This window comes from Pogona vitticeps, chromosome 5 (genome assembly GCF_051106095.1).
Source record: "Pogona vitticeps strain Pit_001003342236 chromosome 5, PviZW2.1, whole genome shotgun sequence".
In the NCBI taxonomy this organism is placed as follows: Eukaryota; Metazoa; Chordata; class Lepidosauria; order Squamata; family Agamidae; genus Pogona; species Pogona vitticeps.
In genome coordinates, this window is record NC_135787.1 from 12,691,746 (window position 1) to 12,835,924 (window position 144,179).

At 42.4% G+C, this 144,179-nt stretch overlaps 1 protein-coding gene and 2 long non-coding RNA genes across 3 annotated transcripts in view; 1 reads left to right on the plus strand and 2 right to left on the minus strand.

Moving 5' to 3' along the window:
- Nucleotides 1–12,600: 12,600 nt before the first annotated feature.
- LOC140707797 (uncharacterized) lies at nt 12,601–64,963 on the minus strand. The gene is made up of 4 exons (XR_012087978.2): nt 64,910–64,963; nt 21,397–21,471; nt 18,274–18,555; nt 12,601–14,298 (listed from the first exon to the last, which is right to left on the minus strand). It is a non-coding gene; the product is annotated as an uncharacterized LOC140707797 (long non-coding RNA).
- LOC144589580 (uncharacterized) lies at nt 64,954–111,280 on the plus strand. The gene is made up of 2 exons (XR_013545768.1): nt 64,954–65,049; nt 105,495–111,280. It is a non-coding gene; the product is annotated as an uncharacterized LOC144589580 (long non-coding RNA).
- A 31,365-nt stretch (nt 111,281–142,645) lies between these two features.
- Nucleotides 142,646–144,179, minus strand: part of NKX6-1 (NK6 homeobox 1) — a 13,998-nt gene continuing 12,464 nt past the window's right edge. Inside the window, exon 3 of the mRNA XM_073002010.2 lies at nt 142,646–144,179. This exon is cut by the window's right edge and continues 227 nt beyond it. Within this exon, the coding sequence (XP_072858111.2) occupies nt 144,143–144,179 (37 nt within the window). The 3' untranslated portion in view covers nt 142,646–144,142.

The following is a 144,179-nucleotide window of genomic DNA, read 5'->3' on the forward strand; positions in this document are numbered from 1 at the left end:
TAAAAGAACGTTAATCAGATTAGGAACATTTCACCAGTCATAAAAGAATTGTAACAAGTGATATTGATGATGTCAATGCTATATAAAAAAAGGTCCTTTCAGAGGGCATAGCTGTTGTACTTCTATTTCAGTCAAAACAGGTAAAGGTTTAATGGTACCTTAAAGACCAACCAGTTCACTTATTATGGCATAGATTTTTTGTGGACTAGAGTCTACTTCAGCCATCTTCAACCTGGCTCCCTCCAGATGGGCTGAAGTACAATCCCTGAACCAGGAGTAGCAACATATGTCTTTATGTTAGTGGGAATCTTTGACCCTCTACGTATTTTGGCCTACCATTTCAAGAAATCTAAGTCAACACGGCCAATGGTAACGGTGTGTTAAAGTCTAAACATCTGGAAGGTGAGTGGCTCCTCATTGCTGCTTCATGTAATCTGAAAGTTGTGTTGGACCAAATCAAGGGTCTACCATTCTACTCCAACATCGGCCAGTTAGATGCCTACAGAAAACTCACGGGGAGGACATGAATACAATAGCACTCCTCTGCACTCATTCCTTAGCAAGGGAGAGGCACATGCTTTTCCTTGCTGTATGTAATACGTACTATCATAACTAGTACTATTTGGTAGACTTTATTCTTCCTCTTGGACTTGTATCCCTTTTAAAAGCTCTTCATTTTTGTGGTCATCACTACATCTTGTGAGAGCATATTCCTGGAGCTAGCTCACTGGTTTTGAAAAGGAATTCATGGCATAAGTTACTACTTCTTGGCAGATAGGTTCTCATTATCACTGCATCAGCTGTTCAGATAACTTGTTGTGTTGCATGTTACACCATCATGTATTGTTAACACCTGCTATTGCTGGTATTAGAAGACCACACACACACACACACACACACACACACACACAAAATCTGATATAGCTCTTTAGAAATTTGTACAAAAATGCAAAAGGAAAAACACACAGAGAAAATTAGATTACAGTATAACATTTTGGGAATTTTAATCCCCCGCTTTCCTTGTTCTGTAGGATTGATATAAAAACAGCACTAAACCTTAAATTTTTTTTTTGTCAAAATGCCTTAAAGTGTCCTTTAAAATTAATTTTTGGAACTAACTAGAAAATGTTAAGTTGTTGCATCAAAATCTAATATTATAATTACTTGTTGCACTACTTGACTGTAACTTTGTTGCTAGTCAACCAAAAGGAACTAGTTATAGATAACTTATATTACCTATATGTTATGTTTGTAAATAGTAACCTTCCTGCTTGTGCAACTCTCATCATTTAATTAGGCACTGCATGAAGAAGTAGTTCTTTTGATCTGTCCAGAATCTCGCATCATTTAATTTCATTGTTCAGTCCTGGGTCTCACTATTGTGAGAAGAGGAACGGAAAAATAACTTCCTTTCTTCTTTCTCCATACTAGCGTAATTTTATACACTTCTGTCATCCTTCCACTCCCATCATCTGCCTCCCCCCCTTTATTCAGAAAGCATATGCTTTGCTTGCATGATGTCCCGTGTTCACAATCTTTGATATATTTTGACTTGGAAATAAAGAGCTTTGCAAAGTTACTTCTTCAGAATACATCTCCCAGAATCCCCAGCCAGTAACCATGTTGACTGGGAGATTCTGTGAGGTGAAGCAGATACATTTTCCAGACCCCAAAGCAGTGGATCTAGGGGTAACTTTTGGCTGAGATCTCAAAGATACAATTTTATTACACCAGACAGTCTTTGGCCTAGAAGATGGTCCTCAGGAATGATTCTGGAGGCTGCAGTCTAGAAAAGTAACTCATCCAAACTCTGGTCTGAGGCAACTTCCCATGCAAAGTCGCCTTTACGTCAGTTACTTTTTCAGACGACTGCTCCCAAATTTCCCAGTAGAATTGAAGTCTGTCCATGTACAGAAAAAGGAGCAGGCTTTGTACTAACAAACAGTGCTTTTTTGACAAACAGTGAGGACATGGGGGAATTCATGAACGAGCTTTAGGTATGGTCACCGTTGTTTGGCACACACACAAAAAACCATACATAAGTTGGTAGAGGAGACTAAGCTAAACATACAGAGGTTGGCAAGGGAAACAGAAAGGGAAAAAGATCTCTTTGTGCAACCAAGGTTTCATGAAAGGCCTGTAAGTGTCGAGGGCCCACAGAATCAGCAGCACTTGGCCCGTGGAGGCAGAAGAGACATATGGGTTGGTGTGATGGATTGTCAAAGAGCTGGTGTGTGAGGTCATGTGATGGAAGGCCCTGAGTGTTAACACATGGTTCCTCTATCAAAGGTCTGTATATGAAACTCGGCTGCTCGCCTGACAGAAGATTTTGGCCTGTTAACACACACTTCATTAAAATACCAATGTAAATCCAACTCTGAAGCCCCACAGTTTGTGTTACTTGATAAAACTCAATTTGCCCTTAATTATTGTTAGCATGACTTTTTAAAAACAATATTTTGCTAAAATAAATGTTTCTATGCAGTGAGGCGGAGCTGGCACGGAACGCTGGAGGAGAAGAGGCAAATCCGAAGTGCAGGGCAAAGCTTGGAAGGCTATTTTTTGCTTGTTAATTCTGCTTTTTTCACACTTTTATATTACATTACTTTTCTTTAATCATTCCCCCAGAGGATAAATGTAAATGATAGAAACCCTGAGGTTTCTTTACTTTTAAAAATAAAGAAAAACTTAAGTGCAAACACATTAAAATAGTATGAGGGAGATTGTGTATATGGAATAAAACAATAATACTGTAGCTGGCCTGTAACTTTAACAGATATTGGAGTTTGTTTGTTTGTTTTGAAGAATCCTAAGCCATGTTTGGTGCCAGAACATGGTCTGAGAAATCCAGGTGTCCACGAAAAATCTGAAACTCTGTCAAGCTACCTCTGTTGCACGGAAAAGTATTTGAGGGTACGTAGAATATTGGACTCCCTGGAAAAGATCCTGATGTTAGGAAAATGTGAAGGCAAGAGGAGAAGGGGATGACAGAGGACGAGATGGATGGACAGGGTCATCGAAGTGACCAACGTGAATTTGACCCAACTCCGGGAGGCAGTGGAAGACAGGAGGGCCTGGCGTGCTGTGGTCCATGGGGTCACCAAGAGTCGGACATGACTTAACAACTAAACAACAAAAAGAATATTGGTTTAAAGCCCTTACCCTTACAAAAGACCTACTGCTGTCATTTTTTGAGTCTTGTGGGGAAGGAGGTGATGAAGGGGAATGTCACAATGAGTACTTGCCCTTTTAAGTTTACCACTGCAGCACTGAACATGTGGAGACACATGTTGTGTTTCCATTTAAATTGCTGTGATTCTTTCTAAATAGGCCTATATAGCAGAAATTTGCCAGCACAAATTTAGGCAGATCTGTGTCATCTTTTGTATCCCATCGGCACAATGTGTTTTTTTTTCCTAGCAAGGTATGTGTGGCTGCCTGTGTGAACGTCTGTGTAGGCATGTGTGCTTGGATATCTATATAAGTATATAAACTACATTTTGATATCCTTTAAAATCATTATTGAAATCCTTCCAGAACATTAAAGTTATTCTGGCAACTTTGTGAAGGTTAATTTAGGCATTCTGGAAGGATTTCAGTAGTCATGCAAAAGGACAATAAAGTGAGCGGAGCTATTTTGGAAGCCTATATTGAAGGAGAATACCGGTGTGCTTGCTGGAAAGATTTCAGTGTTGGGCTGGAGGGCAACAACTTGATTCCTGAAATATCCCTGAAGGGTAAGTTTTAATAATCTGGTAGGATTTAAAATAGTCCTGATGGCAGAGTGAGCCCAGGTGGCGTGCCTGCCTCCCCACAAAGTTAATTTTCTTTCTGCCAAATTACAAGGTAAGACATCAAAAGGTCAACATTTTCTGCTAGAATAATAAACCAGGGGAGAAAGAGTGCTGAACGCTAGGGTGAGTCACATCATGCTCACTTTCAAAACCTGAGTACCTCTTAGGAAAGGAATCCTGGAATCTGTCTCAAAGGCTGTCAGAAATCAGCCGCAGTCTACGGAGAATGGGCCCCACCTTCAAGCATCAAATGGGTGCTTCTTGTACCCTTAATACTGTGGGGTTGCCTGGGGGGCGGGGAGGAATTGCTAGACTGGTGTCCACAGGTAGGGAGGGGAAGCTCAGGCAAGCAGTATTGGAAAAGGAGGAAGTTTCGTTTGTGTGTGAAAGATGTCTTTAAAGCCTGGACATCCACCGACAGTATGGCCGTTCAACAGTTTTTCCTTTTGTGTGTTGAGCTGGGTTCCCTTCCAGTCTTGGTCTGGCTCCACCCGAGGGCTATAAGAAAGGCCCAACTTTGTGGCATCACAAGGATCTTTTACCAGCTCTGGAGCGTTGTCCCCAAACATATTGGGGAAATACTGGTCTGGCAACCCTATGTGGTTGATGGGAGCTCTGAACTCTTTTCCCCCAGCTGGATGAGGACATGACTCCCATATCTATAACACAAGGGTTCCCAGCCTTTGGGCCCCCCAGATGTTTTTGCACTATGGCTCTCAAAATGTTCTGGCCACCACAGCTAGTGGTGAAGGCGTCTGGGAGTTTTAGTGCAAGAATACCAGGGGACACCCAAGGTGGGCAACCACTGCTAGAATATTTAAAAGCTAACCTGATTGCCTTTCTCTTTGCTTTTTATGAAGCAGGCATTACTGGGTCCCGAATATGCATTTATTTGCATAGATCAAAGAGGAAAGATTAGATTTATCAGCATTTTATAGAGAAATAGATGTCCTTGAAGAAGAGCCCTCCGAGAGAGGAGGTCAAGCAGTAAAGGTAGCAGCATTAATCATCGTCACCATTTCAAAGGAGAAAGAATAAATAAATAAACACTGCTGCATCATGATCCTGTATCAAAGGGTTCTTCTGGGTCAGACCCGCATTAAACATAATCATAAGGCTGTCAAGCACAATGACATGGAAGTGTTTTTAAAATACATATATATAAAACTGGAAGCAGATTGCCTTCAGCGAAACTATATAACAATGCTTTAGTAAAAAAGGTAAAGGTTCCCCTTGACAATTTTTTTGTCCAGTTGTGTCCGACTCTAGGGGGCGGCGCTCATCCCGCTCTTCAAGCCATAGAGCCAGCGTTTGTCCGAAGACAATCTTTCCGTGGTCACATGGCCAGTGTGATTTAGACACAGAACGCTGTTTACCTTCCCACCGAGATGGTACCTATTTATCTACTCGCATTTGCATGCTTTCGAACCGCTAGGTTGGCGGGAGCTGGGACAAGCGACAGGCGCTCACTCCATCGCATGGATTCGATCTTACAACTGCTTGGTCTTCTGACCCTGCAGCACAGGCTTCGGCGGTTTAGCCCACAGCGCCACCACGTCCCTATATAACAATGCTTTACAATGAATAATTGAGAAAGAGAAGTTCTGAACCATAAAGAAGGCTCAGAGGTGACCTATATGGAAGTGAGTTTATCTGTTTTGTGCTATAGGCTATCTTGAGTTAAAGGCTCAGAGCCGAATTTTTTAAAAAGCAAAACAGGCAAGAGGAGGTGGGACAGGAAATTGTTTAACGAGCCCCAAACACGAAGGGAAAATATACTCTGCTGTGACACCTCTTACCTGGCAGCACCCTAGGTTTATCTTATGGGTGCAGCCGTCTCTATATAAGCCGCAAATGTTGAGATTCTTGTGGGGAATAGAGTATGTTTTTAGTGGCACAAAAACTCTCTCTGTGGTTTAGTGGATCAGTATATTTGGCTCTCAAAACAAAACTGTTGATGTGATTCTATTCTGGAGGTAGTGAGCATGGAAGCGGGGAAATCTGATACAACGTGGGAAGGGGATTCAGCTCATTCTGCAATGAGAAGGGCTCTTCCCAAGCCGTTTTGACTGTTCTCATCCTCAGAAATTCAGCTTCTTGTGACAGCTTCTTCAGCAATGTTGCTGCCCACCAGTAGGAAGGCAAGAAAGGTAGAGCTAGCCTTGCCTTCCTTCAGAAAGAGTTCTGACATTTGGAAGCAACCACCAAGCAGACTCTGTCTCATATTCCATCCAAACAGCCTCTGATAATGGTAGGGCAGAGAGGGGAGCCTCTCGCTAGGATCATAAAACTGGGGTAAGCTTCTCGAGGAACAACTTGTTCCCCAAAGTGGAGGCTGATGAGTCTAATGTTGTGGGATGACACATCCGTGCAGAATCTTAATATGAACTTTACAGAAGATATCCAAGGTGCTGACTCTTATTGCCCCCCAAACAAGATTCAGTACCCTTTAAAATTTAGCATAAAACATTAGCTACACCATCTATCACTGCATCCAAACGCCATGTAAGAACTTTACAGGTCATAACTTGTACTTTGAATTGTAACTGGTTGAAACCTTTTTTGCCTGGTCTGTCTTTCAACTGAGAAGGTACACCTCTGCCTCATCTGGATTCAGCGTCAGTGTGTTCACCATCATCCTGACCATTACTGACGTCGTACTGGTTCAGAACTGTAGAGTTCAAAATGTAGAATGTAGAGGGTGATGATTTTTAGTGGTCTATAAAGGTATTGCCTCTTTCTGTATTTGGATTTTATTTTGTTATGACCACATGGCTTCCTTTCACTTCAATACACTACACAGTGGCAGCAGTTTGAGGCCATTCGGGTACTGTAGTTCAGAGGCATGCTCTAAAGCAGTGGTGTCCAACCTTGGCCCTCCAGATGTTCTTGGACTACAGCTCCCAGAAGCCTTCACCATCACCTCTGCTGGCCAGGATTTCTGGGAGTAGAAGTCCAAGAACATCTGAAGGGCCAAGGTTGGACACCACTGCTATAGAGCAATGGTTCCCAAACGTAGGTTCCCAGATTTTCTTGAACTACAACTCCCAGAAATCCTGGCTAGCACAGCTAGTGGTGAAGGCTTCTGGGAGTTGTAGTCCATGAACATCTGGAGACTGAAGATTGGGATCTGCTGCTCTAGAGCTCTCTAGCAGAGGCTTCTAAGTCCCCCATCAAACTACTAATCCCAGGATTCTCTAGGACAGAACCAGGACAGTTAAAGAGGTATCAAATTGCTATAATTATATAACGTAGATAAATTCGTTGATACCTGTATACTGGAATTCTATACATCAGCACAGAGCAACTCACAGGATGCTCTTTTGCGAGGATGGATTGCTCCCAGATCTTTATTCCTTGTTCCATTCACTGATTTCATTGAATCCACTCCAAGCATCCTCTTAGTAATGGGAAGGAGATAGCTTTTATTATGGAGAAAGCCACTCATAGAAAGAAAAACATAAGAGCCGTTTTATATTTATTCTCTCATGACTTGGGAATGGATGTTTGTGAACCAGCCTCTTTGACCTCTACTTTGCCTCAAAGAGAGAACAAGCTTTTGTCTTTATTCCTTTTGCTTCATGCGTCTGTTTATGTAGCGTCTTAAACCATAGCAAATTCTTGCGGCTAGCTATAGTGATCTTTGAGAGACAACAGTGGTTAGCTATAGGGTAGAAATTATGGGTCAGATGCCAACTCCAGGTAGTTCTTCAACAATGAGACAAATAGGACTAGCTTGTCTTGATGGGTAGACCGGTTCTTTGGACTTCATTTTAGAAGGCATTGGAATGGTCATCTTCTTTAGAGCTTGAAAAATGTTGCCTTTTGTACTGTAACTCTCAGAATTCCCCAGCCAGCATGACCAATGGCATCTGGTTTTCATTCTGAGTGGGAGACAGATGAACTGAATCTTCGAGCAAGACTGATCATTCACACGAAAAATATTAAGTGGGCATCCCCAGGTTTCTCAAATAGGGAGAACAATTTATCAGAGATAGATACCAGAGATTAGAGTATTCCCCTAGTAAACAGGGACTTTAGGAACATGTATGAAAGGAGAGTTCCAGATCATCAGCATCTAGGAGAAATATATTTGGAGTGGCAATGCTTTTCGTAAATGTTTGGTCATTATTTTTGATGAAAGGGAAGTGGAGGTGAGACGTTGGTTCTGTGAATGTGTATTCCCATCCACCCCACCACCCCACATAGGTTTTATAGGTTTTCAATCCAATGAAAGCAAGAACCAGCTAAAACCTCAAATGCCCTCAAGAGAGCAATTTCTTTGACCTACTCATCCCATTCACACTGAAAATGCTGACCCAGTCTGAGATTCAAGTTCTAGTCTAACAACTCAGCTGAACAAATACCAGTAAGCATATCATTCTTTTCCCAGGAACTGAATAAACAGTCACTTCCTTTTAAAAAGAAGTGTCTCTTTTTGATGCAAAAGTTCCAAATCCAGCAAATCATCACTATAAAATTTTCAGTTTTCAAACCAAGCAAACAGTTGTGTTTGTTTTCTATCCCCCTTCTTACCAAATCCCTTGCGGTCTCGTTTAGATGAAATTTTAAAGACATAAAACAAATAAACCACTTTGCCCCAAGAGCTATATATATATTTTAAAGTTCTCCTTTCAGTTAAATCCTTCTTAATGTGCACCTAGAGACTCTGCAAATGCTGAAGGAAAGAAGAACCAACCAAAATGTTTCAGCAGTCATGCAAGCTCAAGATGCTTCTGGATTCTTGGTGTGACTTATTGGGGTGACCATATTCTACCGTGTTTCCCTGAAAATAAGACAGGGTCTTATATTAATTTTTGCTCCAAAAATGCATTAGGGCTTATTTTCAGGGGATTTTTTTTCATTTACAACCATCTATGTTTATTCAGATATAGTCATGCCATCTTCTGGTTTCTGCACAAGGGTGGAGGGTGGGCATTCACTTAACTAGGGCTTATTTTTGGGGTAGGGCTTATATAATGAACATCCTGAAAAATTATACTAGGGCTTATTTTCAGGTTAGGTCTTATTTTTGTGAGGGACGTGGTGGCGCTGTGGGCTAAACCGCAGAAGCCTGTGCTGCAGGGTCAGAAGACAAAGCAGTCGTAAGATCGAATCCACGCGACGGAGTGAGCTCCCGTCGCTTGTCCCAGCTCCCGCCAACCTAGCGGTTCGAAAGCATGCAAATGCAAGTAGATAAATAGGGACCACCTCGGTGGGAAGGTAACAGCGTTCCGTGTCTAAGTTGCACTGGGCATGTGACCACGGAAGATTGTATTCAGACAAAAACGCTGGCTCTATGGCTTGGAAACGGGGATGAGCACTGCCCCCTAGAGTCGAACACGACTGGACAAAAATTGTCAAGGGGAACCTTTACCTTTACCTTATTTTTGTGGAAACAGAGTAGACTAGTTCTAGATAACTGGGATGACCAAGGACAGTTTGGTTTCCCTCCTTATATTCTTGAGTAAACCATGTGCAACACCATCCATTATCTTCTGTTGTGATGGACTACATCTCCCACAATCCCCATCCAGAATGGGCCCTGCTCACTGGAGAGGGTTGGTATTGTCATCTAACATTTCTGGAGAGACGCAGGTTGAAGAAAGCCTTTTCGTGCTTGAATGCATCTAACTATTTGCTTGGTTTTCTTTCTTGCATCCTGGTCTACCTTCCTTGCAGGAAGATCAAGGCAGGGTTTAGGTGGTTTCCTTCCTCCTTACTGTGTGGTCACAACAACCCAATAAAGTAGGGAAGAGAGAAAAGAGCTGATGAAGATGGCCCAAGGAGTTGCATGGCTCATTTATGGGCAAGGTCCTGTTCACCTTGGGCTGGACTCAATATTTGCTTGTATGTTATATTTATATGCTATATTTCTTCTAAAGAGCATACAGTGCCATACATGAAATGTCCTCCCTCCATTGCTTTATGATCACAACAATGACCTTGTAAAGGGTGCTAGGCTAGGAGCTACTGACTCGGCCAAGGTTGAAGAGGTTGGGTAAAGTGCTCTCTGGAAGGCCCCTTCCTTGATGAGTCCTTGCTGCAGTAATCAGCATTACAAGCTAACAAGGAAGGATATGTAGCTCCTTGCTCTGTCTCTCACCATGAGCCTGTCCACTCTGCAGGGCAAGATTAAGACCTACTGTGGTCTCTTCTCTATGTCAAATTCAAGAAGCCCAAAGCATTACCTCCCAAAAAGGGTATTATTTGAACACTTACCACCTATAATGCTTGCACAGACTAACACAGCTACCCCTTCTACAATTCTAACATTAATGTAGAGGTTTAGTGATTTGGGGACATTTGGAATCCTTTCCTGACCAGAGGCCATAAACTGTATCTTATTTAGGTTTGTGCATAAATCTGACATTGCTAGCCACCCCCTGCATATTTGAAAAATAAATAGGAGGAAGAGGAGAGGGAGGGAGGGAGAGAGACTTTGATGACATGGATGGGCATGGGATCATCTGTAGAGATTTGGTGAGTCATCTCCTCGGCAAGCCCATTTGAGCCAATGGTACAGACAATGAAGAAGATGGTGGCCAGCTAGAATGCTCCATGTGAAGAACCCTGCAATGGTTAAGAGAATGCAACGGAGGAGGAGAGATCTATGTTCTAGACCAGCCATGCTCAACTCTTTTTTTTTTTGGCCATGACTTTTTAAGGAGCTTTTTCAGGTTCCAGGACCCCCTGCCCAACAAGGATACAACACAAACAGAGGAACAGAAAAACAGAATAGAAAAACAATTCTGTCTGTGGCCCTTCAAATGTGCCAGGGCTGTACTAGACTTTACGGAGTATTGAAATTCACCATCTTTTCCTTGGATCAGTCACATTGTTGGGAAGATGTATTGGGGGCAGGTACGAAGCAATACACACCCCCTTAAACCCATAAGCAGAAAGGTGGGATATAAATATATTTTCTAAAATAATAATATCATACATAATGCTTTTATTCAGGTAATTTCTGTCTTCATGTTTCATTTTCCTCCTCTTTCCACGCAACCGTTTCATTACCATCTTTTTACTGTTTCACACAAGTATTTCACTGTTTCTTGGGTGCTTAGTAAATTAATTAATTACAGAGTGACTCAGTCGCTCTGTGTGCAGATCTGAGCTTGGAATAATGAAGGGGGGCAGGTCAGTTGCAGCAGGAAATTCTTGGAGAATCAAAACCAAGATCATTTATCATTATGTTAGCACCATGTGCCCACTTCATTTTTAACATTCAGTGTTAAAAGCACAGATCCATTTAATTACCAGTACCTAATTAAAATGCAACATTTAGGCCACAATCCTACAGCTTTCCACTTGCATTTTTTAAGAGAACACTGCAGCCCAAGAACCCATAAAAGAGCCCTTTTTAGTATTTGTTCAACTTAAATTGTCACACACTGGAACCCTACAGAAGAAATTATATTATAGCCAGGTATAAAGCTGATTGGCTATTGTGGTTGGGTCATTCGGAGTGTTACCCAGATGTTTATAGTTGTTTGATGGTCCTTTTACTTTTATGTCTCTGTCCTACAGAATCTTGGGATCTAGTTTAGTGAGGTTCCTAGACTTCTCTGGTAGAAGGTTCTAACATTGAGGTTCGAGGCTGCAAGAGCCCTATAACAAAGAACTCTTAAGTACTGCAACAATCCCAAGATTCCACAGGAAGTGGTTTCAAACCTTGTAACTGTGTCATGTAGATAGTGTGGTGCAGTGGATAGAGTGAAAAACAAGAGGAAACCTGAGTTCAGATCTCCTCTTGTCCAGAGAAACACACTTGGTGCGGCACTGGTAAAATCACGTCCTAAATATCTCACATACCTCAGGAACCCTATGAGGGTTGTCCTGAGTTCGATTTGACTTGAAGGCATTTAACACAGCCTGAGACTCCTCATTCTGATCAGCAGGTAACTTTGCTGAAGGAGAATGTTTCAAGAGCTCTCCACAAGAAATTATCAGCTGGACAATTCTTTTGTAGAGCACTGTTCACCTACCCCTTTTTGTCATCGGGGTGGACAGTTGGAAGCAGCTGACGACAAAAGGGGATACTTAGGCAGGTGGCTATTTGCCTTGGATGGACATTACCAATGCCCTATAACATCACCAAAAGAAGTAGGCATGGGCATACACACAACTGGGATATGCCAATTTAGGAGGGAAATACCATAACTTTGTAAAGGACACAGTAGATCTCACCATAGTGAGGATGAGATTGGTCAGCTGACCTTTGTGTCTGGTGCTCAGTCCTTTGGCCAGGGGCAGCTTTTGATGGCCAACTGCAACACCCCTCAGAAAAGTCAGGATATAAATGTGACCAACCAATAATAATAAATAGAGGACTCTCCTGTGAGACATATATATATTTTCCGCAAAAGGTGTCTCACAGGAGAGTCGTCTATTTATTATTATTGGTTGGTTACATATATATTATTGATTGGTTACATATATATAATATATATATAACGGGTGTTTCATGCGAATCTCTAAAGATTGTTATTATTATATTATTATTGTTCAGGTTCTTCCTAAACAGATCAGTATAACATTTCTAATTCTTTTCTCTCTTTCTCCAACTGCACATTTGACACTTTCTAACTGTGCACATTTTATCCCAACTGCACAAATTTTATTCCAATTACATGTTTTGGATTCAACTGCATGCTTTAAAAACAATCATAATAACAACAAAACACCCCGCTAGGATCGTTTCTGTAGCTGTGTATAAACACTAATTGTTATTTCACATTGAGCTCAAAATAGCTTTGGAGTTAAAATGCATACTCTGTGCATGTGCAGAAACTCTTTGAAGTTTGATCCAGAAAAAAAAAAACACTGGGTTGCAATGCTCACTGCAGATTTGAGAAAAGTATCAAAGACTCCTAAAACCCAAGGACATGGAATTCCACCCCCTCCCCTTCCTTAGCTCTCTGTCTTCCTTTGCCCTTTTCCTGTAGAAATGACAGCACCCAGAACTTCAGCAACTGGCTGTATTTGTGGCTGGACGTCTGCATCCAATTTTGAGTAGTATCATTTTTAAAAAAAACTCAAGCAAGTATGTGATTGATCTGCCTCCTGATATTTATAGATGGTGCTTATTCTGTGCTTTTTCTCCCCAATTGGACATTATTTTTCTTGAGTTTTAGGAAAGTGACCTGCAATATGGGTTACATTGTATATAATTCGCACTTCAACATGTTGATGTTATGTCATGCTATAATAGTTTATAGTACAAAGCCCTTCCATCTGTTTGACAAATGGAGAGAATGCCAGAACTCAAACCCTCCCTTCAGAAAAAAAAAATCCCTCCTTCAACTGCACAAAAAGAATACAATTCAATCTGCCATGGATGTAATTATGGCATGTTTTTATTTCCTGGTTTCTTCATTGTTTTGGTTAACAATTATTTGGCGTTTTAGACAAAATCATTGCAATATTCTGGCAATTTATGTCTGAGTTTTTAAAAACAATACTTAGTTGGTTGGTTACCTCCAATGCTGGAAGCATTCAGGAGAAAACTGGATAACCATCTGTCAAATCTGCTTGGATTTTGATTCCTGTCTTGAGCAGGGGATTGGACTTGATAGCCTTACAGGCCCCTTCTAACTCAATTATTCTATGATTCTATGATCAGAGTGAAAAATAGGATAGTATCTTCTTCAGTTACCAACCCTACTCCACTCGGTTCACTACATAACCTCTCTGTGTCTGATTCACTGCATCATGGTGAAGACGGAGAAAGTGTGAACAGTCATATGAAAGCAATGGAGTACAGCATTAATGGTGTCCATGCTAAGATGCAAATTTAGTTGTCTCTGGTTCTTAACATCACAAGTGATTGGTGTGCAAATGCTTATTTTCACATATAAGATTGTACTCAATCATAGCCAGAGTTAAGGTAGTTACTTTTTTAAAGCAATTGATTGGTTACAGATCATTCCAAGCAGCTTGGATGAAGGCTATTGGAAGGGACAGATTTCCCCATCAGAATCTGTCTGTGTTATGAGAGTTTCACTTTTCTTTAGGTCCTACCAACCTTGCAGGTTTGTTAGGTGACAACAGGAGATAGGGCCTTCTCGCTGACTGCTCCTAGTGGATCACAAGGCACTTCACATGAGCTTTAGAAAGAATGTGGGATCCAAAATCTTCTTCTTAGGCATCCTTCAGTCTCGAAAGACCATGGTAACATGTTCTGTATGAGTGTCCTCTCGAGAGCAGGAAGCCTGGGTAGAATAATATGGAGGATAGGCTGTTACCCAAGCAGCAAATCCCCCCTCTCCACGTCACTGAAATAGTCCAATGGAAAGGCAAGAGCCAATACAACTGGTTCCAGCGACATCACAGAGGTTGGCAGAACGACACGAACTGCCTCCGGGACTCCGCCTCCAGATTTTGCCTCGAGGTTTACTTCCAAAGCCTTTTCCATCCATGGATATAGCCACAAGGCAGTGGAGGTTTGAAAGTTTTCCTTCTCCTAGATGGGCTGCCTTCCAAGGCTGACGAGCCCCACCTACCCGGGGGATCCAAAATAGGAGCATGAAATAAATGAGAGAGAGAGAGAATGAATTTAACTGGAATCCAGAAAGGGAAGCAATCTTTTATGTCCAACGGATATTGTTGTCATTGTTATTGTCATTGTGGTTTTTGCTCCTACTCCTATTTCTCCTCATACTCCTACTATTAGAGATGGCCATTTGCCTTGCCAAGTATTATTTTCTTTGCCAAAAGAAAAGTCAGGAATTAAAAGTCCCCTCCCTTCAGGGTATGAAAAATCTCCTTCCCTCATTTACTATTTAAACACTAATTTTCTTCAATGGGAGAGGGAATAGCACAATGAGATGCAGGCTCTCATTTCATTTCTGTCTTCCTGTCCACTGTGCTCCTGGCTGGCTGTGGTCTTAACACAGAAATAACACATTTCCTAAAATATTGCTTCCTGTGATTCATTTGGTCTCGGCAGGCTTTATGCATAGATTTTATCTTTTATTATCCCCAAAACCTCAGAATGAGTGACTAAGTTGCCTTTGTAGAAGTTGGGATCTCAAGCCATCAAGCCATTCAAATTCTTCCTTTAAAGTTTTCTGCAAAACTCATAGTTGTATGGCTCCCACAACAAGACGATTGCACTCCTGCCATGCATGTACTGTTGTCCTTGTACAATGTGTGTTGAGAAGCACAGGGGAACACTTTCTGGTCTTTTCCCCTCTGTCACATCCACATCGCCCAAATCTGCCACTTTCCATGGGTTCAAAATGAAGATCCAAGCAGAGACCTTTCTGTGTTCTGTACAGAGCCTTGTGGCACAGTGGTTAAACTGCAGTACTGCAGCCAAAACTCTGCTTACAACCTGGGTTCAATCCCAGGTAGCCAGCTCAAAGTTCACTCAGCCTTCTGACCTTCTTAGGTCAGTATATTGAGTACGTGTGTGTGTGTAGCCTGCATCATTCAATTGTAAACTTCCCAGAGGATACTGTAAGCACTATGGGCTGGAATATAAGCAGCACAGTTTGCTTTTTTTACTTTGTATTTATACTAAGGCTGTGAAGAATTCTCCCTAATTTCTCATTCTCAGCTGAGACGGGAATTGTTAATTCCAGTGCAAGAAAAAGACAACAGACCCCTCTCTTCTGTCAAGCTTTTTGGACTATGTACAAATCTCTCTGTGTGAAAATAATTTTTCCCTTTCTGACGCTGAGCACACAGGCACAAACATAAACGCACAACAAAAGCAGAAGGACTGACTGCTGGATCAAAAAGTCTCAGACAATGATTCTACTTTTAAAACTTCCAAGCAAAATAGAAGTGGTCATTATTGCCCTACACAACTGCAAAATCATACCATTTTGGTAAGGAACATGCTTGCAAATGGAACACTCTTGTTGATACAGAACATCTTACCAATCTTTTCAGCAATTTTTGACATTTCTCACCATTGCATGAGAACAAGACAAGTGGGGATTTATCTTCCTAACAAATATAGGCTCCATGGAATGGTGTAAATATTGCAAGAAAGAATTTCAGGGACTTTAAGGGGGAGAGCTGCCCTGTGATTTTTGAGTGGGACTTGTATGTACCATCAGAGCTACAAAAACTGGCAATATTAGGACCAGCAAATATACTGCGCCGACATTTAACAGATACTTAGGTTTCTGGTTAAAACTTGTATCTTTTATATGGTATCAATGTTTTTATAATTTTGATTTACTGTGCTTGGTGTTTTTGAATAACAACAACAGTTACTATTGTTGTTGTTGTTAAGATGGGCTTGAATTGCTGGTTTGGCAGGTTGTGCCGGTTCATCCTTTGTCTTTGGACAAACAGGTGCTTTGTGGTTCCCAGCCCTGCCTCCTCTGGCAGACGCCCACCCAGAAGCAGCACCCCAGCTTCCCTGCCTCCTCTGGGCACTGCCTCTGGGTGGATGCCCACTGCCACTACCAAATGGTGACTAACCTGAAGTTTAATAAGTCTAATGTTGTGGAAGTGATTATGCTTTTGAGCACAAAAAAATAACATCTAGAATATTGTTAGTTATGCCCAACAGTGTAATTCGTCCAGTGTGAATTGCTGCAAATTATGAACTAGTATAACTTCTATAAATAGTATACTGTATCTTCTTTGGCACCATTAGTTGTGCACATGGAACGCCCCGGAAGGACACTGGCCATAGATTCAGATTTAAACATCAATTGTCTTCAAAGGGTGAGAGAATTGCACAATGAGTTGTAAACTCTCAAATTTCATCTCTATGCACAGTCTTAAAAAGCATCAAAGACTATAAGGCTAAGATCCTTGAAGGCAACATGTTTCAAAGCACTATGATCCCCTATAGTGTTATCTTTTTTTATAAAAGCACACACGCATGTACTATGATGTTGCATGTCAGATGTAACATAAATACATAGTAGGGGCAACATCATCTTTTTGATGTAATATGTTTTTGAGTTACTTTCTAGACCTTTCTGAAGAGGTCTTTTAAGTACAATTCCTCAACTATCCACCATTCTCTTCTTAACCCTAGGGTTTTCCCCCCCCAAATAACAAAAAATGGTGAATGTCGCTATAAGTTTCTTACATAGCCATCAATGAGGATGAATTTCTTTTAAAAGAGCATTTCAGTGCTCTGGAATGGCCACTCCTTTAGGTCTTCCAAGCCCAGACAGTATCAGGCTTTAAAGATAAGGCTAAGGCTAGGTGTTCCTAATAACAGTCATGTGCTGGCAAGTTAATTCTGTCCTATGCCAATCCTTTCCAGAGCTCTCTAAGTCAGTGGTCCCCAACCTTGGGCCTCCAGATGTTCTTGGACTACACCTCCCAGAAGCCTTCACCACCACCTCTGCTGGACAGGATTTCTGGGAGTTGAAGTCCAAGAACATCTGGAGGGCCAAGGTTGGGGACCACTGCTCTAAGTAGAGACTACAGTACTCAGAAGTGGTTTACCCTTCCCTTCCTCTAGGGGCGCTGTGGGGCTGTGCAGCTTGCCCAAGGCCACACAGGCTGGCTCTACTCACAGGTGGCACAGCAGGGAATCAAACTCCCAGCCTCTGGCTCCACAGCTAGACACCTGAACCACTGAGCTAAATACTTTTTTAAAAAGGATTTAAAATATGTGTAAATACCTAGAATATTGTTAGTTATGCCCAACAGAGTAATTCCTCCAGTGTGAATAGCCGCCTAGAGTGGTCCTGACCCGACCAGATAGGCGGGATATAAATGAAATAAATGAATAAATGAATGAATGAATAATAAATAAATAAATAAATAAATAAATAAATAAATAAATAAATAAATAAATAAATAAATAAATAAATAAATAAATAAATAAATAAAATTGTCATAGGTATTTGCTGTTATACACCAGTTACATGACTCGGCAGGTAGCTGCAAATATATACATTGGCTGGCATGTTAACTCACATCACTGTAATTTTCCGGCTGAATTCTGACCTATCTGGGTTCTGCTTGTGAAACTGACACACTTGGAACAGGAGAAAAACACCTCTTTATGACTGTAGTTGCCCATCTTTAACTGCAGTTTCTTTTAAAATATACACATATTTGAACCTGCTGAGTTAAAATTAATTCGGTGGGATTGGTTGTGAACTGATTTATGGGCCTTATTGCTCCGTCCCAGTAATGTTATGCATATCACTTCCTTTACAATTACTTCCACAAAGATTTCAGAGGCGTTTCCCCCCACCTACCCTCTGCTTATGGGAGGGCATGAATAAGTGGCGCTCGCATATTCATCCATTTCAATCGGAGATTTTTAAAGACTCTGGGGAACGCCGCTGAAAATGCTGGAAATTAATTTCCCACTCCTCCAGCAAACGTTTTCTTGAAGGGAGGAAAGGGTGTCAAATTTCTGAGTTGGTAAAGCTTTCTGATCATTAGGTAAGTCTTTATATACATAGAAGAACACCGGAAAGGCATTCTTAAGAACACACAGTAGAGTGCAAATGGGCTTGTTTACAGGGAGAACACTTACTTCTGAGGAAGCCCCCATTCATGGAAAGACCTCCTTTGGAATTTCTCACTCCATTGAATGGCCTCATCCTTAGCCTGAGTCTTTGTTCTTTTCTGCTTTTGTGGACGTGACCTGGTTGTCCTTTGAGTCAAAGACTGGCCCTGGGTGTTCCTTCTCAGGAGTTGTGGCTTCTTGCACCCTGGACAGTCCCAAGCCTATAGATGTCCAGGATACATCTCACCCTCACTGAAAGACTCTTACAGTCATGGCATGACATACAAATGGGAAAACAGCCGGAGTCCCCTGGAAATAAGAAGGAAACAGTAGGCTCAGTACAAGGAGGAGAAAGAGAAAGGGAGAAAGAAAAGGACATATGAGCAGAATATAAACAGAGGTCTATTTACACAAACTTATTTCCTCCCACAGCTGGGATTTCCCAGCCATCAGAATATCGTGAGCGTCTTTCCGTGAAATCCTGTGCATAATCCAACCTCTGCAGGATGCTGTCTCAGGACCTAGATGAATCTTGCCTATTGCTTCCTGAGCAGGACTGATGGGGTGCAGTTACAGAGGGATTTGTCCTGTGGTTTGGTCTGGTTTGGGGGCAGGCTGGTTCACTCCTGTTTCAAGCTACCACATGACAAATGAGCCATCACAAGTCAGCCCGTCCCTGATCTTTGCATATCCATGGCTTCCTGTCAAGAGCTACTGTCATTTGGTACAATTAGGATCACTCCATTTTGGTTTGGTTCCCGCATGTGTGATCACTGGGATTGAACCAAAGGAGAGGGCTTAAGCTGCTTCTTGGGAAACTGAAATCTTCTCACCACTCCCCCATGGTAAAGGAGAGAGAAGAAGCAAATATTTTTTTAAAGCCCTTGTAAGATAGTACTGTTGTACTATGCTACTTAGAACAATTGGAGGAGGAGCTAGGAGGGGACAATAAGGGGGCTCTTTGTTTTCGTTTTGTATCTTCCACCCCCCTTTCCCTTTAAAGGGAGGAATTGGGTAAATAGGTTGCTTGAAGTGCAGTATAACTTCCTGGCCCCAATCCACCTGCTCCTTGCATGTGAATGCAAGGATTGCACCAAAATTGCAATTGCAATTTAATTAAATTTAATAAAATTGCAGAATCATTTAATTAATTAATTGTTATAAATTTTTCTTGAACTTGTTATCCTTTATGTTGTAAGCCGCCTAGAGTGGTTGAAATGACTAGATAGATGGGGTATAAATAAATAAATAAATAAATAAATAAATAAATAAATGAATGAATGAATGAATGAATGAATGAATGAATGAATGAATGAATAAATAAATAAATAAATAAATAAATAAATAAATAAATAAATAAATAAATAAATAGTACCTCTATGCAACCTCAAGAGGCCCTATTTAGCTCAATCCAGCCTGCTCCAGTTTGGTCATCCAGTCACACCCTAAGTTTGCTAGTCCTGTACGGCTTGCGTCCGAAGTGTTATCTTCTGCAGGATTTCTGGATCACTTTGTTGCTTTTTGTCTTATTCTGGTCACTTGATTCTGAACAGTCCCCTGCATTGATTAGCACATCCACTTGAAGCTAATGAGTATAAAAGCCTGAAACTGAGAAGAAGAACAAAGAGCGAGAAGTGGTCTTACACAGGAAAAAGGGCAAAGAACTTCTGCTCCATGAAATCTCTTAGTCTTCCTGATGGTCCCGGAGACATCCTTTTGTTGAGTAAAATGTTTAAAAAAACATAGTCATGGAAAGCACTCTTCATATCACTGCTTCTTAAGCTAGTGCACTTGACTACCTTCCCCATAATCACGAGCTAGCTTTTTCTTCTGTGTATATTCTCATGAACACATGATCTCACCCCAAGCCGTCTGGAAAAAAAATCCATCTAAAGGATATTGTGATCGCTCCATCTATTTATCTATCTATGTCTCATCTGGCAGCTTCTGCCAATGGATTTAAAATATGCGTAAATACCTAGAATATTGTTAGTTATGCCCAACAGTGTAATGCCTCCAGTGTGAATTCCTGCAAGTTATGAAATTGTCATAGGTATTTGCTGTTATACACCAGTTACATGACTCAGCAGTCATGTAATAATGGGATTTATGAAAAAAAATGCTAATACTAGGCTAGCACATCAAGCAAAAACAAAAAAGTAAAGAATAAAGAGACACCCACATTGTGACACCTTAAAGACTAACTGCTGTGTTTTAATGCGAGTGTTCTTGGACAAGTCCACTTCCTCAAATAATGGGCTAGTATCAACTAAATACAGCCCATTGATGAGATCTGTTAGTCCCTACTTACAGAAGTTGCACTGGTTTCATGGTTCTGCTGAGACCCAATGTGGTATAACAGCACAAACCAAAACCCAAAGATATACCACTTGGAATGGGCATCATGATCTTGTAATGGCTGAGTTCATGTCTGCCGGCATAACTGGATCTAAGATCAGTTAGCAGAACAACTGGTAGAAGAGCCAAGGGGAGAAATGGAAGACTGGGGTAGAACTGAGTTACACCAAATTCAAACCTCAGCCTCGTCTCACAGCCATGATGCCAGCCAATATCAAGTCAGCCCCAACTCATTTCCAACATCTTCAGGCATGGAAGGGGTTGGATTCTGTGCAGCTTCAGCAGGCATTGTGTCGGCCCAACTTGGCTCCTGAGATTTGCACCCTAAAGTGTTGGACATGGAACTGTAAATCCTAAATTCACTTGCCCATGAAACTCACTGGCTGTTCTAAGCCAAGTCACAATCTTTTAGCGAAGCCTACCTTACAAGATCATTGTGAGGCCCGTAGGAGGAAATCTCAAAGGACTTGAGAGCCTTTGAAGGGAAAGCTGGATACCTCGTGGGCTTGATGCTGTCAACAGTAAAGATGGAATGCCCACATACTTATTTCTTTGTAGAGAAACATGTCAGATAGCTGTCTTGTCTTCCATTCCTGATTATTTCCATGCTCCATGTCTGCTTTGGGGGCTTTCTGAGGTGTTAGCAAGAATTGCTTTGACTTTAATGAGATTGGCGATCAATGTCTCTTTACCACATCTTCCCTGTCATTCTTAGATTGACTGGATTTGATCACACCTGCTTGATCTAAAAACTCCATGACTGACAACATGTGAGTCAAACTTGGGCCTTACCTGCTTCTGATTGAGTTATTGATCTGACTTCAAAGAGCATGACCTGGATTTATCCTTGCACACTGTTCTGGCCCCCTGGTCAAAGAAAGAGATAGTTAATCAGAGAAGAGGCCTTCTCATCTGTTTTCAGAAACAAACCAGGTTTGGGCTCTTGTTCCTTGGAGGGGTACAAAATATTCATCTGGTTTGGATGGCTTTACAATCTGTTATTAATGTTCCCAAGTGCATATATTCCAGATAAATGTAGTGCTTTCAGAAAGCACTACCACTATTCAACAGCAACACCTTTTTCACTGTTACACTAGAAACAGCCATTAGAGATGGACTGGACCTAGAAGAGGAAAATCCTTAACTAATGAAAGCATCCGAGTGTTACAGCATGAGTTTGTCTCACCTCTGGGAATACGTAAATTAATTTGCTGTGTTTGATCATTGGTCTTCATGGCTGAAGCATGGGATTCCTTTGAAGTCTGATTTCACAAACATGGAAGAGACTGTCTGAATCATCCCTCTGCAACATATGTTTATCTCAAATTACAGGCTAGCTCTAATGTCCATTTTGGGGCTTATTCACAAGCAGTTTGATCCTCTTGGCTACTAATCAATAGATGCTGTTCCAATAATAATTCCATAACTTCATCTTATGGAAAGCTTGCATCCTGCCTAGATTACCATATTTTCCATGTATAAGACACCTCCATGTATAAGACGCTCCCCCCCCCACTTTTCTAACCCAAAATTAAGAAATCTAAGTGGAACTTAGCAAGTGGAGGGGAAAGCAGGGATCAAAGCCCTGCAGGATCACTTTGATCCCTGCTTTCCCCCCCCAATTATTTTTGTTCTTTCCTCAGCTTACTTCCGTGTGTAAGACGACCCTCCATTTTTAGTCTAAAGCTTTTAGAGAAAAGTATAGTCTTATACACGGAAAAATACGGTACTTCCCTGTCCCACCAGTAGATACTGATTGAGAAGCGGTGTGTTAGAACACTCACAGTGCTCCATTGTGGATTACAGATGGTGTGGAAAGACCACCAGAAGTGCACAGACAGTCTTTCAGACAGCCATTTTGAATTTCCTTCTTGAGAAACCTCAGCTAAGCTTTGAGGAACCCTAGGGCTCTCTGAACATCATTTCAGCATTGCTAGTGTTGATGAAGGAAGCATTAGAAGGGAAAGCATTACGAGGAGAGCAGAATGTACTTCTGAAAGAAGGCACCCGGGTAAGGAGGCGACAAGTTAACAAGGTTCCTGGGGCTCTGAGGTTGTCAATGATTGGCTGTGTGGAAGTCCTAAGTCAAGGTGGCCGGTCCCAGGCACAGCTGACCACGTTCTGTTCCTTACAGTTACAACATGTCAAGATGTTTCTTGTTACGGTGCAATCCTTCTTGTTCATTAGTTTTAATATTGATGGAAAGCAACTTTAAATCACCCTTTAGAGGAAACTGCCGTGAGGCATGCCAGCTGTGTGCCAGATGAAGGAGTTGTAAAGACATGTTGGACAGGCAGGGAAAAAATATACCATAGAGAGAGATTTAAAGTCACTGGAAAGATAATTACTTTGCACTCACATATTAGAGACAAGGAAAGAGGCATTATCTCCTGACTTCATTAGAAGCCTTTTTGGGTTGTTTTGTTTTTGATCAGGCCTGCTTATATGTGCACACTGATTTATGCCTACCAAGATGCCATATTGCATAGTTATAGTTTTTGCAACCCCCGTGGGCTTCTAGAATATGTTAGACCTTTGCTGAAAAAAAAAACCAAGGTCAATACTCATAGGAAGCTTCTTTCTGTGACAGTTCCGAGTGTTTGCCCTTCTCACATTTCATTCTTTGGTCTGTCTAATGTCTCTCTTCAGGGTAGAGGAAGATCATGTGGTCATGATGGAGTTACGTTAGAAAATAACATTACAAGCGACAACAGGAGTAGCTGTGTTAGTATCAGAAGGAACGTACTCCAGATATTTTTGAAAGTTACTGTATTTTTAAAGTGCATTTTAAAGCATTTTTAAGAGGCAATTTTGATGTGGATTCTTTGAGTTTTCTGCCATTGTTTCTTTAAATAATCCATGATATTGGAACAGTAAGTGAACAGTATACATGTTGCCAGGGATAGGTATTGGGGGGGGGGGAAATGCATCTGAACAGTAGAAATACATGTATGAATGAGTTGTTAATTAATCACACTTCAAGTCTTCCCAATTCTGGTGCTTTCCAGATACGTTGAACTATAAATCCCATCACCTCCAGCCGGTCATTGGATTAAGGCAGTGATCCCCAACCTTGGGTAACCCAAGAGTTCTTGGACTGCAGCTACCAGGAACCTTGTCCAGCATAGTTGGTGGTGAAGGCTTCTGGGAACTGCAGTCCAAATACACCTGGATTACCCAAGGTTGGGGACCACTGGATTAAGGGATTTATACGTATCTCTAAATAGCTGCTGGACCAAACTGCTGAGCCTCCCCCCGTTAGCATATCTGAAAATATCACCAACAAAATATGCCCCTTGCAGGCGATGGTGTCAGCCAAAGTATTCTATACAATTTTCTACAGATGTTGGTGAACTACAGTTCCTATGATGCTGGAGTATTGGCTGAAATGATGGGACTGATGAAAGCTGGGATTCAGCAACATTTTAGGTAAAGTTAAAGGTTCCCCTTGAGTCGTGTCTGACTCTAGGGCATGATGCTCATCCCCATTTCCAAGACGTAGAGCCAGCGTTTGTCCATCGACAGTTTCCGTGGTCACGTGACCAGCGTGACTAGACATGGAACGCCGTTACTTTCCCACCATGGTAGTACCTATTTATCTACTCCCGTTTTTTAAATGCTTTTGAATTTCTAGGTTGGCAGGAGCTGGGACAAGTGATGGGAGCTCACTCCATCGCGTGGATTCGATCTTATGACTGCTGGTCTTCCAATCTTGCAGCACAGAGGCTTCTGAGGTTTAACCCACAGCGCCGCCACGTCCCACACAACATTTTAAGGACCTGAAAACATTTTAAGGACCTGCAAACTCTCCACCCCTTTATTCATGTCACAGCACTCTGTCCTCCTTTCCATCTCTAGTCACGCTTTGAATGTTGACATTCCTTACATTACTTGTGCTCGGAAGACGTAGGATTCAGAGACGTTTGGCAGAAGCCCTGCTCTAATCTCTGTTGCGCTTGTAATCGTGATAATATGATGGTAATTCTACTTAGTATTTACTTTTATCCCTTGATTCTGTGATTTCTATAAAAGATACTTTATTATGCCCACAAACTGAGACCTTAAGCAACTGCAAAGCACAAACAAAATACCTCTATCAGTTCATCACAGCTGACTTCTGATAAGAATCATCAGCAGGTGAAGTCTCTTTGAACAGAGACCTATTTATCACCTTTTGTCTCTTTGTCTTGCTGCAGGTGCATGGTTGGCTTTTTTTTGCAAAGTTATAATCTGGATGCAAAACAATTATCCTAAAACAGTTAGTCAGAGCGGGATGGACAAGACAAATTTATCTTCTTCCGCTGTCTTCCAGTGGAGAGCATCTATCTTCCATGACCTCCTGATTACTGAAGCCTTCAAAATATATTCTTTGGTCTGTGACACCATGCTCAGAGCCGGGCTGAGCATTAAATATCGCCCCTTGTGATTAATTGGGAGTTAATTAAATCCATCACTGAAACAATGGGAAGGCAATGAGCTATGTAATCATTGAAATAGTAAATGAAATGATGTAAGGACCTTCCATCTTGCTTATTGACAGTGATGGAGGGGTGGCAAGTCGTGGTTGCTGAGTTGAGTCTTCTGCCTGACCACGTCAACCTGCTTAAAGACACCGTCTCTCCAGTATGCACTGAAGCTTATCTACCCTTGAAGCTCTAGCAATTTAAAGCTGAATTGTTTTCTCCTGCTCCCCTCTTTGCTGTTGATTTAAATGATCTACATGTCTTTATCAAGTTGCATTCATGTGCTTTCACATCTCAGGTTCATTTAAGTGATAACTTATCTGTTTATTAGTTATATTTATCTATTAACGTTTTTTAGAAAGGAGGGGTACAAGATTGTGTTTTTCTCCCCTCTTTTTCTCTGCTCATAACAGGCAAGATGGGTCGGACTGAGATAATGTATCTTGTCCCAGGCTGGACTCCTCCTCCTCCTCCTCTTCTTGTTTTTTCTTCTTCATCCTCATAGCATGCCATCCAGTAAATTCTGATTTATGATTACCTGTTCCAGGGTTTTCTAGGTAGACAATACAAGTGGTTTCCCAGGCCCTTCTTCTGGGGACACCCTGGGACTGTGCAGCTTGCCTAAGGCCACACAGGCTGGCTTTTCTCCCAGGAGGTGCAGTGGGAATCGAACTTCCAAACATCCGGTTCTGCAGCCAGATGCCTAAACCACTGAGCTATCCAGCCAGCAAGCCTAGTTGCATCAAATATGTGATTGCTATAGGAATTGGAGATTAGGGTCCATTCTAGGCATTTCGCCTGCAGGTGGAGGAAGGCTGGGCTGGAAGGACTCAAGATAGGCTTTGCTTGGGGCTACCCTTCCTGTTGAAAGAGAAAAGTGCTCCTACTGCTTCCTAGGAATTCCCAGAAATCATGGGAAGCGGGGGGGGGGGGGGACAGCTTCCTTTTCCTACAGTGAACTGGCCTGTATGATCTCAAAACTCCCAGAATGGAGAATTCTGAGATATAGAGTCCTAATAAAAACTAATGCACGCGTCTACTTTCAATATTTATTTTCCACATTTATTTATTTGGCTGTAGCTTATCTACTAGGGTGGTCAGGTGTCCGGATGTTAGATAAAGGCTCAGGCAATCACTGTGATTCCCCCAGGTCTCCTTGTGAGAAGACAGTCTGAGGGGGGAAATTGCTGAGGGATAAGAAAGTTGGATTCTGATTTGTGAGCTGGCTTTAAACTTGGGATAGCTATCTTAGCCTGTTCCAAGGTGCCACTAGGGCTCACTGGTTCAGTGAGCCAATGTTCGTATGCATATTATGCTAGTATTATGCTGGCACAACAAAACAGCCCGGAGTCAAGAGAGGAGATCGGGATAAGCTGTGCCGTGTGTGCAAACTTAGTAAAAGAGCCCACAAGAACCAGCCAGGACCAAGCACATATGGCTGTAGATGGAGGGATCATAGCTCCATGACCAATCTGGTTCTGCCTCTTTGGGCAGGGCGTAGAACACAACAGCCAGTCTGCCCCAGTTCCAGAATGGAACTGTTGGATCATATGCCATCTGGGCACAGCAGATAGTCTTTTCTGTAGCTTGGAAAAGTTCAGGTATGTGTGTTGGATTATTATTCCCAGAATTCCCCTGCCAAGACCATGCTGACTGTGGGATGATGGTCTTGTAGTTGAGAAAAGGAACATTTTCAAGCTTTGGAGAGCACATCTATTCTATGGACACTTGAAAGGAAATTCAAAGACAAGTTAGTTCCGTTTCTCTGGTCACTGAAACACTTTTCTTCTTTTCTTCCAAAGTAAGGATGGTAAATTTAGCTTGACGGATATGATCTCCAGATTCTACCGTGTTTCCCCCCAAATGACAGGGTCTTACATTAATTTTTGCTCCAAAAAATGTATTAGGGCTTATTTTCAGGGGATGGTTAATTATTTTCATCTACAACCATCTACATTTGTTCAAATACAGTCATGCCATCTTCTTCTAGTTGCTGCACAACGGTGGGGCAGGGTTTTACTTAACTAGGGCTTATTCTTGGGGTAGGGCTTATATTACGAGCATCCTGAAAACTCACGCTAGGGCTTATTTTCAGGTTAGGTCTTATTTTCAGGAAAACAGGGTACAAGTTGTAAAGGTCCATAGAAGATCCAGAGAAATCACATCATGACTTGCTTTTGGGGCAAACATTTCATACAGATGGGGAGAGAGAAATCTACCAACTTTGTGGAATGTAGCTCTCTCGGTATACTGTTAACCTCTCTGCCAGAGCAAAAGGAAGAAAGCAGCTAGGAGCCTGGCAATTGAAGGCAGAAGGACAGGTCAGCTTAGCCAACACATAGCAAGCATGATGGCTAGGTCTGGGTCTCACTTGGACATGTATAGCTCCAGAATGTGTGTGTGGTCTGTGCTTCTTCTTTTTTTATGTTTTTAAAAAGGAATTAACACATGTACAATATGCCAGAATAAGTGTTCTGAAAAAATTGCTCAAGTTTCCATGACACATATCATATGCAGATTTTCAGAATAAATTTGTAAGTACTGTACATTTGATCAGGAGGAGAGAATTAATTATGCCTCAATATTTCAAACCAGATACAGTATGTGATGTAGTTTCAGGCTTAGACTTCAAAAATTTTAATAATGGTTTCACCTCTTTCCTTCGCATCTATCATAAAGCTTGGGAGATGCTAGGATGCTAGTGTTATTTTCATAACTCTTGATAGTATGTTCCATAGAAAATAGGAACATATAGAGCTATTTCATCTGAGGTCAGACCAGAACTTCAAAAAGTTGCCATAATCCATGCTGGGTGCAAGATTCTGACTAGTATAATTTTGCGCTTCTAGGAACTTACAGTGGGAGGCTGGTAAATCTTCCAGCCACTGAATATGCTCTCTCTCTCTCTCTCTCTCTCTCTCACACACACACACACACACACGCACACACACACACACACACACACACACACACACGCACGCACGCACACACACACACACACACACACCCCAGCCCAAAAGCAACAAGATTTTAGCCAACTAATTCCACCATGCATGTTTTCCACCAGTCACCCACAGGGTAGCTGGCAGTTACTGTTGCACTCTTGTTAAATTTCATCTGGAATGTTTGTCCCAGTTCAAAGCAGTGCAACAGAACGATTGCAAATAGGGCTTCCAGTGGCGCCTTTAATTTAATTCCTGATGTTTCCCCTCAAAGATTGTGCAGGTCAAGTGCTGGTTAAATCAACTTCAGCTCAACACTAGTCCGTGGTAAACGAAGGGCTTTGTTGTCTCTCCATGCGGTGGAATGCTCCATGTGGTCAGCCACTGAAATGAGTCTCCAATTCTTTTGCATAATCCACCATGACATAGAGATCAGAGTGTCCAAACCCAAGCTGTATCTGCAGTTATCTATATGTGTCTATATCCTAGAGATGGAAAAATGAATAGAAAATGGTTAACAGTTTTGTTAACAGTTAAAGAGCTTAAGAATCCAGCTCAGTTAAGCTTGACTTAGAGGAGGCAAATGTTCAACACTTGGGTTGATGCTAAATTGCCATTCAAGTTCAGATTAGAGGACCACAACTTTGCCAGAAATGAACAGAAAAATTATGTTGCACAAACTGGGGTTCTGCTCACATGGAGAGGCTACAATCTTCTCTTTGGGCTGTTGCCTTTTTGTGTTGAAAATGACAATGGGGACTGTGGGGCTAGTCTACTGCCCATCAATTGACTGAATAGGGCAGTGGTCCCCAACCTTGGGCCTCCACATGGTCTTGGCCTACAACTCCCAGAAGCCTTCACCACCATCTCTGCTGGCCAGGATTTCTGGGAGTTGAGGTCCAAGAACATCTGGAGGCCCAAGGTTGGGGACCACTGGAATAGGGCATCCCATGAGACTCAATGGGATTTAATTATGAGTGGACATATATAGGATTGTGGATAATGGTGTAAGAGAGCAAAATACGGTTCAGTTTTTTAATGAAATGTTTGTTTCTACAGCATGCAGAAATTTTTGAATTTGGCTGTAACAAGTACAGCATCTTCTGCACCACTCAGACAGTCTATAAATCTGCTTGAATTTGTTTGCTGCTTCTCAGAATTGAAAAACAACTCTCCCATACTCATAGGCACATAAACACAATTTACCTAATTTGCACACAGATCTCTCTCTCTCTCTCTCTCTCTCTCTCTCACACACACACACACACAGAGAGAGAGAGAGAGAGAGAGAGAGAGAGAGAGAGAGAGAGAGGAGAGAGATTTGGTTGCTAAAGAAAAAGCTTTGAGAAGCCTCTGATGTCTGCATCTTCTGAGCCATGTTATTGTACCCTCCACATACAAACTAAATCATAAAACTGTGTGGTGAGCTAAATTTTATCCTCAGAGCTGAAATTAATTTTGAGGGTGAATTCTCCAGCAGGTCACCTTAAATCAGTGGTTAAGCAATGTCAGGCTTAATGCAAGACCTAAAGCATTAGGATGAAAAATACAATGAGCTGTATTTTAAAAATCAGCTGACTGCCTTTTGCCTCTTTTGTGGGATTTTGATAGGTAATGCTAACACTGTTGAATCGAATGCATTTTTGTTGCCTTCTTCTATATCCTTCCCTCAGAACTCCATCCTTTCTTTCCAATAAATGAATTGAACATATGCATTGGGTCATGTGTGATAAATAACACATTTGATCAACTGCCTTAGGATGTGTTTTATTCTCCAGGTTCCAGATCAATCCAATCAATCACCCAACTGTGGATCTGAAACACATAAATGTTTTTGGAATGTTTGGAAATCAAAGAGTGTAGATTTAGGATTTTAAACAAAATAAGCCTTTTAAACTCTGGCTTCCATCTGATTTGCAAAACAACCCTTAGCACTAAGTTTCTTCCCAGCTGGAATGCTACAATATATTATCCCACTTCTTGACTCATGTAAAGTGGAAGGAAAAAAAAAACACTAGCAGAAGGCTGGTGAAATCAGTAGGTCAAACTGCTTTGCTTGTACCTCATTGTCTTGCCCAGTGAAATCTTGAGGCCTTCCTTTCTTAGACGACACCACAGGAGATTCAATTAAGCAAAGTGGCTGCCATCAGTCAGCCTCCTTGAAAGTATAAATAAAGGCTTACCCAGGAGTCCTGTAGTGCAGTTATGACAGGAGAAAATGTAGGTTTGGACTGTCCTAGAGTCTGGATGTGTTTTTCTTTCGAAATATGCTAATACAATGAAACTTTAAGGCAAAGCACAAAACTTTCAGACCAGATCAGAAACAGTCTCTACTTTCTTGTGGTAAAACTGAATGGGAAAGGGCTCACTAGGAAGGGTGCAACACACATTCAAAAATTTTCTCAGACAAAAGAAATAAGTCTCAAAACAGCACGGTACACCTTCAAAAAAAGGTCAAGCTTTATGAGAATTCTCTTTTGCTACTGCAAGAGAGTAAATAGAGAAGCAGGTTTTCACCGGCAGTACCATTACTACTACTACTACTACTACTACTACTACTACTACTACTACTACTACTACTACTACTAATAATAATAATAATAATAATAATAATAATAATAATAATAATAATAATAATAATAAAAATAAATTTTAAAAGTATATTTTACGTTTTTTAAAAACCCTCATATTTTGTACAAAATGCAAAGTTTTCTGCAGAAAATTCAAATCTTTTCTGCAAAACCTCCTTCCAAAAGTTTGTTGTTGTTATTTTTACCAAAGCAATCCTCCAATGTAGGGAAACCCCTGGATTGTTGCCTAATGAGTAGAAAACTTTTGAAATTTCATTATTTCTTTATTTTATTTGCCACCTTCCTGCCCATAGGGGACCCCAAGAGGCTCCTGTTGCGAGCACACTGAAGCCTCTATTATCTCAGGCCTCCAGGAGGTGCTCACTCTTCTACTCAGTTGCTGCCACCATTAGTTCAGTTACAATACTAATTATTCAGTGAGACTTGTGTTGCTTTAAAACTTAAACTTGTTTATTTGATCAATACTATATAATAGGTAAATCACAAGATGCTAATCAATCTCTCTCATTCACTAAACTCACTGACACACAGAACCCTACTCTCACTGACTTTCTGGCTCACAGGCCCACAGACTCACGAATCTCCCCTCACATACTCCATACACACCTTTATATCCCAGCCCCTCCCCCTTTAGCAACACCTTCCGTTCCCTCATTGGCTCTTTTTCCACTGCTCAGCTGTGACGGACAGGTGAGGGCAGGGCTGAACGCTACAGCTCCCAACGACTAAAACTATAAAACAATCGAAGTTTCATTCTGCTCTACAAGAACAAAATTAGGGGAGATTGATATCTCTAGTATAGGGATATCAGTATAGAGCCTCGTGGTGCAGTGGTTAAACTGCTGTCCTGCAGCTAAAACTGTGCTCACGACCTGGGGTTCAATCCCAGGTAGCCGGCTCAAGGTTGACTCAGCCTTCCATCCTTCCAAGGTCGGTAAAATGAGTACCAGATGGCTGGTGGGGGGGGCAATGTGTAGCCTGCATAATTAACTTGTCCAGAGAGTGCTTGAAGTGCTATGGGGCGGTATATAAGCAGCACACTTTGCTTTGCTTTGCTTTAGTCTATTGAGGAACATCCATATTTATCTCAGTTCGAATGCCCATAAGCTAGAAAGAACGGACGAGAATTTCAGTGATTTCATGATCCAGGCCAAAATATCTGGGTTTTTTTTTTTTTTTTTTTTGTAAATCAAAGCACACTTTACGTTAGAAACTACAGGTGTGTGTTTTACAGTATATACAGTATGCATGGTTTATAGGAGATTCTCTTTACTTACCCTGTTATGGTCAGATCATCACTTGCTGAAATGCCAACTCCCACACACACCCATCCCCCCTTGCGAGGGAGGTAGGACTGATTAAGATGGTCCACCCACGGAAACTATTGGATCTATCAGATTCCCAGATGCCATGGGTGGGTTTCCAGATGAGCTGGCTGGCCCAGGTTGCAGAATGGTATTCGGTAGTGACTTGGGCAGTTGACTCTACTCCACTTAAAACACTTTCTCCGCGTTAGGGCTCACCCTTCTCCCTGGTTTTCAAAGGAGCCATGAAATAAGCTGGGAGATGGCTAGAGATCATTTGGAGAAAAGTCCCCTGAGATGTTAATCAGGCTACGGTTTAAAAAAAGCTCTCCATGTACTCAATGACACCCAGGTCACCAATTGTATAATATAAGGTGGATTGGTGACACAGCTATCAACAGGCTGAGCTCTATAGGGCATTTCCCAATCTCACCAGGGCCTTTAGCACAGTCCTCACAGTTCACAACCCATTTTCACACAAAGATGGAGGACATCCACAGGGCCTTGACTATGTTAATGTGATAAGTAATATTGAGATGTCCAATCCACCATCTTGTCTGGTTATACTGGATCAAATTGCTGCCTGTGGTACCTGATAATGAGGATAAGGCACGCTCTAAGCCCACTACCTCCTGATCAGATCCATGTCCATCCTGGCTCTTAAAGGTGCTTTAAGACTTGGGAGCCTATCTTCAATCATTCCCAGCTGGCACCAGGGCTCACTGGCTCAGCATGAAGGGCATTGTATATATGTTGACTTGAACTTGTGCAAAACTGGTCAGGCTAAAAAGCTGGGAGAAAAGAGAGGGCAGTGGAGAGAGAAAGAGAGATGCTCATACACTTGGGCCCATCATGCATTTTGGAGTAATAAGACAGAGAATGGAGTATTTTGTATCTCCTTCCATAACCTGAAAATGCCACTCCCCACAGTTACAGACTCCTACTAGCAGGGGGAGCATCAATGCACTCTCAAATAACCAATAAAAGTCAGCAAAGGTTTGGATGAAATGTTTAGCGCCATATCCTCTGAACTGGCATTATGCTCGTCGAGGTAGTGCTCACATTCAGAACATTCCTGAATCTTAGACCGACCAATTGTTCTCCTTTACAGAGAACAGACCTCAATTTGAAGGTGCCTGCTCTTTGAAGGGCCGCCTATTCCAGCTGTAGTATAAGAGCCATAAAAAGTGACAACGGAGACAAAACTAATACCAAAAACAGACGTACTGTGGAACCTGTAAAACTAGCACATGTATTTGTTGGTGAGCTTTCATGGGTAACCATCTCACTCCTCAGACACATACATTTTTCAGATGTCCTCCAGGAATTAGCAAGAGAATAAAGGTCATGGTCTTCCTTAGTACAATACGTTGTGGTATATTTCTGCTGAAACTATAGCCATTATTCCTTGTACATGTATGTGTACATTAACATATGTAAAAAAAAATGATGTGCAAATCTGTGCCTTCTTTTTTGTGAGAGAAGCTGCTATGAGAATGCTTCCACAGTTGACCTGCAAGTTTGATAATGCTGAAGATTAGCTTTCATTGTAATCAGGAACAGTGGGACCATTGTACCCATGGGATCAGTATCTTCTGTTTCACTTATCCTGAAAATATTAAATTTAAACCCCCAGAAAAACATGTTTCCAAGGTGTATTACCACAACTAGCCACTAGAAGGAACCAAACAGTATACATTATATGGAGATCACCTCCAGATAGTGCAGTCCTACTATGTGGCTGAGAAATTGTTCAGTAGTCCGGAAGCAAATGAGTAGAAACAGAAAGAAATTTTTAAAAATACAATAACGAACTACTCAAGAAATAAATTATATCTCATGGCAATTTAGTGAAACAAAGTATTGCAGGAGTTAACAGAATATTTACAACAATATTTGTCAATGGCAACCAAATGTAGGACTTTCTCTTTTTTTCCAAAATGATGTGGGGAGATGTATATTCTTGTACGCACGTGATGTATTAATCGAGCACCAAGGGTAAAGTGCTTTCTTGACTGGAATCAGAGTACATCTGATTTTTACTCCAAATCTGCGGCATTCTCTCGACCTCCCTGTGCGGCTACAAGATGCACAAACAATCAAATAAGAAACAAGGTTCTTCTGGGGAGAATGTGCAGTAATTAGAAGCCACTTTGGCTGAAAAGATTCCAGACGTTTTGAGTCAGAATCAAACTGAGCGAGCTTCCCTTGCTTTTCACCTCTTTTCCCTGCTAGCCTTTCACCACTGTTTCCGGTGAAATTTCTGTCACCATTGATCATCAGCTGCATATTTTGTGGCTTTGAGGAGGGAGAGAGAGAAAAAAAGAAGAATCCGAAGAAGAAGCCCCATTCCCCACACTGTCTTTCTCATTTCTAATTCCAAGGGGCCTTTTGAGTGGGAAACAAAAGGTTAATTTTCTCTAGCTTGCCCAGACTGACTTAATGTAACAGAAGGCAGCAAATTGTATTGATTTAGTGACATGCAACTGTCCAGAAAGAGCTATTTATACATTATTCAGGACAAACACTGTCATAATGGACAAACAGCAGCAGCATCTGGGATGTTAATGTCTACAAATAAGATTATTCTTTGAAAGGATTTGGACGAACCCATTTTGTGTAATTTGATTTCTCCGTTTCAGGAATGAATTGCCTTTTAGCAGTAAAAGCTGTCACTGCGGGAGACATTAGCTCCTTATAACTGAATTAAATGCATAATTAGTGACATGACCGCATTAGGATTCGCTTCGGTTTTAACTATAATCCGGGATGTGTCTACGAGAGAGGAGGGAAGGCAGTGGTGGTCTTTTTCCAGGTCACTGCGGCCTCCCTCAGCTGGGATAGGCCTCAGCTGGTGTGCTGAAGTTGGTAAAAGTCAGGCGTATGTGAATCAGACCCGGGGCCTCGCCAAGGCGACAGCTAAGCTATTCATCACTGGTTGGTGGGTGACAGTGACTGATGGCGTAGGCCTGGGCCTGGCACTTCACCAGTGCAAGAATCATACGAGCCAGAGAGCAGAATGACAGGGAGAGCGCTGTGTCAAGTGGTGGAGAGACCAGAGCTATTAATAATGTGTGCCACATGATCTGCGCCGCCAGAAAACAATGATTTAGACATGGGTAGGAATAAAGATTTTACATTTAGTCTGGCGGCGAGGGGGTGGGATGGGGGGGGTCGGCTGGCTGAGCACTTGTGGAATAAATCGCTATTCTATCAGCATGTATGAAAATTAGGCAATGAATACATTAAGGATTAGTCAAGGGGAGCTGGAAGAGAGAGAGAGAAAGGAAGCCAGAAGGAGGGGTGGGAGGAAAGATGGCTAAGACCCCCACAGAGGATGGATCGTGTTAATCACCATGATCCCCGGTGGGGAAAGGGTACGGTATGGCATTCAAAGGAGGTGGAGACTCTTGCTGGTTCGTTTCTGGCTTGCAGCTTTCTTCTGGTGGTGATTAGAGCTACACAGCATGTTTGCTGGGTATAGGGTGTGATACGGTGGCCACCTGTCCTCTTATACACCAGACAGCCCTTCATCTGAAGGACTACCAAAGGACAACCTCCTTTTGAGGTTGTCTTCTCCTTGAGGGGAGACGTGGTGGCGCTGCGGGTTAAACCACAGAAGCCTCTGTGCTGCAAGGTCAGAAGACCTGCAGTCGTAAGATTGAATCCATGCAACGGAGTGACACACACACCCCCGTCGCTTGTCCAGCTCCCGCCAACCTAGCGGTTTGAAAGCATTCAAAATGGGGAGTAGATACATAGGTACCACCATGGGGGGAAGGTAACAGTGTTCCGTGTCTAGGTCACACTGGCCACATGACCACGGAAGATTGTCTTCAGACAAATGCTGGCTCTATGGGTTGGAAACAGAGATGAGCACTGCCCCTTAGAGTCGGACACAACTGGACAAATTGTCAAAGGGAACCTTTACCTTCTCCTTGAGGGGCTGTGCAGTCCGAGTGGAATTCAAATAAAAGGCACTGATAGATGCTCAGGGACCTTTAAGTTGTCCAGCCATGTTGAGCGGCCCCTGGGAAGGAGACCCAGCAGGAACACAAGTCACTCATTCACCACCTGCCTTCCTTACTCAAGTGACGTCTATTGCAATTCTATTTGAACGATAAGCATAATTTCTGGTTATGCATTTGTACATATAAATTAGTATATGCCATATTATGCAAACCAGTGCCCTCTTTTGCCTTCTTTCATGATATGCAAATTGATTGTATTCTGAGATCCTGTTTCTCAACAGCTGATAAGCCGGTCGTATTGCCAGTTCAAGCTTCTGCCTTCTGCGGGATCTCCAGGTCTTTGCCATGTTTATCTTTTACCTTTATTCATCCACTTCCTGAATACCACATCACTCTGCTCCATCTCTACTTTACTGAGATAGGAAAGAGGCTGCAGAGACCTCATATATTGGGCCCTTTCTCAAAACCTGGCAGTAACTAGCTGAAAATAACTGATCACTTGTAATTAGTTCCTTTTTCTAATAACCAAAGTGTAACTGCATCACTTTGTAACTATAATTTAGCAAGAACACACTTCATGTCCTGGAGGGTAAACACTTGTGTCGTTTTCAGTCTGGAATAGAGGTGGGCAAGCAGTGTCCTCAAACCTGTGTTTATCCTACGATGACAAAGAAATGTAAAGAAAGAGAAAAAAGGTGTGGGGGGAAAATACATGGCTGCAATTATTTTATCCCCAGTTTTGTAAGAACTGTTTTGAAAAGTATAAAGTGTGAATTAGGTGCACCTTGTATTGAACTCAGTGTTTGGCTCCTGGTGCATGTAAATGAGCAGATGATTTTCTTTTGCCTTCTTGGGTAGCTTGTGATGACTTTTTCCAAGACTATTTCCTGAGCATCCTAATCATAGTTTAGATTCTGAGAACCAGCATGATGGCAGCAGTTCTACATGTTTAAAGACAGGTATATTATTTTATTATGATGATAACTATTAATATGAACATATAGTATAACCTGTTTCTCAGCATTGCTGGTGAAGGAGGTGGACCCACAGGACAAGCCTATAAATTAGAAGTCTGTTGTTATTATTGCTATTGTTGTTGTCAGAAGCAACAGCACTACTTGCAGTGTATTAGAGATGTACAGTATTATTTAGATGTTACCTGATTATAGATCTTGGCAGCTATCTTATGCGGAGCAAATAGGCAATCGTACATGTGCCCCCCCTGTTCCAGCAGTCACTTCTTGTGTGACAGATGACACAACTGGCTGCTGGCAACACAAGAGAAGGCAGGCAAGGAGGAGCCTTCTGGAGCAAACAAACGCTTGTGGAAGCACACTTCTGCAATTGTCTAACTGAACAGAAGTTATGACTGCAGATTCTTCCAAATGAATGGGAGCTAAAACTAGGGAGAGGGCGGGATTGCATACATGGGTCCCATCTCTGGCTTCAGATCCTTATCCTTGTTGTATTGACTAGGGAGCTCTACATAGGTGCTCCCCTTGGAGTTGAGGGAATGCACCAAAAACTGTTTAATAGTCATAACCACCTGACACAGCAGGGTAAGGAATCTGAGGTGGCAGAGCGATATGCACAGCATGATGGGTGGAAAGCCAGTGCACATCCCCTTTCAAGGTTTCGTCCCTTGTGTGTTTGGGAAAACATGTGCGTGATGTGTATCCCTCCCAAAGCCTGGATTAGTGTTAGCCAGGGTCAGTAGAGAACTGGGAAAGATAGGTTGCAGAGCAACCCTAAGATGGGATTTGCTCACATGACGAGCTGGGACAAATTAATCCATTGGACTACATCTCCCAGAATCCTCTTAGCATGGTCATTGTCAAGCGTCGCTCAAAAGGAACTTCCCCAAGCTTTTAGAAGCTGTGTTCATCTACAGTGGTGCCTCGCTTGATGACATTAATTCGTTCCAGCAAAATAGCTGTAGAGTGAAAACGTCATCAAGCAAAATAAAAAAGCCCATTGAAATGCATTGAAAACCATTCAATGCATTCCAATGGGCTGAATACCTGCTTGTCCAGCGAATATCCTCCATACGGCGGCCATTTTTGGGTGCCTGTTAAGCGAAAAATGCCTCCTAAAAACAGCAGGGAGCCATTTTGAGCAGCCGGTGGCCATTTTGAAAACCCGACAATCAGCTGTTTTGATCATTGTAATGTGAAGAATCGGTTCCGGAAGCAGGGAACTGATCATCGCAAAGCGAAAAAACCCCATTAAAACATCGTTTTGCAATTGCAAAAACATTGTCGTGAAGCAGATTTGTCATTATATGGGGTAATCGTTAAGCGGGGCATGACTGTATTTGCTTGAGGAGGGAAATTTGCACCTTTCTAAGCATGTCCGGCTGCTTGTTAGACCTTTGTACTTTAAACAAAAGAGAAAGCCAGTCATGTGTTGAACTTGAGAAATTGACCTTCGGGTTCTCACACTGTGCTGTCTGAAATTCCACAGTTGGGTCTAAATTGGAGGAGCCAGGACTTTGGCCAACAGCATTGAAAAATAAAAGGCATTTGCATTTACTGCTGGAAGGGCATAAACCCTGGTTACCCAAAGTGTTTATCCCACCTCCATTTGCTCCTCCCCAGTCAGAAGGAAACAAACAAACAAGGAAGCCATGTCCATGACAGAGCAAGCCTGACCAATGTCTGCTCAGATCTAAGCATTGCCTCTGATTCCTCCATCCCCATATCAGTTGATGACTCAGGAGGGCAGCAAAGACATTTCTGGAACTAGCACGGCCCATGGCAGATCCGGGTAAAAAAACAATAACACCCCCTGCCCCCAAGATATATTAAAGTTGTTCAGCCCCATATTAAAGTCTGGACACTCAACCCTACCTATTCCTAGCCAGTTGTGAGCCCAGAGGTCTTTTGTGTATGTGGTGCTCTCACAAAATGTTGGCCCCAAGCAGCCAGGAAAGGATGGGAGAGAGAAGCAGTGGGGGCTTGCATTAGGACCCATCCTATCATCTAGTGCAAGGTGAGACGGACACTGGCCATGTTACCACTCATGAGCTTTCTGGATGCATGAACATTGGTAGTCTTGCAGGGAACGGAAGGGATAATCCACAAGGCATGGAGGTGAGCCTTCCCCAAACCCATATTGCTTGGTTAACTAGGTTTACCAGGAGTCTCTTTACTGTTATTTTCAAAACCAGCCGGAAGCAGTTCCACTCAGACACGCCCACAGCCGTTCCCTGTTCTACCTGTGTATGTCACAAAGGCTTGGGCCTGAAATTTGAAGAACTGGAATGCTGCTGATCTATCAACGCTCTTTCTAGACCTCTATGCCAAATGTGCAAAAGGGCAGCCAGGCATACAAGAACACGGATGGACACTCGCCTCTCTTTCCATGTATCAGCCCTATGGAAATCTTTGTGATGGGCTTGGCTCTGCTCTGCTTGGAAGCAGCGCTCTTAATTCCAGGCACTCAGTGGCCTGGTCCATTTAAATCTAGAAACAGCAACATGTGGCCTTCCTTCCACTTTTGTGCCTCCCAAGGGCCCTGCCTCACTGGAGGGGGGGTGTCTGCCAAGCCTTCAGAAAGTGTGGTTCTCTTTCAAAGCAGCTGTGCACCCCCTTGTGCCTTGTGAAAGTGAAAAGCTAGAGTTTTTGCAAACCAGGAGTAGACTTGTAGCGGCTTCTAGTTCTCTTTTGCAGGTCTGGTGCAGGCTGCAAGACAACCTTGGCATGGAATGAGTCCTGTGTTTGTCAAATCTCTCCCCCTGGAGGTGACTGGGATCATTTATTTGTTTGTTCCCTTTTATCCCACCGCTGCCACCACTGCCACTTCGTGCCAGTGAAATCAAGATGGCATATATGGTCCTCTTCCTCATCCTTTTTATCACCACAGCCGTGTGAGGTATAGGTCAGGGTAGGTTTGAATGGCTGGCTTCATATGAATTAGTGAACCGCATAGCTGGATACCTCAGTGAGTTAGGTATTTGGCTGCAGAGCCAAACGCTGGAGATCAATTCCCCTACTGTGAGCAGAGCCAGTCCCAGGGCGACCCCAGAAGAAGGGAATGGGAAACCACTTCTGAGTATTCTCTACCTGAAAAACCCTGAAAAGGTCAACAGAAGTCAGAATTGACTTGATGCCATATGATAATGAGGATGAAGGCTCAGTGAAGACTATAATCTCTCAACAGATCTGAGATGCCTTTTAACCGCGGCACTACAGTGGTCCTCAGGTCCTTTCGTGACAAAAAGTTTTCTTGTGAACTCACAGACACGGCAAGGAGACTTGGGCATGTGGCGGATTTGTCCATTAACAGCTTTTTGTGTGCAAACAAAAAAAGAAATTCAGCTTGGGTTCGGACAGCAGATGAAGGGTGGCCCAGGCCCGCCTGCTTTTTAACAAGAGATGACCTGGGCACCTCATTGGCTCACTCCACCCCTGAAGTTGCACAATGAATGCTAACAAACTCGGTCCCTCTCCCATCTGAGCAGTGATGCATGCCATGGATGAGCCCCCGGGCCAGGAGGGCTGCATTAAAAAACCCAGCCGCCGAGACAACAGTTAACGGGCTGGATCGCCTTTCTGCGGACACCTGCCCAAGCAACAGACTAAACAAACAGGGTTCCTCAACTGCACACAACTTGGCCCCCTTTCACTCCGGTTCCCATCTGTTAAAAAGCCATTGTCTGACAGAGTGTCAGCTAGCTGGAAGAGGAGGAGGAGGAGGGAGAAGGCTGAGCTGCCACAAACCGAACCGCCCCCTCCCCATTCCGCCATTTAGAAAAGTTCCTCTTTAGCATTTGTTCCTTTTCTTTCTTGCGGTTCCCCCCACCCCACCCCTTCTTCATTCAATGTGTGATTTATTCATTGGTTTCACCTCTCCTTCCCTCCCCTTTTGGTTCATGAGGAGGGCCTCGTTGTCTCCTGTACCTCAGGGGTCATGTCTTTTCAGTCACCGGGACAATGCTCGCTGCTGGCATCTGTTTCCCGATCTAATCAGCCATATTGTCATCACATCCTGCCAGAGAATTGTCCCTTCTTCTGCTCAGCTTTGTTGCCAATTTCATGCCATGTATCGCTCCATGTCTTGTGCTTCATGAAGCTGTCACAGGCATAAAAGTGGCCTGGCCAGGGTCAGAGTAAAAGGGGTGGGAATGGAACATTTCACTGAAAGGTTGAGCCAGGCCACCCACCCGCCCGTGCACACTCACACACAAACACACTAGGACACATATATTTCAGCACCCTGTGGGGCTTAATTAGCATCCATGTGGGGGACTTTATGCAGTCAGGAGGGAGTAAATACTTCTGCCAGGGTGCACAAAGATTTATCTCCCTCAAAAACAGGCAGGATATGCACATTTTAAAGAGCTTTGGAATGTTACTTTTTGGCCTACATCTCCCAGAATACTCCAGTCTGCACAGCTAGATTTCCTACCTCCCTACCACCAGCACCAGTTATGTGTTGGTTTGTGAAGTGGGCAACCAGCACCGGAACTTGGGAGAGTTGCTTCTCTGGCTGACTAGGAAGTTCGAGGGGTTGTCATCCAAAAATTAACTTTTCAAAGCTCTGGTTAATTTTCTTTTTAAAAATTCATGTCACAGGATACGTAACATCCATGCATGTGGTTGACTGTAATATTGCTGAAGCAATAGTTCCTAACACATATTTACAAGACAAAGCATGTAAAAGCTTGGATTTCTTTTTACTACAAACATTACCATTGGAAATGGTAATGCCCTAGAATCCTCTGAGAGACTCTGGAAATGTTATTTATTTATTTCAGACATTTATAGACCACTTGACTTAGTGCTAAGCACTACTCTAAGTGGTTTACAACAATGAATAATCCACTTCACATAGACCAATATACATACACAGAGATAAACATACATCACACTACACCAAATAGTGGCGGCAGCAGGAAACACAGATATACATTAACTTAAACGAGGATGTCCCCTAATGCTTCTCGAAAGACAACAGTCTAACATCCTCTTAAAGGATAGGAGAAAAGGGGCCTGACATACTTCTAACAGGAGCCCTTTCTATAGAGATGGGGCCACAGCTGAGAAGGCACCATGTCCTTTTTGTCTTCCTCAGCATGGCCACCTGAAGAAACAAGCCCTGTAAAGGCCAATGTTCTGAGGGAAAGACACTCCAAGAGATAACATGGTCCAAGACCATTGAGGGCTTTGTAAGCGAGAATCAAGACTTTGACGCCGGCCCTGAAAACAACAGGAAGTCAATGCAAGAGAGTCAGATGAGATATGATCAAACTTGTTCACACCCAACGCCAGTCTGGCCACTGGTGCATTCTGTACCTACTCTAAGTCAGTCTCAAGGGCAGCCCCAAGTAGAGACTACAGTGGTACGTTGACTTACGAACTTAATCCGTTTTGAAACAGCGTTCATACGTTGAAAAGTTCCTAAGTCAAAGTACCATTTTCCATTGAAATGCATGGGAACGGAATCAATCCATTCCAGCGTTTCAAAAAATTACCTCCGGAGGTCTCAAAGAGCTTTCCCCTCGACATCGGAGGAAGCCCTTTGAGAACTCCGAAGGCAAAAAGGCAGGGAGAAAGGGCGGGAAATTTGAATTTCCCGCCCTTTCTCCCTGCCTTTTTGCCTTCGGAGCTCTCAAAGGGCTTCCTCCAATGTTGGGCGGAAAGCCCTTTGAGACCTCCGAAGGCGACGAACGGCTCAGTTCGCAAAAAAATGGCATTGACTTGCAAACAGAGCCTCGACCTTGTTCGTAGGTCGAGGCTTCGTTCGCAAGTCGATGCCTATTTTTGCAAACGGAGCCGTTCATAAATTGAAAAATTTGTACGTAGGGACATTCGTAGGTCGAGGGTTGACTGTATTATAGTAACCGATCTTAGAGATCATCAATGCATGCACTATAATGCTTTCATGAAGCTGTAGTTCAGAAAATAGCTTTTCTCAGTTCTGCTAATTTTCTATTTGCATAGAAATAGAAAGCCTTCGCGAATACATTGCATAGAAATTGCTAGCCTTTTCATTACAAACACAGGAAAAATAATACACCATGATTAAGTCTTTATTTCAGTGCCCGGTACTTAAAGCCGTTTCTTTGCTCTTTGTATACCAGACTGTGATATTCAGATATCACTTATGTGGAAATTGAAATCTTTGATCCGACCCTCACAAAACTGATTGAAGATCCTACCTTTTTGACATGCAATGAAGTGTAGGTAAAGCGAAGATGTAGGTAATTGAAGGATTAATTTTGTGAAATATTTGGCTCCCTTGAAAATTTAAAAAGGCAAATAATGATTTAAAAAGTACTTACGGCCTCAGTCTGTTTCACCAGCTTTCCCCACATGCAGTCTTCAATATCTCCCATCTCATGAGAGATACAAACTTATTTCTAAATGGAAATTGGATCCATAGGAATTATTGCAACCACTCAAAACACAAGGGTTTATAGGAAATGGTAACCCAGAATACTTCTCCAGTTTTGAAACAGTAGCATTAACAATGACTATGAACATTTCCTTTGCATTTCCTATTGAAATGCATGGAGGCTGCACCCCCCCCAAAGAGAGGAAATATATTGGAAGTGGAATGGGGTAAAACCACAGTAAAAGCAAAGTCAGAAGCAAACCTCAATTAACTTGAATCGAGCAAGAATAAGACAGAGATTTTCACAAATTAAAATACCACCGAACAGGATTCAAATTAAAAGGACATGCAAATGTCCTTTTTGGTTGATCATATTGTATTTAAAGTATTATTCTTTTATATCTGATATTCAATAGCCATATTCAATGGTCACGATCCTATTGATTATTTACAGTGGCATAAATGGCACCGCATAAATGGCATTAACCAATTGCCACTAAGTGGGGAATTGCTGCTTGTATTCCTTGTCGTGTGCCACATTATGCAACTGGTGCACAGTGAAGAATGCAAGTGGTGACTCATGAATTAGAGGCAACCCGTCATTTCAGTTTTCACCACTACACTTAAGCCAAGGTAAACTCCCTACAAGACAATATATGTCCACATGTATTTATTTATTTATTTATTTATTTATTTATTTATTTATTTATTTATTTATTTATTTATTTGATTTATACCCCACCTATCTGGACCGATGGACCACTCTAGGCGGCTGTATGAGCAAACCATGAGCTTCTGGGCCATGTGGGCTGCAGATGATACGAGGGAGATTATATGAAGCCATTAAATAGAGGCAGGTGACTACGTACAGCCCGAACAATCCACTCCTAAATGCTCAGATTTTCCCACAGGTGCCAGTTTTCAACAAATAACTGTTCCCAAATTACTGTTCTCCACACCAGCTGGATTACAAATCCTTTCTTCCTCAGCCAACTAAGAGATCTGGGGGCCAATAGATTTGCAGGACATCAATCTACAGTTTGACCTGCCACAGTGGATTTTTTTTTTGGAGGAAGTGTGAGTCTGAATGTGTTCCATATTTCTCATCCTTCCATGAAGGAAAACAGGAACATGGCTTGATTCGGTATTCATATTGGGGTCAGATTGCCTCTCTTTCCCATTATACATTGGCAAAACCTTCTTCTTACACATTCTGGATACCCGTACGTAAGTCTGTCTTCCAATAAGTTGAAAGTCAGAAGATTGTCTATTCTTGGTAGAAGATTCACTAGACCTAACACCACAACCTTATATGTAGTTCTCTTGAATAGCTATTTTACAGAGGAAAATTCTGCTTCTCAAGGGCTACCAGGAGAGAGCCCTCCTCTGGAAAGTGTTGTCTATTTGAAGAGGTGTCCAGGTCAAGTCTGATTTAAATATAAAGAACTACGTGGAAGGAGGACATGGACCTTGAAATTGCCCATTCACAATAAGGACCGCCTAGACTGCAGAATAAGCTAGCACCCAATTCACCACTTCTGTCTTTCCCTCTTTTCCCGTCAACTGATGCCTTGTCACTCTCATTAAATTTATTTCATCTTTTGCATCTCGCTATATACAATAGTAAAAGGGACATGGTGGCGCTGTGGGTTAAACTGCAGAAGCCTCTGTGCTGTAAGGTCAGAAGACCAGCAGTCGTAAGATCGAATCCACGCGACGGAGTGAGCTCCTGTTGCTTGTCCCAGCTCCTGCCAACCTAGCAGTTCGAAAGCATGCAAATGCGAGTAGATAAATAGGTACCACCTCAGTGGGAAGGTAACGGCATTCCGCGTCTAGTCGCGCTGGCCACGTGACCACAGAAACTGTCTTTGGACAAACACTGGCTCTACGGCTTGGAAACAGTGATGAGCACCATGCCCTAGAGTCAGACACGACTGGACTAAATCTCAAGGGGAACCTTTACCTTTACATACAATAGAATATGCACTTTTACAACGATTGTTTTCCTCTTTTGTTCTTTTTTAGGTAATGTGCAATTGGCCTAGCTAATACCTACTCTGGAGTAGATGCCATTGATATATGTGTGGCTTCGTAGTAGATTAATACTCAAGGAATCATGGACATATTATTCAGAACAAGGTTTCTTTCTCTGGGTCAGGATGAGAGCTCAAGCTAGAGAGACAAAAACAGTGTTTTAAGCAATCACTCATTGTTTGTTGGTTGGTTAACAGACGTACACACCAAATGTTACGCTTTTGTACCGAGTGAGTTGTCTTGCCCATCAAAATGTTGAGATCCCTCCCTCCTCCTTTTTTTTTTAAAAAAAAGCTTTAAATTGTTGTGAACATGATCACTAAGAGCTCCCTAATTTCCATCGTTGGTATTTGGGCTTTCATTTAAGTTTAATAACAGCATTGAACCTGTGGCAGAAACGGCTACACCTGCGAAAAGGAAAAGCGAGAGGGCCCGCTTTTGTCTCCGAGTGTGTGCGTGTGTTAAACAATTTCATGGACATCTGTCACGCACAGTTAACTTTGCATTGCTGAATTTTAAGTTGCAGGCCCAGGCTTGGCCAGCAATGATAAAGTAGCTGGCAGTTTTCGAAAAGCCACTGGATAACAGAGCATGAATCATAAAACACTACTGTGTAGCAATATCCAAGTTCATTCAAGGCAATGAAACCATGCAGAGGAGCTTTATTCCCAGCTAATTATGTGGAAACGTCTAAGACAATAAAGCATCTGGTGGTCTTTCTTCCCCATTTCAATTTTTCTCAATATTGTGACAGGGCAAAGCGTTGTCTCTTTCCCAGGCTAGCTGCTGTGAAGAGGAGTAAAAGCCAGGGTCAGGGGAGAGCAAATAGATGAATTTATAACTCTCTTTTTATTTATCCCTTTCCCATTGTTTCTCTGGAGACTCTTCCTTTAGGACCAGCTTTTCAAAGCCCTGTTCTCACTCTGCTCTGCCTGAATACTTTCTCTCTTTTTTTTTAATGCCACCCAAACTGCCAGCTACCTCTCCTCCCTTTCTCTGCTCTCTTCTCTCCCCCCTCGGCTTTCTTTTCAGAAATTGTAATACTAGAATGTAGATCTCGAATGTGAAATTCAGGTGGAAAAGGTACACCGTGAATTTAAAACATATATGCACTTAACTTTTTTAAAAAAAACACAGAGACACACACACCAGTGGTGCAAATTGTCCTGGATATATATCTGGACCACGTGGTTGTTTTTCTGAGTTATTATGGTTGTTTCATCCAGTGGTGGTTGCCATTTAGGCAGTCATTTTGACACAGTGAGAAAGGCTGCATGAGGAGACTCACTGCCAAAATAATTGTGGCTCCTTTTCCTCTTTCATGATAGCTTCCGATCAAACAGGTCTGGCTAGTTTTTGAAGCACAACAAATTCCTTACAAAGCCTATTTGACCACAGTCCAAAGCAAAATGGTGGGGAATACATTCTGCACTGTACCAACTTACAAGTTCAGATGCACTATCTTGGTCTACATCACGAGTTCAGGATCCCTCTAACTTATCTGCCCTTTATAAATAGATGAGACCAGTTGAGGTGAATGACTCCAGTTATGTGGGAGCAAGGAATCCAGTCCAATTTTCAGTCTGCACTTTATAAGAGCTATCCAAAATGTGAACCCTAGCTCCCAAATGGGTTCAGAACCCTGGATAGCTCCAGAGAGAGAGAGAGAGAGAGAGAGAGAGAGAGAGAGAGAGAGAGAGAGAGAGAGAGAGAGAGAGAGTTACCTGTGCTCAACCAATCAAATAAAGAGTACAAATAGTTTGTGTTTGTCTGTAAAGCGAGCAACATCTACCTGCAGGGCAGAACTATATTAACAGCAGAAGCTGGGAAAACTTTTGAACTGCAAGTCCAATTTCCCCCTGGAAAACAAAGCCAGTGGTGCCTAAAGAATCTGGGAATTACAGTAGGATCGTGGTATCCATGGGAGATTGGTTCCAAGCTCACCCCCTATAGATGCTGAAAAAAAAGCTGAACTATTAAACACTATATATTGCATATGAGATACATCCTGTTAAAACATATGAATAGGTATTTCTGGAGTTTTTATTTAGTATTGTTAGCCAGAGGATACATGAATCAGCAGATACTGATCCTAAAGATAAGGGGGTCCTACTGTACAGTCAAAAAATGAATTAAATTATTACTCAGTTATCATCCATCATAGTTTGTGCTGTGGACATTTTCATAAATTTCTGTGATTATACACAACAGTAAGCACAAGATGAGAGGAACAGCAGACTGTATTAGCCATGTGCAAAGGAAGAGGAAGACCTTTTACTGAGCAGAGTCCTGAAAGAAAAACAAAAGAATCCAGTCGTTGGCTGACCTTGAAGACATAACAGATCTTTTTTACAGTTATATTTTTTAACCCTCTTGTCTTCCTTTTAAGGGCACGGTGAATTATTTGCATGCTTTTGGCAATGTGAAAATCTCTCTGCCCAATATTCTGCTGGTATTTTACACAGACACATGAGAAATCATGTAAGTTAAAATGGCTGATATGTGCAGGGCATGCATCCAGTCACACTCTTGGTTGCATGCCCAGCAGATGCCCAGCACGTACCTGGCACTTTGTCAATTAGCTGCAATTAGCCATGCCAACTTGCAGGATTTCTCTTGTGTGCTTGCAATACCCTAATTTTGGTTTTATTCTCTGTTTTCATGCATTTCTCCAAACCTCAACGGCATTTTCTTCCTGTGTTTGTTTTACAGCAGATTGCAAGACTTCGCTTTATTTCCCCTTCTCATATTGAACTTTGTAAGCATTTTAAAAGAAATTTTCCCATTATACAAATTTATATACACATTTAACTTAATGAACACCAGGTGTCCACCACCACTGGCTAAAGCCTATTTCTCTGTATTTTTTAAAAATAGTATGCATTTTAGGCATTTGGACTTTAAAATATGGGCATACCTTTGTGTGTGTTTTGAATTTACAAAATGCCCCCTAAGTCTTGCAGACATGCACATTTTTGAGGCAAGGTGCACTTCCTCTTCCAACTAGTCTTGGGAAGTGAAAAAGTGCTTCTTGAAATAATAATCTACTGCTGTTGTTGTTGTTTAGTTGTTAAGTCATATCCGACTCTTTGTGACCCCATGGACCAGAGCACGCCAGGCCCTCCTGTCTTCCACTGCCTTCCGGAGTTTGGTCAAAGTCATGTTGGTTGCTTCGATGACGCTGTCCAACCATCTTGTCCTCTGTTGTCCCCTTCTCCTCTTGCCTTCACATTTTCCCAACATCAGGATCTTTTCCAGGGAGTCTTCTCATGAGATGGCCAAAGTATTGGAGCCTCAGCTTCAGGATCTGTCCTTCCAGTGAGCACTCAGGGTTGATTTCCTTTAGAATTGATAGGTTTGTTCTCTTTGCAGTCCAACTACTTTAAATCCCAGCAAAATTTCTTTTCCATCTCAGGTACTATCAGAACTTGGATATGTTCCTTTATCGGACAATAATTCCCAGAATCCCTAAGGCATGGTAGCTGGGAGATTCTGGGACTTTGCAGTCCAAAAAAAGAGGAGAGCAACATTACCAAGCTCTGTGTGCTGCACATGATATCAAAAATGAATGCCTCTTCCACAGGCTAACAGTTAAATATGATGGCACTAGGCTTTCAACAGCATACCAGTGATAGCCGAGAAGATATTCCACAGGTTGAGTCGTAAATAATTAAGAGTAACCTGCCTTCTTTAGCTCATTGAGGGAAGAAATTGTCACTTAGATGGCCTTGCAGAGCTTTCATTTCCCTCTGGTACAGTTTCAATAAGCCTTATGAATATCTTGCCCAGAAGCAATCACTGGAGAATAACTCTGGCAAACAAACTCTTTCATACACCTGAGTCTTCCTGGCTGACATGATAATTAGGATCACAATCTGCGTAGCAAAAAAAAATAATAATCATGCAGTAAAGGGCTGTGAACTCCTCCTTTGGGAAGGATACGGCTCTACAGACTAAATGAGAGTGGAAATGAATCCAGCATCTTGTAATGTTCCGAGGCATCAGAGATGGGACAAACAAGAGAAACACAAACCTATTAAGGCCACTTTTCATCATCTTTTCTCAGAATGAGAGCTCAATAGGTTTGCTTGGTGGAATGCTGGCTTGAGTCTAGAATTACAGGATGATTATCTTGCTAGTATGGAAAAAAACTGATTAGTTCTCTGTCCTCGAGACTTGTTAAACAACAAACAATTGTTCTGAGACAACTAGTTTGGTCAGAGAACTGCAGACTGTAACTTTGCATATGAGCCAGGGGGTCATCTAGAGCAGTGGTTATTAACCTTTGTTACTCGGATGTTTTTGAATTGCAACTCCCAGAAACCCCAGCCAGCACAGTTGGTGGTGAAGGCTTCTGGGAGTTGCAGTCCAAAACTCCTGAGTAACCCAAGGTTAAGAACCAGTGATCTAGAGCAGTAGTCCCCAACCTTGCGCCTCCAGATGTTCTTGGACTTCAACTCCCAGAAATCCTGGCCAGCAGAGGTGGTGAAGGCTTCTGGGAGTTGTAGTCCAAGAACATCTGGAGGCCCAAGGTTTTGGACCACTGATCTAGAGCACTCCTCTTCCCTTAATATAGCAGGTTTACACCTAAGGCCCTATTCCAGTGTTTTTTTTTAAAGAGTTAAACTTTAAGTGTGAGCAGGTAGAATTCTATGGATGTTGGCAAATCTTTGGGTCAAAGTCCCAAGTCCCTATTAAAAACAAACTTTCCCCCCCGAAAAAGGGACCAGGTGCATAGGTTCCAAGTCGTGAGTCACGTCAATGAAATAAAACCCAAGTTGATTCCAAGTCAAGTCACTGGTATGACTTGAGTGTGACTTGACAGTGAGTTCCGCAACTCGAGTTCCCCGGAGAATTCTAACTCTGCTCGATGCCTGTCATTGTCTCAACAGAAAGGTAGGCAACCTGAAGAGGAAAGCTTCTGCTACACATGGGTCTCTTCATAGGATTAGGGCTACCATTAGGGGGGATTCTAAAAAAAAAAATCAGGCTTCCCAATAGCATGGAATGGGGCTAGAACTCTCTCCTTGGTCACATTTTCAAGTTAACCTTCTTTTCAACACTGAATAGGGCTGTGAGTCTTTTCCTTTCTATGGCAATGACCAGATTGCGAACATGTTCAGCTGGAGCCAAAGAGATTCTTCCAAGTGGAAGATCAACCATGTTCCAAGAAGCATCTAAACAAATCCCATCATATACTCATTGTAAAATCTTGGAAGGCAATTATTTTTCAATTTGGGACTTCCAATTCTGGGCATGCTCAGAATTGGCTCATTTTAAAAAAAACACACACAAACAATTAACTGCTCATTTTTCCTGTTAACAGAGAATAATTTGGCCTTCTGTGGACAGGCTTTGGGCACTTACATTCTGCTGATGAAGTTTTCAGAGACAGTTCTGTGTGATCCTCAGTACGTTCTTTATCATTTCTTCCATACCCATAGAATTGCTACTTGAATTGAAAGTAACTACTGCTAACCAGGGATGTGGTGGTGCTGTGGGCTAAACCACAGAAGCCTGTGCTGCAAGGTCAGAAGACCAGCAGTCATAAGATCGAATACACGCAACGGAGTGAGCTCCCATCGTTTGTCCCAGTTCCCACCAACCTAGTGGTTCGAAAGCAGGCAAATGCAAGTAGATAAATAGGGACCACCTCGGTGGGAAGGTAACAGCGTTCCGTGTCTAAGTTGCACTGGCCACGTGACCACGGAAGATTGTCTTTGGACAAAATGCTGGCTCTATGGCTTAGAAACGGGATGAGCACTGCCCCCTAGAGCCAAACACGACTAGACAAAAATTGTCAAGGGGAACCTTTACCTTTACTGCTAACTATGCCCTGTAAAACATAAACATGTTATTAACATTCCCACTAAATCACCACAGTGACAGTCTCCCACTTTTCAACCTGCATCTGGGAGGCTGAATGTGGGATAGGCCATGTTAACTCAACTTCCTGATAGCTGATATTTTCTGCTGAGCCCCCCTCCCACTTCATCATGGCTTAGCCCTTTGATTAAGAAAACTCTATCCTGGTTGCTGTGGGTTTTCCAGGCTCTTTGGCCATTTCGCCAGTCTCTGTGGCCGGGATCTTCAGAGGACTGGAGTAGGAACTCTGTCCATGCTCTGTCCAGTCCTCTGAAGATGCCGGCTACAGAGACTGGTGAAATGTCAGGAAGAACAACCTTCAGAGCACGGCCAAAGAATCCGAAAAACCCACAACAGCCATCAGATCCCGGCCATGAAAGCCTTCGAGAATACAGTACATAAAACTCTCTCCTGTTTATACTTTCCTTTCCTCATATAGCAATCTATCGAGAAGTTATTTCTACTAGCCACTTGTGAAGTTAAACATTTGACATTTTAAATGTACTAAATAACTCCATTATCCATCAATATCCTTTTTATATGCTATGTTGAACAGTATGATTAGAAGCAGAAAGAGTTTGTATTGATCCACAGGAACAAAACAAAATGCAAACCCTATAAGTAGGCAATAACCTCATTAGGGTAAACTAGAAATTCATGAACAAGGCAAGTGTTCGAGTCTTCTAGAATTCTTCAGCAGGTTATATGGTTTTTATTTTATTTTCGTTTTTTAACAAAATCCCCTTCCTTTTTTTAGCAAATATTTTGATAAAGAAAGAGTTCTAGAGAATTTGAAAGCCTGTATATTTTGTGAATTTTACAGTAGATTAAAGCAGAAGCAAAAACTGACAAATGCTTCTATCAAGGCTTGAGGCTGTTGGAGCCCTATTCTTCTAAATCTGGGTTTGAATCCCTGCATGTTTAGCTGTGATAGCATTGAATATGGGTTCCCACTTCTTTTTCTGAGTCGCTCCTCATCTTTTAATAGCAACAGTGAATACCAAAACAAACAAATAAACAAACAAACATGGTCCTGTCCATGCGGAGACTCTTAAATCTCCATCTACTTAGCAAGTACAACATAAATTTCCTCTTAGTTTTCTTACTGAATCTGGACATCAAAAATTGGGAATCGTTTTGTTTCAGTTTATTTCTGAAGAACAGTTAAAAATGTATTTTTCTTTCTTCCATATTGGGAATGGAAACAATATTGAGGTTTAGAAAAAAAAATCTCAATCTTTAAGAAGTTGTTTCTGTTTCCATTATTTGCTTTTCTGCTGCGAAATATTCAGAACTGCCTCACAAAGAACAGGTTGGTACAGCCATAGTAGATTGTAGCATTCAAATATGATTGTAATTTGACCCAGGAATAGTTTGGTAAAAATAGATTTGAATGATGCGGTTGGCAATACAACCACACAACCATCTTTATCCATGAAGGCAACCCAACAAAATCAACCTATTACTACACTTCAGTTTGGTCATTCATGAGTGTAGTGATCATTAATGATGGATCTCTCGTCATTCAATACTTATTGATACTTACCTATAGGGACTAAATTTCTGTTCTATAGTATAGACCTGCAGAAGAGCAATGATTTTTGGTAATTAAAAGCTTCCTCCTTCTGTCCTGCAGATTTTCCAGCTTCTGAGTAATCCCTTTCATTGCAGGAAGGCCATGGGATCTCTGGGACAGATGAAGTCTTTAATTATCAAAAGTTCCTGCCACCAGATGACATTATAGGGAAGAGATGGTTTTCTTTATTTAGACTTCCTCCTTCCATGCCATGACTCCAATGGCTTCCAAATGAAGAAGGGATTACTTGGGCTTTGGAAAAACTATGGGACAGAAGTTTTTAATTGCTGGAAATCACCCCTGTCCATGACATAATCACCATTCTGTAAGTGTAAGTTACGGAACAGGATTTCAGCTAGTTTTATTTAAGAAGTAGCATAGAAAAATCTTAAACCAATGCTTTAAAATATGAATTGGCCTTCATTCCTGTAAATGCTAATTTCTTATGACAACATTTCTTCACCTGCACAGACAGGGCCCTGGGAAGATAGTTGAAGTAGCAGGAGGAGGAGAAGTTGATGCTTGAACATTCAAAAGGGCCACTCAAGGCTGCAACACCTGGTGATGGTGGGAAGTTGGATTAAACTGTAGGTCAGCCTTGAGGATATTAATTAAAGTAACGAATACCACTGTAGTTGTATAGTTGTCCTTGAGATCATATGGTATTTGCTGCAGGAAATCAGGAGCATTATTAGAGCAAAACAGGCAACATGTTTCTGTCCCAGGTTTTCCTATAGAACAGAAACAGAGTGTGTTTGATTCCAGCATTTAGAGAAATGTGTGCCATGCTTTTTCAGAAACTGCAGCACTACCTTTCCCAGAGTTCCTTATATATAACAGAAAGGGGGGCGGGGAGGAAAAAATCCTATTATAATAATCAGGGGTAATGATCCCAAAGACAGCAGAATACATTGCTATCAGTAGACTTTACAGACCCAATGTATAGGTGAGTAAATTTCTAGTATGCACCCACACCCCAACCATTCTGGCATGTCTGATGTAAACACAGATCATGAGATGACATTATGCTGCTTGAATACAAGAGAGCTTGTTACAGGCTTTTATTTTTATCCTAGAAAGCAATGCCCCCCCCAAAAAAGTCTTGTTCCTCTTTCCTCTTTTTTTAAAAAAGAAATGTGTTGTCCTTGTGTTCAAGTGCTGTGTTTATTTAAGCCATATTCTGAGCCTCATTTGAATTTGGTATTAGAGGGACTGAGAAGTTAGTGTGTGAGCCTACAGAGCAAATCTAAGACTTTTGCTGCTCTGGACAGAGCAATAAATTGCCCCTGCCTGTCCCAACTCAGGGTGCATAAAATAAAAGGCAGCTCGAGTTATTTTGGCACCAGAAAATACAATAACAAGAGGTTAAAACAAATAACAGTTTTCTGCCATTTGGATGGCACTCAAAATCAGCTGCCTGCGAGGACCACAGAGCACCCCATTGTTTTTCTTTAGAAACGAGAGCCCTCTATTTGAGGACCTAACAGGGAATAATCCTTTAAAATGGAGCTTCCCTTGAAGGCTTGCCCAGTTCAAAGTCAAAGTTTAGTCTGAGAATAAGGAAGCCTCCAAAGAAAAAAAAACAAAAGCCTGTTATTTGAATCAGACGGTGCAGGCAAGTAGGTCACTCAGTCACAGAGAGTTTTCCAACTATGGTGAGATAGATGGGTCATAATCCTATTATACCCACCAGTGTTAAGTCCGTCAATGTAAATGTCAGTGGTGAATTCCTGCAAGTTAAGAAGTCAGTGTCGGCACTTGGTGCCACATGCCCTTTGCCTATTGACGCAAGTCAATAATTATGGGTTAAAACACGGGCCACACTTTATTAATCATAATCCATGTTGCCATCCTTTGGCAAAGGGGGGGCCTGCCATAGTGCGGAATCAGGTAAATCGCAGAGGTCTAGAAGGACCCCTTAAGCAACCAACGGGCGAGTCCCTGGCCCAAAGCTGTCATGGTCTTAAAGACAGCGAGAACCTGGCCGGCTGCAATTCCCTTGACCTCAAGCCAGCTTTTACTTGTTGACTGTTGGTCCGGGTGTGTCCCAGTGCATCTTTTCTCCCAAGCACTGTAATCACACAATCTGCAATGCTGTGAGGTCAGATGGGCTATAGTTAACCTGAGTTTGCAATGGGACTCACCCGAATAAACCTGATGTATCCGCACTACCCGTCAGTGTGACCGAATTTGCACCTCGTAAAATGCCAATGCCCCGTTCCACTGTGAGATAGGTGAAAAATTCCCACATTCAAGAGCCAATCAGAACGCAGGTGAAACATTCCTATCCAGCCCCAAAGGCGACCAGATAAACTCACACTGAAATACACGGCAGGCGGGTGGGTGTCAGAAAAGGAAGAGGATGGAGAGTGGGGGAACATCCCTTAAATAACCCAATGTTCCGCCCTCTCGCCCAACTGCTCTCCCGAGACCTAGGGTCTCGTGTTATCCAGGGAGGGAGGCAAAGGTGAGCCGTGCTTTAGCTCAGCAGCTGCTTGAGCATTTCCCTCCTTACCACGGAGTAAAGACGTGAGTCAATAATTATGGGTTAACATGATGTTTGTTTGTTTGTTTGTTTGTTTGTTTGTTTATTTATTGCATTTATACCCAGCCCATCTAGTCAACTGACTACTCAATGTTGCTATCCTTTGGCAAAAGAGAGCCTGGCGTAGTGCAGAATCAAGTAAATCGCAGAGGTCTTGAACTACCCATTAAGCAACCAATGGGCGAGTCACTGGCCGCAAGTTGTCACGGTCTTAAAGACAGCAAGAACTTTATCAAGCCGTGCTCGGCATGTAATGAGATTGCCCAAAGTGACACAGACCAACTCTTCCTCCCTGAAGGCATGCTTGGAAATCCAACTCCCAACCTCTGGCTCCACAACGAGCCTTTGCAAAAATACCCAAAGAAACCTTTATTGATTGATTGATTGATTGATTGATTGATTGATTGATTGATTGATTGATTGATTGATTGATTGATTGATTGATTGATTTTATATTCCGCCTATCTAGTCAATAGACCACTCTAGGCGGCTCACAACAGGGGCACAACAATAACTAAAAATGAATTTACAAAGAAGAAAACTTTCAACCATGACCCGAAAGCCGGCATCTAGTAGAAAAGCAAAGACACAGATCCTAAACCCTGGGGATCACTCGTTACCTGTAATGTGACATCCTCAGTCACAGGACATATTTTCCCATACCACCCTTGGTAACAATACCCAAAGAAACCTTTAGCATGATCCGAAAGCCTTCATCCAGTAGAAAAGCAATGACACAGATCCCAAACCCTGGGAATCACTCATTACCTATAGTGTGACATCGTCAGTCACAGGACATATTTCCCCTATCAATAGCTTAATTGACACTCAGGAATTAATAATTTCAGGAACATCTTTAAAGAAAATGGGTAGATGACTATTAGTACAAGGGGGCTTTGAAGCTTTTCAGAATAAAGTAATTTTTAAGGTCCTCCGACCTCCTCTAGGATCCTTGCTGAAGGCCTCCTGAATTCCTGCCTGACATGCTATCCACTATGACACCACAGCTGTAAACAGGTCATAAAGCCCACCTTCAACCCTCATCTTGACCTAACATGAAGATCCATCCTGACCAGCTGAAGGCTCAGCCTGACTGTTAACTGCCTCTCAGTTTGCAGAGAAACAGACCAGATTGTGACCTCATTCTGACATCGGAGGATTCTGACTTATGACTAGGCTGGTTAAGAGAATAGTGGGAGCTGCAGTCAAAGAAACTTTATCAAGATCTGCTTCACATGTGATGAGCTTGCCAAAGGTGACACAGGCCAGCTCTTCTTCCCTGAAGGAACAGTGGGAAATCCAACCCCCAACCTCTTGCTCCACAACCAGCCTTCGTAACAATGCCCTAGGAAACCTTTAGCGTGACCCAAAAGCGTGCATCCACTAGAAAAGCAAAGACACAAATCCCAAACACTAAGGATCACTCGTTATCTGAAGTGTGACATCCCGAGTCAAAGGACATATTTTCTCTATCAATAGCTGAATTGAAAATAAGAAATGAATAGTTTCAGGAGCATCTTTAAAGAAAATGGGTAGTTGACTATTAGTACAAGGGGGTTGTTGTCGGTTTTTCGGGCTCTTTGGCCAGGTTCTGAAGGTTGCTTTTCCTAACATTTTGCCAGTCTCTGTGGCCTGCATCTTCACAGGACAGGAGCTCTGGTGCAGTTTATTGGGGAGTTGAGTATTTATGGCTATGAATCAGCTTTTGTCCTTTTCAGGGGATGGGTGATTATGGTGATCAGTGTGTTTGTGTTTTGGGTTTATTGTTGTGATAAGGAAGAGAGATTATCTGTCACTGTGATTGATGGGTGTTGTCAGCTGGTCTTTTGTGTGTAGTAATCACCATTTTTTGTGGCGGGGTAGAGTTCGTTGACCTTTTGCACGGTGTATTTTTCAGTGCTGGAAGCCAGGCCTTGTTGAGTTTTAAACTTCCTTCTTTTCTGTTGAAGTTCTGCTGATGTTTGTGGATTTCAATGGCTTCCCTGTGCAGTCTAACGCAATGATTGCTGGTGTTGTCCAATATTTCAGTATTTTGAAAAAGAATTTCATGTCCAGCTTGTTTTAGGGCATGTTCAGCTACTGCTGATTTTTCTGGTTGTTTCTTTGATTCTGGTGTGGATGCTTCGTTTTGTGGTTCCAATATATACCTGGCCACAACTGTAAGGTATCCGGTATACTCCTGCAGTGGTGAGGGGGTCCCTTCTGTCCTTTGCTGACCGTAACATTTTGAAAATAAGAAATTAATAATTTAAGGAGCATCTTTAAAGAGATGGGTAGTTGACTATTAGTACAAGGGGGTCTTGAAGAATTAAGTAATTTTTTAAGACACAGATCCAAAACCCTGGGAATCACTCCTTACGTGAAGTGTGACATCCTCAGTCACAGGACATATTTTCCCTATCAATAGCTTAATTGACACTCAGGAATTAACAATTCAGGAATATCTTTAAAGAAAATGGTAGTTGACTATTAGTACAAGGGGGCCTTGAAGCTTTTCAGAATAAAGTTATTTTTTAAAGGTCCTCCAAACTCCTCTAGGATCCTCGCTGAAGTCCTCCTGTATTCCTGTCTGACACTCTATCCACTATGACATCATAGCTGTCAACAGGTCATATAACCCACCTTCAACCCTCAACTTGACCTAACTGGAAGATCCATCCTGCCCAGATGAAGACTCATCCTGACTGTTAACTACCTCTCAGTTTGCAGAGATACAGACCAGACTGTGACCTCATTCTGACATCGGAGGATTCTGACCTATGGCTAGGCTTGTTAGGAGAATTGTAGGAACTACAGTCAAAGAAAGCAACTTTATCGAGCCCGGCTTTGCACGTGATGAACTTGTCCAAAGCGACACAGACAGACTCTTCCTCCCTGAAGGCACAATGGGAAATCTAACTCCCAACCTCTGGCTCCACAACCACCCTTCGTAACAATACCCAAAGAAACCTTTAGCATGATCTGAAAGCCTTCATCCAGTAGAAAAGCAAAGACACAGTTCCCAAACCCTGGGAATCACTTGTTATCTGTAGTGTGACATCCTCAGTCACAGGACATATTTTCCCTATCAATAGCTTAATTGACACTCTGGAATTAATAATTTCAGGAACATCTTTAAAGAAAATGGGTAGATGACTATTAGTACAAGGGGGCTTTGAAGCTTTTCAGAATAAAGTAATTTTTTAGGGCCTCCGACCTCCTCTAGGATCCTTGCTGAAGGCCTCCTGAATTCCTGCCTGAAATGCTATCCACTATGACACCATAGCTATAAACAGGTCATAAAGCCCACCTTCAACCCTCATCTTGACCTAACATGAAGATCCATCCTGACCAGTTGAAGGCTCAGCCTGACTGTTAACTGCCTCTCTGTTTGCAGAGAATCAAAACCTCTCCAGGTTGTTACCTCATTCTGTCATCGGAGGATTCTAATAATGCATCAGCTATGCTATTATTTACACCTGGCATATGTCCAGCTTGCACCAGTGTCATGACCCGGTCTGTATGCATGTGAGATTATTAATTATATAGAGCACCACCAGATTGCCCACCAAAACATACGACAGAGTTCGCCCATTCCTCTGTCCAAAGCCATAATGCAGCAACCATTGGGAAGAACTTGGAATTGTCCAGTCTCTGATGATTCTTGCATGGTGCCATTCCACTGGCCATTTGCCTGTGCACCATCTGCTGCTAAAGTAAATGCCGGACCCTAAGGAGCCTGCAGCATCTGACTGGACCTGAGATTCAGCCTTAATTGTCTTGTCTCCTCTCCAACAGGAAATGCCAGTGCACTCAGCTAAGACCTAACACCCAAACCTTCAAATCTTCTCTCATACCATATGCAACTCTAATCTTGTGAAATGGGTAATGGAGTCCTTTCACCTTGCAAAACCACACATCTATTTATTATTCCTAATTTATGTACTATAAGAATTAGTCTACTTATCATGCATATACAGTGGTGCCTCGCTTAACGAGCACACCGTTTAACGACAAATCCGCATAGCGACCCATTTTTTGCGGTCGCTAATGCGATCGCATTGCGATGTTTAGATAGGCTAAACATCGCATTGCGATCATTTCTGCACCCGGCGGCCATTTTGGGAACAGCTGATTGGCTGTTCCAAAATGGCTGCCGGGTGCAGAAAATGGCCGCCCGCACCATTTTTTCGCCCTGCCCTCGCTTACTGGGCAGCGAAAATGGTGGCCGGATCCAGGATTCTTCGCTTACCGGTGAGTTTTTCCCTAACAAGAACACATTAAACGGAGTTTAATGCGTTCCTATGGGTTTTCCCCGCCCGGATAGCGAAGAATCCCGATAGCGACGTTAATCCTGGAATGGATTAACGTCTCTATGCAGGGCACCACTGTATATATATTCACAAAACAAATAAAGATGTCCTTTAAGACAAAGCCACACCACCTAATGGTCAAACCCACTCCAAAACACTAATAAAAATGTTACCCAGGTATCTACACACTGAAATGGACCCAGCTTTGCCTAATTAATTAAATACATTTAATTCGTGCAATTCCATATTTATTAATTAATATATGTTCCGAAGCGCAGACATTTGCTTCCTGATACAGCTGTTCTGGCAGGCTACAGACCCGCTCTCAGAGCAGGTGGCCTGTTAAAGACACCTGGCCCGCTAAATTGATCTATAGTAATCACCATATAGTTTTGAATTTATTATTATTATTATTAGTTTTAAATTCTGAATAAATTAATTTAATCTGAAGTAGAAGTATTGCACAAGCGAATTAATTGGTGTTCTTGTAGAACAATCACCACCTGCTCCCTCCAGATGCCTAAACGGCGCCCGTGCAGCGGCGCCTCCCAGCTTGCATAGTCTCCACTCTCTGACTGTAGTTAATAAAATAAAATCCAAAATAAATTCCTCCAATGCAAATAACTCCTCTGTTGGGGAGCTACAAAACCTGGTAGGCAAACCGTGGGTGGGTATGGAATTGCTGATGCAAACCGCCGTTTCCAATACCAAGCAGACAGAAATTATGCAGATCAGCAGAGCTCCGTCCTCCTTGTTTGCCAAAAAAGGAAGAGGGCAGAGAGAGGGGGGAACGTCCCTTAAATTACCTAACATTCCCCCCTCTCGCCCCACTGCTCTCGTGAAACCTAGGATCTCATGTTATCCAGGGAGGGAGGCAAAGGCGAACCGTACTGCCGAAGCTTTAGCTCAGCAGCGGCTCGAGCATATGTGACTCAACACACAGCAGCCAGTGCTGACACTGACTTTTTAACTTGCAGCAACTTGTAGCTGACATTAATGCACTAGTATAATTTTTGATGAATTCCAGCCATTATTTCTCTACTGAAGTTACAGTCATTATTTATCATTGTGCATCCGTAGCTGAAATCCTGTTGCTTACTGTAGTAAGTCACATTAGAGTAGGCTTATAGTGAGGATTTAGTAAGCCAACCATCTCTATAAATTCAACTATATAAATAAGTCACACAACTACAGCAGGCTCATTTGAATCAATGGAACTTCTGGGTGAGTTGATTTACCAAATCCCCATTGATTCAATAGACCTACTCTAGTGTGATTTACACTAAGCAACAGGATTTCAGCCTATATATGCATTAACATATACTAATTTTATCCTCTTTTAAATTTTTATGTACTCTTTTATCTGTATAACCTCTTTTCTGATCAAGTTCAAATGGCCACAGGCCTACTGTAAAGGTGGCCACATGGACAGTCTAGTTTGAAGAACTGTTTATCAGTGGACAGTCCTAAATCCGAAGGTATACTCTTTTTTTGGAGACTCTCCAGTCCAAGCTTAATTTATAAAAATTTAAAAATAAAGAATGTTTATTTTTAATGAAAGAACCATAATAAGGATCAGACGCAGCTCCCTTAAAATTGGCTGTTATTGGAACAGCATGTTGAGTAGATAATATGACAATAGTTTAATCTTGTACTATTGTATTTCTATTAAACTCTCTCCCCCGTACCTTTCTCTACATTTTTATGCAAATATTTTCCCCTTTTTTGATGACATGTTTCCTCTTTTTCTGGAGAGGTATAAGGAGGCATGCTGCTCATTCTGTCTTATGATAGGGCTGGCCTTGTGAGGGAAAAAAAGGGAAAGCAAATTTGTAGTTTCTGAGGGAAACATGAGATCCTTTTTCATCAGCAGTCCCACCCCCCCATGTGGGGGTAGGAGGTCACTCTAGCTGAGAAGGCAGAGAAGGAAATGAGGAAAAACAAGGAGGATAAGAAATCAGATAAAACAAGATGGCGAGTCTCTTATCAGGTACATCTTAGGATGTTTGTGTCTCCCCCCCCCCCACAAGTGCCTATCATATCATGCAAACTGTTCTTGAAGAGCCCTCCATTTACCCTCTCCCCTAATTAAATGTGCACTTCATTAATGTAAATTGGGGCTTTAATGCTCTTGTTGAAATTCTGAAGAAAGTGCTGCGGCCTTGCGAAATGCTTAAGCATCATTGCAAATTAGATTAGGGACCAAGAAAGGCAGTAAAATTAGAATGATAATGGTTGATATGGCTTCCTGACAGGCATGACTATTCAGAGATCAATGGAGATGGGGAACAGTTTCCCTGAGTCTGAAGTGAAAGGCAGGGAGAAACGTCAGCCTACAGATGTGGCTTTTGGACGTTCTTTCAATTAGTTTAATTTGGTAAATGGTGGGGATTTAAAGCCTCTTAGCCAGACCAGCAAGATGAGAATATATCGAATACCCCCACCTCCCCTCCACAGTTTAAACATAAAATAGGACCAGCTACACTTGCATTTTTCCAGAATGTCTTCTTTTTTTTAATTCCCCTTTTTATGACCAGTAGGTCATTATACCAACATATGGTTTTAGACTGGAAAGTCTTTCCCGCTTGCTTCGTCCACCTTATCAAACGTGGGATGGAAAACTATAAAAGCCAGAGTGAGATTTGCATTGTGCCCATATCTCTACAAAAGGACATAAAGTCTTACCCATTGTTGCTTTTGTTCTTGCTGTTTGTTTTGACCAACTTTGGGACCCGGTCAAAACTTCACCGTTGGTTCTTAAAATGATAAATTTCCCTACAAACAAAACAAAGTACAATGGTGCCTCGCTAGACAGTCACCCCGCATGACAATTTTTTTCGCTAAATATTGACTTTTTGCAATCGCTATAGCAATTCGCAATACAGTGATTCCTATGGGGGAATTTTGCTGGACAATGTTTGGTCCCTGTTTCGCAAACCAATTTTCGCTAGACGACGATTTTGACAGCTCCCTTCACACTCGCAAAACGGGTGTTTTCGGGACCTAAGCTTCGCAAGACAGCTATTTAAACAGCTGATCGGCGGTTCACAAAGCGGCTTTCCTATGGCCGATCTTCGCTAGACAACGATGATTCTTCCCCATTGGAACACATTAAACAGGTTTCAATGCATTCCAATGGGGAAATGCTTTTCGCTAGACCATGATTTCGCTAAACAGCTATTTCAGTGGAACGGATTATCATCATCTAGCGAGGCACCACTGTATTTATTCAAAGTGCAAAGCATGGGTGCTTCCCCCCCCCCAAGTACCTTCTTCTCAGGACAATGCCAAATGTCAATGTTAGATCCGCTTTACCCATCATTATTTTCAACATCAGTAAGTTTGGTAGCATCAACAAAGGAGGAAATAATAAATCTATGCCCACTGAAACAGAGCAGTTATGAAACTATAGATGCACAGGTCAATAAAAATGTAGCTGCTGATATAGATAAAATGTGCTGCTTATATACTGCCCCATAGCACTTAAAGCAATCTCTGGACTTACAGGTTAATTATGCAGACTACATATTGCCACCTGTTACATACAGCACTGATGTTACCTGTCTGTCATGGGTTTGGAGGGAAAGTTCCATCCTATGGGGAGTGGAAGGCGGGACATCAGGAGGAGGGGCTGTACTGTATATATATGTGAAGCGTGTGAGGAGAGCTGAGGGAGAAGAGCTGAGAGAAGAAGCTTGAGTGGGAGGCTGTGTGTCAGACAGGGTACTACTGTGTGTCAGTCAGTACCAACCTGATAGGACCAGTCGTATCCCACCGCTGCCACCAATCAATGTGACAAACCCCGACCTACTGGGATATGCCACAGTTTCACTAAGCTGCCACCAACCATTCCCTATAAGAAGTCACACAGACCAGGGATGGATTTTTAAACAAATAAAAGAACAAGGTTTATTTACATAACACACAGGGAAAATAAAATGATTAAGTGAATAAGATACAGTAACGTGGCTTAGTCTCAATCATACATACACACAGTTTGGTTCACACAGAACACTTAACTTGAAGCACAGACCCTGAACCTATCAGTCCTGACTAACCACACAGACACCTGAACCTATCAGGTTGGTACTGACTGACACACAGTAGTACCCTGTCTGACACACAGACTCCCACTCAAGCTTCTTCTCTCAGCTCTTCTCCCTCAGCTCTCCTCACACGCTCCACATATATATACAGTACAGCCCCTCCTCCTGATGTCCCGCCTTCCACTCCCCATAGGATGGAACTTTCCCTCCAAACCCATGACAGACAGGTAACATCAGTGCTGTATGTAACACCACCATCCCTCAGTAAGCTGAGTACTCATTTTACCAACTTTAGAAGGATGGAAGGCTGAGTGAACCTTGAGCCGGCTGCCCGGGATTGAACCCCAGGTCATAAGAAAAATCTGCAGAGGGCCCCTTTTTATAGGAATGAATCTGCAGAGGGGCCCTTTTTATAGGAATGAAGGTAAGGAAACGAAAAATCTTAGAATTTTTCTTTGGGGAGTGGAATGCCACGGAAAAGATCAGTATCCATGCTGGTTGAGATACTGGGAATAAAGAGTTTTTAAAAGTAACTTTTCAAAGTTCTAGGTAAATGTATGGTTCCTTTGATCCTCGCTACACATACAAACACTTACAGGCAAGGGGAATTTTTTGCCTACTTCTCCATCCTCTATGTTTGTTAATATACACTCAGCCTCACCAAGCTGAGAAATAATGGAATAAAATGGAATAAAAATATTTCTTCTCTTTCCACTCTGTAAATGGCACGTGTTTCCAGGAGGAGGAAAGCAACCTATGCACTGTACTGCCTCCAGCCTCTGGTTAGTGCTATTGGTCTTTCAGTTTCATTAGCACTAAATTCACCTTTGAAAAAATTTAATTTAAAAAAAAACTGCTTGACTTGGCAAGGGCTCCAGTGAAAAGATCAAGTTACTGTTTGTAAATGCCAGACATGAATTACTTCTGCAGTGCGCCTGCTGCCTGACTTTTTGGAATCATATTCCAAGTATTGACACTATTATTCTCTTTTTTTAATGGATAAAAAAATGGTTAACCTCTTTCTCTGCCCAGACGTCTTCTTGATGCATTCAAGAAAGGCTCAGAAGTGTTCCAGAGGCTCTTACACTTTCAACAGCTTTCCACAAACTTTATATGTAATGCACATTATCCAAAATGCAAATCGTACTGCTTATAGAATTTTAGAACTCTAAATGCCCGCTAAGAAAGAATATAATATCCTGTTCCCCTTCTGAAACCCAGCAGATCTGCTAAACTCTTGTTCAAAAACTTTGGTGCAATTATTATTATACTTTTTGAAACTCTGAAAGCTAAAAATAGGACTGGGCATTGCATTGGGCTGGATGCCAAAATACTTACCCAATCCACGCTATCTGTGTCTTTCTAGGTTTATTGTGGGGTGGAGCAGACTCTGGTTAAGATAAAGAAAAGATGTGATAAGCACCAGTACATTATAAAGAAACTGCTGAGTTGGTACCAACAGAGAAGGAGTCTAGCAGGTTTTCATTCTTAATTTTTATTCCCCCCCCCCAATCCTGTTATTCTTGTCTTAGTTATTATGACATATCATAGTACTAGGCCTGACTGCACATCTGAATAGCTTTTGAGTGGATACTTTGAATGTCACTTTAGGACATTAGGGTCTGTCTTTGTCCCAGCATCCTTTGTTTTGGCGTTGTGTGTCGGTGCCATGGCATCACTACCAAAGTTATGAACTGCTTTTCTTCTTCCCACCCCCACCCCCGTTCTCTAGGCAGGAATTGGGCAAATGCATGTGTAAATATGTGCTCAGGTCTACTGTTGTGAATGTGCAGAAAGGACATTACTCCAGTACTTTCTCTGAAGTCTAGGTCTTTGTGGAACGCATAATATCACTGCTCATTAGATCCTTTAGGGGCCTCTTCCCAAAGAAGGAGCTGGCTGGATAGCTCAGTGGTTTTGGCTACAGAGCCATTGGTTAGGAGTCAGTTGCCCAGTATACCACCTATGGGTATAGCCAGCCTGTGTAACCTTGGGCACGCTACAGACTCCCAGGGCATTTCCAGAAGAAGGGAATGGTAAATCATTTCTGAGTGTATTCTCTACTTGGAAAACTCTGAAAAGGTCACCCTAAGTCAGAATTGACTTGATGGCACATTATTATTATTATTATTCCTGAAGAAGCACACTTTCCAATAAGACCTATGCCTTGCAGGAAGTGGTAGGGCAGGTTCCTTTCAGTACATTCACAAAAGTAGGTCCAAAAGAGAGGCTTAGCAGCCCAGAAGAGAGGCTTTGTTCCAGATGAGTGACATGGAGGTGTGTGACTTTGGGCAGAATCCCCCAGAATTATTTCAGGGAAATTCTTGGCGAATTCTGGGAGGTGGACTTGTAGAACAGAACAGAACAGAGTAAGACATGGCCACCCCTAGTTCCCTAGATACCATAAGATTACAGCCATTGTGTTTAAGGATTTTAAAAAGCAACTTTTCAAAGACAACTTTGAAAAAAAAATGTCTTCTGTACTTTGGTTTTCAGTCTTCAATTTTGAAATTTTGCTCTATTTTTAAACCTGTGCAAATTTTCATTTCCTATCAATAGCTGGCTTGATAAGTTTGGGCCCTTCCAAAGGTCACCTTTATCATCCGACCCCTTCTCCATTGTTATTGTTGTTGATGATGATGATGTTATAATGGTTTGGCTTTTTTTGTTAGTATTTTTTTGGCCCCCTAGATTCCAAAAGTAGAAAAGAAGACAGGACAATCAACCCAGGTATAAAATACGTAGGTTGCTGTAAATTGTGGAGCTCCGGCAGCAGCAGGCATAACAGATGTAATAATAATAATAATAATAATAATAATAATAATAATAATAATAATAATAATAATAATAATAATAATAATAATAATAATAATAATAATAATAATAATAATAATAAAAAGTATGGTGGTGGGAGTAAGAAAGAACGATCTATGCTGAAGTGGGTGTTCTTTGCCCAATTGATAAATGATTTGTTCTTCTTGTGCTGCTTTCTCTTCTCTACGCGCCCCGTTGCGTGAGGCCTTGTCCCTCCCCTCAATCCTTACAAGATTAGGTGTGGCCTGGTGGCTTACTGTCACTTATTCAGCTGTTAAAGCAGCTTAAACCCTCATAAGAACATTAACATTTGGTTGCCAATACGAGATTGACCTTTATTCATAAAGTGCAAAGAGTTGGAAGTCGAACAGATTGGTTGCCAGCCATGCCCTTTTATGTGCCGTTTAGCGGCTTTGATTTTTTTTTCTTCCTTTTTTCTTTTTGCTCCCCCTTTTCTTCCTTTAATCTGACATCACTGGCTCGGAGCTGTTTCAGCTCTAAACAAACAGGCCCCAGCCGGGCCTTCCCTTTTGAAGAAGAGTTTGTGTGCATGTTTGGAAATGCAGAGGGGGGGGGAGGTAGAGAATGGCTTTTGGTGGTGGTTGGGGTATAATAAAACAAGAAAGAGAGCGAGAAAGAAAAACGGCTTGCATTTGGAATGAAATGCCTCAAGAATAGGTTGCAAACACCAGGCCCTGAATGGAGCTGTAGCTGTTGATCGTCTCTCTCACTGAATCAGGGTGTAAGAGAGGCTTGGGCTTGAGCTGATGGGTGTTTGCTCAAACCCAGCCTTTTACTCAGAGAATAGGAATTTAAGAATCTCTATGAACTCTTCCCGAAAGTTTTACTTCATGAGGCACACAAAAGAGAACCTGAGAGTGAGTTGTGACCACAAAGACGATGGCTTTCAAAGAGAAAGGGAGAAAGGGAGAGCAGGGTGGGAAATCCCATTTTGGCCACCTGACAACTATTGTTCCACTCCAGAGTAAACAACTTGAAGGTTGTGGCCTGAAATAATGCGATGGGAAGAAAGGATCTGAAGCATCTCGCAGTTAAACCCTGCCAACCTCCATGCAAGAATCTAAGATTGAGTAGCCTCTTATATATGACTAGTTGGATGGCCAAAAAGGAGGATCAAAGAGGCCCTTGGTTTGTATGGAAGTTCATACAATTAATTTGCATATACAGGAGCAACATTGGAAGTTGCTCAAGGAATAAAATAGAATTGTAATGTATCTCACTTGAGTTGGTAAGGGACCGACCTAAAGATTCCTGATCTTCCTAGTTATGCATTTTTTTATCTTGAAATCAGTGGAGGATTGTCTACTAGCAGCCTTTCCAATGAAGGACTGTCTCCACTAAAAGAAAATTATGCATGTTGTAATGTAAGCCTCAAATGACACAGAATTTTGACCAGGTACCTGGACATCATGTAGCTAATTTTTTGAGAATCAGCGACACCCAACATCCACCAAGGTTAGTAAAGATCATCCCATTTCAATTCCAGAATGGACTATGATAGAAAGGGGTGTTAAAGGACCCCCCATTTCCCTGTGCCAAGGTTCTGATCTGGCTTGCCACCTCACTCAAGCCCACAATGAATTTATTTATTTATTTAGCTTTTATACTGCCCATCTAGATGAATCTACTCTGGGTGGTTTACAGTCCTCCCCCCCCCCAAAAAAAAAGGTTTCAAAGGCAGCTGAGATGTCAACTTCCCTCAATAGGTCATCCAGCAGGGCGACCAATGCCATTTCCATACCATGGCATGGCCTGAAGCCCGATTGGAATGGATCCAGGGCTTTGGTTTCATCCAAAAGGGACTGAAGCTGATTGGCCACCACCCTCTCAACTACCTTGCTAAGGAAAGAAACATTGGCGACGGGCCTATAATTGCCAGTGTTATCCGCCGCCAAGATCGGTTTCTTCCTATGCACACCAGTTGCTGGTTTTCAAAAATGCTACACTATCATAAACATCACATCTTGTGCAGCCCAAAGGAGATTAGATGCTGCACTATCTCAACACTTAGTCAAAGGATTTTTTTTTTAAATAGCTGAAATATTTGACTTCAGGATGATTTCATTTTTGGTAGGGATTGGTCAAGCATCAAATATCAAAACCATAATCACCACCACCACCGCAAACAGGCAAAAACCTTTCTCTTCAGGCAAGCTTTCCCTCAGGGGCTGACTGATTTCAACTTTTGGATGGACTGTTATGCATATCTGGCATCATGCATGGACTAGTACAGCTAGCCTCTAGCAGAAAATAGCATAAGCACATGATTTCACCCAGAACCTGGAAAAGTTGTTGTCACTGTTGTCTATAACTCTCCATATCCTCTAGATAGCATGGTTAAATTTTCCAAGGCCTGATCTCATCAAAAACCGGCAGATCAAATTACAAATCTTATTCATATACTGTAGGTATCAAATTGTTAGAGCAAAGCAAAATGTTTTATACTGCAATGACCAGGTTCCTTCAGAGTAGTAGTTGAGTTAAAGAAAAGTAAAACAAAGGCACTGGTGCTATTTGGTCGCTTGGCAGAAAACTCCCATTGTCAACTCTAATGAAATTTCAGAAACAGAGAAAATATAGTTTGAGAAAAAAAGTATTTTTGTGTGCAAAGGGTGGACTCTTGTAGGCTGGTGGGAGCCCATCTTACACATTTGTGCTGAATTCGGAAGGAATAACGTTTGGCCCTAGCATACTCCAGCATCCTATTATGGAGAATATCTTAAGAGTGGAAAGTAATGCTCTGGATTCATGCATTGAAAAATAAACATACAAAAAAAGGACAGATTTTAACATGTGCAGAAATACAGACATTTGGAAACATAAAGACAGCAACACTTTATCTTACCGAGAAAATGCAGACTTTTAAAAAATGCAAACAATGTGTGCATGCAGGAAACGCGGGCTGAACACACAAATGTCTGTCTGTCTATTTGTACATCTGCATGGAGATAGGTTGGGATGATATTTTAATGCATAAATCCAGACAAGAACTCATTACAGACGTTCACAGAGTGACACACCCATAGCAAATATATGTTCTGATGCCAGAAATGCACTTATTTCAGTCCTCCTAATGTCACATTACAGAGGAATCTGGCCACAGGCAGACAAATGTGGGTACCTGCAGATATGCACACACATACAACAGAGCTATTTGAAGTGAAACGCCTTTCTTCAGATCCATAGCAGGATGGCTGCCAAAAACATTCATTCCACTAAAAGGGGGTTTCAAATCTCCACCGGAGTTATATCTATATTTCAGAGGACACCGTCTGAATTAAGGTTTTGAGTTTTTCACCTGTCACAAGCCATTAGCCGAATTGCTTAAAGAAAACCCCTGACAAACGTAATTGCTGGTTAGTGTTACAGAACTTTGAGCTATTGCTCACAAGAAGAGATTCTTTGATCAGCCTCCCTCCACCCCGCTCTTCTGTTGAATAAAGCGATTTGTTCCAGTAACAGTGGTAATAAAATTGCTGAAATGAAACAGGATTGTTCAATGAGGACCTGAATCCAATTTGCTGTGCTAGTACAATTACACTTTTATCTCTGTGTTTACTCATTTGTAGAATTGCTACAAGGGGTTTTATATACAATTAATGGGATTAATGGCTCTTGGAAGCGGATGAGCAAGACACCATTTAGGAACAGAACACCTCTAGGAGCAGAACACCTTTGTTTGCGTGCTAGGAGCATGCTGTCCTCATGCAAAATAAATTCTCTGAGCGCAAAAGGCAGGTTTCCTTATGTATCTCCATCATAGGCCAGATAAGTTTCTTTCTCAGACTACATGTCCCAGAATCTCTCAGCATTTGACCCCAGCTACGTTGGGTGGGTGGTTTCTAGGGGCTGTACTTCCAAAAAGGAATTTTCCAAGCTCTGGACTCTGTGTAACTGAGAAAGCATTCATGGGAACTGTGGTGTTTGAACTGAATCAACCCGTGCATTCTTCTGAATTTATGTGAAGATCCATGAAGGAAGCGTTGGGCCAAGAGAGAAGGAATGGAAGGAGCAGGAGCCAAGCTCACTGCTTCCTTGACCAATATTAAAATATAATTAAACAATATCAATACTGGACCCACAGTTGCTCCTGAAATTCTCCACTAATTCACCCAGTGTACAATGAATAATCTTTCCAACGAAACACTGGATCATTTCTAGGGCAGCCTCACATCTTTTCCAGGTATTTATTGGGTGGGAAAGAAAGAAAGAAAGAAAGAAAGAAAGAAAGAAAGAAAGAAAGAAAGAAAGAAAGAAAGAAAGAAAGAAAGAAAGAAAGAAAGAAAGAAAGAAAGAAAGAAATTGTTGTGTTTTGTGAGCCTCCAAAAGGAGCCATGTTTTAGATTTGCTATAAAAGTATGCAAATTATATTACCAGGAAATCTTTCAGAAAAAAAGATATTTTGGATAACTTTTGGCACAATCTACCATAGTCTCTTCTGGTTTTCTCTACGATAGTAGATTGGAGATATAAGCTGATCACAGACAAGAAGTGTATTTGCACCTCTTTTCAGGGCAAGCTGAAAGCATCTGAGTGCACGGAAGGAGGCCCACTCATTTTTGTGTAATTCATAAATTAACTTGCCTTGATTTGTGATTGGTCTTCATAACTTGAACATGGCAAATGTTTGAATTTTGACTTTTCCAGCACAAAAACCAGTCTGAATAATGTCTCTCCAACACTGATGTGCTATCAGCTGTGATCACAGGCCCTCAATATAATATCTGTTTCTACTTATGGATTCTGAGAACAGTTGTCTCTTAAGAGCAGGAAAGGGAATCTCTAAGACTATTCGTCACCTTCACCAAACTGCAATTTTCAGGATGGTTTGGTAGAAATCATGACAGGAAAACTGACATAAAGCTCATAACGGTTTGCAGCACAGACGTCCTCAGTATCACCAAGTTCTATCCATTTGAAAGCAGCTTCCTGAGATGCAACAGGCCCAGTTTGGCAACTCGTCAGTGTTTAATTTCCCCCTACATTTCTCTCCTACTCTTCCTTGGTGGAGCACAAAATTGTTGGGGTAGGCCAAAATTCACTTACAGAATGTTAGTCTTAGGCAAGTTGGGTTGAAAGCTTTGGGAAGAAGATGACGGGAAAGACTTGAAAGGCTCGAATCCTCAGAGACCCACTGCCATTCAGCATTAATATTACCAGTCCAGACAGAATAACAGTCTGCCTCTGTGTGAACACATATTTGCACAGTTGTATCTCTGTGGAACAGATTAGGGAAACAATGGAGACATCACAGCCCTCCAAGGGCTGCTGGTCTACAGTAATTAATAATTGTGTGTCTGTCCCAAATCAGTTCTGACCTATGGCAACCTTTTCCAGGGTTTTCTAGGCAGAGAGTATGTACTCAGAAGTGTTTTACTAGTGGATTCATCTGAGGACGCCCAGTGGATTCTGTCGCAAACACGGGTTCGAAAACACACGTGTAAGCTTGGACAGAGAGCAATCAGGAGTTTGCACATGCTAAAATGAGCTGAAAGAGTCCAATTCAGCTAGCCATGCTACAACACTCCTTTTCACAGGTCTGCCCACATAAGAACACCCTGGTACTCTCAGATATTATTGTGAAAAGGTCAAGTGGGCTTTGTAGTCCTTAGACTTAACTTGCACCACTGACAGGACTCTAAGTAGGCTAGGCCGAGGCAGCACTCTCAGATGACTCTATGGCAAGTGTACTGTTCAGGAAACCAAATGAGTTTTATAATCTTTATTTTATTAAAGAAAACGCATGTTACTAAGTATAAAAGCCAAATTAAACCAAAACAAATAAACTAGCATTGTGCTGTTTAGTTACACAGATGTAGTGAGGCAAAGAAAACATGAAAAATATAAAAGAGTTCAAAAACCTTTCAAAAACACAAAAAGACATTAAAAAGAATAAAAACAGTTCCAGTCTAGGAAATCATTAGTAAAAACAAAATAATCCAAGTAGGTTATTGTGACACCCGTGAACCGGGTAGAGAGGTGATGCTAGGAGTGCCGTCTCGCCCCAAAGCCTCCGTGGGCACGCAGACAGCTCCCAAGCCATTCCCACCCCGGATGTTACACCAGTCCGTGGATACGGTAGACTTAGAGAAGGGAGTGAAGGGGTTAAGCATATCTACCCAGACTCCTCGGGTCTGGGCAGGGAGGGGGACGAAGGACCCCGAGGAGGGAGCAGCAGGTGAAGTCAGTTACCGACCGTTAGGGGAAGAGAGCGGATGGGAGTGGGTATCTATCCAAGACCCCTGGTCAGGTAAATGGGAACAAGTCTGCCTGACGAAACAGGAGGCAGAAGAGAGGAGGAGGAATGAGGCTAGAGTCCGGCCCTCTTATTGGGGAGAAAGAGAGACCCGAGAGTGGCGTAGGAAATTAGTGGAGGAGAAGAGAAGGATAGAGAAGGAGAAAGAGGAGAAGACCAGATGGCATCTGGAGGAGTTGAAGAGACTGGGTTATCACCAGGACCTTGGGAGCAACCCGGGGCAGAGACCTCCATACCCTGGGGATACACAGGGTTCGAAGAGACGACCCCTCTACTAACAACTGAGAGAGAAGACTTCGACCCCGAAGAACCCTCACGGGTTCAGGCCGGTCCATGGGCGTCGAAGTCATGTAACCCGTTTGATGAAGATTGGGTGCCCCTGTATGAACCGCTACTTCAACAGGAGAAGTTTGTCCCCAAGTTGATTGATGTTTCTATCCCATTACCCCAGTTAAATAAAGAAGACAAATGGTTCAGTTCAAATACGTCTCCGACTTTATTTGGGACGGGGGAGGTGAAGAATAGCGGACCCTCACATATTGGCGCCCAGAACGCGGGGCCTCCCCCGCAACCTACAGACGCTGAGAAATGGATGCAACGGATAACGGAAGGGCAAGAGGTCCTGTTAAAACAGCTAGCCGACCAACAACGGATGATAATCGAACAGCTGAGACCCCCTCAGTTAAACCAGACCCCAGAGAGCCCGGGACAGAAACAACCCATCGCGACACGACCCCCCATTAAGTTACAGAAAATGGGTCCTCAAGACGATCCAGCAGCGTTCTTACACACATTTGAGAGGATTGCCACCTCAGCACATTGGCCGAAAGATCAATGGGCACTCATATTAACCCCGTATCTCACAGGGTTACCTCAAGAAATCGTCGATACCCTGGACCCAGAAGAAGCGGGGGATTACGACATAGTAAGGACGGCCATTTTGAACACTCTCAATTTAAATGAGGAAGCCTACCGGAGAAAATTTAGAGGACTAAAGCTGAAACCCGGGTTACACCCAAGAACACTAGCCCAGAAATTAAGGGTCAATGCCACGAGATGGATTCAACCAAAGGGGAAGACCGCAGAACAGGTCTTAGAAATAGTTGTTATGGAGCAGCTGATTTCAACGTTAAACAGCGGGGCCAGGAACTGGGTCATTAAGAATAAACCCTCTAGCCTAGAGGGCGCTGTAACGCTGTTAGAAGACTACCTAGAGGCTGAAGACACGTGGCAAATGCGAAGTGCGTCACAAGGAGACGGAGCTAAGCCGCGGGAGAAGATGGCGGATCCAAGCGGACAAACGGACACGAGAGGAGCCGGACAGACGGGGGCCAAAAAGAACAGACCGGACCGGATCGAGTACGCGAACCCAGTGGGAACACGGGTGCCTAGGCCGACCGTCACGAGCGATCCCGCAGCCTCAAAACAGGCGGCGACCTGGAACCTGGGTAAAGACAAAATGACCGCGTGCTTTTCCTGTGGCCAGTTCGGCCATATCCGGAAGTACTGCCCCGTGACTGAGTGTGCGTGGGCAGAGGCGTACACCGGAGCCTCCAAGGTGGGTGAAGAGAACCACCCGGGGTGGGTAGTGGAAGCGAAGGTCAATGGCCACGTTAAACAGGCCTTGGTGGATACGGGGTGCAGTAAGACCCTAGTGAAAGAGCTAGAGGGCGAACTGTTGCCAGAGATCACCGTCATTCGATGCATTCACGGGGATGTTAAAGAATACGCTACCACGAAGGCTGAGGTGGAGGTGGACGGTTTGAAAAGAAACATGGAAGTGGGGATAGTCCCCGGGATGACCCGTGAAATGCTGTTAGGGAGAGACTGGCCGGGACTGAGTACTTTGACTTCAAAGCCTGGGGAAGTTGGCTGGGCCCAAGAAGAAAATGAGGCCAGAGAGTTAGAAGTCATGAATTTGTCTAGAGAACAGATAAGAAACCTTCAACAAGACGATGCAGGACTTTCCAACTGCATGCAACGAGCACTGGAGGAAGGGACCACCCCAGAGGGGGAAAAAGGATTTGAAATGAGGGGAGGCTTGCTATATCACATTAACAAGGCGTCCAGCGATGAGGAGGCTCAACTGGTAATCCCAGAGGGCTTAAGATTCTGGGTGATGCATTGGGCTCACGATTTACCAGTAGCAGGGCATTTGGCTACCCAAAAGACATTGGACAGAGTGAAACAACGCTTCTTTTGGCCGGGGATGGCTCACGATGTGGAGGAGTTTTGCCGGTCCTGTAACAATTGCCAAATGACACAACCCAAGGCAGGACCGGGGGCAGAATTAGTCCCTATGCCCCTGGTAGACCGGCCCTTTGACAGAATCGCCTTAGACATCGTGGGACCCCTCAATAAGTCGACGGGGGGACACCAATATATATTGGTAGTGATTGATTATGCGACCCGATACCCCGAGGCGGTGCCCCTAAGGTCTACAACGGCTAAAGTGTTGGCAAAAGAGTTGTTAGAGCTATTCTCCAGAGTCGGCTTCCCAAAGGAGGTGCTAACAGACCAAGGCTCCAATTTTATGAGCCTAACCTTTAAACAGATGTGGCAATTACTAGGGGTCAAGCCTTTAAAAACATCTGTCTATCATCCTCAGGCTAATGGCCTAGTAGAAAGGTTTAACCGGACCCTTAAAGGGATGCTTAGAAAACTGTCTTTGGAGAAACCCAAACTGTGGCACACTTTCTTAGCGCCCTTGATGTTTGCTATTCGGGAAGCCCCTCAGGCTTCCACGGGGTTTTCTCCTTTTGAGTTGTTATATGGACGGAGACCCCGGGGCATTCTTGATCTAATAAGGGAAAGATGGGAAGAAGGAGAGGATCACTCAAAGGGAGTGCTGCAGCAGATAGCAGAAATGAGAAACCAGCTGCAGGTGGCCTGGGAGATGGCCAAAGAGAATTTAGGCCAAGCCCAGGCTAGGCAAAAGGCCGCTTACCACAAAAGAGTAAGGCCTCGGAGTTTTGAACCCCAACAAAAGGTGTTGGTATTGTTGCCCACAGACACCTCCAAATTTTTAGCTAAGTGGCACGGACCCTACACAGTGTTAAGAAAGTTAAATGAGGTAGACTATGAAGTAGAAACCCCAGACCGAAGGAAGAAGACACAAGTGTTCCATGTGAACCTATTGAAAGAATGGGTAGACCGTGAGGCATTGTTCGGGTCTGAGGTGGATGACGAATTAGGGCCAGATAGAGAAGAGCTCACCTCAGGAGGTGACGTCGTTATAGGAGACCTGTTGTCAGAGGAACAAAAACAACAAGCGTTATACCTGAAGGAAGATTTTCCCCGGGTCTTCTCCACCACGCCGGGTTGTACACATTTGGTAGAACATAATATTGAGACCCTCCCAGGGGAGGTAGTAAGGATTAGCGGAAGATCTTGGCCCAGACATGTAACGGGAGTCATCAATGAAGAAGTAGAGGAAATGCTAAAGTTGGGGGTGATTGAGCCCTCCAATGGGCCTTGGAGGAGCTTCCCCGTGATGGTACCTAGCATTGCAGCCTTTCTCTTTCCGAGTGAAGTACAGAAAAGGCAAAGAGCATACTAATGTCGATTATTTTTCTCGGCAGGGTCCGTGGGCGCGAAGCGCGGAAGAGCGAGCGGCACTCTCGGAGGGGGGGATGTGTGACACCCGTGAACCGGGTAGAGAGGTGATGCTAGGAGTGCCGTCTCGCCCCAAAGCCTCCGTGGGCACGCAGACAGCTCCCAAGCCATTCCCACCCCGGATGTTACACCAGTCCGTGGATACGGTAGACTTAGAGAAGGGAGTGAAGGGGTTAAGCATATCTACCCAGACTCCTCGGGTCTGGGCAGGGAGGGGGACGAAGGACCCCGAGGAGGGAGCAGCAGGTGAAGTCAGTTACCGACCGTTAGGGGAAGAGAGCGGATGGGAGTGGGTATCTATCCAAGACCCCTGGTCAGGTAAATGGGAACAAGTCTGCCTGACGAAACAGGAGGCAGAAGAGAGGAGGAGGAATGAGGCTAGAGTCCGGCCCTCTTATTGGGGAGAAAGAGAGACCCGAGAGTGGCGCAGGAAATTAGTGGAGGAGAAGAGAAGGATAGAGAAGGAGAAAGAGGAGAAGACCAGATGGCATCTGGAGGAGTTGAAGAGACTGGGTTATCACCAGGACCTTGGGAGCAACCCGGGGCAGAGACCTCCATACCCTGGGGATACACAGGGTTCGAAGAGACGACCCCTCTACTAACAACTGAGAGAGAAGACTTCGACCCCGAAGAACCCTCACGGGTTCAGGCCGGTCCATGGGCGTCGAAGTCATGTAACCCGTTTGATGAAGATTGGGTGCCCCTGTATGAACCGCTACTTCAACAGGAGAAGTTTGTCCCCAAGTTGATTGATGTTTCTATCCCATTACCCCAGTTAAATAAAGAAGACAAATGGTTCAGTTCAAATACGTCTCCGACTTTATTTGGGACGGGGGAGGTGAAGAATAGCGGACCCTCACAGTTATAAAAAGGCTATAGTCCTCTGTGATACTATAGAACAAAAACCCCTAAACAAAAGTAAAAATCCATTATATGTCCCATAGTCCTTAGAAAAGAAAAATCCAGTAAATATACCATAGTCCTTACAAAATTACAAGAGCATAGTCCATATGGAGTATTCCAAGAAAAGAAGTCCATAAAGAATATTCCATAGAACAGTCCATAGAAAATAGTCCATGCACAGTCCTTAGGAAAAATCCCATAAATCCAAAAGTAATCCAGCAAAGCATAGGAACCAGTCCATGTAGGTAGGCCACCAGCCTGTCTCGAAAGACATTAGGGTGAGTCCCAAATGGCTGAAGAGTAGGTCACGAATGACTGAAAGGTCGGTCTTGGAAAGACAAAGTCCATAGGCAAAAAGTTCCTTTTTCAAGAGTAACTGGCAAGGGCCTAATGCACCTTCCCACGATGTCATCCAATCAGAGTTCGTTACTAGGCAAACAGTCCTGTTACATCACATGACTTCCTTCCCATACGCACCAGATGTTATTTGGGTTTTCTGTGGTTTATCAAAGAGTCACAACAATTCCCATCTATCTAATCACACAGAGTCCTTTCTCAGGCTCTCAGAATAACATTCTCTCTGCTCACCTAGAAAATAACTTGTCAGCATAGCACAGATACTATATACAAAGAAACAAAATGGAACCTCTCTGGCTCATTTCATAATTATAAAACCCATATGCCTTAAAAGATTTTAACTCAAAAACCCATCTCATCACAGATTCTTCTGAGGATGCCTAGCCAAGCTCCATCAGATAGAAAAACTTGCCCCAGGCCACACAGGTTGACTCTTGTGGGATGCATAACGGGGAATCAAATTCCCAACCTCTCGCTTTGCCACAGGCCTAATTCACTGAGCTACTCAGCTAGCTGCTCTGCAGCCCCTGCCATTTTTCCTTATTATGTTGGCTGGGGTTTACCAGACTTGCAGTCCTACAATGCATGAACAGCCACACCTTCTCCATCCCCGGATTAGGGTGGAAGATTAGTCTCACTCAAATCAACCAATCAGCTCCCGGGCTAAACAGAAATTTGAAGCACCATCAGCTAGTCTGGATGTTCAGCTTTCTTTTCTTTCTTCGCAGTTATTCAACATTCCTTAGGCATTCACAGCACAATCTAATGAAAGAATCTTCCTACGACCCATGCTGATTGTGATATCCAAATTAGGAAGACATATTGTATGTGAAAAGGCCTTTATGGACCATCTATAAAGGATTAATGCATCAGTTAGAATGGTCCCATTTACACTATAATTTGCAGACAGAACATTTCAGATATATTTATGGGCAGGAAACTAGCAAGTTTTGAGCTGAGGTTTGCATTGCCTAGCCAAGCTTCGTCAGATGGAAAAAACTTGATCTGCTTGGTTGATTGTGTTTCTGGCAGCCCTTTCCATTTTAGTGAGGAAATGGGAAGGATAAAACACTTAAAGGCTGGGCTTCAGTCTTCAATCTCACTCACTCTCTCTCTCCATCACTCCCTGTTTTTGGTTTTATTTTGTGGGACTCCTCAGTGACTGGCAATAATAATAAGGAGCAAAATGTCTAAAGAGGCCACAAAAAGGGCAAAGTATTTTCTTAGAAGACAAAGAATGCTTTGTATGGACAAGATGTACAGACAATGAGGTCCTTTAAGGAGAAAAAGGAGAAGAAGTCATAAGAATGATGTCCATTGTCATGGTGGTCCTGGTTGATGGCAGATTTTTCTATATTCTTCCTGCACGGAATGGTAGCTTCCTCAGAACTATTAAGGATCAAACTAGGATTAGCAGCTTTCTTAGATGATTATTTCTTCCTGTGACAATATTTCCTCGGGCTTCAACAATCAGACTTGCAGGCAAAGCTCATGTCTATTGTGCGATCACCAATCACAAAACAAGCAAGGCAATTCGTGAGATACAGGAGGTGCGAAAAGCCCATGCGTGATACTTAAGGAATCTCTGCTTCGAAATGTGAAGCTGCTGTCTCGTTGATATTGATTTTGATATTGTCCAGTCCTGTGTGGCTCACTAAATTGAATGCAGCCATGGAGTGAAAGGCCAAGAGAAGGACTCAACAAACTTGCTTTTGCTGGAGTTTGGGGGTATGTCGGTTGAGGAGGCTGAATTTGGACTAGTTCAGATTCAAAAGGGAATAAATCAAGCTACTTCATAACAGGGTATCAAACTTTGGAGCACAAGTGGAAATCAAAAGGCCTCCGGGAGGCAGTGGAAGACAGGAGGGCCTGGTGTGCTCTGGTCCATGGGGTCACGAAGAGTTGGACATGACTAAACGACTAAACAACAACAATAAGGTCCATATATGGTCTCTGAGTCCTTTTCATTCCTCACTCTGCCCCAAACCGCTTCACGAAATCACCCTGCCTGATTTTGGCAACACAATCCTTTGGCGCAGTGGTTAAACTGCTGTACTGCAGCTAAAACTGTGCTCACGACCTGGGGTTCAATCCCAGGTAGCCGACTCAAGGTTGACTCAGCCTTCTATACTTCCGAGGTCAGTAAAATGAGTACCCAGCTTGCTGGGAGAAGGCAATGTGTAGCCTGCATAATTAATTTGTAAACCGCCCAGAGAGTGCTTGAAGCACTATGAAGGCGGTATATAAGCAGCACGCTTTGCTTTGCTTTGCTTTTAAAGCAAGAAACACTTTAAATTGTTTTTCACCAGTTACCACAATACTGGTAATTAGAGTTACCATTGTAATTTGATGGCTGGTGTGTTGCTCATGGATGGAGAGAGAAGCTGAGCTGAAATTCCCCACCCCTTGTCTAGAACAAGGTGAGGGAACACGTGGGCCTGCAGGTACAGTTAGACTCCAGTTCCTATCAGCCCTAGCCAGAGGTAAAGCATGATAGGAGTTGTTGTTCCAGCAACATCTGGTGGCCCCCACATTCTCCCCCTCTACTCTAGAGTAATAGATTGCTGACTCGTAGCTGTGATGTCATCTGTCACTTGGAATTTGCAAGAGAAGCATTACACAGCCTGCCTCTTCAATGTTCCCAGCGATTTGATTAGGGAGCATTTCTGATTTATCGGAGTTAACTGCCAATATTTTCTCCTTTAGTACTATAACAGTGTCATTTCTGAGTGCTGATATGATGGTGGTCTGTTTACCACTGTGCACTCCATAGCATTGTGCTTGGTGATATTGAAATAAGGGCTGCTTAATATTATGAACACCATGCATCATTTATACAGAGCCCGATCTTAGATGTAATAGATTCCTCAGAATATAATTTCTTATTGACTGCAACAGGCATTAGGAAATGACTAATTGGGCTTAATCTAATGACTGAAATCCAGTAGTAAGATGCAACTAGAGTAGGCCCATTGGTTCAATGGGACTTAAATACATGTTGGCTCACTGAATCCCCAATGTTTTAACAATAACAAACTGTAATTGTGAGTTACTACTGGATTTTTAGCCAATATATCTCTATTCAGAAGCAAAACCCAGTTCAATGGGACAATGCCTTAAGAAATGTTTATAGGATTGCAATGTAAGAGAATGGCAGTATCATTAATTGTATGCTTGGATATTGCCTTCATGAGAGTCCTCCCCAGAATGTAAACAGCAGTAAAATCCCAATATAACTTTTGAACACAAAAATAAATGTTTATAACAGTAAAAATAGAACTAATAGTGCATCATCCAGTGGTGGCATTCAGCTGGCAGGACAGTGGGAATCAGCTGAACTCAGAGGGAGAGATTCCACCATTGGCACCATATGCTCCCCTTCTGCACCCCACAGACGGCTCTAGAGTGCTAAGAAACCACCCAAGCAGGAGCACAGTGGCACATTAAGAAGAAAATAAAATCGGAAGAGCAGCATAACTTTAGCATTGACCATGAACAAACTGAAAGGGAGATTTTTATATACCTTGGTTCAATCATCAATCAAAATTGAGACTGAAGGCAAGAAATCAGAAGACTGAGGCTGGGTAAGGCCGCAATGAAGGAATTAGAAAAGATCATCAAGTGTAAGGAGGTGTCACTGGAGACCAAGACCATCTACACTCTTGTATTTCCAATCACCATGCATGAGTGCGAAAGCTAGAGAGTTCAGAAAACTGACAGGAAAATAATTGATTTGTTTGAAATGTGGTCCTGGAGGAGAGCTTTGCAGATATCCTGGATGGCCGGAAAGATGAACAAGTGAGTCCTACAGCAAATCAAGTCTGAGCTATCTCTGGAGGCAAAAATCTTGAAACCAAGGCTGTCCTATTTTGGGCACATTGTGAGAAGGCAGGATTATATGGAAAAGACAATAATGCTGGAAAAAGTGGAAGGCAGCAGGAAAAGAGGAAGACCAAATATGAGACGGACTGGGTCCTGAAAGGAACCACAGGCTTGAGTGTACAAGAGCTGAGCAAGCAGTGAAAGACAGGACATTTTGGAGATTGTTCATTCACAGGGTCACTGCAAGTCGGAAGCAATTTAATAGCACATAACAACAACATACAGTAAATTATAACCTGTTACTTTAAGCATGATACTGTCCCATCACCAGGGATAGGTGATAAGGTTCTACAGCCAGTCTAATCAGCGTCTGCAGGGAGCTGAGATGATACCATTTTGTCGTTTGCTTTACGCAGCAGAACATTTGGGGCCAGTCTGATTAACAAGGAATTGAATAATCATAGCTGAGAGCAATGGATATCTGATGTGAGCTTGTCCTTTTTATATCCTGGCTGGTCCCTTTAAGATCTCACGGATTATTAATCAACTCACTCCAGCTTCCTTTCCTCCTTAACGTACCTGGAATGAATGTTTCCACGTTAGGCAGGATCAATTGTAAAAAGTGGAATTAGTCATTCTAAATCATGCAGCTGCGTTCGAAAGGAGCTCTTCTACAAAAATCATTAAACAATCATGTATTCCTATTGATTTATTCAAAATACCTTGAAGGGAAGCAGATTAAACACAAGGCAAAAAGTAAACTAATGCAGATTAAATGGATGAAGGATGGGCCGATGGTTCCCTAGGCAGTTTTTGTACTAATGAGAGGAAAATTATATGTACACTATTACCAGGATAAAAGGGTCTATTAGAGGTCTTTTGCTTGACATATTTATGTATTTCAAATACTAAGTAGCACAGTGAATTAGGTTTACTCCTGACATTTGTTATTTTTATTGCATCTCTAAGTGATAAACAGGGTTTGTTGCTGAGGGCATTGTGTGTTGGGTCGCTGTGTAGTAGAACGTCTGCAAGGGAGAGCATCTCCTGTATCCCCAGCTTCTTATGAGACGTCTGTTAGGGACACAGACATAATCGCCTTGTATTTCAAGTTACCCTCATAAAATCTGCACACTGGGGTACCTGGAAACTGGGAAGGCAAGCAGCTTGGGCCCCGCTCCCTGCGCACAAAGTGCTTTCCCTGAATTTGATGTTGTTGGTGGTCTCCTGCTTTTAATGGGTTATCGAGTGAAATCAGCTGTAAAGGTATGCGACAAACAGAATAACAGGTAACTACAAGTACTTTTTCTTTAGTCTCCCTTACCGTCTGGCGTGTCACTGAGAGCAGAATGGAAGACAGAAGCCTGTGGAAATTAGGACACAGGAAAATTGTAATTTTGCAGCAAATCCTACTTTACATGCGCACATTTGTTCAGGAGAAGTAGCTACATTCCAGATGTTTGCAAATGTACTATCTGATAAATACAAACAGAACTGTGTGCCACAGTAAACAGAGGACTAATGCATAATAGTATTGGTTTGCTCTCCCTGCCTTCCTGCCTATATTTGTTTATTTTCTGCATTTTTGAATCACAATTCTTTTTGTCTTAAATTCTCTCTTAAATTAGTTTATAAGCACTGAAGATTTCCCTGTTTGTGAAGCGATCCTGTACCAGCTTGCACATCTAGCATTTTAGTTAAGTGGACCTCACTCTGGAAATCTTTCTTGGCTGTGGAGAATTGACTCCATTAACGTGTTCCTTCTCAAGAGTTTTTCAGCCCACATTCCTTTGGAAGATTACCGAGTTATTAAACAAACACTCTAAAAATTGTTTTCTTTTTTTAAAAAAACTGTTCCAGTATTTCCCCCTCCCTTTTTTTAACCCAAACATTCCAACATTTTTAGAACCTTCTGTTCAAAACAATTGTATTTAAATGGAAAGACATACTTTGTTTGAAACATTGGTTAAAATCCAAACTGAGCAAAACCACACAGAAAAACCGCATGGATAAGGCAATTGTACATTCAGTTCCCTTGTTCCCAGGCTTCCGGTCATGTGCTTGGTCACACAAGCAGACATGTGATGGATTGCACAAGCTAAGAAGACTAGGAACAACGTGATGGACAACGCGTGAAGCTGGTCCCCTTCCTTCTACGATTGCCATTGCAAGGAGCCTCATGATGTAGTGGTTAAACTGCAGTATTGCAGCCAAATTCCGATCAAGATACAGTATAGGTTCAATGCCAGGTAGCCAGCTCAAGGTTCCATCCTTCCGAGAGAGAGAGAGAGAGAGAGAGAGAGAGAGAGAGAGAGAGAGAGAGAGAGAGAGAGAGAGAGAGAGAGAGAGAGCGCAGCCTGCATAACTAACTTGTAAACTGCCCAGAGAGTGCTCTGTGGGGGAATATATAAGCAGCACACTTTGCTTTTTTTGTTTTTACATGATAATAGGAATCAAAAGGATTCTGCCCATTATTTTCAATACCTTAGAATTATCCTTTATTTACTTCTGCTTGTTTGTTTCCTATTTAGATGCCATTGCTTATACTGTACTTCTATAGCATCATCGTCGTAGAAATGGAAAGGAATAGGTGACAAATTTAAGTAGGTTTCCAGACATTCAGGATAGTATCTGTTGCCCAACCATAGAGGGGAAAGGAATTTGTTTCATTGTGTTCCCCATCCTGCTGCCTGTCAGAAGCCTGTTCTCGCACTGGCTGTAAGATCAGTCGTTGAACTGGTTGTGAAAGGGGGATTTTTGCTCTTAGGTTTAGGAAGCCAGAAATTACCTTCAATTTGCAGATCACATTACGATATACACATTGCTTAGCAGGAAATCTAGATTTGCAACGGTCACGCACTACAAAGTGCTTGTCTGTATAAAACACTCACTTTCCTAATTTGTGGAGATTGCCACTAGAAAATGTAAGCATTCCAACACGAAGCCATCAAACACAGACGCACAAAGTGGAAAGCTGCCCCCCCCCCATAGTTCCAAAGATCATAGCATAGTAAATTCTATTGCAATCTCACCGGAATAAAGAAATCCTAATTGGTAAGGCATAAGTGTCAATTCATTAATTAATTAGTCATAGGTTTGTGTGTAAGTACAATAATTGTTTTTTTGGGGGGGTGATCTTTTACCAATATTACAAGAAATGTTATCTTAGCAGAGAGTTTTTCTGGGGGGGCGGGGAATCTACCTAGTTAATTTGAGCACTTGCTTCATGAATCCTAAAGGTCCTTGCTCTCTGAATAATCTAAGCCAGCTAAATATTACATAGATCTCTTCTAAGCCAGTACAAAAAGACAGTTCCTGGTGCACTCGAATGCTCTGATGATCTATGTTGGGAAAAGTTCTGAAGAGCCCAGCCATCTGTGGGTGTAGCAACTGTTGAGCTGAGCACAGCCACGCCACTCAAGCAGAAGTGGAACAGCAGTAAAGAAGGGCATCACATCATATCCAGTTAATGAATAATGCTTTGCACTGAGGTGGCAGAATAGACTATGTAAACATTGGCTTTGAAAAGTCAATCCAATTGACAGAGCAGAAGGGCAGACTTTATTAGTGTTGGTCAAACTAGCTTTGGCGCGGGTCAGCTAAAGATATTCTCCAAAAAGAAAAAGGACAATTGTTGTTGTTGTTTCTAAGCCAAGTCAATTTTTACATTTCTGTGCTTTTCTGGAATCCATCACAGAGACACCCAGAACCTGGAAAATACATGGTTTGGGCCTCTTTCTTTCTGGATTTGTGCTCTTACAGCATTCAAGGAGAGAGTCCTTCTAGAAAGCTCTCTACCCAAGATAGGATGATGTTCAGAATCCCTTGGATCTGTGATCCTTTAGATCTGTGAGAATGTGGGGAGGGCTGAGGAATCAGTTTGATCCACCACCACCCCCAATTGTTTTGAAGCAAGGGGATGGAGAGCTACCCATGACAGAGATACTTTTCTACTAAAGACTCTGTTCTAATCCCTTCCACTTACATTTTTTATTATCTGCAAACTTAGAGAGGGGAAATGTATATTATTTGACTACAATTCCCATAAACCGAGAACCAGCATCACCAATGGCTGAGTAAACCTGCAGCCAAGCCAGGTAGAATTGTTTCTCTTCAATAACTGATACAAAAGGCTACTGGAATTTTGCAAGTTCAACAAACCATGGTCATGGAACTCCAAAGTTCATTGGTCAAATCCCCTTTACTTTCTATCAAGGATCATTCGCATGCCTTTGTGTCCAGTACAATAGGACCGTGGTACCCACAAGGAATCAGTGCCAAGCCCTCCTGCTGCAAAGGCCAAAAGCCACAGATATATGGCATAGTCCCTTTTCCCCTCTAGTGGCCAGTTCTGATAATACATTTTTGAAACATGTATTTCTGGGTTTTTTTAATTTAATATTTTCAGGCAGTAGATAAGTGTGGGTACTGATCTTTTAGATACAGTGGTTCCGTCAATACTTGGCAGCCAGATACAGAGACTGGAGTGCAAAATGCATACCCAGTCTCCACAAGACAGTGTGCATGTTTGTATAAATAGCCACGGTTACCACTAAATAAGTGGCAAGCAGAAAAGAACAGATGCTGCTGAGCCAAGAAACAACAGAATAAATGTCTTCAATGGCTCAAAGCCAGTTCAAGAGGTGAAAATTTAAGCAGCAGTCCGTACTTCTATCAAGAGACAACGCTACATCAAACTCTCCTTCTCTCAGTCCCGTCCCCCCCACCATCCTTCAGTTTTTCTTTCCTTTCTTTCTCTTAAACTGCCCCTGAAGGTAGCAAACTCCAACTGTTTTAAATGGGCACTTAAAACACATTTATAGTGTTTCTGAACAAGGCAAGCTGCTTTAGAAATGTCATTATTTGACTTAATACCTTACTTTTTGTGCAACTGGAACTCTATTGGGGGGATAACTATGAGAAGGCAAGCGAATCATCATTAGCTAGTCTTAAAATATATGTTTCTACTCCCTTTTAAAAATCAATCTGAGTGCATTCTATAGTCTGGGAGCCACAGAAGAGAAGGCCTTCTCCCGTGTGCTCCTTAGGTGAGCTTCTTAAACTTTTGGCACTGAAGTCAGCTGGGTAACGGGGCAACAAGTGACAACACACGATGGGCTGCGCACTTGCCCTTACGGACATCGATCTTCCCTGCAGGATTGGGCTGATATGTTTCAGTGGTTAACCAGAGGTTGAAATAGGATCTGTGGCCTTTCAACATCCTGGATGGATGTTTTTAGGGGTTGAAGCCCAACAACCTCTAAGGATCCATGTTCAGGAACCTTGATACCTGTGATGGAGGTCACCCTGATTTAACGCAGGGTGAGAACTCTCTCTTTTTTTCCTATCAAGGGCCCCCAAGGCTTTTCTATCAAAGAGGGTACGTGCTGGCAGTGGGCAGATCCAAAGCCAGATGGGAACCAGACCAATCCTTTTCTCTATCTTTTTTGCTCTCTCTGTCTCTAGCTTTTTTTTCTTTGCTGCATTTTTATTTCTTTCTCTTTATATATCACCCATTTTCAATCTCTCTCTCTCTCCCTCTTTTCTGACACCTAGTCTACCTGGACAAGACGGAGGTGCTGAGGGTGGGTGGCCCCTCCATTGGCGGCTTGGGAAACTCCCTCTCTTTTGGGGGGGGTGACTCTCACCACGAAGAATGAGGTTCGAAACTTGGGAGTACATCTGGACCTGGCGCTTACCATGGAAACCCAGGTGGCGTCCATGGCCCGCTCCGCCTATTTTCATCTATGGCGGATCACCCAGCTGCGACCGTACCTTGATGGGGGGTCCCTCACCACTCTGGTCCATGCACTTGTAATCTCAAGATTAGACCACTGTAATGCGCTCTACGTGGGGCTACCTTTGAAATTGATGCAGAAGCTTCAGATGATGCAGAATGCAGCAGCCAAATTACTTAGTGGAACGAGAAAACACCAGCATATCTCTCCCACTCTGGCTACTTTGCATTGGCTGCTCATTCATTTCCGCATTGATTTCAAAGTGTTAATGATGACATATAAAGCCCTAAACGGTTTAGGATCTCGATACCTAGCAGAACGCCTTCTCCCACCTAGATCTACTCGAGTCACTCGCTATAGCCAGGAAAGACAGCTGAGGGGCCTAATGCCAAGAGAGGCCCAGAAAGAAAGAACTAGAAACTGGGCCTTCTCGGCAGTGGCCCCTCGACTCTGGAATAGCCTGCCGTCAGAGATCTGCCTGGCACCCTCGCTGGGTGTTTTTAAGAGCCAATTAAAGACTTGGCTCTTTAGGCAGGCCTTCCCTCCTGTCAATACTTGAGTTTTACTTTCTACTTGATCTTTTGTTTCATATTTTCCATCTTGATTAATACTAATATTGTCAATGTAAATTGTTGTTTTAATTGTTTTTATGAATACTTTTATTGTGAACTGCCCTGAGTAGACATATGTCTAGAAGGGCGGGATAAAAATCTAATCAATCAATCAATCAATCAATCAATCAATCAATCAGTATCTTCCCTCCAATCCAGAGACTGCCCAGAATGAGATAGAGTGCTGTCATCAGTAGTCTTGCACAGATAACTTGCAGAGGGCTATCTCAGTCTCCCTACCCTGCCAGCATCACCATGTATGGCTAGACCATCAGATGTTCTTCTCAGCCTCAGAACTGGGCATCAGCTTATAAAGATCAGTAGCTTCTGAAAAGCTTTACTTACAATATACCTCCATTGCTGCTTGTCTCAAACAGTGGTGTTCCCTGTAGCTTGGGGTGGGGGATTGGCAGTGTGAAGAGCTTTTATAAAAGTGTCCCTGTTGAAGTTGGGTTCCAACATAAAGGTTCCTTATCAAAACCTATCTGATAAACCAATGGCTTTTATTTTAAACATGGAGTTAAATGTTACAGTTTGTATGCAATGCTCTGTGACTGAGTTTTCTCAGCAAGATACTGTACTGTAAAGTTTCAGTTGACTTGGCAGAGAACATACCCAGAAGTCTCCTTCCTCCATGTGGAAGGGGTGGGAGGATGTAAAGGAAGAGAGAACTTTTGTTACCTTACTTTAGAGGTGAAAGCAACCACATGGGTGCTAGACCCTTGCCTATAAAAGCAGGCAAAGAGGGAAAGGCTGAGTGGTTAAGGGGGTGATGAATGGCTTCTTGTAGCCAGGTAGGATCCCGGCATGTTTAAAGGAGGCAGTAATAAGATCATACAGTGGTGCCTCGCTTGACAATGTTAATTCATTCCAGCGAAATCACTGTAGAGTGAAAACGTCATCAAGCGAAATAAAAAGCCCATTGAAATGCATTGAAAACCGTTCAATGCATTCCAATGGGCTGAATACCTGCTCGTCCAGCGAAGATCCTCCATACGGCGGCCATTTTGGTGCCTGTAAAGCGAGGAATCCGTCCTAGAAAACAGCGGGGGGCCATTTTGAGGAGCCGGTGGCCATTTTGAAAACCCGACGATCAGCTGTTTTGATCGTCATAATGCAAAGAATCAGTTCCCGAAACAGGGAACCAATTGTCGCAAAGCGGAAAAAACCCATTAAAACATCCTTTTGCAATCGCAATTGCGATTGCAAAAACATCATTGTGAAGCGGATTCATCATTATACGGGGTAATCGTTAAGCGGGGCACGACTGTAATTAGAAAAGCCCTCCTTGAATCCCACTTTACTGGACAACTATTGTCCAATCTCAGATATTCCATTTCTGGTCTAGGCATCAGAGTGTGTGGTGGTTTCTCTGCTCCAAGGATTCCTGGACGAAGCAGATTATCTAGACCCATTTCAGTCTGGCTTCGGGGTATGGGATGGAGACAGTTTTAGTCATCTTAGTGGATGACTTACGCCAGGAACTGGACAGGTGGCGTGTGCCCCTGTTCATTCTGGTGGCCCTCTCAGTGGCTGTCGATACCATCTACTACTCTGGTATCCTTCTGGGCCATGTCTTTGAGATGAGACTTGGAAACATGATGGGTTTCATGATGGGTATGGTGGTCCTTCCTGGAGGGGAGAACTCAGAATGTGGTGCTAGGAGATGGCTGTTTTATGCCATGGGCCTATGGTGTCCCTTGGGGTTCTGTTTTGTACTGCACGCTATTAAATATCTATATGAAACTGCTGGGAGAGGTTATTGGGAGTTTAGGGGGTTCAATGTCACCAGCATGCTCATGATGCCAGCTCTGCAACTGCCACTGCCCTGGACCTTCTGTAGCTCCTACACCATTCAGCCTATGACTTAGCCTTGCCATTTGCAGGAATGTGATTTTTCACTGACAGCTGGAAACTCGCAAATACCATCATTGATTGACAAAAGGATTGGGTTGGAGTTTCTCCAAAACAGCACAAGGCAGTGTGTGCAAAGACCAGGTCAAGAGGCAATGCATATCCCTGATAAAAATTAACTGGTCAGTGACCATAACCCTGTTGTGCAACTACAGGACATGTGCATAATTCAAGGTTATGGTTGCAGTGATTGTGACAGAACCAAGATGGAAGTGCTATCTGCCTCGGCACTATCACTCCCACCAGTGCATCATGCAATTGGTCATGTTGGAAATGTATGGTGTATTGTGGAATTGAATAGAGCAATTCCTTGTTTCTGGGCAGAATGCTTGACACATTTTGGCTGACACAGGTCAACATGAACATGATTTTGTCCACCATTACTTGTCAAACCTGGAAAGGAACACCATTTCCACTCATTATTTTTGAATTGCAACTTTTTTGCACCTTTGCTCACCTCAAAGGCAACCTGTCACAGGTAACTATATTACTTTTGGCAACTCATTACTTCCAAAGTGTAGGTGTTTATCGCCAGACATATTCATAATAAGACAGGTAGAACTCTTTTCTGCCTTGTTAGGTAAAGGTTCCCCTTGACATTTAGTCCAGTCGTGTCTGACCCTAGGAGGTGGTGCTCATCCCTGTTTCCAAGCCATAGAGCCAGTGTTTGCCCGAAGACAGTTTCCGTGGTCACGTGGCCAGTGTGACTAGACACGGAACGATGTTACCTTCCCACCATGTTGGTACCTATTTATCTACTTGCATTTTACATGCTTCCAAACTGCTAGGTTGGCAGGAGCAGGGACAAGCGACAGGAGCTCACTCCGTTGCGTGGATTCGATCTTACGACTGCTGGTCTTCCGACCCTGCAGCACAGAGGCTTCTGTGATTTAACCCGCAGCGCCACCACGTCCCCTCTTTGCCTTATTACTTCCTACTTATCTAGACAAAAAAGGGGAAAGACTTGAAGGACAGGAGAAGAATCAGTGGATAACAGAGGACACCTTTCAATATTGCCTAACAGCCCCCATCGCCACCCCTGCTTAAAGGGATTATTTTACTGTGAAGTGCAACACAACCAGTTATGGATCTGTTCCAAGAATGGAAGAGAAGTCAAAAAGAAGCTAGCAAGCACTCTGGCATGTAGGGAAGGGGGCAATGGGAAGAATAGAAAAGAATGTCAGAAACATTAATATATTTTTAAAGGTAATCATAAACTCTGAAAGACAAATACGCCCCTACCTAAAAATGGCATCTTTGCTGATGGATGGGAGCGGCGGATTATTAATAGCACCTGCAGCAATTATGTATAGCTTTCATTTGCTGGGGCATATGGAGACAGGAGGCAATGCAAAATTCATGGCTCCCGTTTCTGATACACTTATGGCCCTCGCATGTACTGCGTGACACGAAAAATGCACGTGCACACACTGGCGAGCGAGACGCTGTTCATCAGAGGAGCTCCTGTTGTTTGCCAGAGGTCTTAAGGGGGATCTTCTATTTCATTCGGTAGTAATGCCCTTTTTGTTGACAAAAGTAAATTGATGGCAGTCAAGAGGGGAAGCATTTGGCGGAAAAAATCCTGTTGACCCTTCTCAGATTGAATTTGACCACAGAGCAGGATACCAGCAGTTGCAGAAATGATAGATTATTGTAATGACCGGCAGAATGGCCTTTTGGCATGTTTAAATGGCAATAAATTTCACCAGGAAGAGGGCAATTTAACTACTTTCTGGGCAGCAAGGATCTTCTTTGTTTGAGGTGTAAATATATTGTGGTTCATTAACGGCGCATGGATTACATCGGCCATGCAACATTAAAGCAAAAGATGTTAATATTTAATTTAATTTCAGCCGACCTATGCCCAGACGGCTTGTTAAAGTGTTCACAGCAAGCCTTTCAGAGTTTTATAATTTTGCATAATAAATCATAGCATTTATACAGCACTTTAGGACATTCTAAGCGCTTTACATACATTACAGTGTTACAAGGCTTATATTAACCTTGCTAGATAGGCCAGGCACCATGAACCCCATATTATAGATGGGGGGACTGATACACCTTACCAACATTTTGCGAACAACAATAGGAATCTGCTCCCAGAATCCCACTTTTTTTTCCTGCCCAGTTCTTGCCCAGCTTAGCCATCGAGAAGGGATAAGCTCTGCTTATAGAAGCAGAGTTAACAAAGCAGTTACAGTTAACAAATCACTATCATTTCTTGGTAAAGATTTCTGAAGCCTCTACTCAGCTTCTGCGTGTGGCACTATTTTGTATCGTACACTCTGAAGATACCCTAGAGGTAATCTAGTCCAGCCCTCTGCTCAGTGCAGCCTTTGCAGTATAGGATACAGTTACTAGCATCCATGACAGATGGTTACCTAGCCTCCCAATGAAAGAGAGCTGATCACCTCCTGAGGCAATCAGTGCCACTGAAAAATAGCTTTGACCATTTGGAAGTGTCTCCAAATGTCTCCTACATTTTAGGCAAGGTCTGCTTCCCTGCTGTTTCCACCAGTTTGTTCTCTCATGCCACAGCCTGAAGCAACAGAGAACATCTTTCATGTGACTGACCTTCAGACAGCTGACATTATGCCTCTTCTTAATCTCCAGGCTAAACCAGAGATCTGTTCAAGAAAACTGGAGATATTAAAGGAACATTTTGTGCAAAGATGGACATGATAAAGGACAAAAATGGTAGGAACCTCACAGAAGCAGAAGATGTCAAGAAGAGGTGGCAAGAATACACAGAGGAATTATTCCAGAAAGATCTGGATGTCCTGGACAACACAGATAGTATGGTCGTTGACCTTCAACCAGACATCCTGGAGAGTGAAGTCAAGTGGGCCTTAGAAAGCATGGCTAACCACAAGGCCAGTGGAGGTGATGGCATTCCAGTCAAACAATTTAAAATCTTAAAAGACGATGCTGTTAAGGTGCTACACTCAATATGCCAGCAAGTTTGGAAAACTCAGTGGTGGCCAGAGGATTGGAAAAGATCAGTCTACATCCCAATCCCAAAGAAGGGCAATGCCAAAGAATGCTTCAACTATGGTACAATTGCACTCATTTCACACACTAGCAAGGTTATGCTCAAAATTCCACAAGGTAGGCTTCAGCAGTATGTGGACCGAGAACTCCCAGAAGCACAAGCGGGATTCCAAAGGGGCAGAAGAACTAGAGACCAAATTGCTAACGTGCACTGGATTATGGAGAAAGCCAGAGAGTTCCAGAAAAACATCTAATTCTGCTTCACTGACTATGCAAAAGCCTTTGACTGTGTGGACCACAACAAACTATGTCAAGTTCTTAAAGAAATGGGAGTGCCTGACCACCTCATCTATCTCCTGAGAAATCTATTTGTGGGACAGGAAGCAACCATTAGAACTGGATATAGAACAACTGATTGGTTCAAAATTGGGCAAGGAATACGACAAGGCTGTATATTGTCTCCCTCCTTATTTAACTTATATGCAGAATACATCATGCGAAAGGCAGGACTGGATGAATCCCAAACCGGAATTAAGATTGCCAGAAGAAATATCAACAACCTCAGATATGCAGATGATACTACTCTGATGGCAGAAAGCAAGGAGGAATTAAAGAACCTCTTAATGAATGTGAAAGAGGAGAGCACAAAAAAATGGTCTGAACCTCAATATTAAAAAAAACCTAAGATCATGGCCACTGATCCCATCACCTCCTGGAAAATAGAAAGGGAAGATATGGAGGCAGTGAAAGATTTTACTTTCTTGGGCTCCATGATCACTGCAGATGGTAACAGCAGCCACGAAATTAAAAGATGCCTGCTTCTTGACAAACCTAGACAGCATTTTAAAAAGCAGAGACATCACCTTGCGGACAAAGATCCGCATAGCCAAAGCTATGGTTTTTCTAGTAGTGATGTATGGAAGTGAGAGCTGAACCACAAAGAAGGCTGACCGCCAAAGAAGTGATGCTTTTGAATTGTGGTGCTGGAGGAGGCTCTTGAGAGTCCCCTGGACTGCAAGGAGAATAACCCTCTCCATTTTGAAGGAAATCAACCCTGAGTGTTTACTCGAAGGACAGATCCTGAAGCTGAGGCTTTAATACTTTGGCCATCTCATGAGAAGAGAAGGCTCCCTGGAAAAGACCCTGATGTTGCGAAAGTGCGAGATCAAGAGGAGAAGGGGACGTCAGAGGACGAGATGGTTGGACAGTGTCACCAAAGCTACCAACATGAATTTGACCAAACTCCGGGAGGCAGTGGAAGACAAGAGGGCCTGGCATGCTCCGATCCATGAGGTCCTCACCACTTTCAACCCCTCCTCACAGAACCTGGTTTCCAGACTCTTCCACATCCTGGCCTGCCCAAACCATTTGGCTGCCTCAGGGAAAGAACAAGATCCTGCCTCACTCCTGTTCCAAGCTTGATCAGAATGGCCGCTCCGCTGTCACACACCACATTGGCAAATGGAGCCTCTTTGCCCCCCCCACATGGGATGAGGAAAGACCCAACAGCACGTTGCGTCACCCAGTGGAGGTGGGGTTTTGGAACGCGGTATTTGTAGCGGGCACACTGAAGCCTCTACCAACTCAGGCCTCCAGGAGTGCTCACTCTTCTTCTCAGGTAGCTGCCACCAGATATTGCTGTTTCAATACCAATAAATCACTGAATCATGTGTTTCTTTAAAAACTTAAACTTGTTTATTTGATTAATAAAATAAAATAGGTAAATCACAAGTGGTTAATCAATAACTCTCTCTCTCACTGACACACAGACTCTTCTCTCACTATCTGGCTCACAGGCCCATAAACACACTCATCACTCACTCTCACAAAATCTCTCACAAATCTCCCTCTTTCATCATACACCCCCCTATATATTCCAGCTCCTCCCCCTTCTGCACCACTTTCCATCCCCTCATTGGCTGATGTTCCACTGCCCAGCTGTGACGGACAGGTGAGGGCAGGGCTGAATGCTACAGTATTTAACCACACTCCCCTTCCATTTTGGCCTCCTTCTGAGGCTATCTTCCCATCCATTTACCCCTAATCCAGTGTGAGTCTGACTGGTCTCCCATTTGGGGGCCAGATAGGAATTTTTCCCCTGTTACCTAAAATGGCCGGAGGTTGCAGGGTTTTTCGCCTATCCCACACTGGTGTAGGTTTGTTGTGTGATGCTTGTTGGTTTATTATATGTCACATTGGCCGGTAGTGCGGAAAGAACAAGGATTGGTGAATGCCCAGGGAGTACATGGAAGGTGATAGCCCATCTGACCCCGGTTACAGAGCCGGGGGAGGATGTGCTGGGTCCCTCCCCAGGCCTCGGGTCACCAACTTACAGGCCTGAGGGGGTGGTCGCATGAGGTGCTGGCCAGAGTCGTGCTGTCTGAGGGACCGCACAACAATGGGGCATGGGACTCAGCCATATATGGTTGGGGGGAGGGTCCTGTGTGACCTTCGGCCTCAAACCTAATCCTGCACTACCTCAGGCCCTCGATTGGGAATAGCACTGAGTATCAGTACCTGCTCAATAAAGTGGCCCAGTTTAAGCCGTCACCAGCCATTCCAGGGTGGGTGGGGGGCAAGTGGCAGGTGAACCAGAGGCAACCATATGGCCCTGCCTGATGAAAGGGTCAGGCCTCCCATTCAGTCCCCAAGCCATACACCAGTTTGTCAACAGCCTTCTTAAATGTGGGACCAAGAACGGCACACAGGAATGCCCTCTGCAAACACGTGTCTACCAGCAGTTTAAAGAGTGTCTGCTCTTGTTAAAGGTTACGCTAGCATAGATGGCTACGGATCAGAGCAGCTCCTCTCTCCAAATGTGGGATGAAGGCATCCCCTTGTTCTGCCCACATGCTCCTTTCCGATGTTAACTTTAGAAAAGAGATCCTCCGTCATGGACAGGCAATGGCTTTTTTCAGACAGTGCTTGCCCCCAACAGCATTTGTGTGTGTGGTGTCATGTTATGGCAACCCTGACAGGATTTTTAAGGGACGCATGTTATTTAAGGAGTGGATTTCTAGTTCCACCTCCCTCTGTGATTTTCGATGACTAAGTGAGGATTTGGATCCAAGTTGCCTGACTCCTAGCCCACCACTCTGTCCACTCCGCCACACAAGGTACAATGTGGATCGTCTAAAATTAGAGACTTCCAGGTAATAGGGATAACGGAAGAGCTCACATTATTCTAAATGTGGATTTACTGTATCATCCTGTGGATACCTTTGAACTCTAGAGTTAAGAACATAAGGGCCCATCTAGTCCAGCTTACTGTATCTCACAGCGGCCCCACCAGATGCCTCTGGGAGCACACAAGACAACTAGATTCCTGTCTCCTGATACCCCTCCCCTGCATCTGGCATTTGGAGGTCCCTTTCTTTTAAGCCTGGAGATTCTACATCCCCATCATGGCTTGTAACCTGTGATGGACTTTTCTTCCAGGAATCTGTCCAATCCCCTTTAAAGGCATCTAGACCAGATGCCATCACCACATCCTGTGGCAAGGAGTTCCACAGACTAACGACATTCTAGATAAAGAAATGTTTTCGTTTCTCTGTTCTTACTCTCCCAGCACTCAATTTGAGTGGTTCTACTATTGCATGAGAGGGAAAAGAGCTTCCCTCTATCCACTTTATCCATCCCCTGCATAATTTTATACGTCTCAATCATGTCTCCCCTTAGGCACCCTTTCTCTAAAGAGCCCCAAACGCTGTAGCCTTTCCTCATAAGGGAGGCGCCCCAGCCCAGTTATCATTTTAGTTGCTCTCTTCTGCACCTTTTCCAGTTCCACTATGTCTTTTTGGAAGGTGTGGCAACCAGAACTGTACACAATACTCCAGGTGCGGCCTTACAATGACATTTTGTACCATTATAATGTTGGCTGTTTTATTTTCAATCCCCTTTTTAATGCTCCCTAGCATGGAATTGGCCTTCTTCACTGCTGCCGCACACTGGGTTGACGTTTTCATCGAGTTGTCCACCAGCACACCAAGATCTCTTTCCTGATCTGTCATGGACAGCTCAGAACCCATTAGCTGATAACTAAAATTTTGAAATTTTTTGCCCCAATGTGCATTACTTTACATTTTCTTATATTGAAACATTCTCACCATTTTGTCACCTGTTCTCCCAGAAGGAGAGATCCTTCTGGAGCTCTTCCCTTCTGATTTTCACTACCCAGAAAAGTTTGGTGTCATGTGCAAACTTGGCCACCTCACTGCTTATCCCTGTCTCCAGCTCATTCATGAACAGGTTGAAAAGCACCGGTCCCAGGTTCTATGAACTCTATGAGTCTATGAGAATGTTCAGGTTTAGACAACGTACAAGCTGTATAAGCTATGCAAAGATCTGATTTGATTCATTCACAAATAAGGTATCTGTTCAATGTACATTTTCAGTCACTGACAATAAAGAGAAGTAATATTTTTACAGGGTAATCCTATAAATTCCTATTCAGAAGTCTTATTGAATTCAGTGGGGTTTACTCTCCCAGGTAAGTATATATAAGAACGAAGCTTTAATCAAACTGAATTAAGAGCAAAACGAAACACAGTAACAATATTATTGATTGGTTTAAATATTGTGGTATATTTATGTACTACATTAAAATTCTCAGGGCAGATTTCAATAAAATTCCACTTAACAAAAATTGGTTTTGCTACGGCTATAAATAACAATAAAGCCATAAAAACATTCTCAACCAATATGTTCAACTGTATACAGAATAAGTATACGATATCATGTTTTGGAAAGGAGCAGATGAATGGCGGTAGGAAGGACATGACCAGCTTTACCCATAATTGACAGCTACAGTCTGATTTATTGGATTTTCAATGCACTTCCATTTTTCCAGAGGATGAAACAGATAGGGGGAAGTACGTTCCCCTTTCAAACCAGTCCAGGTTTTAACAGAGTGCCCTATGTACTTGGCTGATCTTGGCATACATGTTTCAGACTGGCACTGATCCACCCCAAAGGACTATTGGGGAGGGGGAAACTAAGGAAATCAGTGCTCGTGGTTTCCCAGAGGGGCTCAGATGTTGTACCTCCTGCTGAAAGCAATGAGGGCAAAATGCGCATAAATGTTCTAGAAAGCCTCCAGAATCAGATGGAGTTCAGCCCCCTGAGTGAGAGGAGGAGGGCTGGGGGGGGTAGGGAATTTTTTAAACAAAAAGAGAGGGGAAGAGGATGAGTAGACAGCTTTTCCCTCATCCGTGCCTCCTCCTTCATCTTCCTCTTGCTCGGCTTTCCTCAGATGGCACTTTGACAGAAGATTAATTCAAGTCAGCTGCTGAAAATAATTATTGCATTATGGGAGCAGTAATCATTATTTAGAACATGATTAAATATGTCTGAATCTATTGACTCAGCCTATGATTTATGTATTTGTTTAGTCAATAGTCTAATGTAAATTATGTAATTAATTATAGATGGTGGTGTCAGGTCATTGGTAAAAACAATTTGATGAGAACACATAGACTCCGTTTCTCCCCCCCCAACGCCACCGTACCCCCCCCACACACATACACCCTCCCTCCCTTTCCTGACAGATGCAAAGGAGGGGGAGGGGGAGGGAGGCAGAGTTGAGGGAATTCCAAAAAGGTGCTTTTTCATGTGTGAATGGCGCTCCCGGCTCCCGATTTGCATGTTGTCTTTCTCTTGTTCAGCATTCGTTTTAGAAATTGAAATAACTTGTTAAGCAAAGGGGAAGGGAGCCCATGATTGCAAAGAGGACACGAGGGACCCGTCAGGGTGAGCAGCTAAAGAGCCAGCTGCTCCCGAACACGAGGGAGCGTGCCACGATCATTTACCGCTTCATAAAATTAAATGTTTTCCAGATTAAATCACTAGGCAGCGTGCAGGAGGCCTTCTATCTCTAATAACAATTTTTCAATCAATATCGGGAGGCCTGCTGGTAAGAAAGCGGAGGGATGGGGAGGCCGAAGCAGGCTGGGGAAGTCGTGGGGGGAGGAGGGAGAGGGTGGAAAATGGGAGCCAAAAAAAGAAAGCGCCACCGGACTGAATGCGCCACAGCTTTCAATCAAGCCCAAAGTTCCTTAAATATATATATATGCATGGTGTATTCTCCATCACTGTGAGTCTATTCCCCGCAGATTTTTCTCTTAACTGATAATTCGGTCAGTCACATTCCTCAGAGGGAGGTCACGGGTCACCCCGGCCCCTGTCAGGCCTCAGAGAAACCATTTCCATTTTAATGCCACAGCTATAATCTATCAAATATGTGATGTACAAGATACAATGAATTTAAGTGGTCTTCATATATCACGGAGCTTTCATGCCTTCACCTAGGTAATAGTCTGAATTACTCTCCCTACCTCACAATCTGTCACCCCCAGTAAAATAACTGCCACGCCAGTGTTAATGGCAGGTGTGCCCAAACGGCAGCCACGCGTGGTAGCCAGGGACCTTATACATCATAAATGTTAGCATTCAGAACTTCGCCTTGAGGCTGTTACCAAAGGAAGTGGTTCCTTAAATGGTCTTACAGATCAATCAATCATCATCATCATCATCATCATCATGCAAGAAATTAAAAGAATGTGGAAAGACGAGGAGGAGGAAGATGCAAGAAATTAAAAGAATATGGAAACAATATCGGATTCTCCTCCTCCCCGTGCTAATTTCAAGAACTGGAGTTATTCCAAAATCTTTGGTTACCAATATCTGCTAATTTGCTTCCTGAAATAAAATAAATCAAACATTTTGCGAACATGTCATCTCACCCACAAACTTTTAGAACGTGACTCTTCATTTTTATGCTTGCATTTTGGATCCACCCCATGCACATGAGCAAAGCTGAGAAATAAAAAGGATAAATAATCGTGATCATTTATCAGTAAAAAACAACGGGCGCAGAGGCAATGTCCATATGCACAAAGGGGCAATTCAATTACATGCTTATTTACAAAGACAAATATGGGAGCCATTCCTGCAGAGGGTCGCCCAAGTTCCTCCTGAGGGCTGACTGAGCAGAATTCTCCACCAGCGTAGTAATGCTGGATCAGCAGGATTACTGTTGTGCAGGCATAGGTTGATGTTCTAACAGTCCAACTTCTCCTTGCATAAGGGGTACAGGATACCTCCTTACAGGAGGGAGAAAAAGGTCTAATGCCTTGCATGATCCCAGTCAAGGAGTCTGATCCAGAGATGTCACTTTTGTAGGATTCAACAAAATCTACCAGATAAGTCCAACTGTTGTGTCCACCGGCTAGAGTACAATGAGACTTGTGATTTTTTTTAAGGTAGTATTTCCTGTCTCTAGTCTGACCCTTATGTTAGATGTTCTCGTATTTTCCTATAGAATGCTCCCTCCCATCAGGGGCGTGGATGCAAGTTACTATATTGTCAGGACGACCCATCAGAGCTACAATTAGGGATGTTTTGCTCTTTTCGGGCTTTTCCCAAGTTAACAGGGAAACCGAAACTGTGGTTGTTGAGATCTCTTCCTCAAAACCAAGCCTTGGCCAGGCTCTGTGCTGCACCCTTGGTTGGCCTTTAAGCGGCTTCCTATTTGGGATGAGACCTTGCGTGAGCAAAGATTTTCACTCTAAAAAGAAAAAGGGAAAGGTAACATTTCCAGTTTCTGGGACGAGGCGTTGTTTGATGCGATGAAGAACTAGGAATTTCCATTGCAAATCTTTTCTTTGATTCCCCAGATTGGCAAATAATGTTCTTTCAGTGACGGGGAAACTAAGGAGACATATGTAATATCCTCTCTCTCTTTTTTTTGTGAGCTGCCCTAATCCTGGGAGGCAGAGAGGATGCTTTGTGTTTTCTAAACTGAGCAAACATTGGCGGTCAAAGAAAAAAGCACGGTCACCTGATCCCTCTTTTTTGCAAGGTAAGATTTTTTTCCCACGGGGTGGGAGGAAATCTTTTGCCTGGAAGTGGTGGTGTCCATGTTTTATCAGCACATAATTGCTGTCTTTGTCAGTGCGCTGGAGTGTTTAACCTGAGAAAATACAGTCCTATTTGTTTCTTCATAGGTACCCTTTGTTACTAGATCTTGACCTTTCAGCCCCTGATTAGCTGGCTAATTCTGAAGTCAAGATTCTTATCACAGTGGCCATGATGAATAGCTCTGATGATACCAAAGTTATGAGAATGTCTTAGTGAAAAGAACCCTTGGACTCTGGAACATGGGACCAGTAGCACATAGGCCTAGTGGCTACATTTGTCTGCACCCACACAATCTTATCTATGGAAGTGGACAAGACCATGAAGAGGCTGGTGGAAATTATGAGAAAATGTCAGTTCTGTGAGCAGTTGCCTCCAATGGTATGATATCAGCAACCAAGGGTGGAGTAGCCACAGTTGTGTAGAAAGTCTGTAGAGAGGTTACTCTATTAATAAAATTGACCTACCCTATGAGGGGGCAGAAGAGACAAATATCCTAGGCCACAACCTTTTCCAAGAAGAAAAAGATGGGTCTCTGTAGGGATGAAGCTAAGCTTTCTTATTGGCTATAACCCCAAATAATTGGTTGGATCCGGGGAAATCAGTGTTACCAGACACCTGTTCTGGATAACATCTGGACTTCTGAGGACAGAAAAGGATGAGAGAAAGAGAAGCTTTTCTCCTTTTGCCTAAATGATCCATAAGCATTACATATGCATGCACCATGGGGTTGGGTCTGACTCTGTACACTTTAGGGAATTGCACGTGCTGGCACATGAGTTATGTGTGAACCGTTTAGAACAGCAGCACAACTGAAACATTTCAAGCATATCTGTCATAAATGGACTTTTTCGATAGATCATAATTGTTAATTGCCAAATGTGGTCAGTTCTACAAAGAACAGTATCGTTACTGTAATAATCACGATCATAACCATGAACCTCATATCATATAGAAAGTGGAATCCCATCAACAAACAACCTCAAAAGTACTGAAAATACAAAAATTGCCAAGTATCAAATATTGAGGCAAGAAATTAAAAGGATATAGAAGAACATCAGGTCATCCTCCTCTCCATACTAATTTCAGAAGTCATCATCACCACCCAATAAGAGGAAAGTTCAGAAATAAATACGTTTCAACATAATATCCAATATACATATAATACCGAAAACAATTAATTCAGAAAATTATTACCAGTATCATAAATACGCTCCTTATTTCTCAAGATTACTGATGCAGTGGGTGGCAACATGATGATGATGATGATGATGATGATGATGATGATGATGATGATGATGATGATGATGATGATGATGATGATTTCTTACTTTTCAGCATTGCTGGTACATGGGGATGGACTAAAGAATCAAGCCTAAATATTAGGACTCAAGTCCTAAAAATTTGCAGATTTGAGAAGACATGTTTACAAAACCACTGATTTTATTTTAATTGTTAATGTTTTCTATATAATTGTTTTCTATTGGCTTGTTGGTTGCTGCACTGGATCTTATTTGTTTGAGATCAATCGGGCTTTCTTTCCACTGCATATATTGCACTGATATATTGCTTTACTTTCATTTTGTCCTGTTAAGTAGAAATTCACTTTATCAAGAAATATCATGAAATATGTTCCTCATATTTCCTTCTATACACCGAGTGAAATGCACTAATAACCATCATAAATTTTTGAGGCTTTCCCTCAAAGCTACATGTACACTGGCAGCTGGAGAGGAAACAGTAGCCCTTCAATCGTGTTGTTGTTGTTTAGTCGTTTAGTCGTGTCCGACTCTTCGTGACCCCATGGACCAGAGCACGCCAGGCCCTCCTGTCTTCCACTGCCTCCTGGAGTTGGGTCAATCATGTACTATCTAGATATTCAGTTTTTGTACCTTTAAATATTAGCAGAGGGAAGGGCCAAAACAAAATATGAAGGGAGTGGCATGCAACTGTTTCTCCACAGTACATCCTCTGGTATGAAGTGCACATGATTGTTCAGCTTAATATTTCCAGGACCACACAATATTTTTTTGTTTATATATGGCTTTTCGCTCTGTGCAAGGGGCTCGAGGAGGTTTGCAACTTTTAAATCAAGCCTATAAATATAATTAATAAATCATTTGAAATAATTAAACAGACAAGAATGAAAGCCAATTAAAATATTATTAAAACATATTGGTTCAGATGATTGTCAGAAAAAGGAGCAAACCAACCTGTCCACACAGCAAAACAAACAACGGGCTAAATGCCTGTCTGTTCGCACCCTTGGAGAACTGATTGCCGGTCAGATGAGATGCTGCTAGCCGCGGTGGGGAAACGGGCGATCCAATACAAGGCAGCTTATTCTCTTCAAAATCTAGAACTGACCTCTCTCCACTTGCTATCACAGTACAGAGGAAGACGTTGGTGGATATCTGAGGGACACAGGTCCTTTGACTTTCAGTCCTGATGGGTTAATTTGTAAGTGTATGATTATAAAATGACTGGTAAGCCCCTTTTCCCCATCTTGTTCTTTTAAAAAAAATGTTAAGAATCACTGGCTCCTCAAGTGATTGCGAAACACTTCTGCTGTACTCTTTTGTAATAATAACAGCAATGAAATAGCATTGGTGGGCAATACCAGAGGTGCAGTATGGAGAGAATAGGGTTGGGGTTTGGTTGACACCCCACCCCTGGAAGAATCCACTCCTAATTTCTGAGTGCAGACCCTGAAATTTGCCTCCAAGCTACAGTTCTTTCTAGCCTTCCATTTCAATATCAGGGATATCCCAGTGGATGAACCAAAAGCACGGTGGCAGCAGAAATGGACACTAGACAAATTTGAGGGTGGAGTGAGAAGTTCTTCTTCCAGAGGAAACCTCATCAGTTGCAGAAGAGGCCATAAATCTTGGCTACTCCAAAGGTGGGGGGGGGGACAGGAACGATGGCTTCCATTGCTTTGTCAAGTCTAACATAAATTAATCCTGCAGCTATTGGGTGGGAAGACAAAAGATACATTTCTTCCTGCCACTCCACTCAATGGACAAGCAACTGTGCTCTATCATTATCAAAGCCACTTTGGAAAGACTGTTTTCCTTCTATGGATGCTGATTGTTGCCAAGTGGTCCCCTCCTCCTGTGAATGCCACTTTTATATATACCTGGACTTCCACATTGCAAGATACTCTTAGTAAATATTGCTTGTCATACTAGCTAGTCTATTACTAATAACAATAATGTGCCATCCAGCCAATTCTGACTAATGGTGACTCTCTTCAGGGCTTTCCAGGTAGAGCAGTGGTCCCCAACCTTTTCCAAATTGCAAGCTGGTTGGGGTGTGTGGGGTCCATGTGTGAGGGGATTGGGGCACCACCATGCTTGTGAGTGGGTGGGGTGCACTCTCAGGTGGGCAGGGCACATGCACACCCATGCGTGGGTGGGCGGGGTGTGCTCGTGGATGGGCAGGAGTGTTTGCATGCATGTGCAGGTGGGCGGGGCACCCATGAGTGCAGGTGGGCGGGCCGTGCATGCTTGTGGATGTGCAGGGGGGGAGTGGGGGGCAGGAGATCTGTCCGTGTGGCCTGGTCCTACCAAGACCATGAGCCAGTACCGCGGACAAGGGGTTGGGGACCCCTGAGGTAGAGAATACTCTGAAGTGGTTTACCATTCCCTTCTGGGGGCATCCTGAGACTGTGCAGCTTGCCCAAGGCCACACAGGCTGGCTCTTCTGGAATGCACAGTGGGGAATTGAACTCTCAACCTATCCAGCCAGCTCACTCTATTACTAGAGATGTGCAAATCAGTCCATTTGTGGTCTCTGTCATTTTCTGCATATATTTATTCATTCAGTTCTGTTTCACTAAATTACAAGAAAGGAGATTTCAGCACATATTAGGAAGAACTTCCTGATGGATATAACTGTTCACTAATGGAACAGCTGACCTCCAAGGTTGGTGAACTCTACTTTATCACAGCCTTTTGAACAAAGGTTGGACTTAAGTTGTGGATTTCCTGCATCAATAATGGTGTGGAATAGATGATCCTTAAGTGTAACTTCTAGCTCTATGGTTTTGAGATTCTGTGACTCTATTATTTTCTTTCCATGTAAATCAACAGTTCTTTTTTAAAAAATATCTGCATGAAGATTTGCAAGTAAATATGAATTTCTGAACATAAGTTTTATTTATTTATTTATTTATTTATTTATTTAATTATTTAATTATTTAATTATTTAATTATTTATTTTATATCCCACCTATCTGGTCAATTACGACCACTCTAGGTTATTTCAAAGTTATTTCAAAACATATATTTCTCAATGAGTTTTTCTCAAAGTACATCTGTATGCACACACATGTGCCGACATTTGCATTTTTAGAGACACCTTGATTTGCTTTTTGAGCAAAAAAAAGTGCAGCATCTAGAGAAATGCAGAATCCTTTGGGTAACAGGCTTCAGATCTACACTGTAATCTGGGAGGTGTCAATGAGGTCAATTCATATCAGACGGAATTCTTGCAGCATCCCTATATGTTATCTTTATTTCCATGTGAATTTCTAGGATACAATCTAATTTCCTCTTCAAAATCTCCCTTTTAGTGATCTAATAAAGATATTACGCAATCAAGGATAATTGAGTTAATTTTGACATTAATGTTTGATTTGAGTACTGTATTCCACATTTCACGTTACCTGGAGGTAAAGATGTATGAATATGTAGTTTTTGATTCCTTAATGTTTCCCCACAGTGATGTTCATTCTCACCCATTTGGACATTAGTTTGCAATTTTAAAAAAATCCACATTTTTGTGCACAATTCCTAATATATATTTCTTTGAAAGTAGCTTTTTCTATACTTTTATACATGTCACAAGAGCAATTCACATGTCTGTTTCTGCATGCAATTTCTTTATGTTTGGTGAAATCACAAAACTCTAAGAAGGGTGAATACTGGAGGATAACTGTATCTGTGTTTTCATCTTTATCATAGATCTGCAGAACTGGAAGGGACCCTATGCATCATCAACTCCAGCCTCTATCAAGAAGGCACAGTGATGAATCTAACTCCCAACCTTTTCTGGAAAGGGCGTCTTTGCTGCATTCCTATCAAAATGCAACTGAAATTCCATACATACAAAATACAAATGAAACAAAATTGTACACATTTCACACAACCAGCAAAATGTTGTTATATTTTAACATAAGATTTACGGCTGACATGTCATAGCAAGGCATATGATAAGTGTGCTAAGGTGACCGACTACCATCAATTTAAATATTTTTAAGTATTTTAGCATGCATTTTAAAACTGCTTTATTGTTGTTATTGTTATTTTGTTATTGTTGTTTCAATGCACTTTATGATGTTTCTTTGTTGTTATTTTATGTTGTAAACTACCAAGAGTGGCCATCAGCCAGATGAGTGGTATATAAATTGAACAAATAAATAATATAAATAAATAAGGTGGGAGCAGAGTTTTTTTTTTTAAAAAAACCCAACCAAGTAAAAGAATGTGAATATTGAAACAAAATATCACCAAAAATATGAATTTGAAACACATTCAAAATTTGACCCACATTTTGTATAATTGTACATATTTGCAATTACATATTTCATTTCTGCTCCAATGACTTCTCTTTATGTGTGTGGTTGTGAAGAAACAAATATGCCACTGGTAAAGTCTAATTCTTTCCAGCTTCAGGAAACCCAAGCTAGAATCCCCAGTGAATATAATCAAGAATAAAAGATACACATATCGTTACAGTATATTTTACATGCGTCTTTGTCTGAGGAGAAGATAATAAGATGACGATTGTCTTCAGGCAGAGGGATAAAAGTAAGAAGAAGGGGGTTTGAACACCAGCAGTTATGCACTGAACACTTCATTCCTCCCGTATATTTATTGGAAAGTCTGCTGCAGTCCAAGTCAAGAACTACAGGCTTAATTTGCAGTATTGATCCAAACTGCGCATCTGGGGACAGTGAATTTCCATTTTTAAACAAACAGAAAAAAATGGGCTTTGTAATGCAGATGGCTCAGAGTGCGTCAAGCTGGAGGATATTAACCCAATGTTATTGACATGACGTAGGCTCCCGACCTTTGTTCAGGGTCTGATTCATCACCCATTTGTATTGGAGATACAAGGGCTGACCACTGGGAGGCCCCCACACTCACCACCATGACAATGGCAGGTGCGAACAATAGTCCATTTATCTAAAAGCTAAGCGATAGAATGTGAAGGATTTTCACAAAATTCTTCTCAGTGAGAGATGTCATGGAGAAACATTCAAGCCACACAACATACCGTATTTTTCCGTGTATAAGACTATACTTTCGTTTAAAATCTTTAGACTAAAAATTGAGGGTCATCTTATACACGGAAGTAAGCTGAGGAGGGAACAAAAACAAGTGGAGGGGAAACCAGGGATCAAAGCTATCCTGCAGCACTTTGATCCCTTTCCCCCTGCACTTGCTAAGCCCCCACTTAGATTTCTTAATTTTGGATTAGAAAAGTGGGGGGTGTTTTATACATGGGGGCATCTTATACATGGAAAATATGGTACTTTACTTTCATGTGCAAACAAGACAAGGGGTACCATTTTTTTCTCACCAAGGTCTCTATAATTTGTTCCCTGCCCTACCCAGAGAAACTGATGATCCTGTATCCTTTTTTTCCAGAGTGGGAGCCATGGCATCATCTCTGGCTGACATTATTGCTCTAGCAATAATAAGTTAATAGGGCTTTTAAGAATTATTCTTGATTTTGACTAATTAGCATACATGAATCCAGAGAATGAGGGAAATACTCAAGCAGCCCAATATCTTCTGTTACACTAAACATGCTCTACAAATGCAATTACAAGAAGATGATATTCAATAAAGCTTACTCCCAAATAACTATGTGTTGAATTGCAGTTATCTGCTATATAGCCCCACACACATTTCTTTTTTATTGCAATGGTTCAGTGTAATGTTTTTAAGCAGATGGTTAGCTCCTTCAAGTCAGCTCCATCGACCATGTTATCTGGGATTTTTGGAAGATGAAGTCCAAAATGTCTAGAAGTACAAAAGTTCCCCACCCTTGATATACATGATAGGAAGGTGGTAGACAACTAACATCACCTTGCCGGCAAAGGTTCACATAGTCAAAGCTATGGTTTTTCCAGTAGTGATGTATGGACATAAGAGCTAGACCATAAAGAGGGCTGACCGCCGAAGAATTGATGCTTTTGAATTGTGGTGCTGGCAGAGACTTTTGAGAGTCCCCTGGACTTCAAGAAGAACAAACCTATCAATTCTGAAGGAAATCAACCCTGAGTGCTCACTGGAAGGAGAGATCCTGAAGCTGAGGCTTTAATACTTTCGCCATCTCATGAGAAATCTCCCTGGAAAAGACCCTGATGTTGGGAAATTGTGAAGGCAAGAGGAGAAGGGGACGTCAGAGGACAAGATGGTTGGACGGTGTCATTGAAGCTACCAACATGAATTTGACCCAACTCCGGGAGGCTGTGGAAGACAGGAGGGCCTGGCGTGCTCTTGTCCATGGGGTCACGAAGAGTTGAGCATGACTTAACGACTAAACAACAACAGCACAGCACAAGTATGTACACTATGGGCAAGATTCAGTGGTGTACTTTGGTATCCAGTGCCAATGGATTTTTCCTCTCCCCTTTCCACTACAGCCATTCACAGACTGACGGTCTGCTTCAGAGAGTTTCCTACACCCTCACTTGTTCAAGTGCAGGAGAATTATAAGGCGCAGAGCGATGGGAAATTCTAACGGGGAAAATGGATCCAGGAGATGGATGGCATAGATTCTGGATTCTTTCTTGATATGGGGAGAAGTTGTTGAGGTCACAGAGCATGTAGGGGCAATTGTCCAAGCCATGTACACTTTTTTGAAGATTGTCTCTCATGTGCTGTGTCATGTCCGAGTTGTACAATTGATCGTGTGGGAGTTGTGTGGTGGATAGCCTGCAAAGTGCTTTCTTCCAAAGTAAAATCAAACGAAATTCTGTCCACCCACACTCATCCATGGAGGGACATGACAATGTTTTTCCCCTAGAGCAGCAGTTCTCAACCTTGGGTCCCCATATGTTCTTGGACTAAAACTCCCAGAAGCCTTTGCCACTAGCTGTGTTGGGCAGGATTTTTGGGAGCTACACTCTGAGAACATCTGCGAATATCTGCGGACCCAAGGTTGGGAGCTACTGTCCTAGAGGGTATGGTGGTGATGGTGTGTGTGTGTCATGGAGGGCTTCTATGCCTTCTATGAAACACAGAAAGATTTACATCCACTTAGCTGCCATTGATCTAGAAAATCTGCTTCCTGTTTTTCCTCCTCCTCCTCCTGCTTTATCAGGAGACAGCTAAAAATGGTGTTAAAGTTACTGTTTTAAAGTTACTGTTTTTGTTTTCTCTGTGTTTTTCATTTTAACGCCTGAGAAAATGGGGTAGTCACAGACTCATGGGTTTAAACAAACTTTATTTGGGCGCATGACTGACTGGCAATTGTGGGCAATCATTTTAGCTGTCACCAGCCCTGCGGCAATGTGTGAGTGCTCTTCCATGAAATGTTTATATTTCATAAACAAAATGATGTGCTTAACAGTCGGAGCGATGGGAGGGTTCCAGCTAATGCATTTTCCAATGTGTGAGGTAGATTATTAATGCGCTCCAGTAGCTGTTAATTTCAGTTTCCCGGAATGATTTATGGGGAGGTAAAGGAGAGAGACATAATCTAATTGAGATCAGGATCAGTGTCCTAGGCAAAGCTCACTAGCATGGACCCCTAGCCGCAGCAGAATGATTAATATCTAATAAGCAAATAACCCGTTAAATTATTATAAACATTACTTCTGACAACTCTTTTGTCAGCAAACGAAAGAGCAAACAAAACAATATCCTCCTCCCCAAAAATAATTCTGTTAGGAGATTAGATAGATAGATGGATAGATAGACAAATAGATCATTTATGCCAATAAAGTTAAGTGTGGCTACATACACATTTTCACAAAAGGTTATCCTGTTGGTAGGGCATCATTTGCCATGATCAAATTTAAGTTAGCTGTGGATGTATTTTATTATAATGTGAACTACCATTGAACTATCAGAGCAAAATCAATGTTAGGATATAAAGAAGAAGAGGCTGTGCTTCCAGGTGACTACATGGCTGTATCCTTCCTGTTCCTCATTGCTGTCATTTGTATGTTAGTCCTTTATATCTCTTTTGTCTTAGGGTACGACTACACTGGAAATTTAAATTGGAGCAATTTGGTTTTGCTGCAGTTTGATCCACAGCCTATCATACATTTGAAATCACAGTCAATGCTCACACAGGGGCTAAGGATTGATCTGTGAGTTCATCATTCGTATTGGATATGATGTGATTTGCATTCAAATCCACAGCCTCCTCTTCCTTCATTCCTTCCTCTGGTCTCGCCTCTGCCGATCTTATGGAGAATTGACAGGAGCTTAAATATAGGAAATAATAATGACCATGACCCAGTGCTAAGGTGATAAAATATGTAAGATTTTTTTTTTAAAAAAATTAAAATTTAGAAGATGATCAGGGGAGAGGACGGGGTGTGGGGAACATGTACCCCCATATCATGCCCCAACGGCCTACATCACCGAAGCACCACCTACAGACATGCTCCTGTCTTTACAAGAATGTGTCACAACTAACCACACAGGAAAGAGGCCCATTCGAATCATTCTGGCTTGAAGAAGTAGACGCTTCCCAGAGTCAGAGGAAAGAATCTGCTTTGGGAGCAAAAAGAGCTGGACTCATTTGAATCAGAGTTTGTGCCATACGATCAGCAAAAATTGTTTTGAATTCAACCATTTTTACAAGCCAAGCAAAGCCAAGCAAATTTGACTATGTAGTCACAGCCTTAGAGATGAAGAAGAAACTCACTTCTCTGCTGCTTTTAGGTCCTTGAAGGACAATAATGTTAATTATATCAGACCTGATGCTGAATCCTCAGACAGAAGTGCCTCATGCTTCCCAGTCCCCACGTGGGACTTCTCTATCTGTCCTAGAAAAAAATCTTTGCATATTCAAATCCGAAGGGGGGAAAGAGAAACAGGACCTACTGGTAGAGTTTTGGGTGATTTGGAGATAATCAGGAAGAGTTTCTTAGTTCCCAATTGTTTGCAATAGTAAGTAAAACTGCACATTACTTAATACATTCTGTATTTACTGCCATGGTCTGGCACTGTACTAATGATTAATCTCTCGGGAGCCCTGTTTCTCACCTGTGTATCTGAATTAATTGGCTGCCTTTCAATACATTTCATTTCTGTCCAGTTTTAGAGCTGCATGATAAAACTTCTGATTTGTATTAACCTGAATTTAGGTTTATATTGTAATAATAACTTGCTCTTAACATACAGCTCAAATAATTTCAAAGGAGGAGATGAATTCTGATAAATGTTTATGGGTGAAGCTTATGATTCTTGTGCTCGCCTTACTTATAAGGCAGCCAGTCTTAGTGGATGTTCTTTCTCTTGTACAATCATTTCCATGGCAGCTATCAGCCTTCCCAGCTTCTCACATTTCAGTTAAAGTCCAGCTGGATGCATCGTAAGGTAACAACTCTCACAGAAGTTTTTCAGTTTGGCAAGCAGGGACAACCAACAGCAAAATTGTAAGGTCATGGAGAGATATGTAATTTGGGGGGGGGGGCTGTTGTCTCTCTGCCAACCAAAACTCAAAAATATCACCAACAGAAATTCAACAGGGCTCCATTGAATTGAGGCAGAAAAACTGAAGCCTCTTAAATGGGAAAATTAAAAAGAAATCCATACCTTTTTGACACAAATGAAAGCAGATTTCTTTTTTTTAGTTTTGCATTCTTCTAGAGAAATTCTAGGGACTGCTATAGTGCTTCCCTTTGTTTGAATATGAGGTCCAGCCAGAGTCTTTCAGCAGAGATGGGCACAAAGCTGGATCATTGGATCCTGCTAGATTGCCATGCTGACACCACAGGTGCTTTGCAGTCCCATCCCCACCTCCCCACCCAGATTTGCCCACCCACCAGCTGGCACACAGTTTGTTCCTCCTTCTCTTTTGTTGTTTCACCAGTTGCAGCAGGAGCACAGGCTTCCCTTCTGTGCCTCCTCCAGCAGCTGGCCACTCAGACGAGGAGATGGGGCAGGAATTGCTGCAGTGCTGTCTTTGAGTGGGCAGCTGCTGGAAGAGGCAGAGAAGGGAAGTCCATGCTCTTGCCATGACTGGTGAAATGACTGAATAGAAAGAGGAGTGGAGCACACACTAGCTAGTGAATGGGGGAATCCAGCCGGGGGGACTGGGGGACAGAACCATGTGGCACCTGTGGTGCCAGTATGGCATTCCAGCACAGTGCAATTATCCGGATTTATGCCCATCTTTAGTCAGAACCTTTCTATTTAGCAGTGAAATAAAATTCCAAAAAAGGTGCAGAAGAGAAACTCCATCAAGGAAATGGAGTTCTTAATTAATTAATTAATTAATTAATTAATTAACTAACTAACTAACTAACTAACTAACTAACTAACTAACTAACTAACTAACTAACTAACTAACTAACTAATTAAACTTTTGTACTGTAAAGAGTCCAAAATGGTTCATCACCGGAGTTTTGGAGACACTGCCAAAGCTCATGAACCCCAAACAAGAGAAATTCCCTTGTTCAATGACCTTTGATTTTTAAATCTGAGCAGTAGTCATGTCAAAACATACAAATATAACAGCATTAAAAAGGTATGGGGTTCATGTTTTAAAAGGCCCATTGCAGCAGAAGTTGAAGCTTTTGTTTTCCTATTGTTAATTTAATTCCTACTAAACCAGTGCACAACTTACTCTAATATTAACTATGAGAAACTTGTTTTTAACCTTGAGGAATTTGTGTTTGTTAGAAAGTTTATTGCCTTTGGCAAAGTAGAAGTGTATTGTATCCTCACAGATGTCAGATGTGGAAAGTTCTTTTTACAATCATTTTAAAATAAAACATTTTTTTCATGCTGGCTGGGCAGAACCATTCCAAAACAAAGTCCGAATGAGAATTTTCTTCTCTCCTCTTTTATCCTGGTGCAGGGTCTCCTAAACAGTAATAATAATAATAATAATAATAATAATAATAATAATAATAATAATAATAATAATAATAATAATAATAATAATAATAATAATAATAATAATAAACCCAACAAAACTGGAAGTAGTATACTGGAAACTGGAATTATATGAATGTTCCCAAAATCAACAACTCCCCCCTCGCCCTTTGGTCAGACTGATGTGGCTCATGGTGGGTCTCTGGGGGAAAGAACTGGTCCTCAAATTCAGAAGATTGATTAACTGATTGATTGATTGATTGATTGATTGATTGATTGATTGATTCATTCATTCATTCATTCATTCATTCATTCATTCATTCATTTATTCATTCATACCACCCATCTGGCCAGAGGCTACACTGCGCAGTGTATAGAAGAAAACAAAAAAACACAATCAGTAATCATAAAAATTGTCTACCTCTGGCCTAGAGCTTGTTGTTGTTATGTGCCATCAAGCTGCCTCCAATTTATGGCAACCCCATGAATGAGCAAGCTCCAGAATGCCCTATTCTCAACAACCCTCCTCAGCTCTTGTAAACTCAAGCCCTTGTCTTCCTTTAGGGAGTCAGTCTACCTCATATTTGGCCTCCCTCTTTTCCTGCTGCCTTCCACCTTTCCCAGCATTATTGTCTTTTCCAGAGAATCCTGCCTTCTCATGATGAGACCAAAGTAGGACAGCCTCTTTTTCAATATTATTGTGTCCACAGATCATTTGGGCTTGATTTATTATAGCATCCACTTGTTCGTCTTTCTGTCTGCGCATAGCGCCCGCAAAGCTCTCCTCCAGCATCACATTTCAAACAAATCAGTTATTTCCTGCCACCTTTTTGAACTGTCCAGCTTTCACACCTCAACAACCCTTCTCAGCTCTGGCAAACCCGAGCCTGTGTGGATCATTTACTCAGAGCATGTGTGGGCAACATAGGGTCCTCCAGATGTTTTTGGCCCGGGGGTCCCATCAGTGAGAAATTGTAGGATGTTGAAACCAACATCAGGAGAGCCACAAGTTGCTCACTTCTGAGTTAAGATGCATTTCCAACATTCCTTTAGAAAAAGGCACTTCTTTGTAGTGTGTAGGAAGGTGGGGTGAGCCAGGCTTATGTAGCAAATATCTGACATTAATTACTTAGACTTCAAAAATAATGAAAGTTGGATGTAACCTTTGAAACAGTAAAACTATAGTTCCTGCTAAAACAGGTCTTTTTTTTCTTTATCCCTAAACGAAGCTGTCCCTACTGTAAATTATGAGGCTAACAGCTGGCTGCCAATGAAGTCAACTATTAATTGTATGCTCACTACACTGCCTTGTGTAAATCAGTATGAGCAATGAGCAGAGTTGCCTTCTCCTCTATCCAGAGGTGATATAGATACCCTGCCCACAATAGGAAGTAATTTAGGGCTAGCTGTCACATCTCTTGGGCCAGACGTTGCTTCTCTGCCATAAATGGGGGCTGGAGGGAGGATGGTGAAGAAGGAGGGGAAGAATAAGAACAATGTTGCTTACCACTTAGCAAGTGCTTCAACAAGTTATCTGAAAAAATAGGAGTAAATGCAATGGCCAGGGCTTATGTTAAAGCGGTGGAAAGTATGGTTGAGTGCCAGAATTGGACAAATTCCAGATTCTGAACTGAATTGTTCTGGTTCAGCCCAACATGGTCCAAATGTGGAGTGTCTTGAGGCTGTACTGAAGTGTCAGGGTGGAATAGCAAAGCAAACGTGCAAAGCAGATTGGATCTGAAGCACGAATGGAATCGGATCGGGCCCCAAATACTCCGGCTCACTGGCACTTTTTTTAAAAGCAAACTTTAAAATTGCCTATCACATACATAAAACTATCTCTCATGAAGCTGTCTCTCTGAAATTTGGCAGGTTTACTACTGCCTTTGGGGTCTATCATATTTCCAAATGTCGTTCAGATTAGAATACATACAAAACCATGGTGCCCATTTCAATTTTCCAATATAAATTAAATCAGCAACTTTGCAAATTTGCAAATCAACTCAGATTCAGGGCAGAAGTCAAACTGTAAGGGGTGCTGATCACTTTGGGCCAAATTGGAGTATATTCCAAAGCTCCAAATTGCCCTCCCATGTCCTCTCTCAGGCCTCTGTGATGTCACAGAGGTGGGTAGTTCTGATGTAGCAGGCAGGGCATCAATTGGGTTGGAAAGCAAATTAACACAACACACTTGCAGGCACATTCATTTTCAGGCAGTAAGCCTTGCTGCCAGTGGAGAATGAGCAAAGACAGGTGCTTCAGCCTTAAAGCCAGATCAAAAATGAAACTTGATCTTGTTTATTCTGATCCTACTAATTCTGGCTCATTTTGTCTCCAAGCCAATACGTTTCTGAAGAAACCTAGGTTTCCTTGAAACATACTTTTACATCTGACATAGGAATATCATGCTAAACAGAACATCAGAGTTTGTCATGAAATCTTAATGCAAATTCTATATCCCACCCTATCTAGTAGTTGCCTACATTATCCCAGATCATTCTAGAGTGGAAAACATGTAATAATGGGCTCAAGCTACAAGAAACCAGATTTATGCTGAATATTATGAAAAACTTCTTAACTGTTAGAATTGTACGACAATGGAACCAATGACTTTGGAAGATGCTGAGTGCTCCAACATTGGATGCATTCAGCAGAAAATTGGAAAACCAATTCAGCTTCCAGCTTAATTATTCTATGATTCTGTGATTACAGCCTACATTAAATTTGGTGAAGAACCTTTGGCCCAAGGGCACTGTGCAGTTTAGTTTCCTGCATCCTTTCACCTTATTTCATGCATCCCAGAGAGATGAAGTGGTTGAGACCAACAGATAAAAGGATTTGAATAAAGAAAGAGGAGTAGACTGAAAGAAAGCTATATAATCTCACTATCTTGCAAGCTCTGACTACTTTTTATCAGAAATTTAAAGCAACTAGGTAAAGGTAAAGGTTCCCCTTGACAATTTGTCCAGTCATGCCCGACTCTAGGGCGTGGTGCTCATCCCCATTTCCAAGCCGTAGAGCCAGCGTTTGTCCGAAGACAGTTTCCGTGGTCACGTGGCCAGTGTGACTAGATATGGAACACTGTTACCTTCCCACCGAGGTGGTCCCTATTTATCTACTCGCATTTGCATGCTTCCAAACTGCTAGGTTGGCAGGAGCTAGGACAAGCGACGGGAGCTCACTCCGTTGCGTGGATTCAATCTTACGATGGCTGGTCTTCTGATCTTGCAGCACAGAGGCTTCTGCGGTTTAACCTGCAGCGCCACCACGTCCCTCATTAAAGCAACTAGGTACAAGTAATTCATTGCCTTAATTGCTTTTTGGGGAATGAGAAATATTTAGGAGTTACAAAGTTACTTTTAGGTGTAATGAACAGTACCTATTTTGCTTAAATATAGTAACAACTAGTCATTTTCAAAATGAACTTTTAAAGGGTATTTTTAAAAGGGGGGGGGGAAGATATCAGTGTTTTGGCTGCAACACTACAGTTTAACCACTGCACTATGAAGGCTCTTTTCTTTAAGACTAATTTAAAGCCACTCTGATAACTTTTCTTTCCAAATTTTATGCAATTCAATCCTAAGTGGCAAAAGAAATATTCTTTGATTTATCAGACAAAAAAATGAAGCAAAACAAACAAACAAAACCAAGAGACAAAAATGTTGTGGCATTTTAAAGACTATTGTATTTTAATGTGAGCTTTCCTGGATCAAGTTAACTTCCTCATTATATCCATATATTGCCCTGTTGTATTTTAAGATTTTTTGAGAAAATAAAATCTCAGCCTTCTAACTGCAATGCATATGATTTGGAAAATTTAATACTTAGCAACCCTACATAAAGTCTCTCTGAAGCCCAGGTCAGATCCATAAGTTCTGTGCACAGTTTGACTTTTCCCCGGAAGTACCACTCCACGACTATTCAAGATTGTTTGAGCCTCGAGATGACCATTAAATTTCAGGTTGGGATGCCTAAATCCTTCGGACTGATAAAGTTAGTGCAGTTATTTCCTTCAGCAAAAATTCTGCATGGTCTACTTCTCCCTCTCATCCCACCCCACCACTGCTCTGCCAACCCCAGTTCAAGGAGAAACAAAATATGAGAAAACTGTCAAGTTGAAAACAAGCTATTGTAATGTAGCAGAGCACAGCTTCACAAACCCTGTTTCCGGCAGTAGATTGGATTACCTGTATATTGTACAATAAATGGGTTAGAAATCCAAGCTGTTTTTCTGTGTGTGTGCACGGGGCAGAATTCATATGTCACGAAGCCTTTGACAAACGTTATTTCCATACTTAAATTGAGCAACGAATTGAAACTGGCAAAAGGAAAGAAGAAGAAAAAAAATGTGTGCTACAATGGTTCCTTTTTAAAAATTGCTTTATCTATTGACAGTGCTGTCCCAAACTCAAAGCAATTTCAAGAATACAGAAGGCAAAGCCTAGAAGAAAACGGAGTCCTAATTAAATCAGCAATGGTTTCTTTATTTCACCTGAACAATGTGAGTCAAAAGTGATCTTTTCCACGAGAAACAATTAAATTAAGCTTTACGTGAGAAGTCTGCTATTCCCTGTGTATTTCCACATCAAATGTTTATAATGGCTTTTATTCTCTTCGTGATGGTATCTATGGGAAAGGAAGCACTCCCCATATATAGCGCTCCAAAATCCCATTTTGAACCAGAATACAGTTTTAACCTTTTCTGTAGTAAAGAGAAGCCATTCACTCTGATAATGGTTTCATTTAAGGGATCATAAGATTTAAGTTCATAACTCTTCTTATTTTAATATTTAATTACAGACATGGAATTTAAAGCGAGTGCACAAAGGCTGCCCTCTCAGAGCTCGTCAATGTTCACAGATAATTACAAAACTGTGGGAGGCATTAATTTTTACAAGACGATCCATGGCTTAGCACAAAGGTTCATAAGCAGAGGGAATCAAGCAACAGACCCTTTGCTCTTTTGCCTTCGTTCACCTCTACTTCTCAGAGTTATTCTCTTTTTCTTCAATTGGCCTAAAAGTGGGCCACTTGTAGGAAATGCTACCACCATAACACCATGAACAACGTTACATCATTTGACTTCAAGAGCTGTGCAGGACTGGGCCTAATTAATACAGTGGTGCCTCGCTAGATAATTACCCCACATGACAGTTTTTCGCTAGACATTGGCTTTTTGCGATCGCTATAGCGATTCGCAAAACAGTGATTCCTATGGGGGAATTCCGCTGGACAACGTTTGGTCCCTGCTTCGCAAACCAATTTTCGCTAGACGATGATTTTGACAGCTCCCTCCCCGCTCGCAAAACAGGTGTTTTCGGGATCTAAGCTTCGCAAGACAGTGATTTAAACAGCTGATCGACAGTTCACAAAGCGGCTTTCCTATGGCCGATCTTCGCTAGACATCGCCGATTCTTCCCCATTGGAACGTATTAAACAGGTTTCAATGCATTCCAATGGGGAAATGCTTTTCGCTAGACCATGCGATTTCAGTGGAACGGATTATCATCATCTAGTGAGGCACCACTCTACTTGGTTGGGAGGCCATGAAGCAATAGCACAGTGGTTTCCAACTTTGGGTCCCCAGACATCCTTGGACTGGGACTCCCAGACATCTTCACCACTAGCTGTGGTGGCAAGGGCTTCTGGGACGTGAAGTCCAAGAATGTCTGGGGGCCCAAGGTTGGGAGCCACTGCAGTAGCAGCATAGCCATAACTAGCAGTTTTTGGCAACCAGGAGAAACTGTGCCAAATGCACCCCTAAATCAACTTTGTAGTTTATGACAAAAAAAACACACCTAAAAATATTGAATAACTTTCTAGATGCTGGTGCTCTGAAAAGGGAAGCCTGATCCACCAAAGTCCAGTTAGAGCAACCATCCCTTTGGACAATGATACAGTATTTCCTGCTCTTCCATGTCTAAAGCAGAAGCCTGGTCTACCAAGACCCAGGTAGATCTATCTTTGGCCATCTTAAGGCCTCTCCAGATAGGCATAGGCTTTTCTAACCTATAAAGCCCTAAATGGCTTTGGCCCAAGTTATCGCAAAGACCACATCTCTCTCTATGAGCCTTGTTGTTGTTTAGTTGTTAAGTCATCTCTGACCATTTGTGATCCCATGGACCAGAGCACGCCATGGACCACGCTCTATGAGCCTGCTTGGGTGTTAAAATCATCAGGAAAGGCTTTTCTCTCAGTCCTGCCACCTTCACAGGTGTATTTGGTGGGAACACAAGAGAGGGCTTTCTCTGTTGCTGCTGCTAGACTATGGAACTCCCTCTCACTGGAGGCCAGACTGGCCCCATCTTTACTGGTCTTCCACAAGGACCTTTCTCTTCAGGCAAGCTGTCCCTCAGTGACTGGCTGCCTGAGTGGAGTTTAAAATGGATTGTTGCACCTTATTTCTTCGAATGTCTTTTGGTGTTGCTAATGTTTCTTCATATGGCATTTGATCCTGTATACTCCCCATTGTTAGTGTTACATACTGTCTTTTAATGATGTACTCCAACTTGGGTCCTTTTTAAGGAGAAAAGCAGGGTAAAGATATTTTAACTAATTAAATAAATAAAACAATATGAGCACCACACATGGTATCATGTGCATTAATGCAGCTGAACATTTCAGTGCTGCAGAAAGCACCCAACCACGGCAAAGTCACGAATCCTCCTTTTGCTGATTTCATAGGCAGAGGGCAGGGAGGGTTGGGAGAAAATGAGGACAACACACGGGAGAAGAAGGGGAGGTGACAATCTTCAAACCAATTTGTGGTGTTTCTGCAGCACAGCACAAGTACAACTCATGCATATGTTGATGAAATCGCAATGAAAGCTTTGACTTCATTTCATCATTGCGACTGGACTGGGGAGCAGCAATGCAATGGGTTTACGTGTCTTTGGAAAACAGCAAGGTGGTAGGCCAGGCTTGGGTGGTGTATGCACAGAGTACTCAAAGGCTTTATCATTCAAAATAAAAATTTCAACACCACAAGCAAGCAATAAACATGAGCTGGCAATTGGGGCTTGGAAAATGAGCTGATTATTATTAAGACAGAGATAGATAGATAGATAGATAGATAGATAGATAGATAGATAGATAGATAGATAGATAGATAGATAGATAGATAGATAGATTGATTGATTGATTGATTGATTGATTGATTGATTGATTGATTGATTGATTGATTGATTGATTGATTGATTGATTGATTGATTGATTCCATTTTTACCTCACCCATCTAGATTCAGGAATCTGCTCTGGGTGGTGTACAAAGTATAGAGATAAAAACAACTAGATAGATAGATAGATAGATAGATAGATAGATAGATAGATAGATAGATAGATAGATAGATAGATAGATAGATAGATAGATAGATAGATAGATAGATAGATAGATAGATAGATAGATAGATAGATAGATAGATAGATAGATAGATAGAGTTATTTTAAGAAGAAAGATGGGGTAAAATATTTTATATTAATAAAATAAATTATTATTTTGTAAAAAAGAATCATTCCGAGGTCAAAACACTCTGTTGCCATCAATATGTACGGAACAGTTTTGACATTTCTGTGACAAGAAAAATAGTCTCTACTCATATTTAGAGCCATGATCTTCTTTCGAGTTTCACAATGTATATAACTGAACAGTATTCCCAGGTATAAATAGATTATACAGAGGTGTTACGGATAATCTATCATTCAAAGAGAAATATTCTTAGTGCTTGAAAGTGCCTGGGTGCACAGCAAGATTTTCTTACCTAATGTAATTTGGGTTTTCTGTTTTTGTTGGTGCAGTGATATCATTGCAAAAAGCTCATAATACTTCTCTCATGTGTCTCTTTTTCTGCTGTTCTGTGGCTGGATGGCTAAAATTAGAGGTGAGGATGAACTGCTGGTTCGTTTACTGGCCAAAGAGGTGTTCAGCCTGTTTCCCTGACCCACCTTCTCCAGGCACTGCCTTTGAGTACGTGCGAAGCAAAGGAGGCAGAGCTCAGAAGCACCAAGCATCTATTTGGTAAATGAACTCATCTCTCGTGCAAATAATTCTGCCATAAATAATTTTGATAGCTCTGTGTAGCCCCCATTTCACGCCATCCTAATGCCATAACCATTTGCATTTCTCCAGTTGCGGGAAAGGGTTTTGTTTTTTCACCCAGATCTGGAAATGAGGGTTGTAATTAGGGAGGAACAACTGGCGCTTTGACGTTTAGGTAAAGTTAAAAGTTCTCCTTGACATTTAGTCCAGTCATGTCCAACTCTAGGGGGCGGTGCTCATCCCTGTTTCCAAACCTTAGAGCAGGCATTTGTACTAGGTTGGCAGGAGCTGGGACAAGCAACAGGAGCTCACTCACATCACGTGGATTCAATCTTATGACGGCTGGTCTTCCGACCTTGCAGCACAGAGGCTTCTGCGGTTTAACCCGCTGTGCCACCATGTCCCTGATGTTTAGAAGGATGCAAAATTTAGAGGGGACTCTATTTGTGTTAGTAAGGAATGGCAATACGTCCTGGCCTTGCTCCCTTTACTTTTCTTCAAAAGCATAACCTTTTGCTTTCTCACAGGGGACTTGTATCCATGCCACACAGTGGACAGAACCATTTGCCCCAGATGCCAAAATGGCTAGTTACAGCTTTTTCTGGGAACACCAATAACTGGTTTGGATGTGTCTACAAGGATTGGATTATCTCTAAAAGAGCACAGGAGGTCCCAATTTATGTGCCCTGGATTCTGGTGTGGACTGGATTGGGTGAGGGCAGTATAGGTGTCTACTTTTTACTCTTCATTTCTCGTTCATTTTGTACTACTTGCTGAATATGCTGTTCGCTAATTCTACCAGGTTTCCCAGGGAGTAAGTCCCATTATGCTTGGGCAAAAAACCTTTTGGGTCTCGGCCAGGTGCTGCGAGATGGAGTTGAATTTAATCAGGGGGTGGACTCTGTGTCTCTCTGTCACTGGTGATTGGTAAACTGATTATCTTTCACAATGAATTTGTTTTGTATCTTTATTGTATTTACTGTATTTTATTCAGTCTTACTGGAACTAGCCTTGAGTCCAGATTTGCCAGGAGGATAGGACATAATAAATCCAATAAAGAATGAAAGAAACTGAGTGGCATTGACCTTTGAGGGGCATTGTATAGGACTGTACTATGACTTAATTAAAGCTCCCTGCTCTAAAACTGCACTGCAGGCTTTGTTATACCTACTTCTTTCCACGCCTGTTCCTCTCCTCCATTTTCTTCCCCTGCAATTTTGACTGTAAATTCTTACACACAGAGGCGGATGGTTGTCTTTATTTCACTCTGTAAAACAACACACACATAAACTACGATAGACTGGGATGGACAGTATTGCCTTTGATGATGATGATGATGATGATGATGATGATGATGATGATGATGATGATGATGATGATGATGATGATGTCACCTCCATGCAGATATCTTTTCTGGGTACTATCAGAAATGATTTTTTTAAAACTTTGCAGAAGAACCTTGTTCATTTTCAGCTGATTTAAAGAACAAATCTTTCTACCAATTCTGTACAAATAAACAAATATAAAAATGTTTCCTAATATTTATAGGGTGGGCTTCCTTCTTAGCAGGGGCAGTTAAAAGTGATAGAGGACAAAACTGCTCATGCTCATTAAGGGATAGCTAAGGCTACTCTATTCTTGTTTTAATGCAGTGATCTAATTAACCTTTTGGCAGAATTAAAATGACCTTGAGATGGCCTAGTGACCTTAAATGCTTAATGTTGTTAACTTTAAACAAGCTTTTTGAGACGGCCATGAACAGCATCTGCTAAAACCAGCAAAAGGTCAAACCCATTAAAGATAGCCAGCGCTGGAGTCTCTTGATGGGAGAGAGAGATGACCAAAGGAAGGGGAAATTTGGGATTCCAGTATTGACTTAGACCCTTGGATAGAAATATAGTTATAGTCAACAATACATGCACAGAGCCCAAGACTTTTTTATAACTACACACAGGTGTATGCACAGACAGGACCACTTTGGGTGTCTCTCAAATCGAAAATGCCATATTACAGTATTCGGCATCCATATCACCATCTGTTAAAACATAGCACCAATACGTGGTAAGAGACATTGTTGTAGGGGCAACAGGAAGATAGATAGCACAGATGTTTCCATCCTTGTCTTCTTTTAGATCTATATGTAGATTGGTAATCTTACTCTTCTTCCAAACGCTACTTCCTGTTTCTTCTTGTTCCTTTATTTTAGTTCAGAAGGCTGACTTGACTGCATGACAGTCAACTCTAGGGGCTTCTGTAAGCAAGTTTAAGAAGATTTCTTTCCTCACTATCCAAATGGATTTCCTGAGTAACAATCAATTTGTCTGTCTGTCTGTTTGTCTGTCTGCCTGCCTGTTGGTTGGCTGGTTGGTTGTTTGGTCAGTCTCTAAACTAGGCATTTTGATCCACTAGTCATAACCTCAATGTGTTGCTACACTATGGCAGAAAAACAGAAATAATTCTAAGAGTTTTCAATCTGGGCTCAAGAGTTACAAATTCAGCAGAAGAGTTCACGCAACAAAGCTGTTCCTCTTTGAGTAGCTCTACAGCTTAATTGGAGAAATTGGGTATGTGTACCTACTAAAGGTGAAGGTCAAACTATATATTATCAGCAGCTGTGTGCATCTTTTCTCCAGCAATTTAGGTTTGTGTTCAAAAACAAAGCAATCACTGAAGCTGAGTATAGAAGAATAACAGAAAGATTGCAAAAACAGGTGATACCTTATAGACCACTAAAAATAATAAACACAAACTTTCTTGAGGAGTCCCTCTCCTCCTCATATTTCTCTGCTAAAACAGCCGTACAGATGTTTAGTTGTTTTTGCTTTTCCAACATGGAAATATTTTGGTGAGAAAAGCTTCCCTTCATTAATTTCTAACTCACCTGCCTCTAGGTATGACACATTTCAACATTTTTAATTTTTGAGGAATAAACTATGTTCTGTTCAATAAAAATAAAATCAAACCTTGGCTGCAAGAAATGATATACAGTGGTGCCCCGCATAGCAACGATAATCCGTGCAGCAAAAATGTCGCTATACGGATTCGTCGCTATGCAGATTTAAAAAGCCCATAGGAATGCATTGAAACCCCTTCAATGCGTTCCTATGGGCTTAAAACTGACCTTTTAAGCGAAAATCCTCCATATGGCGGCCATTTTGGGTGCCCGGTAAGCGAGGAATCCATCCCTGTTTTACCCAGTGGCCATTTTGGAACCACCGATCAGCTGGGGCAAAAACATCGTTATGCGATAATCGGTAAGCAAAACAGCTTACCGATCGTCGCAAAGCGATTTTCCCCATAGAAAACATCGTTATGCGATCGCAAAAGTGATCGCAAAAACATTATCGCTAGTGGATTCGTAGTTAAACGGGGCAGCCGTTATGCGAGGCACCACTGTATCTGATTTTTCCTGTATTTTCCCCCTCCTGATAGTTTAATCTTGATTTTAATCCCATTGGTCAACTGCAGGGCAGATCTACTATGAAACTAATGAAGCTTAAGCTTCAGGGCGCTTATCTTGGAGGAGGCCCAGAAGTTATTTTACTGTACGTTGCTTAAAAAAATGGGTCTACTGTATCAGAAGGGTTTTATATATGTATATATAAACATAGTGTAATTCAATATAAAATAATAGTTAAAATTAAAAGGTTATTAACATATAATGTAGTAAGGATGTTTCATTCTAAATATATGAGAAGCAGTGGTTAATTTTTTTTAATGTGATGATCTGTCATGCAACAAGCCCATCAAAGAAGATAACCATGGTTACCCAGACCTCATTGCTGGTTGCGATGGTCCCCCATAACAGTTCAAGTTTCAGGGCCCCAAAAATGTATATCCACCGTTGGCCAAAACATGGAGGGTGCACCAAATTAACTACCAGTACCAACTAATTGTAGGCCTACTCCAAAGTCAATTTTAGTGAGTTGATCGGAACTAGTTAGGTTACTATTTATAGGTTACAGAATTTCAGTTTAAACTTTGTTTAGATAAATAAAAATATGAGAAGGCTCAAGAAGTCTAGTCTTTAGGAAGAAATGTTCTCCCTAGCCATGCCTTGTTCCATTTCTTAAGGTGGCCGTCAAGAAAGCACGTTGCTCACCATATATTGACATGTATTGATCTTTGTATTGACCTGTAGCTTTGAGGACCTCAGTATCTCCTCAACATTTAGAGACACTTATTGAATCAATGCAGAAAAAGAAATATGTACTATTTGTTTATAAATATTTAATGTTTGTCGACCTGTATGATGTACAAAAGTTGAGGAAAGTATGGAAGAACTCTGTTCGCCTAGTCAATGGACTGTGGCTCTTCTCACTATATCTATGGGTCTAAAGCTATAACTTATTTGGTAAAAAGGTAAATATCATATACAGTGGTGCCCCGCATAGCGACGTTAATCCGTTCCAGGATTAACGTCGCTATCCGGATTCGTCGCTATGCAGCTGGGGGAACCCCCCTATTGGGGAAAAACTCACTGTTATGCAGGGAATCCTCCATCCGTCCGCCATTTTCGCCACCCGGTAAGCGAGGGCAAGGCGCGAAAATGCTGCGGGCGGCCAGTTTGTTGACCCAGCGGCCATTTTGGAACCGCCAATAAGCTGTTTGTAAAACATTGCAATGCGAAGATCGGTAAGCAAAATGCTTACCAATCATCGCAATGCGATGTTTTCCCTATCTAAAACATCGCAATGCAATCGCATTTGTGATTGCAAAAAATGCATTGCTATGCAGATTCGTCGTTAAACGGTGCGCTCATTAAGTGAGGCACCACTGTATATCATTACCTTTATAACCTCTCACTAGGTAATGCTCACAGCAGTTTACTATCATTGGACACAATAAAAAGGGCAAAAACAGATTCAAACATAAAATAATAACAATTAAATTAAACAAACAAGATCATTAAATGCATTTAAATCAATAAATGTATTAACAGTTAAACTTAGGATTGTTCACTGCTCCCCCCCCCAACCTTGTCTGTACCTCCCCAGAGATAATTGTGTAACCCATGCTTCATCTTTTTGGTGTCACTCTGATCAAGTCCTTGTCTGCATCCATGACAGTATTTATGTATTTCTGGATCTCCATGAAAAAGAACCCAGTTTCCACATACAGAATAACTGCCAGCAGCTATGGCCTCGGGCAGTGGCGGGGAGCATTTGCGGGAGATCTTGAACTTTTGGTGGCTGGGTTCAGCTTTCACGTGCCTTCCCCCTTGGTGCCAGCCACTCAGTTCTTCCATTTTCATTTCTATCGTTCAAATAGCTGGGTATCTTTGGTTTCAGAGGAGCTCCATGGCGCAGTGGTCAAACTACTGTATTGCAGCCGAAACTAGGCTCACAGCCCTGGTTCATTCCCAGGTAGCCATCTCAAGGTTCACTCAACCTTCCAGCCTTCCAAGGTCAATAAATTGTGTATTCAGCCTGCTTGAAGGGAGGGGGTAATGTGTAGCCTGCATAATTAAATTGTAAATCGCCCATAGAGTGCTTTAAGCCTTACGGAAAGTATATTCTATACTAGGGGCCATGTAGGAGTAGGCCTTCTCCCATGTGTTTGTGAAGCAAGCCTCCACAGATGCTTGTATTTTTAAGCAGGCCTCTCCTGAAGATCATAACAACTGGACAGATAGACTGGACAGTTCCTGAGCATCTTTTAAAGCCATGTCTGGTCGCAGCTGCTTTCTGAAAGGAGACTATTGAGTGCATTAGTGTTGTGTGGGAGCAATCTTTGAATTTTGGAGATGTACAGATTTTGTCAATTTCCTTGAAAATTAGCCCAGAGTAAACAGAAGTGGAATCTCTGTGCTTCTATAGTGGCTAAATGATTAATACAGTACTGAAAAAATGGAAGGATAAATGCCACACTCTATTAATCTTCATAATTCTTTCAAAATGTCAACATGTGGTATATAGACAGCAATTTGGTATGGATATTGAATTGGTCATCTTTCACTGAAGTTTACATTTAGATTCCCCCCTCCCAAGACATCGGGACTTTCTTTTAGCAGTTGTTCTCACTGGGTTTTTTTAAACTCCATTTGCTTTTTGTTTATTTGTTTGGGGGGTGTCTTTTTTTCTTTTTTTTTTTCTAAGCATAATAATTTTTAAAGTACATTAAAATGGTATGGAATAAGACAAAAAGTTGACCAAGCAAAATGTTCCCATTCACTTTTCTGATTGGTTGGTTCATTGGTTAGTAGTGGTGTTTTTTGTTTGTTTGTTTGTTTTTGGTCTGTTTGGGGTTTTCTGTTTATTTTGTTGTGGGATTTTTTTTCTTAAGTGCAAGAAAAAGGATTGTTTGGGTTTTTTTCTTTTAAGCTCTTTACCAATATAAACATTGGAGAAGTGATGTGTTCCAACTCTAATTTACAGGGGAATAGATTTTGTAAAGTAGGACTGGGTTCACGTGACCTTAGACCACAGCATCTATTGATAAGACATATATCTAGAATATCCCATAATAGTCATTGAGATGCCACTGAGTACTTATCTGGCTCTCTGGGAGTCCTCAACTGCATTACTCAGAATCCCTTAATACATCTGCTTAACAGCACGTAGGCCAGCAGCCTGCAGATTTCAGCTGAAATGTTTACATCAGTCTCAGTAATATTAATTTCATTTGGCTTAATCATTTATAGCATTTTTGATGAACTCAGCAGGCTGAAGCTTGTTCGTTCTTTCCTTCCAAAGACTTTTTCCCAGGTATGGCTGATATACTCCTGCCTCTGGGCTGTTTCTCCTCCGGAAAAAATGTGTGATGTACTGCATTAACATACTGCATTAACATTGGTAATGTGGTGATTATTTTGCATAATCAATACCATCAAGTCCTTTTTCCCTTGGTGTTTATTTACATTTATTCCAGAAGTGTCAAGGTCCATCAGAAGCAAAGCCGATTTTCTTGTCTTGTTGTGCTCTCCAGATAACCTCTAATTCCCCCTTAAATCTATTCGCATCGTGCTTAGCCCCCCAGTTTGTTCTGCTGCTTTAAGCGTTGGGATCGTGGGCTGTGTAAAACAAGGCTTTTAACGCACCAAGGTGTGAAAGAACAGACCCGGTCTTATATTAATTGCTGTTACACCAATGATTATTTATGATAATTATTTATTTTCCAAGCCTTTTCTGTTTATGATGTGATGCATTTGAGCCCCGAGCACATTAGGTGCATTATTCATTGGGTACATTTGTCAGAACATGCATGTGTATAAAGAACTAATGATCCATATTAAATTAATGATGCTATAAAAAAGAAAAATGTGCCCCTATACCATGCAGCTAAGGAAGGCAACTGCAAGCGGAGGAAAAAAAAAACCGCAGTAAGAGGGGGGATCTAATCATATGAAGCATTGGACTGTTCTGCTCTCCAAAATTTCATTTCTCGAAATGCACTTGTACACAATGTTGGTTTTTATTAAAACAAATTAATTCAGTCATTAAGGAATCATACGGCAAGTGTCTCCTAAGTCAGGACCTCCAGTGTAACAAATTGATTAAATGACTGTGTAATAGTCTCTTTAAACAAATCTAGTGTAACAAGTTAATAGATCTGCTCAATTACCATGCTAGGGTGGCGAGGATGTGGGCAACACGCTCATTAAAACTATGAGATTGTTCCAGAGGATTTTCCTTATGCCTTTTTCTGTTTCTTAAAAAAAATAAAATAAAAATACACCACCACTGGAAATTGATTAATAACCTGGAAATTAATAGGAAAAAAATGGAGGTTTGATGCTGACGAGTTGGCAGGATGGGACAGAGAGAGAATAACAGAGATGGAGAGACTCAGAAACCCGACAGAAACTTTATAGCTGATTTAGAATTTAAATAATTGCAAGTTACTAATTGCTAGAGTGGGGGGAAGAAAAGAAAAGAGATTATTACCACAGGAATCTACTATGTTAGCTCTATTCCTGGATGGAATGTAGAGAGCTACTGCACTGGTGAAGCACATTGTTTGCTGGGAAATGGATCCCAGATTCCTAGATTCCTCTTTTAAAAAAAAAACTGGACAACTGCTGCTAGCCAAACCTAAGAACCCAAATGCCACAGGACTTGTTAAGATGCTACAGCACATTATTTTTGCTTACCTAGATACCCTCTGAAAAATAAGGAGCAATGCAGCTGTGTCTTCAACTACTTTTATATGGAAGACGTTTCCATGGGTTGTGGTCTGCAGCCTAGTTGATTAGTTGGAGAATCTCTAGCCCTTCAGATCATTTGGTCTACAAGTTCCATCAGCTCCACCCAGCTGATGGATCATTGGAGATAAGAGAACAAAACATCTGGCCATTCAGTTTTGGCCAAAGGTCTCCTAGAAGAATGGTTCCCCAGCTTTCACGTACATTCTGTTTCTTATGGACAGGTGCCAAACCTTTCCCATAAGGGCACCTCTGCCATCCATGGCACTACGAATGCCATAAAAAACAAATTAAATGATTTAACAATTTGCTTCTCTTTCTTAACACTATTTCATTCCGCTTAATGGTAGGGCCAGCCCTGAAAATTAGCATGTTGTGTCAACACACAGACAGACACACACACATACTCCTCCAACCTGCCTTACCATCCAGAATTGTACCTCCATGTCCATGCACCTCTGTATTTACTCTCACTGCCCTCTCTCACAGAACACAGAACGTCATGTGAGAAAGCAACATGGGAGTCAAGAAATTGGCTTCTCCTTCCACCAAACATGTCTGTTGACCCCTTGGATTCTTTTCTCCCTTAAGTACTGGAAGAACCCCCCCCCCCAGCCTCCCACCCATCAGCTCTGCAGCAATGCTATTTTGTTAAGTGTTTGATCTTCGAGGTGACCCTGCCACTTTATCTGTTGGTTTTTATTTTCCAAGCGCCTGTTGCCCATGCTTTACTCTAATAGTTGCTATAATTCTTGAGCAATAGGTCTCTCCTTTGACGGTACGGAATTAAAAAGAAGGCACTTTAATAACCAGCCCCAGCAATACACTAATGGTTTGACAGGGATGGATTTGCATAAAGATGAATGGGGTGGGCTTGCTTGACACGACTTTAAATAAATGATTGAGAAGTTGTGTGTGTCAGGGTGGGGAAGGGAGCAAGGTGGAATGCAAAACTGGAGCAACCTCCAGGTCAGGGAAATTTATTTGCATAGGATTATCCTTGAGTAAACAAGTTCTAGAAAGTTGCAGTTTAGGAAAAATAACAGACATTTTTATAAATGCTTGCAATGTGGCTTACTTGTTCCTATAGCACAAGTACTTTGAGTACACAGCCCCATGTGTACAAAGCATAAGTGATTAATATTTCTCTGTTGATTTATAATGTATTAGTCTATGAATCTACTAATCCTAAATTTTATTCCTAAATATATTAAATAAACAATATGCAAAGAGATGTATAGAATGTAAATGAGGGTTCACAAAAGGACACTGAGAAAACTGGTACAATGCAGGCTTACACCAGAGCATATCTTAACAGCAAATGCTTATGGGAGTTATAAGCAGCTACTGTGTGCTCATCTTTCAATTTGAAAGAAACAATGTGAAAAAATACCTTCTGGCTTCATTAGTACAGGCATTTGGAGGTTTTGCTTTCATCCCAGCTCCACTGCCTTGGGAAACCCATGGCAACTGGAGTCAGAAGACACTGAGTTCTCTGTCCCCACTACCCTTGGTGCCAGAGTGTTTTTAAGTTTCATTTCTCAAGAAATCACTCCAGACTGCCTGAGAAGTAGGTTTCACTTTAACATCTTTCTCTAGCAAGCAGAAACCTCCTAGCCTTTTGATTTCTAATCTATAGGAGCAAATGGGACTCCAAATGTTAGGAATTATTATTATAGAAATTTGCATTCAAATAAATTTGGAACTATCTGAATTTGGCATTATTCAGTGAATTCCAAACATTTCCAGATCTGAATGCACATACCTAATTTTTATTGCAGATATTCGGAATGATCAAATTTGGATTTGGATATATTTGGAACTAGCCAAATATGGTATCATTTTGTGAATTCTCAGTATTTATGAATCCAAATGCACATCCCAATAATTGACTAGATATCACAGGCATCAAGGCATACACTCAGTTTATCTGAGTGGTTTCTTGACCTAAACTGATGGGATTCACCCAATGCTACTGAAAATCAATGAAACTCTGAAAAAGATAAGCAACTGGCCATGATCAGTTTTGATGTGCATGGAGCAGACCGTAGACTTTATGTCAGATTTTAGTCCTGGAATCCGAGATCCTCAGAAAAGACTGAGACTACCATTCCACCTTCCCAAAAAGTCTTCAGCAGCCACGAATATTCAAAGGGACCCAAGGATTGTAATGGTATCTGATGCTGCAATCTTGTGTACACAAGCCAGGCCACAGGCAAACTTCCTTGATCTCAAAAAGAGATTCTTTTCCAGGTCAGTGTATCAGAGAATGCATCTCCACTTCCTCCCCATCTCCTTCTCAGTGGTAGATGACATGTTCTGCTTGCAAAAAGTCTGAGTTCGGTCCTCAGGATTTCCAGGTAAAGCTGGAAGGATGGTGGTCTGAAACTCTGGAGAACTGCAGCTACTCAGTGTCAGCAGCACCAGGGTAGGACTACCAAGAGTTTGTCTCCTCTATAGAAGCTTTCAATGCTTCTGTATTCCTAAGTCAATGGATAAAATGGTTCCCATACCATTCCATGTAAAGAAGCTGAATGAAGTGGCAGTTGACTGTAATTTCAACAGGAAGGAAAAGATAGCATCCTTTACTCCAGGGGAATATATGGCCCTTCAGTCACTGTTCTGCTGTGGTGCCATAATCTGCCCTTCACCGGGACTGATGAAAGGAGGGATGGGATGGCGACACATTTCTGCCATGTTTAAGAACTTCAGGCTAGATGAAAGTAAGGAAAAGTGTGTGGTTGCCCAGCGTAAAGGAGCTGATGCCACATTTCTTCTCTCTCTGTAGCCAAAATGTTAATAAATACTAAAAAAATAATTTCATTTGACCACTAGAGGGCACAATGGGGATTTTTGTTTTGTTTTAAGAAAACTTTTTTTTTGAGGGAGGAAAATAGGTTATGTGGTTGCAGGAGAAGCTGTGGCCCATCAAGGTCTAGGGATGGCTGTGAAGATGCCCACCTCTGCTTTAACAATAGCAGGTCAACTATGAGCAACCCAATTAACAAAGACACTTCTTTTCAGAAAGACTAATGTTTTCACTCTTTCTAGCAAAGCCCATAGTGATCGGTTTAAAGGAACAGTTGTTGTACGTTTGATAGCCCTTGACTTCTCCTTCTCTGACTCTGCATGCAAAACAAGAACAGTAAGAGTGCAAAACGCCTCACCTTTCTTCCCTTCCTTTTTTTAAAATTTGCAGCTGGTAAGGAATTTCTGGGACAGTATTCCACCTCTTAGGGGAAATGTTTATGGAATAACACTCTGGAGCTGCTTGTCAGGATGAGCTTATGGGCTCTGACAGCTTCAGCGTATCAGTGTTTGCCAAGATGAAAGTAAATTCAAACAGGAAGGGTGGTTTGGGGTAGCGTAGTATGATAGAGTATTTTAAAAAGCAATTGGATGCCATGGCAGCTAGTCTTGCTAATGTCAAATCACATTGACCTCAGTGTGGTCTCCTTTGGGGGAGGAGAGACACAGTATTAGTTTTATAGGATAAAGAGAATGCCATCATACCTTTGCAACTCCTCCAACTAACAACAGGAGAAATCCAAAGCCAATCTGCATATGCAACAGGATCATGTGATCCATCTTTCCTGGATTGTGGCATGTCAGGTTACACAAGGGCATGCATCGTTTGTGGGGTGGGAGGGCCGATTACTCCCAGCTGAACCAACTCAGGGCTGCCCCCCCACCTCCGCACCAAACCTCCTGCAATGATTTTTAAAACAAAATTTGAAAGTAGAATAACCCCATCAAGAGGTTTCTGGAAGTGTGGTTCTGCTTAAAAACAAAGCAAGCATTCTGCGTGCGCCTTGTTTTGACGTGAAAAGAGGGTCTTCTGTGTCATTGTTGCATTGCTGAAATTCAGGGGTGGTGGGGCACAAAAACTGGATGGCTTGTACGTTTTTCCATCCCTGATGGGCTCTGCAGGTTTGGATATCTCTCCATACAGCTCTGAATGCCGGTGGCCCTGATTACAGTGGTAAAAGAACGACCCATCTCTCAGCTGTGTTGTGTGAGGGGCCGGCTCTGCCATTGGGCAAAATGAAATCTCTGCTTCTGTCGGCAGATGCTGGAAAGGACCAGGATCCACCATTTCCACTCTGTTGCGAATCTGACTTTGCAGGAACAGTGAATCCGTAACTAGTGTCCAAAGCTCTGGACCCTCTCTCCAACCTATCTTCAGCACCTTGGAGAGCTCTCTGGAGAACTTCAAACTAAAACCCAAAGCAGATTCACAGCCCTATGAAACCGGAGTCCACAGCCTCCTGAGATCTTTGCTTTCTCCATCTTAGATGAGCACAGCCTTCTTCTCCTAAGCTAACCTGCTCCCCCCTCTGTGAAGTTGTATCCACTGCCTGTCTAATTGTATTCCAGAAATGGAATCAAAGACACCATTTTGCCTTTTGAATCAGGCTGCAAAGTCTATCAAGACAACCCTGTCTGTGTTATTGTAACCTATTGTAATCCACCCTGAGGATCATTGGGTCAAAAGACACAATCCTTCTAGAAAGAAACTATGATCCTACTTCCATTCCTGCTAGAAGCCTGATTTTATTCCGGTTTATTGCTCCCAGGTAAACATGTATAGGCTGAAAGTCTTTCGTCCAACCTTCTTCTGGATCAGAACCAAAGGATTGGAGACTGGGAATGTTCTTTGTTTCAGTAGCTGCTCTCTGAATTCAGAAGCCAGCATGGGCATGCTGGAGGGTGGATTGTGGGAGTCATAGTCCTCCATTCCCAATTTCTTTTTCAGGCTTTGCAGAGTACATAGTGGTACGGTGATACAAGTATGGCATTGCATAGCCAATCATTTATCTCACCATATCTGGCATCTCAGATAGCTGAAAGTGCTCCAGGCTTCTCTCTCTCTCTCTCTCTCTCTCTCTCTCTCTCTCTCTCTCCATCAAGGCATTTTCTCAGAGAAGAGTAAGCCATTTCTGAAATAAGGGTTTGGACTCCTGTCACCTTCAGTTTAACCAAATGGCTGCAATTTTATTAACTCCACTTGAGCATTAACTGAGTAGTTACCCTGCCCAAGCGGAAGGTCAGACAGTGATGGCCCATTACTTAAATGGAGCAGCTCCTTTACACAAGCACACGTTCCTCGAGAATTAGGTGAGGCTGCTCGGAGGAAGCGAAGGGCGATAGTACCTAAAGCCCGGCCATCTGAATTAGCGCCTCCCAAGACATGTTTTAGGAATCAATTTTTGATTCCTGTATACACACTGATGGTTCAGCACCAGTAGAATGGCCGTCAGCTTTCTCCAAATGCCCCGGTGGCAAGCACGGCCAGTCCTACCTTTCGGCAAGTTAAGCTGATTGAGCGACACGACTGGTACCAGAGGGATCTACACCATCCTTTTGGCTATTCCACTTGAACCACAACCCCACCATGCCCTCTTTTTGGGCTCTTATGAAGTTGTGTTTGCTGCATGACCTGTCCTTTACCCTGTCAACCAGCCATGCTCAACCTTTTTTTGGCCACAGCTATAAACACAACATGAAAGAAATATAGGCTGAATCCGGGTCATATAAGTCACATAACAAACCTTATAAGGTGATGTGTGAATACAATTGTTTCCAGTCTGTGGCCCCCTTCAAATGTTCCAAGGCCCCCCAAGGCAGCCACATGGCTCCTGTTGAGAACGGCTGCTTTAAACTAACCAGTTGCTTGGGGACTTGCAGAACATCAACATGGTAAATGTGTTTACTGCACTTCCCAGAATCCCTCAGCAAATGCAGTGAAGAACGTTGTGGACCACAATGGGCAGTCCCCTTCCATATATAGACCAAGGAGGCCATACCCCAGCCGTAATGTCCTTTGCCTTGGTTAGCCAAATGTCCTGGACTGGCCCTACCACATACTGGGGTCACTCGGACCTGTGGACCATTTATCTTCCAAAATGCACTGCCTTTTTATAAGTGGGAAAAATTGTGAGAAGCATCGCACTATATTTCTCGAACAGGAGGTACAGATGTCCCAGACAATCTTCACCAGTTTACTGGTAAGAGGCACATCTTGCATGATTTTCTATCTTTTCTCCTGAGGATCACCTAGCAGGCTGACAGTGGTAGCAATGAAGAGACCATAGCCTGACTACTATTCTCCATTCTCTACACTGTCCCAGACCTAAGAACTTAGTCCCTGACCAAGAAACCTGTCATCAGATCTGTAGCAGTCTTATATTTGCAAAAATTACTTTGGACAACATCTGCATTAGTTCCAGAAACTGCCATTAAATAAGGGATCATACCTTAAAAGTCTGAAGTTATGGACTGAAACTGGGTTTCATTGACGTCCATGAGGTTTCCTCTCTAGGTGGAATTTTTTTTTTGGGGGGGGGAATAATACTATTTTAATCAAAATTCTTAGAACACCCCAGCCAGCACAATAAGGGGTAAGGTTTCCAAAATCTCCCCCCCCCCCGGGTACAAAATCAAAAATACAACAAAATAAACCTGCCTCAGGACTGGACTGCAAAGACTTATCCCACAACCAATTAACCTACTTTGATCTTTTTTAGTGAAATTTTCCACATCGCATCCCCCCTCCCTTTTGCCATAGGGGATGCTCCGAAAGTCTCAAATATCAGCCAGTGAACTTCCAACCTTATAAAAATCACTGACATTTTATCCTTCTATCAACTTTTCTTAAAGCCTGAATGATGGAAACATTATTTATGAGTTTTTGGGGTGGAGGCCAGGTTTTTCCCAGGCTTTTACTTTAGCTTTAGGTTTGGACTGCAAGTCTTATTGCGCTGAGAGATGTCTAAACAGCATGTGGTGCTTGGACCCCTTTTTCACTGCCTACAAAACCATCGTCATGATGACTTCAGTTGCCAGTTGTTGAGGAATTCAAAAGTTAAGAGGAGTCGGACAAAAGACTCTTGGGGTGGGGGTTGGTTTTAATCTTTTGCAAAGCACTCTGAAGATCATTTTAACAAAAGGTGTAGTCTAAATCTCTTAAATAAATACATAAATGCCTCATGTGGCATTAGGTTAACTGGTGGAACTCCTTGCCACTGCCTCAGACTTTTTTTCTTCGCAGCTTCAACAAGGCTGTGGAGCAGAGCTCTTTCTTTGATGGCTACCTGGAACCTCCATCAGCAGATGGACTGCCCCCTGAGATGACTCTCTGTTAGATGACACAAGTGAGAGGTTGGGATTGCTTTCAAGCCCTGCTTAGGGGTTTCTACTGGGTAGAGAAATCTGGGAGTTGGGAGTCCAACTTGCCCAAGCCCTCTTCTTAAGCATGAACACGGCAGAGGATGGGCTTTCAGAGTCCCAGGTTTTAAATGTTCCGCATGAAAAAGGCCAAAGACAGAGGAGAAACTCCTTGGAGTTTTTTTAAAAAACTTAGACAGGTGGTGTTCTTCTTGCAGTCTTCACTTTTCTTTCTTGATTTCATTCTTTAAAATCCCGTGGGAGAGAATTCAGAATGGTGCCTTCCCATAAAAAGTCTGAATGGGTATAGTCATTCTGGGCTGTAGGGTCCTTATTACCTCCTTTTGCTGTATGTCTACAACAGGTACGGACAACCTATGGCCCTAGTAGAGGTGGCTGAATTAAAATTCCCAGGATCCCTCTGCTCATGGTGGGAGTTAGAGTTCAACAACCTCTAGAGGCCCATCCTTGATTAGTCTTATCTTAGCCACTGATATCCAGGTTTGGAGTACAGTCATACAGCAAAGAAAGGCATCCAGTGACACTCTCTGGATTATATGCTCAGGACTAAGAGATGTAATAGGTAGACCCTTCTCTTGATGGTAAGGTTGGTTCAAACAGAGATAAGCCAGTCCTTCAGTCTTTGGCTATCCTGAGGTGAAGAACAAGAAGATATTCATCAGTCTTCTGTTTCATGTGATGATCTAAAGGGGCCAGAGCTTGCAGATCTGTAATGAGCAGGAACTATAACATCTGTCTGTTGCCCCTTCAAACCTCCCTGGTTTCTGTGAACTTAGCTGCAGTCCTCACAGGACCTGGGAGAGAAACAGGTTTTCTCAGGAATATATTATTGCAATCCAGCTGTGTCGTAATGCGAAGTATATAAAGGCAGTGTGGTCATAAATGGACAATTAAGAGCCATTAACTTTACAAAAGACTGCTCCTCAGTTGTTGACAGGGGCCAAGCCAGTGGCTGCTACTTTTAGACTTTCCTTAGCGGGTGAGTAGGATTGCAAAAGGGATCATTATGATGAGCATCTGCCATTCCACATTTACCACTATACCCCGGGTTCCATGTACAAGAACAGACTGGACTACGACTTAAATATTTCTTCAACAGCAATGATAAGGCAGCGTCCTCCAACAGACTGGCAGATAACAGACTCTCTGGAGGCAATGATTATTCTCAGCCTGTCAAGAAACTTGAGTCCCACTAGGATGGAAACAAAGCGCCTACTTACACAGTACATTGACAGGCATGGAAATGAGAGATTAATAGAAACAGAGCCATTCAAATAAAGTTGTCCGAATATTTAGAATTGTAGTCTTAAAAGGTAACTTTTCCAGCCTCTGGGCACCCCTGCAAACTCTTTAAGAAGCAAGCAGACATCCAAAAAGTGAAGCTTCGAATAGGCAGGAATCAGAAAAGGTCCATCTGTTAAATAAATAAATAATTGTGTGCCATCAAGTCAATGTTGACTTATGGTGACCCTTTTCAGTGTTTTCCCGGTACAGAATACTCAGAAGTGGTTTACTATTCCTTTCTTCTGGGCGGAGCTCTGGGACTGTGCAGCTTGCCCAAGGCCATATAGGCTGATTTTTCTCCCTTGAGGCACAAGTAGGGAATCAAATTTCCAACCTCTGGCTCTGCTAACCAGCCTCTATATAGTTGTATATAGTTTAGGCATCCTTCAGTCTAGAGAGACTATGGTTAACGTGCTCTGTATAGAGGACTTGGAACAGCATTTAGTGTGGCTGAGGAGGCCAATTCGAGAGTGACAATCCCTTCCACACTGAGGACAAATCCAATCTGTCCCCTGTCCAGCTCCCTGATTTTGCTGCTTTCGGGACTGCCTCTTTGCCTCGACCTGCTGGACAATGGTCTCTTCAAATTGGGAGAGGCCATGCTGCACCGCCTGCCTCCAGGCTGAACGTTCAAATGTCAAGGTTTCCCATCTGTTGAGATCCATTCTTAAGGCCTTCAGATCCTGCTTGCAGATATCCTTGTATCGCAGCTGTGATCTCCCTCTGGGCTGCTCTCCCTGCACTAATTCTCCATACAGGAGATCTTTTGGAATCTGACCATCAGCCATTCTCACGACATGCCCAAGCCAACATAGATGTCGCTATTTCAGTAATGTATACATGCTAAAAATTCCAGCTCGTTCTAGGACTACTGTATTTGGAACTTTGTCCTGCCAGGTGATACCAAAAATGCATTGGAGACAACACATATGGAACGTGTTCAGCTTCCTCTCCTGCAGAGAAGTAAAATGAGGTGCCTTAAAATTCTATTTGCCTTTGCAAAAGCAAAGAATTTTAAGAACAAAGACAAAAATTTACTTTCCCAAGTTAATTTCCCCAAAATTAACTTTCCCCTTTTCCTTTTTCCTCCCCTTCCACCACCCCCGATCCCCGTACTCAGAGAACGGGGATACTGAACTTTTCTTCCTGCTAGATGTTTGGGCTGAAGCTTCCTCAGTTCCATCAATCCAAAACATCCAGAACCCAAAAAATGGGGTGGCGAAGGAAGAGAGGGACACTGTTGAGATAGATTAAAAACTGCAGGGTAAAAAAATATGACCAGCTGAGTTAAAAGAAAAGAAGCAACCAAAATCGTGGCATTTTAAACTATGTATTTGGTGTGCGTGTGTTTGCGGATTGATTATAAAAAGCACATTCATAAAACATTGAAATCAACTTACGATGCTTGCATAGCATTTATAGAATGAGTGTATAGATTGAGAAGCTGGCTGGATAGCTCAATGGCTTAGGTATCTGGCTGTAGACCCAGAGGTTAGAAGCTTGATTCCCCACTGGGCATCCTGCCAGTAGTAGAGCCAGCCTGTAAGGCCTTGAGTCACCTGCATAGCCCCACAGTGCCCCTAGAGGAAGGGAAGGGTAAATCACTTTGGAGTACTCTCTACCTAGAAAACTCCAAAAAGGATCACCATGTCAGAATTGACTTGATGGCACAGGATTAATATATAAAGTGATATTCTTCGGGTTGCTGATGTCACTTCCTCCTTTCCTTCTCTCTGGCCCTTTCTTGATTTTGCAATCCAGAATCGGGTCTCTCTGCCACTTCCTCCTTTGCTTGGTTAGAACTAGGAGTCCTGTTTGTTGTTGTTGTTGTTTAGTTGTTAAGTCGTGTCGACTCTTCATGACCCCATGGACCAGAGCACGCCAGGCCCTCCCGTCTTCCACATTTGAGTTGGGTCAAATTCATGTTGGTTGCTTTGATGACACTGTCCAACTATCTCATCCTCTGTCGTCCCTTTCTCCTCCTGCCTTCACACTTTCCCAACATCAGGGTCTTTTCCGGAGTGTCTTCTCTTCTCATCAGATGGCCAAAGTACTGGAGCCTCAGCTTCAGGATCTCTCCTTCCAGTGAGCACTGAGGGTTGAAGGAGACCTGTTACCTTTCCTATCACAGTGCAGTTCTCTAGTAAATAGTAGCTTTCTTATTTATTTATTTTTAAGAAAAGGGAGCCTGGGTGGGATTTTTCCCCAAAAAACCATGATGTGCCCTGCACCAATCAAATGTAGAAAACCAGCTCTCCACTTAACTGTGCATCAGCTATCTTCGTGAAGAAGGATAAAGAGGAAAGAGACTTCTCCTCTCACCTTGAAGAGGTGAAGTCACTGGAGAGAAGGAGCTGGAACAGTACCTTGATTGTCTCATGAAGGGACACAATATAAGATCAAGCAAAGATACAAAAATATTCACATTTCCTGAAAATGATGCTCTTGAACTACATGCAGCAGAGGTAAGAACTGTGGCCCTCCAGATACTTTTCAGCTGCAACTGCCATAATCCCTGACCACTGAACAGTCTGGCTAGAAAAGAAACAGGTTTTGGGGCAAAAGTTATCTGAAGGGACGACTAATCAGCCCGTTTTGACATCAGTTATTGGGCTTGCCCGTCAACAGATGATGAGATGTTGTGGCAACGAGGTAAGAAAAAAAGGTAAAGCCACTGCTTCATGGTAATGTTGAGTGCTTTGCTACCTTCCAGACAGTTCTTTGATGACCCTAATAGGGTTTTCAAAGTATGTGAGATGTTCACGAAGTGGATTACTATTGCCAACCACCACCTCCCCACTGAATTTTCATGGACTAGTGGGAATTCGAACCCAGCACTTTTAAGTTCTAGCCCAACACACTATCTAGTAAGCCACAGTGGCCCTCCCATAGATATTTAATTCCTAGTAAATAACCTAACTCCCTAGTAAATAAATATATATCTTCTGAGTAAACATGATTATAACAGCATTAATTATATCAAAGGAAAGGAGGGCAGTGTATTTGACATCAAAAGCCTGTCAAACTTTGATACTGATGTTCTCATCTTTAATTTTAATTTTTTCATGTTTTTTTTAAAATCGACTTCAGCTGCCTTGTGAGAAGTTAAGAGGCGCTGAAGGATGATGGTGCAGGGGATGTAATTAAGCAAAATTTACGAAATGTTCATTCACTCAGTCACTCACCCACACACGCCTCCAACACACTTTTCTTGAGGTGATTTTGCAGGGCTACCCACCCCCTTAGTTAACACATCATCACGTCCCCCCCCCGTGTCCGTCCCACTCTCCTTGATCACAAGGGATGGGTCTTGTTCTTCCTGTGTATATTGACATCTTCAGTCCACTTGCGGAGTCTGGAAAACTTGCTTTCCTGATTTTATCTCCCAGAATCCCCTAGCCCAAATGGAAGTTGTAACTTCAAAACTGAACTTCTCATAACGGCTGCTCACCTTCCCCAGAAGGTTGTTACCTGTGAGCAGTCAGAAGCAAAGCTTGGAAAATGTATTTTCTTGGACTACAGATCCCAGAATCCACCATTCCCCGTGGCTAGGATTCAGAGCAACTTCCTTCTGAGTAAACTTGAGGATCGGGCTGTCTCACCCCTGTTAAATGACTTCCAACACACTCTCTGGAGCTACTATCCGAAGGAAACCCCATTAAATATGGCTGGAGGATAACTGGAAATTCTAATCCAAAAAAGTAACGTTTCCACGTACTAGGAAGAGTCCTACTAATGAAATCCGCTTATTCCTGCATTTTGGTTCCCACCGTGGTTATCCAGAGGCCTCAGAGAGGGTCACGCGGGCACCCTCCTTCCCACACTGTTTGCTCTTGGATTTGACTTTGGAAAGTTAGACTGCTACTATACAAGGAGGCTTTAATTTCTCGCTCCTGACCGATAGACCTCTCCACCGCGGATTTATCTCTCACCCTTTTCCAAAACCTTCCCAGTTACCGGCCGGAATCACAGCTTGTAAGGAATATTCCGTTAAAAAAGAGAGAGAGAAAGAGATGGAGGGAGGTTCATTTCTGCCCTGAAACGCTCCCCCCCCTCGCCGCCGCTGCTTTTCGTCCTTGCTGTGGTGGGTTCGAGCCATGTTAAGACCAGCTATGAAACCTTCTGTTTCGTTATTTTAATTATATTCAAACTAAAGCCGTTGTCTGGCGGGGGCGATGGCAATCGTTGCCATCAGCGCGATTGTTCAAATGTTTTTTTTTTGTGATTAGAAATGTTGTTTATTTTTGATTGTGATGTTTTTATTGTTATTTAATGATTTTATGATTTTGTAAGCCGCCCCAGTAGACGCTGTCTAGGGGGCGGGCGGGGTATAAATCGAAGGAAGGAAGGAAGGAAGGAAGGAAGGAAGGAAGGAAGGAAGGAATAAATAAATAAATAAATAAATAAATAAATAAATAAATAAATAAATAAATAAATAAATAAATAAATAAATAAATAAATTCCGTCCCCGTGCCTTTGCCGGGCTTTGGTTGAGCGGCGCCACTTTTCCGGTCACAATGTCTCGTCCTCGTAACCTCCCCCCCCCCCCGCGGGCGATTGCCTAAATCCCAACATCCCCTTCGCTGGTTCTTGATGGGACGACGTTTTGGTGGTGGAGGAGAAAGGCTCTGTTGACCCCGATCAGACAAAACCAGGTGGCCGGGATTAAATGGCTCAGTGGAAAACATGTCTTCTCGCTCTTTTTCACTTCTTTCCCATTTCTGTTTCTTGCTCTCCACCCCAACTTCTTTCTTTTCCTAGCCTTCCCCTGCTCCTTTTTTGCTTTTTCATTCTATTAGGATTTCTTCCTTGCGCTTTTCTTTTGCGCCTTTCATACGGTTTACCATCCTTCTTCACATTCCTTTTATAGCTATACTTTCCTTTTATTGTTTCGTTCTTCTTCTTTCTCGTTTCCCTGCCCTCTCCTCTTTTCTCCATTTCTACATTCCTTTCTTTCTCCTTCTTTTCCACCGGGTCTTTCTGACCGTCCTTCTCCCCCTAGAAAACATCTCTCTGGCCTCTTTCGTCTTTCTATTCTCCTTCCTCCCCGATCTGAATAAGGTCCGGCGAGGGATTCACCTGAAATGACCTCAAAAGGAGAATAACTAGGGGAAAACCGGTAGGAAGTCTTCAATTCCCCGCCGCTTCCTAAGGGAAAAGGTGTGGAGACAGCAAGGAACCAGCGCTTTTTTTCTTTCCACTTTCATTTTCCAATTCCCTCGTTAAGGAATGTTAAACTTCCTATTTGAAAAATCCCTGCTACAGAGTGTGAGAAAAGTAATTTTTAGAAAAATTCATCTATTCTGCACGACGAATTTTATTATTTAACCTCGGGTAAGATCACAGCCTCTGAACCTCCCCTTCCCCTCCCTCCTTTCTTCCAGGCAAAAGACGTCTTATAACTGATTTTAATTGATTTATCTTTTTAGACCAAAATAAAACAAAGTGCATTGCGTTGAACTGGTTTTACAAAGCGTGTGGTCGTGGTTTTCTGTACAAACCGAAAACGTCTTCGTATAAATTAATAAAAGGTTAAGATGGTGATACAACGTTATTAATAGCTTTCTTTTTTTAAAAAAAGGAAAAAAAATGTCCGTAGTCATTATCATACACAAAAAACAAAAGTCCAACACTCCACATTTTCATATTCAAATACAGCAACTAAACAAACCAGGAAATTTTGTTTTGAGCAGAAATAAGTTAGAGCAAATATCAAGGACAAATTTAACCATTTAATTTGTTGGGAACGGGAGGGTCACTCTTCCTCTTTTCTTTGAAATCTCCTCTCCAGGGCTTACTCTAATTTAAAAATTAAATTAAATCTCGCATTAATAATTAAAATAGCCTCAGTGGTGTGAGAAACTCACGATGTTTTGCTTGTTGAACAGCAAAAAAAAAAAAAAGTTAATTAGTTTATTTTCTAGGACTCCCATAATGGCAAGAGGAAATAAAGGGAGATTTTTAAGACTACAACCTGGGATTCATATGCTTACTCAGAAGTAAGTCTCGGTAACAACCAACGAACTTACTCCCAAGTGAACACGTGGAGCGTTAGACTCACAAAATTCTCCTTATAGACTGAACTCAACTGGGCAAATACCCGTGGTTACACAGAACACTGGTTCTGCCGGAGAAAGTCTCCTGCCTAACACTAAAATGTACCTATTCTTATATCGCCAGAAGAAGATTTCATCACTTGCATTTAAACCAATGTTTTTTAAATGTCCCTTTGGCTGGCATGGATTATCATCACCCTACAAGATACTGGGCGACTAGAGAGAAATTACGAGCTGTTTTCAAGAAATCTGTCCCCGCTTTCATATTCCACAAATCCCACTACTAACTAAAACCAAACGAGAAGGTGGTTAAGAAGCACCTTGAAAAAAAACAGCCGGGGGGGGGGGAGGAAGCAAAACCGGTGCAAACTTTCTACGCGCGCGCGCACGCACACAAGCCGTAACGAAAGTATGATACATGTTAAATATTCACACGACCAAAGAAGTTCGCGGGTTCCATCTGAGTAACTCGCTTCCCCCCCCCCGTCATCCTCATTTACAAAGAGCCGCTCGAAGAGGAAAAGTTAGGAGTCTGGCCGGCAGGGGGCAGCCGCACTCTGGGGCGAGGGGCGTCCCCTTTAGGTGGAGGGGGTCCCAATCCCCCTCGTGGGAACCTGGAGGGCTGCCTAGGAAGGAAAGGTCTCCGGACTTCGGGGGGGGGGGAGAGCACAACTGTCCGCCGAGGGCCACCGCAGGCCGGAGGAGCCGCTTAGGAAGAGCACCGCCTTCGGAACTCCTCGCCAGTCCTCGTCCCGGTCGATAGAAAAATAGATCTGTACACGTGTGTCCGAGGAGAGCGCAAGCGCCGGGGACGCGAGCGCCCCCCTGTGGCCGCCTAAGAGGAGCCCTCGTTCTCCGACGCCGTGTGGAGC